Source organism: Narcine bancroftii, chromosome 13 (genome assembly GCF_036971445.1).
Source record: "Narcine bancroftii isolate sNarBan1 chromosome 13, sNarBan1.hap1, whole genome shotgun sequence".
In the NCBI taxonomy this organism is placed as follows: domain Eukaryota; kingdom Metazoa; phylum Chordata; class Chondrichthyes; order Torpediniformes; family Narcinidae; genus Narcine; species Narcine bancroftii.
In genome coordinates this window covers 7,410,949-7,534,809 of record NC_091481.1, presented here as the reverse complement: position 1 = coordinate 7,534,809, position 123,861 = coordinate 7,410,949, and the positions used below count along the sequence as shown (strand labels likewise).

At 41.1% G+C, this 123,861-nt stretch overlaps 1 protein-coding gene across 4 annotated transcripts; it reads right to left on the bottom strand.

Moving 5' to 3' along the window:
• Positions 1 to 34,778: 34,778 nt before the first annotated feature.
• On the bottom strand, positions 34,779 to 114,158 carry net1 (neuroepithelial cell transforming 1). 4 transcript variants are annotated; one of them, XM_069909198.1, is made up of 13 exons: positions 113,990 to 114,158; positions 94,523 to 94,586; positions 78,607 to 78,669; positions 47,093 to 47,200; positions 45,915 to 46,085; positions 45,272 to 45,334; positions 44,837 to 44,933; positions 44,417 to 44,493; positions 43,525 to 43,782; positions 42,516 to 42,686; positions 42,140 to 42,326; positions 36,935 to 37,071; positions 34,779 to 34,997 (listed from the first exon to the last, which is right to left on the bottom strand). In XM_069909198.1, exons 1-12 carry the CDS (start codon positions 114,094 to 114,096, stop codon positions 36,935 to 36,937), a joined length of 1,503 nt encoding a protein of 500 aa, XP_069765299.1. In that variant the 5' UTR covers positions 114,097 to 114,158; the 3' UTR covers positions 34,779 to 34,997. The 4 variants fall into 4 exon arrangements, with proteins under 4 accessions (XP_069765299.1, XP_069765295.1, XP_069765296.1 ...); XM_069909194.1 differs by lacking the exons at positions 34,779 to 34,997; positions 36,935 to 37,071 and adding an exon at positions 40,336 to 41,788 and having other exon boundaries at positions 113,990 to 114,155; XM_069909195.1 differs by lacking the exons at positions 34,779 to 34,997; positions 36,935 to 37,071 and adding an exon at positions 40,336 to 41,788 and having other exon boundaries at positions 78,607 to 78,666; positions 113,990 to 114,155.
• Positions 114,159 to 123,861: the final 9,703 nt, after the last annotated feature.

Below are 123,861 nucleotides of genomic sequence, written 5' to 3'. Positions count from 1 at the left end.
TTGGTCGCCCACCAGAGTTCCCAATGACCTAACCACAGATCCTCACCCTGGCCGCCTGCCCATCTAAGCTCCTGATGCCCCAAAAGTGTATTTACCACCTGGTCCCAGCCACTCAAGCTCAATGCACATACTTACTGCAGTCAAAAGTACTATTCATGTAAAAGTTGTCTGCCCCCCAAATTTGACCTGAAAAATTGGTTCCCAAAACTCAACTATATAACACACACTCACACACACACAAACACACACACACACACACACACACACACACACACACACACACACACACACACACACACACACACACACACACACACACACACACACACACACACACACACACACACACACACACACTTTGGTATGAGCTTTATGGTACAAAATGATGGGACCAAATTGTGAGACAGAAATTATCATTGGACTTCAGGATAGGTTGATCTAATGATAAGAGTGATTTTCTTTTTTGCCTTCAAAGTTCAAAGTTGAGATTTATTGTCAGAGTACATCCATGATATCACAAAACTCAAAACGGTCAACCAGTTTACCTATCTCGGCTGCACCATTTCAACAGATGCAAAGATCGACAACGAGATAGACAACAGACTTGCCAAGGCAAATAGCGCCTTTGGAAGACTACACAAAAGAGTCTGGAAAAACAACCAACTGAAAAACCTCACAAAGATAAGCATATACAGAGCCGTTGTCATACCCACACTCCTGTTCGGCTCTGAATCATGGGTCCTCTACCGGCATCACCTATGGCTCCTAGAACGCTTCCACCAGCGTTGTCTCCGCTCCATCCTCAACATTTATTGGAGCGCTTTCATCCCTAACGTCGAAGTACTCGAGATGGCAGAGGTCGACAGTATCGAGTCCACGCTGCTGAAGATCCAGCTGCGGTGGGTGGGTCACATCTCCAGAATGGAGGACCATCGGCTTCCCAAGATCGTGTTATATGGCGAGCTCTCCACTGGCCACCGTGACAGAGGTGCTCCAAAGAAAAGGTACAAGGACTGCCTAAAGAAATCTCTTGGTGCCTGCCACATTGACCACCGCCAGTGGACTGATATCGCCTCAAACCGTGCATCTTTGCGCCTCACAGTTTGGCGGGCAGCAACCTCCTTTGAAGAAGACCGCAGAGCCCACCTCACTGACAAAAGGCAAAGGAGGAAAAACCCAACACCCAACCCCAACCAACCAATTTTCCCCTGCAACCGCTGCAACCGTGTCTGCCTGTCCCGCATCGGACTTGTCAGCCACAAACGAGCCTGCAGCTGACGTGGACATTTACCCCCTCCATAAATCTTCGTCCGCAAAGCCAAGCCAAAGAAAGAAACATCCATGATATCACATACAACTCTGAGATTTTTTCCTCCAGGCGAGGCAGAATTTCTACTCATCAATTGTGCAAAAAATGCACTCATGAAAAGATATGTATACAAGGAGAGAAATGTAAATAAATGAAAAAAATTCACAACTCTCCATCAGAACTGGGAGAGAGAAGGACAAGTCAGTTATCAAGGGAGGTGGAGTGTTCAAACCGGAGAACATCTCTGACAAGGTGTAACAAAGAGAAAGATTTGACAGGTTCAAAGAGAATTAAGGCTGGACATGTGTCAGTCCTCGACTATGCACATGGGAATGAACAAGAGGACACACATACACAACAATAATACACAAATAACTACATATCAGATACAAATAAATCACTGCTAAACAATCTTAAATTCCAATTGTGTACACAGTGCTAAACCAACAATACCCACCACCCCTCTCTCTCTCGAGCGGGCACAGCACACTCGTAAACACCAGCCTAATTACAACTAATGAACCTGGTCTCCAGTGTCGGGATCCAGGACGGGCCCATCACAGCCAGCCCTCTGGTTCTGCCTGTGGTGATGGTCTCGAGGGAGCAGCAGAGCCCTAGATTATCCATATGGTGAGCTTTTTTAATGCAGGGGTAGCCCATGTGGCCTGCGAAGACCAATGGCGCGTCAGCATCACCTGTGGGTAAATCTAACCCTTGATTGGCAGGTGTCTCTTGCCTGCTGGAGAGGTCAGGTAACCCGCCACATAGCACAGGGTGAAACCAAATGGGGAATTAGAGATAGAGTGGATGAGAGAAGCAAATATTGCTTCTTGGTGTAAATGGGTCCAAACACTGTCAAGAAGGAACGGCCAGTTCTGAGAGAAAGAAGGAGTTAGCTACCTAAAACTGGAGCCTTTGATATTGAGCTTGAAAGACTGCAACGTAACCAGGCGGAAGATGAGGTGCTTGTTCTGAACCTTGACTTGGAAGGCTCAGACAGGAAAGACAGAGTGGGACCATGAATTAAAATGAGGCAACAGGAAGGTCAAAGTTACTCCTGCAGACAGAATGCAAGTGCTCCTCGATCACCCTCTGTGTGTCGAGAGGGTTAGCAGCAGAAAGACCTGGCTTTGATCATGCCTTCTTAATTTTATCAGCAGAAATACATGTACCATCTGTCCTCACAGTCCCGTTTTATATCTTGAAAAATCAAATCACTCCTTAATGGCTTAGGTTCCATGGAATTCCCTTGAACTAGGCACTAGTTTTTCATTGCTCTTGGGCTTCTTTACACAGCGGGTGGGAATGGGGGCTGGTGTGCAGGTATTAGCAGATGTGCCATCAATCAGCTGCAGTTAAAGGCTGCCCTCCTTGCTTTTCCATTGTTAGGGGGCAGCTGCTTCCAGCAGCCTCTTCTGCCAGAACAAAGGATGGCTTTCACAACAGGTGGTTCTTGAACCCAGCACAAGAATCCACACTTACTCTTGCATTGAAGACTGGAATGTGGGAAGAAACCTGGCAACTTTGCAAGTTTAGAATTGTTCCAATTAGTTAAATTAATAGCCATCAGCTCAAGCAAAGTACCTAAGACAGATTTTTATCATGAACAGTGAATGTTTTGCTTCAGTGCCAGTTACACTTGCTCAAATATATTTCAAAATATCCAGACACCTATCTGCACCACCGCTGAGCCAGAGGAGATATCAGGAAAGAGGTAAAGGTGCCACAGATCTCCAGACTCCCATCTGCACTGCCACCTTTCTATAGGATATCTCAAAAAAAGAGGTACAGTTGTCCAAGACTCACAGGACCAGGTTCAGGAACATCTGCTCCCCCTCCACCATCAGACTCCTCAATGACAAACTCAGTCAGGGGCTCTTACTTTGCATATTAGTTATTATTGATTTTTTTCTGTATCAGTTTGTTTACATTTCTATCTTTTGTCAACATATCTTTTTGCACAGTAGATAAGTAGAAATTCTGCCTGTCCCGCAGGAAAGAGAATCTCAGGGTTGTATGTGATGTCATGTATGTCTCTTCTTCTTTGGCTTGGCTTCGTGGACGAAGATTAATGGAGGGGTAATGTCCACATCAGCTGCAGGCTCGTTTGTGGCTGACAAGTCCGATGCGGGACAGACAGACACGGTTGCAGCGGTTGCAACGGAAAATTGGTGGGTTGGGGTTGGGTGTTGGGTTTTTCCTCTTTTGTCTTTTGTCAGTGAGATGGGCTCTGCGGTCTTCTTCAAAGGAGGTTGCTGCCTGCCGAACTGTGAGGCGCCAAGATGCACGGTTGGAGGCGAGATCAGCCCACTGGCGGTGGTCAATGTGGCAGGCACCAAGTGTATGTAGTCTGACAATAAATATAAACTTTGAACTTTTAACAGGCAGTAAGCACACCGCTTATCTCAACTCATTTACAACAAGAAAACAGGCCAATTTGCCTAGCATATCCATGCTGAACAACATGGAGTGAATTATGAAAGTCTAGAGGATCAAATTCCTGGGTGTCAACATCTCCGAAGGTCTGTCTCGGAGCCTCCACGTTGATGCAATCATGAAGAAGGCTCGCCACCGGCTATACTTTGTGAGGTGTTGAGGAGATTTACCTTCTACAGGTGCACCATGGAGAGCATTCTGGCTGATTGCATTACTGTCTGGTATGGAGGTGCCAAATCTCAGGACAATGGTTGTTAACTCAGCCTGTAACATCACAGGCACCAGACTTCACTCCATCGAGGACATCTACATGAGGTGGTGTCTTAAAAAGTAGCTTCTATTCTCAAAGACCTCCCACCACACAGGCCATGCCCTCTTCACTCTGCTACCATCGGGAAAAGGTACAAGAGTCTAAAGACGAGCACTTAGCGGCACAGGGACGGCTTCTTCCCCGCTGCAATCAGCTTCTTGAATGATCAATGAACCAAAGACACGGCCTCACTTTTCGTGCTCTATTATTTTAATTTTTTTATACTTATTGTTGTATGATGGATATGATTTGAATGTTTGCCCTGTGATGCTGCCACAAAACACCAAATTTACACAATAAATTCTGATTCTGGGGACGCCGTGGTTACCATCAAAACACAGAAAAGCTGAATGAACTCTGCCAGTCTCACAGCATCCATAGGAGATAAAGATGTATTAATGACATTTCGGCCCTGAGTCTGAACAGTAGCTCATCTTCCACCTTGGCACCCTCCAACCAGATGGCATTAAAATCGACCTCTGGTGTCCGTTAGAACCCTCCCCCCCTTTTTCTCCCCCCTTTTGCCATTTCTCCAGCTTTCTCTCTCTCTCTCTCTCTCTCTCGCTCTTCCCCTTTCCCTTTGTCTCCTTTCCCAGAGCCAAAGTCAATTCTTACCTTTCCTCTTATCATATCCATTAACACCTTTGGCCTTCCTCCTTTCTTTCCCCAGCCTTTAATTCACTTGCCTGCCTTTTTTCTCACTCATACCTTGAAGAAGGGATCAGCAATATATCTTTACGTCCTATTGACACTGAGAAATCTGCTGAGTTCCTCCAGTATTTCCATGTTTTGACATGCTGAACAGCATGCCCTCCTATTTTTGGCCCACCCTTGCCTGCATTTGACCATATCCCTCCAAGCCTCACCCATCCATATACTGTATATGCCAGTGTTTAAATCAATGCGTGTATAAGACGCCCCCTGTATTTCCACCTAAAATGCAGGTTTTGAGCTATACTCATTGAATAAGACTTCCCACTCAGTCTTACTGCCCCAATAGTCCTTTGTTGCGGTCGCGTACTTGCCTTCGTCGGGAGCAGTGCTGGCCACCGCTGATGATGTCAGCAATCCACTGGAGTAATAGCGTGCATGCGTGGGTATGTTAAACGTCTGTGTGTGGTGATGGATCTCAGATGCAGGAGGAGGGGAGTGAGAGTGTCGGTATCACCCACGTGGCAGTGAGCCAATGAGTTCAGCCAGGTGGTGTTTGGGAAGTTGAAGAATGCAACGTTATGTCAAGTGAATAATAACTACAAGACACTACAGTCATGGTCTACTGAAAGAAGCGAGTGAGTGTATTCTTTATTTGTTGATAAGCTGTCATGAATCAGTGCATTTACACCTTTATCAACCATCCCACTGACCAGAGGAGTGATACTGTCACAATATTTTAAAAGCAAATTACCCAGCAAAGGTTTACATTTTATTAATATATTTTCAAATAAACCACCGTCAGCTCCTTTAAAGCTTGTACAGTGCTGACGGCAGTCAGATAGACCCTGCTGGGGACCCAGGGGTATAAGAAACTTGTTTAAAGTCACTTCACACCTTTAGTGTCATGTCCATTCATTCCCTTCATTGTACATTGTTACATTCTATTTAACACTGTGGCACCTTGTTGATATCCCCTCTATTGTTTGAGGGGCTTCCCCTTAATACCCGATAATGGAAGGACTCTAGATCAGCCATTCTCAATGGGGACCATACGCACTCTTTGGGGGCCACAGCACAATACCCAGGGGTATAAGACGACCCCTGGTTTTGGGGTGAAATTTTTAACATTCAAGTACCATCTTATGCACTGGCATGTATGGTCGTTTTCTAGATGTTTCTGAAAGGACTTGATGTACCAGCCTCTAACACTTTGCTTAGCAGCTTGTACTCAGTACTCAGGACCTCCTATTCTCTAATCACATAAAAACAACTTTCACATAAAGATGCCAAGTTTCCATTATGTTACCTCCAAATGTAAATGTTAACTGTGGAAATGTTTTATTGAGCTTTTAAAGAAAACAAAACTGAGCTAAAAAGGTTAGACGGGCTTTTAATTCCTTACAAAAATTCAAAGTGGGATTCTTTTCTCATTGAATTTGGGTCAGTGAAATAATCTCAGATTTTAGAGAAGTTTCAGGATGCCATGGCTCAACTCATATTTGGGAGTTCTTGTCTAAAAGTGGGGTTTTCTGAACTCATCTTTATGCAACATTACTCATTAGAGGAAGTCTGTGTCAAATGCAGGAAGGTTGGGCAATGGCCATTTTCCACATAAGAATGCCCCTCCATTTGACTTTCATTGGCATTCTCATCAACCATCTGGAGATGACAATTGATTGGAAGTTTAAGGACAAAGCTGGAGAAACCCAGCTGGTCAAACAGTGCACCTTATGTAGCAAATAACCAACATTTCAGGCTTGAGCCATTCATCTTTGCTGTATAAAGTCCACTGTTTGACCAGCTGAGTTACTCCAGCATTGTGTTTTTACTTCAACCACAGTTCTGCGGACTTTTGTGTTTTACTTCTGATGTAAATATAAAGTGGCCACAAGACAGTAGAAACTGGGTGCTCTGCAATGACTGGCTCATCTATTGCCTCCTTCAAAGTAACTGCAAGACACTACAGTCTAGACTAGAGGAACCATTCTCAACCTTTTTTTTTGGTTCTGACCTCCTTTGGACTCTGCTCAAAGTTTATGTTCCCCCTCTCCTATGAAGCAGTCAAGTTTAGTTGGTTTCTTCTGTATTTCTCTCCTACCAACAACATAAAAGAAAATTATGATTTCAGTCCATAACTCCCGTCTTAATTGTGCTGTGGCCCCCAGGAGGGTGCGTATGGTCCCCATTGAGAATGACTGATCTAGAGTCCTTCCATTACCGGGTATTAAGGGGAAGCCCCTTAAACAATAGAGGGGATATCAACAAGGTGCCACAGTATTAAATAGAATGTAACAATGTACAATGAAGGGAATGAATGGACATGATACTAAAGGTGTGAAGTGACATTAAACAAGTTTCTTTTATGTCAGTCAATTATGGTAAATAAAGTATTTTTGGCTTTTTAAAACACTGTGTGTCTTGCTGGATGTTCTGTTCTCAATGGCCTTGGGCACAGAGACTCTTGCAAACTTCTACAGATGTACCATGGAGAGCATTCTGACTGGTTGCATCATTCTCTGGTACGGAGGTGCCAATGCTCAGGGCAGGAAGTAAATTATTATAAATACAGGATGTTAATCAACCAGGAAAATAAAACTATATTAAAAAACAGACCAAGAATATTGGAAATTAATGGAAAGTCTAAACAAAATTCTCCTGGCAGAGAACTCGGCCAGCGCCATCATGGGCACCAGTCTTCACTGCATCGAGGACATCAACAGGGACTCCCATCTCCCAGGCCATGCCCCTTTCACTCCGCTACCATCGGGGCCCAATGGTACAAAGACAGCTTCTTCTCCTCTGCCATCAAATTTCTGAACAGACCATGAACCACAGACACCACCTCACATTCTCTTCTTTTGCACCTGTATTTTTTAAAAGTAATTTATAGCAATATTTGCCCCTGGAATTCTACTGCAAATCAACGAATTTTGTGACATGTTCATGACAATAAATTTTGATTCTGATTCTGAAAATTTCCATGGGCCACCAACTCCACGCCAAGCATCAACGTACACTCATGCTACCTTCATCTTATATTTTACCCCGCCAGTCTGAAAAACTTTCCCTATTTTCTACCAGGATTCCTTCTCCTCGATCTTCTTATGTTTTATGTATAGTGTGAACCTTTTGTATGCCACTGACAGATCCTCACCAAATGGCAATAATGATGGCAACCCTTTCAAAACAGTGAATGGAAATCATGTGGTTAGCACTGACTGTCAACTGTTGAACAATATCAGGTGTTTGGGGAGTTGGATAGTATCAGATCCAGATTTTCTTCATTCTTTTGACTTGCATTTTAAAATTCTGAAGCTGCTAAAACCTAGATTATAGTTTGAGAATTCAAGAAATGAAGGGTTTGAAACAGAATTTGAGGTTCTAACATTTCCATTATGTTTGTGGTGAAGTCGGTGGCCAAAGCTTCAAGTAAGGTGATCTTTCATTGTGTGTTTACTTCAGTGTAATGCAATTAAGTCATACTCCAGAGACTTGTGAAGTAACTGTGGCAAAATCCAAAAGTACTTTACGAACATTTGGGAACAAAATCTGACAGCAGGTCACGTGTGTTTAACTGCTTCCATCCAGCCGATTGCTTTGATCTCCAGATTCCAGTACCTGCGGTTACTTCTGCTTGTCTGGCCCTATCCTACTCCATTCCTACCCCATCTAGCCCTCCAACATTGTTCCAAAGAAACCTCACGCGTGCTTGAGGAACAGTATCTCATCTTCTGTCTGGGCACGTTGTAGCCCCCAGGAGTCTATCAGATAATTATTTATTTTTAGTTTGGGTGGCAATTGGTCATTTCAAAGGCACGCCATGTCCATCATCATAACAGGGAATTATAATGGCGGCACGGTTAAAGTAACCATTACCACAACGCTCTTACAGTGCCAGTGACCCAGCCACTGTCTGTAAGAAGTTCGCATGTTCTTCCCCTGTCTGCGTGGGTTTCCTCTGGGTGCTCCGGTTTCCACCCCCCCCCAAAAAAAAGGTACGGGGTTGGTAGATTAATTGGGCAGCACAGGCTACATGGGCCGAAAGGGCTTTCTACCGCGCTGTATCGTTAAAATAAAATTTAAAAATAAATCAGCTGAGCACTTCCGGAATATTCTTTTGGTTTCAGGTTTCAGCAATTCAAACTGCATTTTACAGCATTAACCAATCCCTTTATTTACTTTTCTCTCTCCCTAACTGCCATTATGAATCTATTAAAGTAAACATTGTGGTCACCTTGGCAACCAAGGCTTCACCCTATCAGAGATATTCCCTGAGGAAATCCTAATCTTCTTCCACCAACCTCTCAGTGACTTAACACTGACATTTTATCACTTGCCTAATTTTAATGACAAACTGTCCACCAGAGGCATTTACTCTTTTGTTTTCTCTTTTCAGAAGTGTCTCACAGAAGGTTCCAACAAGCAGCATGAAAATTGCTTCAAGGAAACCCACGGATTCCCACAGAATGAGTCTAGCACTGTTGTAACCTGTGTTTGGTCGAGAGGGACATGGTGGCCAGGACATTGGGAAATCTAGAGCAACATAAATCTGCACTGGGAATATTGTGTCCCGTTCTGGTCAATTATGACAGGAAGGATGTGGAGGCTATGGAGAGGGTGCAGAGGAGATTTACCAAGATGTTGCCTGGATTGGAAAATATTTCTTATGAGGCAAGGTTAGCAGAGCTGGGGCCTTCCCTTTGGAGTGAATCTTTGAAGGATGAAGGTGACAAAATGGAGGTCTTCAAGATTGTGAGAGGCTTAGATTCGGTGGCCAGCTAGCACTTTTTTCCCAGGGCGGGAACAGCAAACGCCAGATCACTGGACTCTCCCTCTTCCCCAACGACGTGATCTATCGGGATCATTGTCTGAAGAGGGTGCACAAAATCACTGAGGACCCCCTTCCACTCTGCGCACAGCATCTTTCAGCTGCTCCCGTTGGGGAAGAGATACAGGAGGATCAGAGCCAGCACCACCAGGCTGAGGAACAGCTTCTTCCCACCGGTGAGGATGCTGATCGACCGAAAGAACTACTCACACTAACCATTCGAGATTCTCATATGTACAAAGCAACACTTATTTATTTATTTGCATAGATGAAATACTTGTCCTGCACATGTATTGTTTGTCTGTACGTGTTAAGTCTTGTCGTGTTTTTGCACTGAGGACCGGAGAAAGCTGTGTCCTGGGGTTGGACTTGTACAATCAGATGACAATAAACTTGACAGAAAATATCTGTACAAAGTGAAGTGAGGAAAGTTTAGAGGAGACACCAGGGGCAAGTTTTATTTTACACAGAGATTTGTGGGTGCCTGGAAGGCCAGTAGTGGTGATGGAGGCTGGAAAAATAGCAGAATTTAAGAGACTCTTGGACAAGCATATGGATGAAAGCAAAATTGAGTTGTGAGGTGGAGAGGGTATAGGTTTTTCTTAGGTATACGTAGGTCAGCACTACCTCGTGGTGCTGCAATGTTCTATGATCTATGTAGGGACGAACAACAAGTTGCTTGGGTCAGGTGACATCATGGGTCAACATTTTTTCTTTACCTTTTTTTCTATACTTCTTTATTAATATTTTTATTACGAATAAAGTTTATTCTGAAATTAAAACCAATCTTCCGCATTCCCTCCGGTGAGCACAGCCACGCCCTGTGTCTCTGTCTGTCAGGTAATACTCCTCAAGTGATGACGAATGCCCACAATGTGCAATCTATGGGCATGGGGACATCTGACTAAACCTTCAGGACTCTACATAGACATGTAAAAGTCATACATGACTCACCTTGTTGATCCGAAGGTGCTGCCTTAGTTACAAAATGTTTATCGGAAAACCTGGTCCCATGTTATGGAGTTCCCTCCTATTCCCTGATTGTGACCCATTTGCCAAGTTATAACGAGGTAAATGGGATCTGAGTGGCTTTCAAGTCTCCAAAATGTCAATGTGCTTGACAGGCTTATTCCTCAGCAGGTCAGTCAGCGTCCATGGAGGGGAATGGACAGTCGACATTTGGGATTGAAAGCCTGCTTCAGGACTGAGCTGACCCTCTGAGTTTGCAAGAGTCATCTACTGCACCCAGAGCTCCCGTTGTGGCCTTCTCTGCATCAGAGAGACTAGACGCAGACTGGGAGATCGCTTTACTGAGCACCTTTGCTCGGTCCACATCAATGGCAGTTAGCCAGTGGCTAACCATTTCAATTCTGCCCCTCCCCCACTCCCACGATGACGTATCTGTCCATGGCCTCATGCAGTGCCAAACCAGGGCCACCCATAAATTGAAGGAACAACACTTAATATTCCATCTGGGCACTCTCTAACCAGATGGCATTGACAATTCGCCAAGCAGTATGGCTCTGTTTTCACTAAAATATCACTGCTTTGCTTGTGGATGACATCATCAAAAGGCTTGTTTCCCCTCTGTCAGAACAGATAGTTCCAGTACTGAATGACAATGCAATGAGGTGTTCAGGGAGGTTATCAGATACACAGAGGAGATGATTCATGGATAGCCTTAAATCTTTTTTGGAGTAAGTCTAACATCTCCGCTGACTTGTGGGAATCCTCATGTTCAAGTTCAAGTTTATTGTCACGTGTACCAAGGTGAAGTGAGAAAATCTGATTGGCGAGCATTCCTGCTGGATATCCCATGCATAATACAGCAAGTAAAACACGGTATGGAAGCATGCAACAAGCACTGGCCCTCAGACGAAGCAATAAACAGTGAATGAAAAGGTTGTCACAGTACCATCTTCCACTAATCTCACTGTAGGTTGCTCTAGGACATCGTGCAGGCATGAAAGATGTAAGGAGTTTCACTGGAGCCCGCATGGGTCACGATATAAAATTCCATTGTTCTTGTTATTGGTCCTTTCCTATCAGCTCAAGGCTCTTTCAAGTCAATGAACACAACTGAGCATTCGATTGTCAGCCAAGGCTGCTCACAGAGTTGCTGTGAGATGCCAGACAGAGCAGAAACTGAAAGCTCAAACTGCGAAGGGTCAGGCAGCATCAATGGAGAGAAACGGGCAGTCAGTGATTCGGGTTGGGATCCATTCTTATGTCTGGAGAAAGGGTCCTGACCCATAACATTGATCATCCATTTCTTTCCATGGATGCTGCCTGACTTGGTGAGTCCTTCCAGCTTCTAGTGGCTGAGCTGCAGTGAGAGATCAGGTTTGAAAGGAACTAGTTAATCTGTGCATTGGGGCCTTTCCATAGATTGGGAGGAGCTCCCTGTCATTCCTTTCATGTTCAGTTTCTGCTGCTCCTCCAAATAGGATGTTTTCTAAGTGTCGTTCGTCTGGTTTTTCTACACCATCTCATTCACTCCCACCTGTGCCCACACCCTCTGATATGTGACTTCTGTGATCAACCGGCTACTGGGAGTTCAGGCACCATGACGGTCCACAGACAAAACCTGACAGTGTTGTAAAGAGACACTCTGTTTACTCTAAACATTAGTGGATCATCTCATTCACCCACAACCCATCCTTCACCCTATCCCTACATTTCAATGTATTTAAGACACGGGTAGGAGGAAAGATTAAAACAAGAGGACATGAGTTAAGAATTAAGGGGCAGAGGTTTAGAGGTAACATGAGGGGGAACTTCTTTACTCAGAGAGTGGTAGCCGTGTGGAATGAGCTTCCAGGAGAAATAGTGGCGGCGGAGTCAATTGTATTATTTAAGAAAAGGTTGGTCCTTTCCTATCAGCTCAAGGCTTGATGAGAAGAAGATGGAGGGTTATGGGCATTGTGCAGGGAGGTGGGACTAGAGAGGGGTGTTTGGTTCGGTGCGGACTAGAAGGGCCTAATGGCCTGTTTCCGTGCTGTAATTGTTATGTTATGTTATGATATTTTTTTTAGTGGTAGAGGAGGTTAAGTTATGGAGACCAGCCAGGTGAGTGTTCAGCCAGATCAGTCATGATGCTTTTGAATAGTGAAGCAGCCTCAACAAGCCTGACAATCTCTTGCTCCTTCCTCTTGGGTAGTTCAACTTTCATTTAGACCCCATGTTAAGATGCTCCACTAAAAATCCCAATGGATTAAATCATTCTGAACGTCTGCAGCAAAAATTCACCATAGCCAAATAGGCACGACTAGTGCAGCGGTTAACACAACGCTGTTACAGGGACTCAAGTTCAAATCCAGCGCTGTCTGTGAGGAGTTTGTACGTTCTCCCTGTGTCTGGATGAGTTTCCTCCGGGTGCTCCTGTTTCCTGCCACCTTTCAAAAACATACACGGGTTGTAGGTCGAGGGCTGGGTGGGCCTGTTACCGTTCTGCATGTTTACATTGTAAAATACATTTTTAAAAAGTTGAAGCTTTTGCTGTTAAGCAAGAAAATCTGCAGATGCTGGGGTCAAGTGCAATACATAAAAATGCTGGAGAAACTCAGTAGGTCACGCAGCATCCAGAGGAAGTAAAACAGTAACCAGCAGTATCGGGACTGGGCCCTTCGTCAGCAATAAGCTTGTGGTCTGATTCCTAGTTTCAAGTGATGCAATGATTGATTATTGTATCAATGGCAACCAAAGGTGGGTGTGTGGTCACCTGGCAATCTTCACCAATCCTATCAGTGTGCAAAGATCCTGGATGATGTGTGGCCATGTTAACTAACATGGTATCGAGACAGAGTGAGAGGAAGGTAAACAGGTTTGGTGGGAAAGTGTTTGGCTTCAGAAGAACTGCACAGTACAGGCCATACAGCCCTTGATGTTGTGCCGATCTTTATAAACCTACTCAACAAACTAAACCTTCCCTCAGAGCCACAACCTTCTATGTTTCCTGCATCCATGTGCTTGTTATGACACATGTTCATGACAATAAATTATATTCTGGCTCAGTCTAAGAGTCTTTTAAATACCCCTATTGCACCAGCCTCCACTACCAGCCCTTGCAATGCATTCTAGACACCCACCACTCTCTGAGAAAAAGTCTTACCCCTCAACGTCTCCCCTCACCTTGCACAGATGTTCCTCTGGTGTTTGAAATTCTCACCCCAGGAAAAGACTTCTGGCTCTCCACCCTATCTATGCCTCTCATAATTTAAATGTTTTAAAAATTTAGACATACCGCACGATAACTGTCCATTTCGGCCCACAAGTCCATGCCGCCCAATCTACACCCAATTAACCAACAAACCCCAGTGGGTTTGGAATAGTGGACGGAAACCAGAGCCCCCAGGGAAACCCATGCAGATATGGGAAGAATATACAAACTTCTTACAGACAGCACGCGATTCAAACCCCGGTCCCAATCACCGGCGCTGTAAAGGCGTTGTTCAAACCAATATGCCAAATATGTTGCCCTTGTGGAAGTGTTGAGAAGCATAAACTCTTTTGTTCTTAGTGTCATCTCTCATCTTTCTTCGCTCCAAAGTGAAAAGCCCTGGCTTAGTCAGGATTTATTTGGCTCCTTCTCTAAGATAATCTTTCCATGAAACAAGAAACAAAATGACACCATTAAAGTTTGCAGTGATTCACAGTTCCATCAGAAGTGGGGCAGAACAGGAGGGGTGACCCTGAGATTTCAAGAAAGCTTTAACTAGCAAGACAGAGGATCAGAAAGAGGAAATTAAGGGATCTATCGACAGTTGTAGGGACCATTTTTTTCACCAGTGGGGAGAGTCTCAAATGAGGATACATGGTTATGTTTTGAATGCAGACTGGTCTGGCCTGATCAATAATGACTCAAAAGTAGCAGGTAATAAAAAGGATGATGGGTCTGTTGTTTCTTCAAAATATTAAGTCAGATAATATGATTTGGTTAGTGTAGCAGTTAGCACAATGCTATTACAGTGCCAGCAGTGCGGGTCATATCCGGCGCTGTCTGTAAGGGCTTTGTATGTTCGCCCCAATTTCCTCCCACCCTTCAATAATGTGTGGGGTGGTGGGTCAATTGGGTGGCACAGGTCTCAATGGCTGGAATTGGCTTCTACCGGGTGGTAAATAACAATGCTAACAATTAAATAATAACTATAAGGACCGAGAGTTTCAAATGTGTCACTGGACTGTAACGTTTCTGAGCTCTTTGTTTTCAGTTGTCTCTGCAGGGGAGCAGGATGAGATCAGGAGCTAATCAGTGTTCTGCTCGTTGGACAGGAAAGACTCAGCATCACAAGGGTTTGCTGTTACTCAAGGCCAATGTATTTTCATCGGTAGCGGCATCAGTCCTGTGGCAGTCAATCCTCTGTTGCATTGAAAGATATTTCAGGAAGGACGAGATCATTATCTGGAAGTTCCAAAGGCTCCTCCTGCAGAGGATGTGGGAGAAGCTCAAACAGCTTCACACGGTTTCTATTCTGTGAGATATTATCTCCAAAAGTTGGGAAGCACAGATCTTTTTTTAGATGCGAGAAACTTTCCTGTTGGAACTGATCTAAGCTCAATTGCAGACTTTATCAGCAGATTAGGAACACATTCTAGGCAAGGTGTGCGGAGCTGACATTGCTGAATGGCTGACACTAAGAACAAAAGAGTTTATGCTCCCTCCTCCCTACCACCCCTCCTCCCCAAACACTGACTGTCGCTTATCCTGCATCAATACAGCTGAAGCAGATCATTGGGTTATTTACCATGATTAGTAAAAACACACAAAAATGCTGGAGGAACTCAGCCTATCTTGTAACATCCATAGGAGGTCAAGCTATTTTTACCCACATTTCGGGCCTGAGCAAATATGAAGAAGGGCTCAGGCTTGAGACATTGGTAATATAGCTTGACCTCCTATGGACGCTGCAAGATCGGCTAAGTTCCTTCAGTATTTCTGTGCGTTTTTACACTTGACTACGAGAAGCATAGTTTGCGGTTTTTCTTTTCACTAATCGTAACCCCCTCCAGGTTGCAGTTGGCTGAACTAGAAGCAGCCTTTTATACAGGAGCAAGCGTTAGTCATTTAGCACTTCGAACCCCACATGGTCATTCCACAAGACCATGGCTGATCTTTTACCCCATGGCCATGTTCCTGCTTTATAGTCCAGGTGCACCTCAAGGATGTGTGCTTAGCCCACTGCTCTGGACATTCAACACCCATGACAGTGTGTCCAGGCACAATTCAAAGGCTATGTGCAAATTTGCCAATGACACAGATGGCAATGAGGAAGCGTACAGGAGGGAGATAGATCAGCTCAATGTTAGCAAAATCAAGGGGCTGATTGTGGACTTCAGAAAGAAATCAGGAGAGCATGAACCAGTCCTCACCGGTCAGTAGTGGAGAGGGTCAAGAACTTCAATTTCCTGGTGTCAACATCTCTGAGGATCTGCCCTCGAGCCTCCATGTTGATGCAGTCATGAAGGAGGCTCACCAATGGCTATACTTTGGGAGGTGTTTGAGGAGATTTGGTATGTCATCAAAAACTCTCAAAAGGTGTACCATGGAGAGCATTCTGTCTGGTTGTTTCCCTGTCTGGAATGGAGGCACCAACTCTCAGGGCGAGAATAAACTCCAGAGGGCTGCAACATCACAGGCACCAGACTTCACTCCATTGTGGACATGTACAAGAGGTGATGTCTTAAAAAAGCAGCCTCTATACTCAAAGACCCCCCCCCCCCCCACCACCCATGCCACTCTGCTACCATTGGGAAGACAGTGCAGGAGCCTAAAAACGAGCGCTCAACAGCACAAGGTCAGCTTCTTCCCCGCTGCCATCAGTTTCCTGAATGATCAATGAACCAAAGACACTGCCTTATTGTCTTTTTCTTTTCCTTGCACTATTTGATTTATTTTGAAATGTGTTTTATAGCAATGTTTGCCCTGTGATGCTGCTTTAATACAATGAATTTCATAATGTCTTCTTGACAACATAATTCTGATTCTGATTCTATTGATTCCTTTGATATCCAGAAATCTATTGATCTCGGATTCTGAGCTCAAGGACTGAGACTCTACAACACCCGGGCAGAGAATTACAGAGATTAACCTCCCCTGATAAAGAAGTGCCTCCTTGCCTCAAACCGAAATGGAATACAGTTTATTCTGAGGTTGTGACTCACGCTCTTCATCCAGGGGGAAATTCCCCCTTCCCTCTGTCCTGTTGAGCCCTGTAAGGATTTTGTATTCCCTTTCATTCTTCTAAACATAAAGGGATACAATCTCTAAAAAAAAGACTAGAGGGTTTTGGTGCACTGTTTACATGTCAGACTTTTAATATAAGGAGACCAAAACCAGACACTCTAATACTCCAGATGCTTGAGTAATCAAATCCTTCTGTACTAAAGGCCAACTTAACATTTGCCTCCCTAATTTGCTTGCGGCACAATTGCTGTTGGCTTTCAGTACAAGGGCCACAAGTTTCCTTTGAACAGCAATGTTATCCAGCATCTTGCCATTTGAAAAGTACTGTAAAACCCCTGGTAGATGAAACTGATTGTGACTGGTAGATGCCAAATAAGTGTATTTTGTAGTTGCTTGAGATTGCATGTTGCGTGATTGGCGAACAGACAGCAAGGCGTGCCAATTTTAAACAGATGTATTTTTTCATTTATGTTGGCCCATCGAGTCGGCTCTGCCATTCTAATCATGAGCTGATCTATCCTCTCACTCAGCCTCACTCCCCGGCCTTCTCCCCATAACCCTTGATGCACTGACTAATCAAATAACTGTCAATCTCTGCGTTAAATACACCCAACGACCTCGATTCTACAGCTGCCTGTGGCAACATGTTCTACAGACTCATGGCCCTCTGACTACAGACATTTTTCCTTGTCTCCGTTTTAAATTGCGCCCTTTTATCATGAAGTTGTGTTCTCTTGTCCTAGACTCCCCTACCATGGGGAACATCCTTTGCCACATCTACTCTTACCTATTTATTTTCTGCAGTTTTTTTTTGCTGGTTACTTGAATTCTGGATATCAGGGGTTTTAGGTACCTGATTTATGTTTTGTGCATTAAAGTGGGTAACGACATATTTTCCCACATCACATTTTATATGCCACTTTCTTGCCCATTCACTGAGCCAGTCCACATCCCCTCAAAGCTCCTTTACATTCTCCTTCCTGCTCACAATCCCACTTTGTTTGGAAATTCAACATTTATTCCTCTCAGCCAGGTTTTTGATGAGCTTGGGACCAAAGCTCTTTGCGTGTTATTACATTTTGAGTTATGATAATAAAAGAATCTTGAAAACCATCCCCCGGAGTCTCCACTAGTTGAGACCTGCCCATGGCGCTCTGCTTCAATACTTCCTGTTTATTTTAGATTTCTTTCGCTTGAATATTACAATTATAAAAGTTCACCTGATTGTACCTCATCAATTCTGAAAAACTGCTGCATATTTTCTAGCCTTTTAGACAGAATAAAACAGCCCCAAAGTTGTACAATCACTTATCCGTGTGTGATTCAGTCATTAGTAGCTTCCCGCCTCTCGTGTAGACGGAGCCACTGCTTGACAAAGCCTGGTAACTGTCTCCCATTCTGACATTCTAAGGTGTGGATTTCCTCAGGGCATAAGCTGGACGTGACATGTCCCAAGATGCTGAAAAGTTCATGTGGTGACGCATTTTATGTGGGCACACGCACCAGTGATAAAATGAATGAGGGCCTCAAGGCAGTAACGCTTATTTTTAAAATATTTTTCCTATGTACGTTTTCCTATCTTCGAAAGAGGCAGCTCCCAAATCTATATATTTTTTTAGACAAATGGCACGGTGACAGGCCCTTTCGGCCCACGGGCCCATACCGCCAAATTACACCCAATTGACCTACAATCCCTGGTAGGGTCTTAAAGGGTGGGAAGGAACCGGATCTCGCGGGGAAAACCCACACAGACACATGGAGAACGTACAAACTCCTTAAAGACAGCGCGAGATTCGAACTCAGGTCCCGATCACTGGCTCTGAAACAGCGTTGCTCTAACCGGAGCACTTTGTGCACGTGAATGTTGGCTGTCTGTTCACAACTGAAGTTTGCCTTTTTTTTAAACAAAAGTTTATTCAAAACAACAACAACAAAATGCAAGGCACAACATATACATCTTGAACCTCTATTTACATGGTTGGAGATTCACGAGAAGTGGTAAATCACCACTGCCTCCCTACCACACTATTTACATTTTCAAATTAAATTCCTGATAATTTTGTCTAAGATGTTAATTCAATGATCCATAAAGGCTCTCGATATCTTGATCTATCCATTCACCGAATTCTTCACTGCATTTGACATCCACTCTATGCATTAAAAATTTCTGTGGGTCCCGTGATGTAGTTTGAGTGATTGATTGAAGGGCTTTCACTTACAACAGAGATTTGGAGGAATTTCTTTCACCTGAGAATGTTGAATTTGAGGAATTTGTTGCCACATGCAGTTGTATTGAATGAAGATCTACCGGGACCAATGAAGATCTACTGGGACCAATGCCTGAAGAGGGCGCACAAAATCAGTGAACTGGTGCGGACTCGAAAGGCTAACCTGGCCTGTTTCCGCACCATAAATGGTTATATGCACTCGATCCTCTGGGGGAGGGGGCTCCCGTTCGTGCAACTCAGACATCATCTCTTTTGATACTGCAAACTCCCATTCCAACACCGCATAGGCCCAGACAAAACCCCAAAAGAAGGGCAGGCAATCAGCTCGCCCTGAACCCTCCATTGCTCATCGCTTAGACCTGTGAATAGCCAGCTTGACCAGGACCAGCAGCGTCCCTGTGAGGAGATCCTCCAAATGCCCGACCTCCCTTCTGCACCAGGTGACCATAGGTCAGGTGTGTGGGGCTGAAGTGCCGCCAGAGCTACAGGAACAGACCCTTCCAAGAAACAAAAAGGGGCTGCAAGCTCTTGCACTCTATGTACCCATGGCACACCATCCCCTCCCGGCCACAGAAGTTACAGGCGGATGGGGTGATGGTTTACCTTGAAGCAGTGGCCCTTACACAGATATAGAATCAGATCATGAACCTACCAGAGGCAAGAAGCTACCTTCAACAAGAAGCAAACAGAAACTGTTGGATGATGCCATGTCCTCAGACATTATTGATATAGTATCAGATTAGTAATCTTTTGCCCTCACCTGGTCTGGCCCATAGATGATTCCCATTCAACCCCAGACCATTCTCTTCCCTTTGGTGTTGCCTGGAAAGGCATTCCCATCACTTTATGTATAAAGGAAAGAGAAATTGTGGAGAAGGGTGTGGAGAAAGCCGGAGATGGTGTATTGCATGGAAAGGGATGACATTGGCACAATGTTCAACATCCCCATGGTCCTGTAAATTCAATATCCCTGCAATGGTTGCACTTGAGAGGTAACTCAGAATATTCAGATCATGCTAAGGGAGACCTGAGTTTCATTTTCAGATGGAGGCCGGCTCTGAATGCCCACGTTTTTTTTTTGTTTGCGATTACAGTCTGAGACATGAGGACTGGAATCTGAATGCACACTAATAAGATAGGTTTGATGCAACATGTAGGACAGGTTTGATGCACACATGTAAGACATGTTTGACACATACGTGCAGGACATATTTGATGGACACATGCCAAGTGAGTTCGGATATCTCGTAGTCTAACATTCCCAGAAATATTCAGAAATGACCAGCGACCCTGGGTTAATTTCTTAAGAGTTCCTGGAAACTGTGATCAGTGTTGGCTGAGACATTATATAGTCCTGCTGCTTATTTAAAAAAAAACTGTTGATATAGAATTAGATTCCATCTTGGCTAATTAACTTTGATTGGTGGCCAGATGGAAAGTTTTAAATCTTTCCGTTAATAGGGAAGTACAAGAGGTTGTTAAATCTTTTATCACCTCTCGTCTGGAAACATTGGCTTCAAGCGATGAACTGGGTGTAATTAAATGTGCCAAATGCCAGTCCTGCTACCTTGCTTCATGAAGCCATTTCCTCTCTTTTTTGCTGACAAATTAATATTGTTCAAGTTAATGGGAATGCCCTTTCTACCTGTACAAACACAGGAACTGAAATGAGATTGGTCTCATTTCCTTCCAAATGTTCAACCCAAAAGTATTTTTTTCAAAATCAACACAAAACACTCTCTTGGTTCTTAGCTGTTGGCTCTCGGCAGAACATTTTAAATGATAAAACTCACCATCTCAGTATTCTTCCAACTGGAACATTTCCTGAGTACAAGCTGTAACATTCATAGAGAAACATAGAAAACAGGAGCAGGGGAAGACCATTGGGACCTTCATACCTGCTCTATTATTCAGCATGCTATCTATTTACAATGAAGTGAAACACAAAGGTTTGCAGAGACTATGATTAAAGTAACATGTCCTCACCTACCACCCCACCATTCTCCGCATCCAGCACTGTTCTCCTCCATTTCTGCATCCTACTACCTGATCCCACCACCCTCTCCGCCTTCCACAGGGACCACTCCCTCCATGACTCCCTCCTCCTCTGCTCCCTCCCCACCGATCACCTTCCCCCTTTGGCACCTACCCCTGTGACTGCAGGAGGTGCCGCACTTGCGCCCTCACCTCCTCCCTCAGGGGCCCCGAACAGTCCTTCTAAGTGAAGCAATACTTCACTTCTGAAGGTGCGAGGGTCATCTACTGCATCTGGTGCTCCCGTTGCGTCTACATTGGAGAGACTGGACGCAGACTGGGAGATTGCCTCGTGGCGCACCTTGTCTCTGTCTGCCGCAATAATGTGGACCTCCCAGTGGCCACCCAGTTCAATTCCCTGCTCCATTCCCTTGCCGAAAGAGGTAGAGGGGCCACAAGACTCAGATCACCAGGTCCAGGAACAGCTGTTCCGCCTCCACCATCAACTTCAAACTCAATCACAGACTCATTTAAGGACCTCTGACTTTGCAGATTATTTATTGTTTTCTGCATTTGCACAGTCAGTTTGTTTACATTTCTTTCTTAGTTTACACTTGTCCCTCATAGATTCATATTTTTTCTTGAGTACAGTTTTCTACACTAGAAATTCAGCCTGGCCCGCAAGAAAAAGAACCTCAGGGTTATATGTGATGTCATGCATGTTCTCTGACAATAAATCTGAACGTTGAAGCTTGAACTTTAATATTAATTTCCTTGCTATTTTCAGAACTGGTGGATGAAATTCAGTATTTGTGACGCTGTTGTCTTGTGGCTGAGTATAAACATCTGGTGGAACAACAGAGTGGTTTTGACACTTGACCAGTAATCCAGAGGCATTGAATTTAATTATTCACAGACATGAGTTCAAATCCCAATATGTCTGCTTGGGAATTTAAATTAATTAAATCTGAAGAATCCGACTATTGATGCCATTAAAAAATAAAAACATCTATTTCTCTAATGGCCTCAGAAAGAGGTCTGCAGTCTTTATCTGGTCTAGTCCTACATGTGACTTCAGATCCAAAACAATGGCATTCACTGTAAATTGGTCTCTGAGAAGGCCCTATCAAGCCATTTAGTCTAAGGGAAGTTAGAAAGGACAATAAATGCTGATTTTTTTAACCTGGAAAACCCACCCTACCAATTAATTTTTTAAAATAAGCATTTGCACAGCTTTACTGAGGAGTTACTTTTAATTTTAGACATGTAGCACTGTAACAGGCCCTTCTGGCTCATGACCCCGTGCTGCCCCAAAGTGGCTCCAGGTAGGAAGGGAGGCATTGGGATACACCAAGGTTTCTGTTTAAAGTTAACATTCTGGCCAGTAGTGATTCTAGACTTGGGAATGTTCTGGATTAACCAAGAATCTCCAGTGTGTGTAGGCATCCCAGAGTTGGCTTGTATGTGTGCAATGGAATGTGGGTTTGCATAGGCACCAAACGGAACTTGTCCAGTATAACGCCCATGTTACAGAGGTTGGGTTCCAAGTGAACAATCTGTGCGGTAAGCCTCAGTGACGCAAACATTTGACGAAAATAGCCAGAATAGTTTTTAATTTTTCTCATTTTGTGCTAATTTAGTTATTTTTCTTCCCACAAATCTCTGGAAGGCCTTTTTTTTCCCCCCCAAGTTCAAGTTAAAATTATTTGCCTTCTGAATGTACATGTTCTTTGGCTTGGTTTCGTGGACGAAGATTTATGGAGGGGTAAATGTCCATGTCAGCTGCAGGCTCGTTTGTGGCTGACAAGTCCGATGCGGAACAGGCAGACAAGGTTACAGTGGTTGCAAGGGAAAATTGGTTGGTTGGGGTTGGGTGTTGGGTTTTTCCACCTTTGTTTTTTGTCAGTGAGGTGGGCTCTGCGATCTTCTTCAAAGGAGGTTGCTGCCCGCCGAACTGTGAGGCGCCAAGATGCACGGTTTGAGGCGAGATCAGCCCACTGGCAGTGGTCAATGTGGCAGGCACCAAGAGATTTCTTTAGGCAGTCCTTGTACCTCTTCTTTGGTGCACCTCTGTCACGGTGGCCAGTGCCTTCTTGGTTAACCCGATGAAACAGCATCTCTTCAGAGCCATGGTGCACACATACAGGCACACAGTACACCCTACATGTACATGTACACCCTACATAGCGATGCAAAATAAATGTGTACGGGTTTCTAGGATTGTTCAACAGTCTCATTGCCTACGGGAAGAAGCTGTTTCCCAGCCTGGCAGTCCTGGTCTTTATGCTCCTGAACCTCTTCCTTGAAGGTCGTGTCTAAAACATACTGTGGGCTGGATGGCAAAGGTCATCCATGATCCTCGGAGCCTCTTAAAGCACCATTCCTTGTAGATATCAATGTTAGCAGGAAGGGAGATCCCAGTTAATTTCTCAGCAGTTTTAGTCACCCTTCATACTGATCTCCGATTTGGTGCCTTTCAGCTACCATACCGCACTACAATGCAGCCAGCCAGGACACTCTCAATTATGCTCCTGTAGAACGTTGTTAGGATGGTGGCCGGTAGCTTTGCCCTCCTCAACCTCTTTAGAAAGTGTAGGTACTGCTCCACCTACCTGACTGAGGAAGAAGTGTGGGTCCAGGTTAGATCGTCCTTTAAATGGACGGCAAGGAACTTTGTGCGCCCCACTCTCTATATGACGGAGCCATTGATATGTAGTGGAGAGTGGTCCTGTGTCCTCCTGAAGTGTACAATCATCTCCGTTGTCTTGCCCACATTGAGACCCAGGTCGTTACTCTTTCACCACTGTACAAGCATGTCAACTTCCTCCCTGTATGCTGGCTCATCATTGTTGCTGATGAGGTGAACTACAGTTGTGACATCTGCAAACTTGTTGGAGCTGAACCTGGCAGTGTGAACCTGAGCACGTAGTCCTGAGGTGTACCAATACTCAGCGTCCTGGGGCTAGAGGCTTTGCTGGCAACCCGTGTTTCAAAGTTCTTGTTAGTGATATGCGAATTTTGTAAGAGTGGGTTTGTGTAACGGAAACAACTGTATTGTGAACACTGAAGACTTTCCAGAAAAGATGCCAAATGTGACCATTCTCAGGGTATTGAATTCTAGAACCATGGAAAGTTTACAGCAAATGGGCCATTGTGGCAATGTCAGGAAACAAGAAATCTGCAGATGCTAGGGCACTACCTACAGTTCACAAACATGTTGGAGGAGCTCAACAGGTCACGTAGCATCCATTGTAAAGCAATTAGCAGTCGATCTTTTGAGCCTGAACTCTTCTTCAGCCACCATTCTCACATGAAGAAGCATTCCCACTCCCAATTTTGATGAAACAACGACCATTCTTCATCTCCCACTGATGCTCCTTGGCCCACTGAATTCCTGCAGCAGGTTGTGTTTTCCCTTAGGCCCCTCTATCAGTTTGATGTGTCCAGAGAAAAAGGTTTGAATGTGCACATCTTTGTTTCCAATAAGTTTGCAAAATACCTGTATCAGAGATTAGAATTTTAAAACTTACCTCTCACACAGTTCGATAGACTTATAGAACTGATTTTTTTTCGACAAAAGGTTCCGACCCGAAACATTAGCCAGTGATCCCAGGAATCGAATGCCAATCAGCCTTTAAAGTAGCAAGTGTAAAAGCAAAATCTGCTCAACGCCAGCATCGGGTGATGTCATCTCACACTGGGGATTGCCGGCCTCAACTCCTAGTACGATCCCTGGCATCTGCAGACGCCGGCGTGAAATAGGCAATTGTATTGTGGGCACTTCCTATTAAAGGTAGAACAGACTAAACCAGGGATAAACCCTTGCAAGTGTGCAAGCGTTCAGTGTCCCAGTTAGGAGTGGTCTAGTGTGAAAGGCCATCCCCCATTCCTATCCCGGGACACTGAATAGCCGATGTACTGGGATGCAAGTGTGAAAGGGGAAATTGATTAACCGTGGATGCTGCTTGATCTGTTAGGTCCTTCCAGATTTTCTTTGTTCATTCCAGAGATAGGAGCCTGGTGGAGAATAATTCACACCCTACAAATCAGTTGAACCAAGGCATAAACACAGACATCAACAATGACCCCAGTAACTTGCACAAATAATTGTTTCAGGTAGAAACACATCCTCTTTGCTGTTCTTTTCAAGAATTTGAGGAGATTCGGTAGGCGACCAAAGACTCTTGCAAATTTCCACAGGTGTACCGTGGAGAACATTCTGACTGGTTGCATCACTTGTATGAAGGTGCCAAAGCTCAGGACAGAAACAGGCTGCAGGGGTTGTGAACTCGGCCAGTGGCATCATGGGCATTAATCTTTTCACTCCATTAAGCAACTTCCTTTGAAGAAGACCGCAGAGCCCACCTCACTGACAAAAGGCAAAGGAGGAAAAACCCAACACCCAACCCCAACCCACCAATTTTCCCTTGCAACCGCTGCAACCGTGTCTGCCTGTCCCGCATCAGACTTGTCAGCCACAAACGAGCCTGCAGCTGACGTGGACATTACCCCTCCATTAATCTTCGTCTACGAAGCCAAGCCAAAGAAAAGATTAAAGACTTCTTTAAGAGCCGGTGCCTCAAGAAAGCAGCCACTATTACCAAGGACCCAGGCAATGCCCTCTTCACGTTGTTACCATCAGGAAGGAGGTACAGGAGCCTGAAGACGAGCACACTCTTATTTCTTCCCCCATCTTCTGAATGGACAATGAACCATAGACACTCCCTCACTTTTCTCCTCATTTGCACTCATTTATTTATTTTTAAAAATGTAATTTATAGCAATTGTTGTCAGTGCTGCCTCAAAACAACACATGTTCATGACTATACATTCTGGTTCTAATAACTACTTTCGGACAATGGAAATATGAAGATTCCCTCACTTCTCTTTATTGTGCTATTAAATCTTGTATTTACAAATTGCAATTTACAGTAAGTTTGCACTTTGTTCTGCACCATACTACTGCCGCAGAACAACACATTTCATGATTTTTGTTTTTAGCAATTAATCTGATTTTGATTCTGATTCATATTTTGATGTAGATTCTTTTCCCAGAGGAGGTTGGAGAAAGATTTTTCTGCTTCTAAAAATAAGAATGCGAAGAGCTGCATTTTATCTGATGCTTTCAATACAAAAACTTTCCACTGACTGCTCTGTGGGAGGCCACGGAAGAGAATGCTGGGGCTCTGGCTGAGATGTTTTCAATCTTTGCAGGCCACAGATGATTAGAGGAAGGTGAACGTGGTCCCAATTTTCAAGAAGGGGCACTGGAAAAACTCAAGTAAATACAGATCTGTGAGCTCTAACACCCTAAGTAGACTCACAGATGAGGACATGGGATTAGAGGAATGGCGGTTAGTGCAATGCCTTTACCAACGCCAGTGATCAGGATCGGGGTTCGAATCCCGTGCTGTCTGTAAGGAGTTTGAACGTTCTTCTCCCTGTGTCTGCGTGGGTTTTCCCCGGGGGCTCTAGTTTCCTCCCACTGTTCGAAACGTACTTGGGGTGTAGGTTAATTGGCCTGAAATGGCCTGTTACCGTGCTGTACGTCTAAATTTAAATTTAAATTTAAAGGGATTCAAAGATAAAAACACAATGCTGGAGAAACTCAGCTGGTTAAACAAAATACTTCAAATAGCAAAGATAAACATATATAACCAATATTTCGGGCTTGAGATTTAGAGGTGATCTGGGGAGGGGGTCCTTTTTCATTCAGAAAATGGTGAGTGCCTGAAATACGCTGCCAGAGCGAGGTGGAAGCAGAATCACTGACATAATTTAAGTGGCGTCAAGATGAACTCTTGAGTTGTTGTGACATAGACGGCCACAGTAGAGTGGAAAGATGGGCTCATCAGAGATGGGTGCCCACTGGGCAGCAAGGTTATCATAGCCTGTTATCATGACCTTATGACTATTTTGTGTGCATTCAACAGTTTACAATGGCAGCCTTTTTCCAAAATGTCTGAAATGAATTCATTGACCAAGCTGTGTCACCCATTTTCTAATAGATTCCATCCTTTATTCTTCCTCTTCTTAAATGTATTTCATTAAATGTAGACATACCACATGGTAACAGGCCCTTTCTGCCCTCGAGCCCGTGCCGTCCAGTTACACCCAATGAACCTACAACCCCAGTTCATTTTGAAAGATGGGAGGAAACCAGAGCTCCCGGGGAAAACACGGGGGGAAGCATTCAAACGGATGTAAGCCCGTTCCCAATCGCCAGCGCTTGTAACAGCGTTGCGCTAACCACTACACTAACTGCAACATAAAACGTGCCTGATTTCCGACTAAACTTCGTCAGTTCTGACAAAAGGCCATTGACCTAAAACTTGTTTTCTTTCTCTCACTCTCTCTACAAAGGCACAAAGGTTCCTTTACTTGTCCTGTAATAAAAAAAATAAATTGTCATAAATATATAATCTAACTTTTCTCTGCCATATAATTACGTGATGAGAAAGGAATGTTGAACCTTGAACCTTTTATTTTTGAGCCACTAACTTCAGGTATGTTAAACAAAGTTTCAAGTCATTTGACAATAATAATACAGGAAAAAAATGTCCCAGTCACTTGGTGGAACCATTCCTATCTCTCACATCCCAGGCAACTCACTACAGATGAGTGAAGAGCTTTAAACTGTTGTTATCCTTGACCTGGAAGTGTGCATATCCTAGCAGCTGAAATAATATGGGCTTATTCTAACATCGTCAGAGCTAAGTACTTGTATCTCTCTCAAAAGCAAAAGGGCCACAGATGAGAAAAAATAAATGGTTGCCTTTTACTTAAATGGTGATGGAAGGAATAGGATATACCCTAAGATTCCAATTGTGCTCTAAGATTCTCATTGTTATGGATACTCCTTGTGTTGAAGATTTAATGATGTGTTGACGTCCATTGAATAGGTGATAAAATGGCCTTTGTCAGCTGAATGGATGTAGACTTTACAACTCAGAAACAGCCCATTTCGCCCAAATGATCCATGCCATATCTTGTTCTACACACTTTTTATTTCCACAAGGATATTTGAAATTTCTCACCTATCAGTATAGGTTCATTCCTCTCCATAAAGGGTGGAACACCAAAGTCTGCAGACGCTGTGATTGAGATCCATTGCAATTCACTGCCAACATGACTGTCCATGGTCTCATGCACTGCCAGACTGAGACCACCTGCAAATTGGAGGAACAACACCTCATCTTCCGTCTGGGCACCCTCCAACTTCTCTGGTTTCCTTTAGCCACCACCCTTCACCCCCATGTCTCCCCTTCCCCTATCTCTTTGTCTCCTTTCCTCCATCTCTACATTCCACAGCCATATGCTCCCCCGATCAATTCTCATATTTACTCTCCTGCCTTTTACCTGTTGGCCTGTTCCCCTCTCCTTGCTCTTTCTTCCCTCCTCCCCCCTGCTTTTTTTACTCAGCCACCTGTCTGCCTGATTTTTGTCATACCTTGAAGGAAGAAAGAGGGTACTGCTGACCTCAGTAATCGCAAAGGGACTGGTATCGCAAGGAAGATATCCGCTACTGATGACAAAAGAATTCTCATCATAATGAAGAAAAATCCCCAAACGCACGTCCGCCAGATCAGAAACACTCTTCAGGAGGCAGGTGTGGATACGTCAATGACTAGTGTCCACATAAGACTTCAAGAACAGAAATACAGAGTCTACACTGCAAGATACAAACAGGATGGCCAGATTACAGTTTGCCAAGAAGTATTTAAAAGAGCCTGCAGAATTTCTGAAAAAGATCTTGAGGGCAGATGAGACCAAGAATAACCTTATCAGAATGATGGCAAGTCCAAAGTGTGGAGGAACTGCCCACGATCCAAAGCCTACCACCTTATGGTGGTGCAGGTGCTATGATCTGGGCATGTTTGGTTGCCACAGGTACTATACACTGGAATATTCTTGATTGGCCAAGTCAGTCACCCAATCTAAATCCAAACGAGCATGCTTTCCATATGCTGAAGAGAAAACTTCAGGAACAAGCCCTCTAAACAAGCAAGAGCTGATGTTGGCTGCAGTGGAGGCCTGGCAGTGCATCACCAAAGATACTCAGCACCTGGTGATGTCGATGAATCACAGACTTCAAACAGTCATTGGATGCAAGGGACATGCAGCAAAGTACTAAAGATCACTATGTCCCAAGGTGTCCTGAAATGAGGGGACTATGTATAAAAATGTGCTATAATTTCTACATGGTCAAACTAAGATGTATACAAATAACCTTGAATAAAATCTGGAATGTGCACTTTAATCGTGTGCAAGTTGTTTGATTACAAATTTAAAACTGTGGAGTACAGGGGCAAATAAAGGGAAAAACTATCTTTGTCCAAAACATTGTGGTGGGTACTGTACATTCTAGTCCTTCTCTTTAATCTGTTAATTTGCATCGTTTATGATTTGATTGTAAGGAGAAAGCCTTTTTCATATTGTACCAATGATATAATTTCTGAGGATATCCATTGGCCTCATCCGCCAGCTGTTGTACATTGAATTTAGCTCGAAATTTAATACCAATATAGCTCAGAGGCTAGTGAAGAAACTGTACTTGCTGGGACTCAACACCCCTCTCTGCAACTGGATTTTGAATTTCTTGATGGAAAGACCCCCACAGCCTCTCTGAGTTAGAAGCAAGCTCTCATGCTGAGCTCTGGTGCACCTCAGGGCTGTGGGCTCAGCCTGCTACCGTCCACGTTGCTGCCAGATTCAGCCCCAAACAGTGTCATCAAGTTTGCGGCTGACACGGGCCTCAATGATGAGTTGTATTATAGAAAGGAGGATGAAAGGTTCATGCAATGAACAACAACCTGAGTCTCAACATGAACAAGACAAAGCAGATGACTGTGGACTTCAGGAGGATGAAGGTTGACCACTCTCCACTGCACATCAACGGTTGCATTGTGGAAAGAGAGGGGAGCATAAAATTCCTATCGTGGACCCACAACACCTCCTTATTAGTCAGAAGGGTGAAGCAGTGCCTATATTTCCGAAGGAATCTGAGGGGGTGAAGGCTACTGACCCCAACCTTTCACAGGAGCCCAATATGAGAGGATCCTGCCTGGCTGTATTGTTGTGTGGTAGCTGCAAAGCATCAGAACAGAGGATCATTAAACCACCAAGAGGATCACTGGGCTCTCCATCTCCTCTATTGATGCTATTTACTGGGGGCATTGTCTAAATAGGGCTCAAGGAATTTTAGAAGACACTTTCCATCCAGCATACAGCATCTTCAACCCGCCACCTTCAAAAGGAAGGTACAGGAGCATCAAAATCAGGACCGGCTGGCTGGGGAACAGCTTCTTCTCATAGGCTGTGAGACTGATGAACAGTGCCCTGTATCTGTGAATCATCCCAAATATTTCTATATATTTGTTGTGTGATCTCAATGTACTGTACATTTGCTCACAGCCAACTCCGAAGGTATAATGATGCCCAAACCATTTATTTTATTGACAAGGGATATATATTGTATAAACACTGGGAATACGTCCCCAGCTTTTTGAAATAATGCCGTGATTTTATTTTTGCACAACAGTCGAAGCAAATGGGAATAATGAGTCATGTGAAAGATGTCAGCTCTGACAGATAGCACACCAGCAGGGTCCATCAGTGGAGAGTCAACCTCAATTTTTGCATTCAAGTCTCTCTAGTGAAATTCAAACACCCAAGCATCCTACTTACTGCACATCCTGCGAATGACAACTGCATTAAATGTCTTTTGAAAACTAAATTCTGCGAATGTTATGGAGAGAAGGAGCTGCCAGACAATCACACAGTTTTTGGAAGGAGGACCTTTCCAATTAAAATCTCATGCCTTTTCACTAAATACACAACCTCCTTCCCCCCCCCACCTTTCATACTCTGGAGGATTGGTCTCTATCACTAGAGAAAATTGTGCTGATATGCAGACAATTTAGTTTATTTTTATTCTGTGGGAGTGACTGTTATTTTTTAAAAATGCCCAGGAAAAGGGAGGAACTTGGGTTTATGGGCCTTTTAACATTCGTTGAATTCATGCTGCCAAATTGCAGGCAGACTGCCCAATTAATCATCCTTAGCCAGTTTTTTTGATCGCGGGCCAATCTAAAAAGATAATTGTATTTTAACACTAGTCTGATACAGAATTTGTGTCCCTGCTCCCATTAAACTGGGGGAAAACTGGATTAATCACTGCAGGTGGGTTTCATGGCTAACACTCCCAATTGCAGTCAGGAGGCTTTGCCTCTTCATTCGTGCATAGTGTGTCAGCCCACCCCTCCTTGCAACTCTGCAGCTCTCTCCCTCCCAGGGAATGGGGAGGTGGAAGGAGCAGAGGAAGGGTGTTTCCACCCGATTTCCCCTCGGGCCAAGCCTTCATCAGCGGCTCAGGCCTGGGTCAGAAGGCAGTAGTCAGCTGCAAACTGGGCTTTCTTGATTACAGTCTGCTCATTGGGGTCACAGAGAGATCAGAAATCTTTTTTAAGTGGACCAAGATTAGAATTCTAACCTTAATTCTTCAGAAGACAATAGATCTCCATCAAGATCTGCAGCCCGATCTGCTGAGAGTTTTCAACATTTTGATTTTCAGAATCAGAATTTATTGTTATGGACGTGCCACGAAATTCATTGTTTTGCGGCAGCGTCACCGTGCAAATATCGCTATAAACTTACATTTAAGAATAAATAAATTACTGCAAAATTAAGAAAGTATTGCAATATCTGTGGTTCATTGTCTGTTCAGAACTCAGATCTGATGGTGGAGGGGAAGAAAATGTCCTGGTGCCACTGAGTGTTCTTTCTCAGGCTCCTGTACGTCCTTCCTGATGGTAGCAGTGTGAAGGGGACATAGCCTGGGTGGTGAGGGTCCTTGAAGATTAAGACACCAGTAGCACTCACATCTATCATGAATAAATGCCTTGAGGTTGATTAAGACAAGAATAAAGGACTGGACCCACTACACTGCACCTTCTGGCACAATCGCTCCACAGCAGGTGCAATATCGCTGGCTCTCCACTCAGCTTTGGATCACCGAGAAAGCAACAACTCATACCTACGGCTGCTCTTCATAGACAACAGCTCAGCCTTCAGCACCATTATTCTCAATGCTGGTCAACAAGCTACAAACCCTGGGCCTCTGCAATTGGATCCTTGACTTCCTCATCAGAAGACCAGCCAGTGGAAACAATGTCTCCTCCTCACTGACCATCAACAGAGGTTCACCTCAAGGATGAGTAGTTAGCTCACTGCTTTACTCACTCTGTTCCCATGACTGTGTGGCCAGGCACAATTCCAATGCTAGCTGCATATTTTCCGCTGACACCATGATTGTCAGCGGAATCACAAACGCCAATGAGGAAGCGTACAGGAGGGAGATGCTTCAGCTTGTTGAATGGTGTAACAACAACCTTACACTCAACATTAGGAAAACCAAGGAGATGACTGTGGACTTCAGAACATGAACCAGTACTCATTGAGGGGTCAGCAATGGAGAGAGTCAAGAACTTCAAACTCCTGAGTGTCAACATCTCTGAGGGACTGTCCCAGAGCCTCCATGTTGATGCAATCATGAAGAAGGCTCGCCAATGGCTATATTTTGTAATGAGTTTTAGATTTGGTACATCACTGAAGATGCTCAGAAACTTCTACAGGTGTACCAAGGTGAGCATCACTCTCTGGTACGGAGGGGCCAATGCTCAGGACAAGAAAAACTCCAGAGGGTTGTTAACTCAGCCTGCGGCATCACGGGCACCAGACTCCACTCCATCAAGGACATCTACAAGAGGTGGTGTCTTAATAAAGCAGCCTCTATTCTCACCCAGGCCATGCCCCCTTCACTCTGCTACCATCGGGGAAAAGGTACAGGACCTGAAGCTGAGCACTCAGCGGGCAAAGGACAGCTTCTTCCCCACTGCCGTCAGATTCCTGAAAGAATAATGAACCACAGGCATGACCTTACATTGTCTTTTTCCTGCAGTATTTTTATTTATTTTGTAAGGAGATTTAATTTTTTTAAAATTGTGATACTGTTGCAAAACAACAGCTTTCAAAACATGTTCACAACAATAGATTCTGATTCTCTTGTAGATGTCCACGATGGAATGAAGACTGGCACCCCTGATGTCGCTGGCTGCAGTCACAACGCTCTGTGTAGTTTTTTCTTGTCCTGTGCATTGGCATTTCTATACCAGACAGTGATGCAACCAGTCAGAATGATCTCTACAGTTAACCTGTGGAAATTTGCAAGTCTTTGGTGACATACCAAATCTCCTCCAACACCTCAAAGTACAGTTGCTGGCGAGCCTTCTTCGTGATTGCCTTGACATGGAGGTCCCGGGGACAGATCCTCAGAGATGTTGACACTCAGGAATTTAGATGTGCAGTGTGACCAGTTTTTTTTTGCAGAAGGCACTGCCTGTTAGCAGAAGTATCGCCCTCCAATGCACATCGAGAGCGTTGAACGACAATAACTTTTCAAGAGGACAACTACTTTTCACTGATTGGTGTTCCTATCTTTTGATCCTTACCTCCAGTACTGATCTGATGAGATTAGGAGCTAAAAGGTATTACATGTACAAGTACAGATGGAAACTGAACAACAATCTAAAACACAATCTGTTTTATTTTCATGCTTTTTAAAAATTGTTTGCTGTGCCTGTTTAGCAAAACAGTAGCATCAGAGTCAAGTTTATAGATTCATTCCACTCTAGACTCAAGTACACAACTCTGGGCCACGGGTCCCATGAGAATGGAGAAAATGCCGTTCTATGTCAACATCTCCTATTTCAGAATTTATTGTCATGAACATGTCATGAAATTCTGGTTTGCAGCTTCTCAGTGTAAACATTTATATAAACGAGTGGTTCTTAGACTTTTTCTTTCCACTCACATTCTTCTTTCTTCTTCTTCTTTGGCTTGGCTTCGCGGACGAAGATTTATGGAGGGGTAAATGTCCACGTCAGCTGCAGGCTCATTTGTGGCTGACAAGTCTGATGCGGGACAGGCAGACACGGTTGCAGCGGTTGCAGGGGAAAATTGGTTGGTTGGGGTTGGGTGTTGGGTTCTTCCACCTTTGTTTTTTGTCAGTGAGGTGGGCTCTGCGATCTTCTTCAAAGGAGGTTGCTGCCCGCCGAACTGTGAGGCCCCAAGATGCACGGTATGAGGCGATATCAGCCCACTGGCGGTGGTCAATGTGGCAGGCACCAAGAGATTTCTTTCGGCAGTCCTTGTACCTCTTCTTTGGTGCACCTCTGACACGATGGCCAGTGGAGAGCTCGCCATATAGCACAATCTTGGGGAGGTGATGGTCCTCCATTCTGGAGACGTGACCTACCCAGCGCAGTTGGATCTTCAACAGCGTGGATTCGATGATGTCAGCCTCTACCATCTCGAGTACTTCGATGTTAGGGATGAAGTCACTCCAATGAATGTTGAGGATGGAGCGGAGACAACGCTGGTGGAAGCGTTCTAGGAGCCGTAGGTGACTTTTTCTTTCCACTCACATATCACCTTAAGTAATCCTTTTGCCATAAGTGCTCTGTGATTAGTAAAGGACTGCTTAAGGTGGGATGTGAGTGGGAAGGGAAAGTTGAGAATCACTGCTCTCGACCCAATTGTAACTGAAATATTTTGCTTGAGAAAAATTGTCATTGGCCCATTTCCTTTGGAGCTATGAAACCGTGCACATAACGAGTCAATTAGGTACGATTAAAAGAGTGGCTTTCAACCTTTTTCTTTCCACTCACATCCCATCTTAAGCAATCCCTTACTAATCACAGAGCACGTATGGCATAGGGATTACTTTAAAGTGGTATGTGAGTGGAAATAAAACCACTCTTATAAACCACCACACAAAATAAATAAAATCTGCTCAATGTGATTAAAAACTTAATTTTATTTCACTTTACTAGAGGCATCCTGGCTGATATTTATTTCTCAATCAACATTACTAAAAAATGTCTTCCCTGTGTCTGCATGGGTTTTCCCCAGGTGCTCCAGCTTCCTCTCACTCTTCAAAACGTACAAGACTGTGGGCTAAGTTGGGTGTGATTGGGCAGCGAAGGTTTAAACGGATGGAATCAGCTTGTACTGTGCTGTAAACAAAATTACATTTAAAATTTTAAAAATGTAAATTTAAAAAACCTTTGAATATTTTGAAGACCATATGTTATTTACATGGGACTGACGTGAGGCAACATAAAACTGATCCATCTTACACAAAAAAAATGAACATGAAACCCTGTTAAACGGGAAAGTCTGCAGACACAGTAATTCTGGAATACACAAAAGTGCAGGGGAAACTCAGCAGGTTGCACAGCATCTGTAGAACAAAGAGACCTGCTGAGTTTCTCTCACACTTTTGTGTATTGCACTAACATATCCCTCAATCAACAATCTAAATAGTAGGAGTTTTGCTAACATACCTTGATGAACGGCTCAAGCCAGAAACATTGGTTATGTATCTTCTTTTGTAATATTTTGTCATTTTAAATATATTTAACAATCATACCAAATACAAAACACCAAGAGAACCACCCCCCCCCCACCCTCTCCCCTCTATACATCCTATTAAACAGAGAAAGAAACAATAAAAAAAAAGCACCCCATTGTCAGTGTGTACAGCACATGGAGCACGATAATACCAGTTTTACAATCTTTACAGAAGTCTACTGGTTAGCCAGCAATTGTAACCTTATATTGGCGCTAGTGAGATACCTATATGCTCTATAGAAGGCTGCCAGATTTTTAGGAAGGTGTTATATCCCTTCCTGAGATTGTATGCGACCTTTTCAAGTGGGATGCAGCTATTCATCTCCAGACCCCCTATCCATGAGTAGATGGGAGTCAGACTTCCATGGTATTGGTTCTGTCCTTTGCTACATCAAGACCACTGTTTGACTTGCTCAGTTTCTCCAGCATTGTATTTTTACAACATCACAAAAAGCTTTCTTCTGGGTATTTTAACATTAGTTGAATGTATTTGCTGCGTACAAGTTGGCTGCAAACTTCTTACATTACCCCAGATGTCACATTTTAAAAGTAATTCTGGAGATCCTAAAAGAGGAAATAATGCAAGTTTATTTTTGTCAGCTCTAGTCTGGAATCTTGATTGTACAGAGGGGATTTACAGAAGGCAGCTTTTGCCAAATCCAGACTGTCACATTTGTGTAACATTTCAAATACAATGTGAGTTGTATACAAATGATAACATCTGGCTTCGATCAGATGTTGTGACAGACTTTCAACAAACTTTTAATACAACACTGACAGGTATTATTTAATAAATTATTGAATGCATAATTCCAACAATCTTTCCAGATACAATCACATTTATTATTTTGGATAATGTAGATATCCAGAGGAATAAAACATGCAGTAATTAATGTTGATATACAGTTTTCGATTCTGCAATATCTCAATTTCAAGAGACTTTGCTCTTGGGTTCAGGCTTCTATATCCACCATACTATTAGATTGAGCTCCGTGTACTGACAAAAGCAAAGTGCTGAAAATACTCAGGTCAGGCAGTATCTACAAAGATAAACATTATGGGAGTGGACCATACAGGGCAGAGTACCAGAGGCGGGAACCAGTATGGGAGTCAGTGATTGAAGGACTCATGCCAGGCTGCAGACTGCTGGTGAGTGGCTTGTGAGAACCGGAGACAAGATTGGTGAGGGTGTCAATGGTGAGCAGGGCTCCAAAAAGGCCACAGATGCTGACAGCTCACTCATTGTCCTCAAACCCAAGGAGCTGATTGGTTCTTTTTTCGACAGGAAGGAGCACCAGTCAATTTCTACAGATAGCAAATCTTTTGGCAGACTAAAGTCAATTTTTTGTAATATTACACCTGTTTTATTACATGACTATAAAGGAATCTTGAATAAAAGTATACATTAGTGATCATAAGGGGATCGGAGGTGGAGATGGTGAGCAAATTTAAATTCCTGGGAGTTACCATCTTGAAAGACCTTTCCTGGACCCAACATACAATGTCAATGTGAAGAAAATATGAAAGTATTTCTACTTACTCAGGAGTTTGTGAAGATTTGGTACGACATCAAAAGCCTCAGCAAACTTCTACAGATGTGTAGTGAGTGGAAGATGTTTTGACCGGCAGCATCATTCAGCCTGGTGTCGGGGCACCAATACATTTGAGTGGAAAGCCCTGCAAAAGGAAGTAGACACAGCCCATCACAGGTGTAACTCTCTCCTCTATGTGGAATGCTGCTGTCGGAAAGCAGCAGCCATCATCAAGGGTCCACATCACCCAGCACACGCTCTGTTCTTGCTGCTACCATCAGGAAAGAGGTATTGGTACCACAAGACTTGCACCACCAGGTTCAGGAACAGTTGCTATCCCTCCACCATCAGACTCCTCAACAACAAACTCAATCAGGGACTCATTATCCAAGGAGGGGAGGTTCATTTGGGGTTTAAGGGTTATTGCTTATGGGGATTGTGGGGTATTTCATGTCTCAAGTGTGTTGTCATATTGAGATTAAAAAGGAAAACTTAAAAAACAGTAATGGAAAAAAGGCATGGAGGTGGCGAAGAGGCGGAAAAGAAGTGAAAATAAAGATAAGATGGCCACGCTGGACTATATGACTATAAACATTAATGGAATATATAACTAAGTTTAAGTGTATCCCATTGGTTAAAAAAAACATAATTTAAAAGACCAAGTCACAATGTTTGAAAAACCCAAAACCTGAGAACCATATATGGAACATAACAGAAAGGGCAGGCCTCGGACCATCACCACCTAAAATGTTAAGATAAGCACAATCAAATTTAATGTGAATAAGTAGATGATACGTCTTTTTTGTTTGTATTGCTTTTGTATAGATATTGTTTTATTGTATTTTATATGTTCAATATTTACTGTTTTTGGAGGGGGTGGGAAGAGGGAAGGGAGGAATGAGGGAAAAAAGAGAAAATGTCACTGTGAATATTTAAAGAGATGCATCTGTGTGTGTATATATATATATATAAATATTTATATATATATATAAATATATATATAAATATATATATATATATATAAATATATATTATAAATATATATATATATATATATACACACATGTTGATATGGTTCATAGTGTGATAAAGAATTACAAAAAATAAAAATCAGGGGCCCATTTAAGGACTCTGTACATTATTTATTACTGAACATTATTTACAGTTTATGTTTCTTCCCTTGTTTACATTTCTCTTATATCTGCATCTTTTTCATGAATACAGTTCACACTACCATCAAGTTGAAATGCTGGCTGGCCCAGAGGCTTTAAAAAATTCAAGAATCTCAAGCTTGTATGAGACCTTGATATGTCATTCTGACAATAAATTTGAACTTTGAGCTTCTTAATTGCATTTGGCTTTTGGAACCAATAACTGAGGACAATGGACGTAACTGATATTACATGGGAACTCTGCTGGATCAAAATGTAGTGAAAAGTAATTAACGACAAATGATTATATTTTAAAATAGCTGCGGGAAATGAGTGACCACAGGGAATGTACAAGACTAAATTATTGGTCAAGACATTTACAAGATTGCCAAGGAGGGAGACTTGGATGCCTTGAGCTTGGGTTACTCCTGATACAGACAGGAGGTCGTGTGGCTGGCGTTACGGCATTGGAGGAGGTGCCGGGATTCATGGACAGTCTTGGAAGGGACTCTTGATATTGTACTGGATTAGTGCCTCTCTTTGTGCACCTTTACAGAGAAAAGGAAAACAAAATTTGTCTACAAGTATACCCTACTTTACAAATACTGAAATTATGAAAATTCACTTTTACGAGGAAAGCCTTGTTCGCTTTTACAAAAGGATTTGAATGGATTTTTGCTTTTACAAAAAAAGGTAAAGGTTCCATACCGTCACATAATGCTACATTTTCAGAATGTAACATACATGAAATTCTTTAACACGTCTTCTGAAAAGCAGTTGCAAATTTGTCCAGCACCCTTCACAGAAACCTACACACCTGGCGTTCCTAGGCAGTGATCTCCCCTCCAAGAACTGACCAGGCCTAAGCCTGCTTAGCTTCCGAGATCAGACACTCTCAGGCGCATTCAGGCTGTTTGCCTCAAATAATAGTGAACGAGTCTTTGCTTTACACCATTTTGGCTTAGTTTCGTAAAGCGAGGTACCCCCATACATGGCAAAGGAATCTTGGCCTAGCTTTGGGGGTCACGACTCTTTGTCAGAACAGAGTGCAGAGGGGATTTTATGAATTTGCAAAGCCTTGCCAATGAATTGAAGTGCCTCCTGCAAGTAACTCACACCTCAACAGCATATAGGAGGGTTGAGATTCCTGCTGCTTGAGAGAATCCTGAAACCTGATCCAAAGAGCATGGTCTATCTTCAAAATTTTCCCCACCAGATGCCGTCAAATCCAAAGGGTTGTGCATTTTGACTGACGTCTGCCTTTGTTGAGACACGGTTAATGATCCAAGTTCCCCCGCCTCTTCCTTCCCCCACCCCCTAGGTCTATCTTTGTCAAAGGGCAGCTTGCTGGGGGATATTTTCCGAGTGTGAAGGTACCGTTTTCCGCATGCACTTTTGTGAAGCAGTCCAATGACGAAGTTTGAGCACCAAAGATATGCAAGTGTTGTCTACACACTGGAGTCTGCTGTTCTGGTGACCTTGGTTTTGAACTAGAGGCAATGTAGGCTCAACAGCACCCTATTTATGCTTCAGTCTAGCCAAAAATGCACTGGGAAGCAAAGAGCAGCACCGGAGGAGAAAGATGGAGAAAAGCAAAGATGCAGTCTACAAGAATGGGTCTGTTGTGAATGCCCTGGATATATCAGGTTGTATGCCATCTTGAAGACTCCAGACTGCATCATATTTCTGCGGGTGACCAATTTGGAGCAGGGTGTTCCACAATCCATTGTAGCTTTTATTGAGGGTAATGGAGATCTACTGAGGAGGAACTGCTTTTTCCAGAGGGTGGTGAATCTATGAAATTTCCTGCCCACTGAAGCAGTGGAGGTGACCTAAATGAATATATTCCAATTAAGGTTGGATAGATTTTTACTAAGTAAGGCAGGTAGGTGGAGATGAGCCTATCAACAGATCAACCATGAATACCAGAGCAGGCTAAACAAGTTGAATGGTCGACTCCTGCTCCCATTTCTTATGTTCTGATAAAAAGGGGAAATTTGGTAGGAATAAGAGAGATCGGAATTGGAAGGTTCTTTTAAATACCTGGCACGAGAATGATATGCAAAAGAGGTTCTTCCTGCAAGGTGCAATTTAGAATAAAATTGGAAAATCTTAGTCCAAGATAGCTATTTTGACATATAAAGATTCAATCTACCATAGCTTACGATAAACTAATTTAAATATGAATACATATGAAATATTCAACTTGTGGTAAAAGTAAATACTGAGGAATTATTGTTAAAACAAGCACAGTCTAATTAGATTTTAATTTTCCAGTTTTATTGTACATTTGAATCCAATAATCTGTACATCAGAGAAATGCCCATCAGTCTCTAACCTCCTTACCAGGTGTATTTTATACACAATCGCATTCCATTCTCCTTTTCAGCACTCAGTCACTCATACAATAATTACTTAATTGATGCTGCTATTCCTACCTCACCCTACCGTACTGTTACTGATTGTTTAAACATGACTGCTACACAAGAACTAGTGCAAACAGACATACTAGGCCAAATCACTACTTATCAAGCAGCTTACTTCAAGTCCATTAAATACACATCCTTCTCACCTTCTACAACTTTCTGGCACCTTTCAAAATTTCTTGGCAATTCTCTCACAGTAGTCCAAAGCACAAAATAATTAAAAAAAAATGCCTGCACGGACAAAACAATGATACAGCAGATGAATGATCTTCAACACAATTACAGGAACGACTCACTGGCTGACTTGCGTAACACCAAAAATAACAATACTTGCAATCTTAAAAAAAAATTATATATAAACAAATCAAAATTTCTTTAGCTCTTAAGCAAGTTTTTTTCTTTAAGTGATATTAATCGGGAACTCTGCTTAACGAAAATGTAACAAAGTAAAAAGAAATATAAAAATTCTTAAATTTTAAAATGTCTGCAGGATATGGATGACCACAGGGAATGTACAATATAAAAATATTGGTTAAGACAGTGGATGCCATTTATAAGATTACAACAAGGTTTTTAAACTGAAATCTATTACATCAAATAACCCAATAATTAAAAAAACTCTTGGGTTAGGAGATTTAGTCACTTTGGAGAGAAAAAAAACCCAGAAGTTCAAAGATGACTGGATTTAATAGCTGCCAAAAACTTTTATATATATATATATATATTATGTACAAGGAGAGAGAGAAAAAGAATAACAAAACAAGATTGGCAAGTTAATTCTGGTGCTACATTACAGAACACTGTACAGAAATATAAATAGAGTTTGTTTCCCAGGACAGGAATGTTCACACTAATGTTTCGGTTCTCTTAGTCATTTGGTCCGGCTGCTCGAGCATTTCTGAGCTGGATTTTGACAAGGAATCATAAGGTTCTACCGAATTTTCACTCTCCATACTGCTTCGCAGGCTGCTTGATTCAGAATCACTTGTGTCCATGTTGGAGCCAGTTTCTGATCCACTATCTGCCATGTCTACTCCTTCAGGGGGGCTGGGCACCTGCCCTTCCTGTGGAAGGTCTGCTACCTGCTGGGAGACTTGCTCAGGCTCTTCGTTCAGTTCCAAGAGCTCTTTGTGGTCTGATGGACAAGGTGCCACCTGGTAGAGTGACATGGCATTTCGGATGCAATTCATCCACTGTTGCTTGTTGTAAATGTCATTGGCTTGTAGCGTGTGTGATGACTGTCCTTGTGTGGCATGTTGGAAACGAACTTTGAAGATGTTTTTGGCTGTGAATAAATGAACCCAAATTTAAATTGAGACCTACAGCACAGTAACAGGCCCACAAGCCTGTGCCTCTTAGGAGGAAAAATTAAAAATATAAACCATTTTAGTGAACATGGCCATTTCCATCTCGAGTCTACACATTTAATGGCAAAAATGTTACCAATTTTAAAGTATTTCCATGAGCATTTTCTGTGACCTGATCAAACTCTAAGAAAACTTGCATCTCACTTAAATTGTGATTAACAAATGCGAAACTAACGCAATTCTCCATATTTTAAACATCAAGTAAGACACAGGCATTACAAATCAGAAGTTTACTTCGCCATACTGTTCTAGGGCAAGCTTGACCTCACCTTTGTCAGAATTGCTGAAGGCTCCTCTGAAGGAGCCACCCATTTTGGTATCACCATCCTGAAGATCCTCAAGTAGAAGGTCTTTAACAGGCATTGGTTGACGGTATACTTGGTAACACTGACGGTCATTACGGGATACCGGGCGAGTCAGTACTAATATTTCTTGGAATAGAAAGACATATAGTTTCTGGAGTAGGGAAAAAAAAACAAAATATTTTTCATTAAAAAAAAAACACATTGGTTATTTACTAAATCACCCACCTCCATCTAATGTAATATTCTGTATCTTATAATGTTACTAGTATTTTGTGTTTGTAGCAGGGATTAAATATACCAAAGTAAATGATCTAAGGACAAGAAACAACTAACAACTTACTGTTCCTCGGTTGTTTCGCAACTCTCCATGGCAGAGAAGGGATTTGCTTCCTTCAATTCGTGGATCTCTCTGTCTTTCATCCAGGTAGTCCAGCTTGTCAATGTAGTACTGACAATCAGACTCTCCTTTTTTCACATTGATGTCTGATAGGACAGATTGAATGATGGCAATCTAGAAAGCAACATCTGACCATCAGCCACTTGCAAGAACTGATACCAATTATTTAGTTAAATCTTCTATTATGGCTACCAGATTTTAAAAAAATTTTTCCACGTCATTTGTTTTGAACCAGGAGGTCAGCATGTTCTTTCTACATGGAGTAAATGTGTATGTGTTCCATAACATTCTCTGGAGTGAAGGATGAGAGGTGGCTTAAGAAGTCTACAAGATTATGAGATGCATTGATAAGGTAGATAGCCAGCACTTTTTTCCCAGGGCGGGAACAGCAAACGTCAATGGGCAGCTGTACAAAGTAAAGGGAGAAAAGCTATCAGGCAAGACATCAGTTGTGTGTGCCGGGAATATATCGCCGGGGTGGTGAAACATTAGGGGCACTTAAGAGATTCTTACAATTCAAAAAAAAAATAGGGGGTTTATGAGGTAGGGAGTGTTTAGTTTTTTTGGTAGGTCGGCACAACATCATGGGCTGAAGAGCCTATGCCTGTAATATTCAATGTGAATCTGCTGCCAACATGTCAAGCTGTGCACCTTTTTTGGAGGACGGGAGAAAACTGAGCACCTGGAGGAAACCCACGCAGATACAGGGAGAAAGTACCAACTCCTTACAGACAGTGCCTGATCAGAACCCAGGTCGCTGATGCTGTAACAGAGTTGTGCTAACCACTTTGACACAAGATTGATCCAGATGAGTGAAGGCTAATGCAGAAGCAATAGGCAAGATAATTTCCTCATTTTATAATTCAGTCTACAAAATATGATACATGTGTTGGCTTGAATCAAAATGAACCCTCACACAAACAATGCTACTATATCAGGTACAAACACTTACTGCATCCTCCAGACTCTTCTGATCCAAGTGGCCACTGGGTGTGTGCCGCAAAATTTCCTTCAACAGCAATGGGTATTTAACCAAACGGCTGCGAGGAATATCCAGGAAACTCCAAAGGTCCAATTTTCTGCTGAAGGGAGACTCCAGGCAGCGCTGAAGAAAATCCTGCACTCTCTTGTCTTGCTTTTTTTGATCCAAGAGTGCTTTTGCTGCCAGTTGGTTACTGCAATATCCTTTGTATTCATCAAGCCTTGGCAACTGGACACAAAGGAACACATGCTTGAGCACAAGGAAGGGGTCTACGATGATCTTCAAAATGATTTATATCATATTTGAGCAAGAGAAAAGGGCCTCTCTCATTTACTCTTTAGTGACCCCCCTGTTAGGTCTGCTTTGTTCATGAATGAGTGAGACAAACACCAGACTGAGTCGAAATCAGGGTTCTTTGTTCTTTATTACCGGATTGTAACACTTGCAACTAACCATGTTAGTCGGAGAATGCATTCTGCCGTTATCAGCAAAATGGTGATTTTTTATACCCTTGGATACGTGCTTAGAACATCATCATATCATTACTTGTCCAATGACTAAAACTGTTGCTATCCTTTCCCTGCTAGCTTCCTGCCTCTCAATCCATCAATGTCTCTCTTATCTTGTAAGTACAAGGATGCATTCACATCTTGTTACAGCCCTGTACAGGGTAACTCCTTACACATTCCCATCTCATGATGTTTTACCTTACACCCCAAGTCTCCATTTTGTATCAATTATTATGTTGCATCATACTAATAATGAGGTACTTTGGTGAGGGGAGCTTTTAAATCAAGCAAATAGTTATTTATCCTAAAAACTAAGGCATTATTTATCATGGAATAATTTTAAAACAGCTTACCCAATTCACAAGAATGTGACCAATTTCTTCCACTGTCCCATCTTGCTTCGTAACTTTAGCAAGCTTAATCAGCAACTCTGGATTGGGGAAAAAAAAAGCAAGTTTAGTTGGTCAGCAGGATACACGTCGTAACCAACCACTCAAAAATTAATTCTAATTTCAAAGATAATTTTGGAAAAGCTCAAGTGTTACGGAAGTTCCAATTTGCAATTGGAAACTAAATCATAAAACCCTTCTACCAACTGATTAATTTAGACAGTATTCAACTACTGCCTGGAAGTACAGTAGTAATTGCTCTCACTGTGGTTGATTCCCTGGTGCCTCTCAATCGGATTTGAATATCCTTGTTCAAAGCAAAGATAAAATAACAGAATTAAGATAATCAACATCTCCAGCTTGATCGATCATCAAAACATTCACCTTCGTGCAAAGGAATATAAGAATCAAGAGCTCCAAATATCTGGGTTAATTCTTCTTCTGTCATGATGGACAACTTCAACATCGGGTCATGATAAGCCTATGCAAAACATACAAGAGTAGACAATTCTCTCATTTTAAATAGCAAAACGACAAATCCAATAAAAAAATATAATTAATGTTTTTAATACTTGAAATTTTAAAAATTAGCAGTGCTGCAACTGACCAAATTTTATTACAATTTGAACTATAGTTCATACATTAATTTCACTTTATCCAGCCTCAAAATCAGCAAGTGAAATGATTAGGATCTTCACTTTTATAAAAGGAAAGTTGACCAAAGAGTAAACTAATATTTATCTAGCTGAAGGCTTTTCCTAAACTACTTAAAACAATTTGTAACCAAATTTGTATTTATGCTTTCATTTTCTCACTGACCTTCCTTGCTAATTTTAGGTCTTCAATTAAATCCTGTTCCCCTCGAAAAAGCTCGAATATAGCCTGAGAAACAAAAATAAAAGACAAATGAAATACACTTGGCATGAAACAACTGTGCAAAGAATAGCATGTACTTATGGCAAACAAATTCTGCCCGAGTATTAAATTAGTCTAAAGTTAAACCCATTACGGTTGAACTGCAAAAAGACACCATGTTCTCCATGCAATAGAAACAGCTAGTCACAATTAACAGGCTCACTTTGCACACAAGCACAACATTAACTTGCTGAAACATTTCAATTTGGTGTTGTGTCCAAACAGATATACTGTTGAGCGTCCTTAGAAAAATCAAACTTTATCTGGACATTGGATCAAATGATAGCAATGCAAAGTCAAATTGAACAAGGGACTGATCCAAAACTGATTAAATATAGTCTGAATATTTTTTTTGAATAATTTATCTTTATGGAAATATCCTTAGATTTTAATGCAGAAAAGTTGCACTGTTATTTAAAAGAGACCCTAAATTATCAATTTGTTTCCTATGATTAAGCTTTATAGCTATTTTGTGTCCACTTTTTATTTTCTTACAACAGAAAGATTCAAACAACATGGAAGTGACTTAATGACTTATACTTCGTACCTCTTGTCGTTTAATTTCCTTTGAAGAGAAGTTCTGTTTTGTGCTCACATCAAGAGTCTCTGACCATAATTTGCTATTCCGCCTTTTAGGTGGTGTTGGTGCTGAAGCTTTACTGCATATCTTCTGAGGGCAACCTGGAGATTTGTTGTCACTACGAAAAGTGATGGATCTCTGCAGATGGAGAAATTGAACCCATTAGCATTCTGAAAGCGCAGACCAGAAAAGGCAACAAAGTTTGTCATGTCTGAAGACTGCTTGAATACTTCAATTCCACTCTTCTCAAAATAGGAAACTGCCATTGAAGAACGATTAATTTAGAAATCCTCTCTCTGCTCTTTCTGAAAGCCCTGCAAGCTGGGAGAAGTTTATTATTTTGTTTGTGTCGTAACTATGCAGAATATTACCCCCCAAATCCCTTGAACTCAAGATCTTCCCTAAATTAACCATGAAATAAAAGATTTACAAGCTGCCTATACGTCTCGATTATAATGCAACAAATAATGATAACATCTCATACAAAGCTGCATTGGATTTGAGATTAACCTAGAGTAGCAACATGTTAAGAGATTTCAACTATATTCACATTAACAAAACAACCCCCACAAGATTTGGGATCCACTGATCATTCAAGAACTTTGGCATAAAGTACAACCGCATTTGTGATGTACAGGTCTGAACAAAAGGCACAAAATTCTTGCTTTCCTAATGGAGTAAACTAAAAGCAACACCACCAATGCACATCAAATACAAGGATTCAAACAGAACAATTATTCATCGCTAAATTACTATGCTAAATTCTCACTGTGGAGACTTTCCTCAACAGTTCATCTCACATTTCTTCCACTCATTTCAAATGAGAAGCAGAGAGGAAATATTGGAGTTGATGTGTAGAAAATATGCAAGTTGAAGAGTATTTAGAAGAGGGTCTGCTCTGATTTTTTAAAAAATAAATTGTTCAGCAGGTTGCAGATAATTCCTCCAAAAGACTCACACAAGAGCTGCCTGGGCAACCTAATAGGCAGGAGGCATCACCCATGGTCATCTGCAGTAGATAAGAGGACTAATGCATTTACTGGGTCATTGTCACAAATCAAATAGTTTACCCTCCAGCATAAAGAATTCTGAAATACAAGGACTGTTATACAGAAGTATTAAATTCGTCTGTCAAGAAATAGTACCTGTAATGTTTGTCCAAAGCGCCTGACTGCTCCATTTTTTGAGGGAGATATTAAATTTGCTAGAGACGTCACTCGTGATAAAGGCCGGACTCGTTTGTTGCTTGGTTCCTGTAATAAGAAGTAGTATTCATGAACAAGGGATATTTTCGGCAAGACCCAAGGAAATTTGGCTGCCAAAAATCTCAGCCAAACAAAACATGTTCACAACCACATATACCAATGCATTCAATGTTCTAAAACCAGACTAAAGAATGAGCCCAATTTTAGTTTGATTGCTCTGGTCTAGGACAATAGCTGTTTAAGCGAGGGGGAAAGAAAAGGAGAGAACATTTTTCTGGTGAGAATTTACTTCCAATTCAACTAAAATGTCATAATGCTCCAGGTCACATTTAGCATAGACTTGATATAACGTGTTTATTCTGTGCCAGTATGAAACTTAATTTTTCTTAATGGGTATTCTGTAGCTGACCTTGAATGGGTTGATTAAATATTATGCAGTACTACATAATCCCAAACAAAATTCAGGTGAAATTAATTTCCTGCAAATGATTTCAACTTTAATATGTAAAGTTTAATGAAAGGACATTAATAATTGAAAGGTTGATCTAAAACTCAATAATTTGGAGGAAGAGACAGCCACATTTGAGATGGCTGTATTCTTCTATAATAATGTTGTAACTGGCAAGTTAACTTGTAAACTAACTAAAAAGCTGTTTATAATATATTTGTTTAAATCTGCCAACTATCATGGACAAGAAAATGCTAAGAATCAATGATCTTAAAATGCAAGTCTGGACAAGGTCAAAAGAACAGCTGTTTGGACACAAGCTGTGTTCAACCTGGATTTTTGCTGAATTGGCCAATAAACTCTTGCATGACCACCAAGAATAATTCTCCACTTTGATGCAGATTATTCAGACTTTGAAAAAGGAAATTATTTTTGTTTTGGTATCCTTTTTAACTCCATCAGCAACCAAGAAATCAACTTTGTCCTGTTCATCGAACTAAATATCAATCAGGCAAGTGATGCAAGCATTTATATTTGGTTCTGCTTGGAATTCATTTTTTAGTTCAGGTATCAAGCAGTCAGAAACAATATCAGAATACATTTTCAAAGCCAATAACAATGGCAACTTCAAATAAAATCTGAGTCTCCTACAAATAATAAAAATATGATTATATAAATGGCAGGGCACTCGATGGGCTGAATAGCCAATTTCTGCTCCTACAATGCAAAAGAAAAGCAAATACAAATGGAATGCACTGAGCAGTGATTGGATTACAAATTTTGAAATGAAAGCGGCAGCAAGTATCTATTTATGAGATTTGCCTAGATATTTTGCAGTTATCTTTCTGTCATCTTTTTGAAAAACAAGAGAATTTAGCAAGCTCCTGCAGTAAGTCAACAGTGACAGGATTAGAGGGTCATTTCATCAGGATTTGTTAATCACCTTAAAGCTAGAGAAAACTGTTCAAACAGCATTATGTACCAGGAGTTAGTCTGTATGTACGACCAGGAACAAGCATCCTATGGCTAACAGATTCTGCTAATTTGTATGCCACATAATACCAATTATATGCCAGACCACAATTGTGTTCAAGCTAAATGTTCAAACATCTACAGCCAGTTTAATCAAATGTTCAGTTGCTAACCATGTTCTAACATCCAATATAGCAAAATGGCATCACCAGATTTAAACCTGTGATGGTAATGAAAATAAATCTAGCCATGACCAACATTTGACTTCCCAAAATAGGAAATCTCATTTTGTCATCAACTATGATTTTTAGACTTCAGCCATGTGACTGCACAATCAAGGAATTTTGCCATTACACAGGCAGTCTAAAAAGGATTTATCCTGCAGGACCCCAACAACTTTTTGGAGGAAGCTTGCAGTGTAAATTGTACCAGAAAAATTTCTTGACGGTCATCCACTCGACTGCACATCCAACCACTGGGACTGTTGCACTCATGTACTTGCAATCTAAAAAGGTGCCCAGTGTGAACAACCCCACAGGCAATAAATATGTTTTTTTTTCCCTGCGATTTTCCCAACATTGCAGCCTAAAAACCATAAACTATGCATTATAGTTAAAACTAAGGTTACAAGATAAGTGACTTGAAACCCCAGTTTGCAACTTCTGTACTCTTGCTTTTAAGAGGACAAAATCCACAACAGGCTTAGCTTAGAAATTAAAGATAGGACAAGAAAATAGACTCCAAGTTGATCAGCACCTCTGCCTTTTTATATTAAAAAAAGGCCTATATGATGTGTGCAAATTATTAACTACATTTCTTCAATAGCCACAAACTGTAGTGTAGATAGAGAGAGATATATATAAATAAATTTAAAGAAAAATTGGTGTGTGTGTGTGTATATATATACTGATGGCATCAGAATATCCAACAATGAACAGCTGACTGGTGTCAAATTAGACTGTAACATCAATCACTTCCTTTCACTTTGGCACATAGACATTTGAGAAGAAAGCTCAATAGCAGTGTTCTTCTGAACTACCAGCTGCTTGACTGTGTTACCCTAAAAATAAAACAAAAGCCACACAAGATACATGTAACACTTCAAACATTCCGTATTCAGTTCAACAGCAAAAAAGAACTGTTGCAGCAGTAACGCTGATGAAGGAAGGCAAATTCTGGAAATGCACAGCTCAACAAACAAAGAATCTTTGTGAGTGTGTGCGTGCACGTTCTTTTACAATTTCAGAAATTTTTAGTCTAGGTCAGCTGAAAATTGAAGAGGTGGGATCTGATACACAAATGTTACGGATGTGTAAATTATAAAGATCTACATTGTGGAATCGTGCACAGGCATTTTTAGAGGGCTACCTTGAAGGACATGCCATTGTGACAGAGAGGAATATTTTTATAGAGATCAACATGATTTTATTTCTCTTTTTGCTATTGACTCACTAAAATATGCTACATTTTGTCTGGTTCTTGTCTATTTTTCCACATTCTTCAGTATCTAATCTTGCAGCCAGTGACCAGGATTTCAGTATCAATTTACAGACTGCTCGCTGCTGCTAAGAGTTCAGAGGTATAAATGCCATCTTGTTAAGAGCGCAGAATTGTGCGTGATACCTTAATTAAAGCACGTTAAACCTTGTTAAACCAGAAGGGACTGTTACCATTCTGTATCTTGAAGTTAAAATTCAATTAAAATTAAGTCAGAACTAACTATATTGACGTTACAAATTATTGCACAAATTGATTATGATTTATTTGACCCCCAAAGACAATGATTAGCCCTCTCAGTGGTAAATAAAAATACCGTCCTCTTAATAAAACACTTTACAGCACCAGGTCGTTTGATTTGATGTTGGGAAGATCTTTTCCATTGAGGGATGGAGACAGATTAAAAAAACCAACTATTTACTCTGGAAACTAGAAAAGACTTTGGCAGGGACTCTTGCAAATTGTTTAAACCTAACAGCAGGAAGGGGGGAGGGAAGAGATGTTAAATGGATATGGACAAATAGTGAAATCATGATGTAAACTAATTTGAAATGCTATCTTTTCATGCTTGGCACACAATCTCTCTTTGTAAATGTTAATTCCAACTTTCAACACCACCTACTGAAATTCAAATTAACAGCAATTTCCAATTCAAACTATGGACTGAAGACAAGTAACAAGAATAATTCCCACAATAGGAGGATAGATCATTTCAAGTGCTCCCCCACCACCCAAGAGGGCTCTGCACCAAGACAAATCTACTCCTTTGTAACTCTGGATTTCTGAATTCTTTGCAGTCATCGACATATGGCATAGCACACATCTAAGGCATTCTGCGACTTTCAATTAAGTGATCATACATCCATTTGACTGCAGTGTTCTATGGAGAACTTGATGAGATCAAAAAAATTGCTATCTAAAGAATGTAATTAAAAATTTCCCCCTGGAGAGAGATCAGGGGACATGTCAAAGTTAAATACCTTTTAACAGCCTCGGAAAGTTTTAAGCGCCCAAAGAAGTGCAAAAAATTGTTCAAATGTGGACATTTAGAACAAATATTTTGTCGCATTATAGTTACTAAAGACAATTCTTTTATAATTACAGCACCATATCTTACTCGGTTCACTTTTGATGTGTGTACTGGTACCATTTCCCAGAAACTTCATCAGAAGTAAATATCATATCCAAATGAAGCTGATTTGACTGGACAGGAAGTTTTTTTAAAGCAGAACTGTAAACTATGCAAAGGATGTTATAGGAACTTCTAACATGTGTATCCTGCAGCAAGAATTCCCCCCCCCACCCCCACAACTAAATAGCATCTTCAGTTTTAAGTAAAGCAATGGACTCCTTTAAAATGAAACAGGATCAGTGGGAACAGTGGAAAATTTTCCCTACAAATTTAATCCATCTGGGAAAACGAAACCATTTTATTGTTTATCCCGTATAATCACAAAACAGAACCAATGATCTTCCAATTCCACAAGATAGAGGAGCAGAGGTAGGCTACTCAACCCATTGAGTCTGCTCTGCTATTCTATCCATTCTGAGTCCCACTCCCCTCCCTTCTCTCTATAACCTTTGATACCCTGACTATTCAGATATGTATCAATTTCTGTCTGAAACATGCCCAATGACTTGGCCATCACAGCCGCCTAAGGAAGCAAATTCTGGATCTTAGTTTTAAATGACACTCTTCAATCCTGAATTCCTACCCTGGGAAATGATATTCCCAGCCTCCATTTCCAAGGATAAATGCCTAACTTTACCTGTTCGACACCATCAGTTCTATTTACAAAGATTGTCTCTCATTTCTTTGGCCGTCCTAAATCCTTCTCAAGTAATCCAATGACCAGAAAAATATACTCAAATGTTTTACACATATGAGAGTCTTGGATGGTTAGTGTGAGTAGTTTATTTGGTTGATCAGCGATCTCACTGCCCATGGGAAGCCTGTTTTCGCTCCGTAAATGGTTATATGGTTAAATGCTCATCAGATGATACTGTCATGGGGTGGCTTCTACAGGTACTTTAATGGTTTGATAGCAAAATTTGAGTAGATTTAGGAGTCAATTATTTTTCTTTACAACACAAATTATTCAGCCCAGTTCATAGAGAATTCCGTCTCCCACCCTCTAATTTCCTCTTTTACCCGTCTGCTCCATCACCCACAGGCAATTTCCTGCGGCCCATTACCAACCTGCAAGTCTTTATCATGTAAAAGGAATATGGTCACATGCAACCTTCACACAGAAAGCAGTTAGTTAAGAAGGAAACATGACTCTGGAGCCACACCACATTTGTTCATAACCAACATTACTCAAGGGTCAGACTAGATAGAGACAACTTTCTACTAAATAATGAAAAAACTGAGACATGTAACATCTGACCAGGTTTTATTCAAATTTAATTTAACACTTAAAAGTTAATTCAAATTCTCAAACTGCTGTGGGGTGCAGTTCTCATACTTATCTACTTTTCTGGATTACCAGTTCATAACCATGTTGCCAGACCCCTTTGCATGTGAGAGTGGTAGTGGATGGAAAGTATTTTGCCTGAAGGTCAGTGACCAGTGGAATGCTGGAAGGATCTGTCTGGGACCCCTGCTCTTTGTGAGTTGTGCATGGGAGCTGAAAGTTTCAATAGGACATCGACAGGATTCAGAGTTGGGCAGAAAAATGGCAGATGGAATTCCATCCGGACATGTGTAAGGGGATGCATTTTAGAAAGACAAACCAGAAGGCTGAGTACAGGGTTAATGGTTGGTTACTTAATAGTGTGGATGAACAGAGAGGGACCTTGGGATTCAAATCCATACATCCCTCAAGGTCAACACACAGGTTGATAGGATAGTTAAGAAAGCCTATGGGATGCTGGGCTTCATAAATAGGGGGATTGAGTTCAGATGTAGAAAGGTCATGTTCTCACTCTACAAATCTCAGGAAAGACCACACAGAGTATTGTGCTCAGTTCTGGTTACCTCTTTCTATGAAGGAGGTGGAAGCTATGGAGAGGGTAAAGAGGAGATTTACCAGGATTGGAAAACAAGTCTTATGAGGTAACCGTGTCTGCCTGTCCCGCATCGGACTTGTCGGCCACAAACGAGCCTGCAGCTGACGTGGACATTTACCCCCTCCATAAATCTTCGTCCGCGAAGCCAAGCCAAAGTAGAACTGGGATTTTTCTCTTTGGCTATGATAGAGGCATCGATACAGTGGACAGCCAGCACATGTTTTCTAGGGCAGGAATAGCAGAGGACATGTGTACAAAGTGAAGTGAGGGAAGTTTAGGGGAGATATCAGGGGCAAGTTTAAAAAAAATATAAACAAGAGTTGTGGGTGCCTGGAATGCCTTGCCAGGGATGGTGGAGGAGGCTGAAACATTAGGGGCATTTAAAAGACTCTTAGACAGGATGAAAGGAAAATAGAGGGTTACAGGGTAGGATGGGTTTAGTACTTTTTTTTAAAAGAATGTATGGGTCAGCACAACATGGAGGGCTGAAGGGCCTGTACTGTGCAGTAGTGTTCTATGTCAGTCCAAGATTAAAAGGAATGTTATTCGTCATCCTTTTAAAGCAGAACCATTTTGAGAGCAGATCTCATCTATTCATTCACACACACAAAAAGGGACCGCTGATGCTGGAATCCAGAGCAAAAAAGTTTCTTTGCTCATTTACACATTTCTTTCTTTCACCTGCACTTTATTCATATTAAATTTCTTCTGCTATTGCACCTCTTTTTGTACTTGTAAGTCTGCTGTCTCCAAATTTAACCATTTGTCAAAGTGCAATTAGAAGTTTCCAAAAGTCAATCCCTGGATTTTCTGATGCCACAAATTGCTCTAATCCTTTAGCTCATTTGTTATTCATGAATCCTCAACAATTACAGATAAATAGGAGTGCCTTGTGAGTGTTAAAGGGAGTTCAAATGAATGTGGGTTGTCTTTGATCCACGAGGAAGAGGAGCAGTTTGAAATGCTTTGGAAACTACATTTCTCAAACAATTGAGTTGCAATTTTCATCTGAAGGTAATTTGCAGACTACTCCCATTTCTTTAAATGGTTCCACTGATTACATCTTAGCACCTAATTATAAACCACAGTCTCATTACACAAGTAATATTTCCCAATCCTCGTGCAAGATGAAATGCCTAAAAAGATCTTGTAAACATTTCCCTGAACATTGGATTTCAGTTCAATTTCTTAAGATATGAAAAGAGTTTCATTTTCACAAAGTGGCATGTTTCACAGTATGCAACAAATTGAGCCATTTTAGAAAGAACTAGTGGAGCTGTTCTAGTGAACCGGTCGGTGCAGACTCGAAAGTCCGACACGGCCTGGTTCTGCTCCGTTGAATGGTTATATGGTTATCACATTACTGAGATCATTGAATGGGAATTGGGTTTGTGGAATAGCAAAAGCATCAGCAGGATTTTAATTGCTCGTGTCGGAACCTATGATTTACCCTGCTTCTTCTTGTGTACTGTGGCCAGGGAATTCTATTTTCATTTTATAGATCAGACTTTTTCACCCAGGTATTTTAGCAATGAGGATCACTAAGAGATATTATTTTAAGACATCGGATTTACTTCACCACTATTTTCTTAGTCCAATACCTTCTAGATTTTACACTGAAAGTTCCTTTTCAATGGAAGTTCATCTTTCGTTTTCCCCAAGTCTTCTCCCAATCAATTTAGGATACAATCACAAAGTATCAAATAACAGGACCAGATTGGAGGAGAGATGAGGATTCTTCCACCCCCCCCCCCCCCCCCCAATCCATAGGAGCCTGTAATCGTACCTGAGGCTGCCAGAGGCCAAAACTTTAAAAAAAAGGGCAGGCTGTGTACTTGTCAGGCTACACAGTAAAAGTTGGAAGGTGAGAGCACAAGTGAGAAGTTCTTCTATGGCTTGGAAACAATAGATTTACCAGCACGGTAGCAATGATTGAAAAAAGAAAAAGGAAAGTATTTTTATAACCATTTACGGAGCGGAAACAGGCCATGTTGGCCTTTCGAGTCTGTTCACTGTTCTTATATTATCCTCAGTCTGTTGAGATCTGACATTTAGGCTATTATCCAACATTCATTGAAGAGGAGAAGAGGATTTTCATAAAATCCTGGACTGATTAAATTTTTTTTTTTTTTTTTTTTTTTTTACAGCAAGGTCCTTATACAGCACAAATTAAAACCAGAACCAGCGATGCCTTCAGTAAAAGCTTGACCAAAAAAAAACCTTGTTTTTGTGTTACTGTAATCAGAATACCACCAAACTGGAAAATGAAATGAGGGGCTCTAAATACTGCTTAAAAAGGGCACTGTTAACATTGGAAGGAAATAAAGACTCCCTAATATGATCAGTCTGACAAAGAACCATTAGGTCACTTCCAACCGATTCCCAACAAATTAAAGTGATCAAATAGACACTGTTAAAGGTTAAACCCAAGTGTACTGCTTCCCGACATCATTATCAAATGCCTTACACGCATAATGAACTAATTGCATCTTCTTAATGATTGTAAAAGGCATAACACTTTGAATCACCAGTCATGATTACAATTGTAATTTTAAAAGGTCAGTTAGTTACACAAGATATCTCCAACTAAATTAACTCACTTATCCAAATGGCTAAAGGAGTTCTTGAACACTGCTTTCTCTTAACAGAATGAAAAATAAATTGGCCAGGCACGATGGAATAATAAAAAGGCACAAATAATGCTTTGGTACTTTTTTAAAAACCGAAATGGCTTCAAACATGCTGAATTTTCTGCGAGGCAGCAAGCACCTTTCTTAATTGGCGGAACTCAAATCAGGTCGGTTAATTTAGGAGATTAGAATCGCAGGTATTGAGTAATTAGACTGGCAACCCCAAAAAAACGTGCACAGCCCAAGAGCAAATGCAATACAGTGATGGGCTGCTCTTTCATCGCTTTGTCCTTGCACAATCAGATGAGAAGAAAGTCGACTTGGAACACCTGATCACGAGTGGCGTTACAACGTTGGAAAATGCTCAGGAGTTTGACCCACAGCAGTTGCACTTTTATTTCGAGACGACGACCAGCCAAAGTACATCTGATCTGCCGACCCCAACATCTCCTTCGGCAACAGTATCTAATTACAGGGTGTATCAACTGGCACTCGGTGACGACCAAGTTGGAGACGTGGAAACCTTTCTGCCCATTCCAGGAGGTCATCCATGGCATGAACAAGTCAAAAAAGCAGGGGTTAACACCTTTCCATAAATTCTCACCTCCAATTCTTTAGCCTGGAAGGTCTGTGACTGAACATCGACTACGGTGATGGCCCTTTTCGTGGGCAAAATGTTCTGGAGCTCATCGAAAGCCACCATACTTGACGCCCTGTGCAAGAGCCTGAGGTTCAATGGGCCTCAATGCACTGCAACACCCGTGCCGATCTCTCGAGTCCCACTGAGCTCCGGGCAATTGGGAGGAGCAGCTGCTCCGCCACTAAAAGCATGTTCACTCGGGAAGGGGTGGAGGCACCTCCTTCTCCGCTCCACCTACTTATGCGGGCACTTGGAAAGTTGGCTCATCTTTCACGATTCTCTCCAGACACTGAACTCCCAAGTCATTTGGCTCATCTTTTGGATTCCAGCACCTGCAGAGGCGACGAGTGTTCACTGCGAGGCAATCGAAATTTATGCTAGGGTTAAAACGTCAGAATAAAGTCTAACCAGGCTGAGAGATCTGTGACTGGGACGACCGCCTCTCTCTCCCCAAAAGCTGCTCCACTCTCCCGGCTGAGCTCAGCAGCGCGCTCCTCTGGCAGACTTCAACTGCAGCCTGAAGGGGCACATTGCGGCCCCAACAGCCAAAGAAGCCACCTCTTCCCCCTGGACCTCCGATCCCGTGACCACAAATGCCTCCTCGAACCTTTCTGGGGACACTTGCAACGAATGAGATCCTTATTTGCATCTTTAATATGGTCACGATCAACATCGCTCTCCTCAAAGCTGATTCAGTATTGTCTCCCTCTCATCCAATTTCTCAAGGTCGAGTGAGGTGACAGTGATTTAGCTTCATTCTCAGTCCTTCAGTAACCTTATAATCACACTCACTACCTTCCTTTTCTACTTTTTAAAAAGTCAACCTTGAAATGAGACCCTACAGGACTTCAGTATTGGAGAAAACTTTGGAGAGGGGGTGGGGTGGGGGAGGAATCTGTTCTGCTCAATGATCTCCTTAAATAGCATTCACTGACACCACCACTGTTTCAGGCTGGGTATCAAATAATGATGAGTCAGAACATTGGAAGGAAAATGAAAGACTCGTGGCATGGTGCCAAGACAACAAACCCTCTCTCAATGTCAATAAGATGAAAGAGATCATTATTGGGCTCAGGGGAGCGGAGAGTGTCCAACCCCTGTCCAGATCAATGGCGCTGAAGTGGAAAGAGTAGGTTCTTCAAAACAGACATCTCGGATGACCTGACCTGGACCAAGCACATTGGTGCATCAAACGTCATAACTTTCTTAAAAGGCTAATAAGCATGTCCCCCTTGTTCCTCAACAACTTTTACAGGTGCACTTGCTTGATATATCACTCACGACAATGGGAGCTGCTCTGCTCAAGATTTGAAGGTGTAGAAAGTTGTGGACACAGCTCAGTACTGAGCAGGTGTACTATAGCAAAGACCAGAAAGAGGATAGGGTTGATATTTGGATGTTGTCAGCCTGGATGATCTCAAATGTTGCAACTGACCTTCACATCCCTATTAATGCAAGGATAAAATGATCCCAGATACCACAGCAGATTACTGATAACTAACATCAGAAGAGATGTGTGTGGACGTTGGGGAAAGTCTGATTTGGTTCAACTGTAAAGTTGTACGGGACCACAAAGCACAGTCGATCTTCAGCAAATATAATGCACAATCAAAACAGTTTATTGAAGTGATCTTTTATTCTGACAAAGCTTGAGATAAACATGCTTTAAGATACCATCTGGAGAAGATAAAGTCCGATAATGGTAATGTAGCAATAGTCAAGGAGATAACATATTCCTACAGCTGTTGCAAAAGAAAGAATAAATTGTTAGGGGTTTTAAAGAAACAAACAGTTCTTGTATTTGGCTGGCAGAAACATTAACATCACAAATTATCACGTTTTGTCCATCAAATGACGATATTTGATTGATGATAATTTGCTTTAGTCGAAGTTTCAATATGGTGCCTTATTACTCATTTCACAATCTCTTGCTTATAGCAGTGTTTCTGTCAGCAGAATGGACATGAGAAAAAAAACCCTGCAAGATATTAGCCATTAAATAGAAAAGGAACCATTGCTCAATGTGCAGAATTCCCTAAAAGTTAACTTTGCAGATTGAGTTGGTGGTAAGGAAGGCAAATGCATTGGTATCATATATACCAGTCCTCTTGAAATAAAAGAACAATGATGTAATGTTGAGGTTTTACATTGGTCAGATCACACACCGTGAAGTTTTGGGCCCCATTTCTCAGGAAGGATGTGGTCTTGAGGAAGTTTATGAAAATGATCCCAGAGATGGGAGAGTTAATATATTAGGAGTGTTTGATGGCTCTGGGTCTGGACTCACTGGGGTTTAAAAGGTTTGGGTGGGGGGGGGGGGGGGGGTTCTCATTGAAACCTCTTTCTTTTTCTTTGGCTTGGCTTCGCAGACGAAGATTTATGGAGGGGGTAAAAGTCCACGTCAGCTGCAGGCTTGTTTGTGGCTGACAAGTCCGATGCGGGACAGGCAGACACGGTTGCAGGGGAAAATTGGTGGGTTGGGGTTGGGTGTTGGGTTTTTCCTCCTTTGCCTTTTGTCAGTGAGGTGGGCTCTGCGGTCTTCTTCAAAGGAGGTTGCTGCCCGCCAAACTGTGAGGCGCCAAGATGCACGGTTTGAGGCGTTATCAGCCCACTGGCGGTGGTCAATGTGGCAGGCACCAAGAGATTTGAAACCTACCAAATATTGAAATGGCTAGATAGAGTGGATGTGGAGATGTGTCCAGTAGTGAGAGTTCACGACCAGAGGGCACAGCCTTGGAATAAAAGGACATCCCTTTCGAACAGAGACGAGAAGAAACGTTGTCAGTCAGAGGATGGTGGATAAAACATAATGGAGTTTCAGACTGGCATAAACTTTTGTAATCTCGGTAAATATGGAAAAATATAATTTTTTTTAAAGAAAATATATACACACAAGTAGTTTATCTCCAATTTCCTTTGAAATTATAGTGTTAAATTCCTTTGAACAGAAAAGAGAGGCATTTGCATGAAAATAGTTCTTCAGGAAATACATGGATTTCTAAAGATAGCTACAAGAGAGGAGCACTGCATTTGACCAAAATGGTGCTATTGAGTTGTAGGACTGAAGGCAAAAGCACTAAAAATGGCTTTAAACCTCATAGGTGTAGAAACTGAACTCTTTGGCTTGGCTTCGCGGACGAAGATTTATGGAGGGGGTAAAAAGTCCACGTCAGCTGCAGGCTCGTTTGTGGCTGACAAGTCAGACACGGTTGCAGCGGCTGCAGGGGAAAATTGGTTGGTTGGGGTTGGGTGCTGGGTTTTTCATCCTTTGCCTTTTGTCAGTGAGGTGGGCTCTGATAATGGAATTAGCATCATATTCTGCTGCACAATAAACAAGACTAAAACCAATAGGATGCTTCATACTCCACAAAGTAGAGGGGTACAATCAAAAAGAGGTAAAACTAATATGTTATAGTCATTATTTATAATGTGGCATAATTCAAATTATATGAAATACAATGAAAAGGGAACAGTATAATTAGGTAAAAATCAAGTAATCGTAGAAAGACCACAATCTACAAACACCCTTTCCAACAGGAATTGGTGATATTTTTTGCCTTCTTCAGAGACAGCTGCTGTAGCCAAATGTGCCTTGCAAGTTATCAGCTATCTCTTGCATTTGTGATGTTGGCAATATAAGCAAGAGTGCATTTTGTTTCCAATTCGTTATGGTGGAAAGCCATTTCCTTGAACTTGTGCTTTCAGTGTTACAACGGTGTTTCAGTAGGAACTTCCGAATTTCTCACCCATGATATTTAAATAATTCATTATAATGTTCAACATGAAGTGTACGACGATGTTGCATAGTTTTTCTCGATGACAAGTATTACAGATATGGAATTACGATCCAAGTAATCCTTCAGGCTACTGTGCAGAGGCTGAGGCAACATGAAGCAAACGGCAACCTGGAACATGTCTCTTCAGATTTCTTCACCCGTCTATATTATCTACGGCTACAAAACTAATAAAATTAGGAAAAGCAAAATCAGAAATGGCTTGGTAAATCAGAATTCACTTATTGAATAGGTTGTGCAATTCAGACATCTCAACACTTCAACTTCACAGCAAAGTCCATGATAAAGTTTTGAAGTGAAATCAAACATTTATAGAGCATCAGAAGGGGTTTAATTGAATTCTCAAATAGACAAATTTCTGGGCTACAACGCTCACTTCGGAAACTGGAGCTGGCATTCCTGCTCAGCTTTACAAGTTGCTAATGTCAGCAGTGATACCTTTTGTTTGAAACTGAATCTCCAACTTCTTTCTCAGGTGAATACTAAAGGCCTGGGCACAATTTTAAGGAAGACTTGATCGAATGCTAGGTGGTGGGAGATCATAGAAGAACAGAATCTATCCTTAATTTCTGGTTTTAAAAAAAGATCTTCGGGTTGCTATAACATTGCTGAATAAAGGGAACTTGCTGAAAGCAACGCGACTGCTGTGTTTTTGCAAGTAAAGCAACAATTATTCTTTAAAATTACTTTGAAAGGTCATAAAATGCATGATACAAATGGCACAAATTTTTAACTGGCTTGAGAAGACTTGATCAATAAATTTCAATCCACAAATTAAAATGAGCAATCCAAACTCAAATAAAGGATGACAAAAATAATTTTAAAAGAATTACAAACTAAAATGATTCTGAAAAAGACTGATATCGGGACTTCCTGAGAAAATACATGAGAACCGGATGGTGATTATGAATAGCTTCACCCTCACTTTTCCACCTCCATCTTCACCCTTCATAGACTGACAAAGTGGTGAGAATAATTGTCTGAGACACTTGTTAAGCAATTCACCTAGACAGTGCCAGACAATTTCTTAAGAGTGTGACATTTGTTAAATGCATTGTGAACCCAGATTCAGAGAAACAGAATCCTTTCAGAAAGTGAAAGGCAATATAATTGGTAATAATAATGCTAAATTATGAAGTGTCATTAAGATTAAGTTAAGAATGAAAAGCAATAGGTGCCTATAAATCACATTACTCAGCAAAAATCACGAGCCACTAATCAACATTCTTAAAGCCACAGTGCAAGGCTGAAAGATTAATCAACTTTCTACAGTTAATTCAATAGAGTTTTCATAAAGGAAAATTTAAGAATACATCCATATAAAAGTGAATTAAATTGCACTTTTATTCCATTTTCATTTGGCTAAAGAGTCATTGAATAATTCAATGATTAAAAAGGAAAACAGTGCTTGGATTTATTGTGTATTACATGGCCCTTTCAGGTCATCTTGGAGATTATGACATGTCATAAGTTGGAAAATATGGCAATTTACACAAAACAAACAAAGTGACAATGTTTTCAATTATGTTAAGTGAGGAATGAATATTGATCAAGATATCAGAGGATTTACATGTTCTTCTTTGAAATAGTATGATGGCATCTTTTACATTCACAAGAGCAGGTGGAGCTTCGGTTTAATATACCACATGAAAGGCAACATCTTATGCAGTATTTCTTTAATTCTGCCTTGTTACGTCTTCCTAAGTTTTTATGCTCAGGATGTGGAGTAGGACTTGAATGCATTCTTCTGACGCACGCAAGATTGTTACTGGAATAGACATCTAAAGTCACCTGCTTTAGACATACAGAAACAGTTTGGGGAAATATCGGGCTACATTCATGCATCATTTTCTGATATTTTAATAGGACTTTTGTTAGCATTTTTATTTATTTTGAATACAATGAAGACCAATAATAAAGATAAGATTCCAAGCATGGCTTTAGGTCATTACGTAAAAGTGGAAAATCCCATTTTATGTAAACTTTTTTTGTAACTGGAAACATCAAATCATATGTCAATGCTTAAGGTGTGCTCTCAAATTTAGAAATGATAGGGAGATTTTGTCAAACTGGCTGACACTGTATAAACAATATTACAAAAGTTAAGATTGTATTGGATTTCAGGTCACAAGAATGAAGGTAGGGCCACTAAAGGATAAAGGAGGCAACATGTACCTGGAGGCAGAGGAGGTTTGAGAAGCCTTCAGAAAAGGACCTGGATCAGGGTGAGGTTGGAATAGAACAGGCTTGTCTGTTGGACAATGTTGAGGTTAAGGAAGAGGAAGCGTTGGATCATCTTAAAAACATTAAGATTGATAAGTTCCCAGGACCAGACATGATACACTCCAGGTTGTAGTGGGAAGTGAGGGAAGAGACAGCTGGGCAGTGGCTATGATCTTTGAGTCCCCTTTGGCCACAGGAGAGGAGCCAAAAGATTGGAGTATTCACTTATTGAATATGTTGTGCAATTCAGACCGCAAATGCAGTCTCCTTGTTTAAAAAAGGTAATGGGGAGAATCCTAGGAATTATGGACCGGTAAGTTTTCTATCAGTGGTGCGCAAATGATTGGAGAGGATTCTTAAAGATAGTATCTATGAGCATTTGGGGAAAGATAGTCAAAGATAGTCAGCATGGCTTTGTGAAGGGAAGGTCGTGCTTCACAAGCCTAATTGAGATTTTTTCAGAAGGTAAAAAAAAAGGAAATTGATAAGGGTAGAATGGTAGATGTGAATTTTAATAAGGCATTAAGGTCCCCCATGAGAGACTTGCTCAGAAAGTCTTGAGGCATAAGATCCATGGAATCTTGGCTATGTAGATAAAAAATTGGTTTGCATGTAGAAACCAGAGAGTAGTTGTGGAAGGAAAGCATTCTGTCTGGAGGTCAGTGACAAGTGGAGTTCCACAAGGATCTGTTCTGGGACCTCTGTTCTTGTGATCTTTATAAATGACCTAGACGAAGAGGCAGAAGATGGGTCAGTAAGTTTGCGGAATGTATGAAGGTTGGAGGAGTTGTGGATGGTGGTGAAGGTTGTTGCAGGTTATGAAAGGATATAGACAAGATGCAGAGTTGGGCAGAAAATTGGCATATGGAGTTCAATCCAGATAAATGTGAAATGAAGCATTTTGGAAGGAAAAACTAGAAGGCTGAGTACAGGGTTAATGGTCAGTTATTTAGGAGTGTGGATGAACAGGGGAACATAGGGGTCCAAATCCAGAGATCAAGGTCACCACGCAGGTTTTTAAATTTTTTAAATAATTTTTTTTATTTTTCACACTGTGAATCATATCAACCAAAATATGTACAAACGTATCTCATTAAATTTACAGTGGTCTTTTCTCCACTTTACCCCCCCCCCCACCTTTCTCTCCATCCCCTCTACCCAACCCCCTCCAAAACCCATAAATATTCAACATATACAATACAATAAAACCACAAAACAATATTTTCACACAAAGAAAAATAAACAAGAAATACGCATCATCTATTTATTACACCTTGAATCTAGTCGTTTTGTCGTCTTATCATTTTCATTCTCATGTTAGGGGATGGAGGTCGTAGGCAAGCTCTCTCTGATATGTTCCATGTACGGTTCCCAAATATGTTCAAACATTGTGACTTTATTTTTTTAAATTATATGTTATTTTTTCCAATGGAATACATTTATTCATTTCCATGTATCATTGCTGTATTCTCATGCTCTCTTCCATTTTCCAAGTTGACATTATACATTTTTTTAGTATCGCTAAGGCTATCATAATGAATTTTCTTTGCACTTGAACCAATTTGAGGCCTAATTCTCTACTTCTTATGTTACTTAAAAGAAATATCACTGGTTTTTTTTGGTATGTTATTTTTTGTAATTTTATTTAGTATCTGATTTAATTCTTCCCAAAACATATTTACTTTCGTACATGCCCAAGTTGCATGTAATGTTGTTCCCATTTCCTTCTTTCAGCGAAAACAATGACACTGTATCATGCGTAACCTTGTGTTTATTGTATTCTTCATCGTTCCAGAACATAACTTTTCCCATACTTCATTTTTTATTTTTATGTTTAGATCCTTTTCCCACTTCTGCTTAGGTTTATAGTTTATTTCATTTTCCTTATCTTGCAGCTTAATGTACATGTTCGAAATAAATCTTTTAATTATCATTGTGTCTGTAATCACATATTCAAAGCTGATTCCTTCAGGTAATCTCAAGCTGTTTCCCAATTTATCCTTTAAATAAGCTTTCAATTGATGATATGCAAACATTGTACCATGAGTTATTCCATATTTGTATTTCAACTGTTCAAATGTTAATAAGTTATTTCCCAAAAAACAGTTTTCTATTCTTTTGATTCCTTTTCTCTCCCATTCTCGAAAGGAAAGGTTGCCTATTGTAAAAGGGATTAGCAGATTTTGCGTCAATAGTAATTATGCTATTAGATGATTCGTTTTTTTTACTTTCTAAGTGGATCTTCTTCCATGTATTTATTAAGTAAATGATGCAGTACTGGTGAGTTTTTATATTGCACCAGCTTTTCATCCTACTTATAAAGTTCTATCTTAGTCTGGTTTTTCCCTTGTCTGGTAAAAATCTGATAAATACCTTAATTGTGCGGCTCTATAATAATTTCTAAAATTTGGTAACTGTAAACCACCTTGATTATACCTCTCTGCCTTTCCACAAGAATTTCCTTATTATTCTCTTTAGTTCTTTAAAGAATTTTTCTGTTAAAGGAATTGGTAATGTTTGAAATAAGTATTGTATCCTTGGGAACACGTTCATTTTAATGCCATTTACCCTCCCTATCAATGTTAGCGGTAATTCTTTCCAATGTTCTAAGTCTTCCTGCAATTTCTTTATTAGTGGCTGATAATTTAGTTTGTACAAGTGGCTTAAGTTATTATCTAACCTGATACCTAGGTATTGGATTGCTTGCCATTTAAATGGTGATTCTTTTTTAAATTCTGTATAGTCTGCGTTACTCATTGGCATCTCTTCACTTTTATTTGCGTTGCTCTTGTACCCCAATATTTCTCCATATTCCTTCAATTTCTTATGTAATTCTTTTACTGATACCTCTGGTTCTGTTAGGTATACTATGATGCCATCTGCAAATAAGCTGATTTTATAGTCCTTCTCTTTTATTTTTATCCCTTTTATTTTATATTCTCATCAGTTCTGCCAAAGGTTCTATTGGTAAGGCGAACAATGAGGGGGATAGTGGTCAATAGAGCTGGAACTTTTCTCTTTGGAGCGTAGAAGGATGAGAGGAGAGTTAATAGACATTTACAAGATTTTGAGAGGCATGGATAGGGTGGACAGACAGCACCTTTTTCCCAGGGAAGGAATAGCAAACACTAGAGCACATCTATACAAAGTGAAGGAGGGAAGACATCTGGGTTAAGTTTTATTTTTACAGAGAGTTCTGGGTGCCTGGAATGCTGTACCAGGGATGGTGGTGGAGGCTGAAACATTTGGGGCATTGAAGAGACTCTTCGACAGGCATATGGATGAAAGAAAATAGAGGGTTGAGGGGTAGGGAGGGTTTTTTAAAAAGGTTGGCCTATTCTGTTCTATGTTACTTGGTATGGTATCATGTGTCTGAAGCCATGATATGGTAAAAACTGACAGATTGAAATAGAAAGATCTTGAGCTAGGATGAGCAATGAAAGGAAGTGTTTGTTTTAGGCCAATATCTTCTGAAAAGATTAAAATAATCCAAGGATGACAAGCAAGATCAGATCATTTCTGCACTTTTGATGGTTCTGTTCTCGTTGAGTGGCAAAACAAATCTTTTACTCAGCTCCATCAATTCTACAGAAGAGGCTTCATTGCTTGCGTCCATAATAATAAACTCTAGAAGCCAACAGTTTACTAGAGCTTTGTCATAGGAAGAGCATGCCAACGTAGCATGCTTATTTAACTTGTGGGAATTCCATTCAGAATGGAGCATCATCATCAGGGAAGTCATCAAGTCTCTTCTATGAGAGTATGGGAAGGCCATTCAGCAAGTGCAGAAGGGCACACAGCATCCTGAACAAACCACCCACACCATCTCAGTAGAGTCTGATCCCACGTAACATTTTTCAAACCATCTCAGAACTGGAGTGGAAACAACTCATCCTTTGATTCAAGGGTGCAGTTGCTGAGAAGATGAAAGACGCCCATATACATTTCAACAGTGGATGACAGTATTGAGAATTCAATAATTTTCAATCATGTGCATCAAGATATTTTCAAACATATTGAATAATATAATGAATCAGAATTGGTCATAAAATCAGTGTTTTACAACAGCATCTCAGTGCATACATACATATTATAACCATCTTAAGACATTACTATAAAAATTAAATAATAATAATGTGTGAAAAGTAAGGCAGTGTCTTTGGTTCATTGATCATTCAGGAATCTGATGGCAGCGGGGAAGAAGCTGTCCTTGTGCCACTGAGTGCTCGTCTTTAGGCTTCTGTACCTTTTCCCCCGACGGTAACAGAGAGAAGCGGGCATGGCCTGGGTGGTGGGGGTCTTTGAAGATAGAGACTGCTTTTTTAGGATACCACCTCATGTCCTCGATGGAGTGAAGTCTGGTGCCTGTGATATCGTAGGTCGAGTTAACGACCCTCTGGAGTTTATTCTTTTCCTGAGTAAATCACAAAATTCTGTAGACACCGTGGTTGAAGTAAAAACACAAAATGCTGGAGAAGCTCAGCAAGTCAAACAGTGACCTTGATGGAGCAACGGCAAAGATACAGAACTGACGTTTTGGGCTTGTGCCCTTCATCAAAAAATGAGAAAATGCCAGCAAGCATTGGAACAACCTTGCGCTCAAGTAGGGGCTAGGTGGGGAAGGGAGATGAGAGGTGGAGAAAGGAGGAAGGGGAAAACAGCAATGGGGGGGGGGGGATGGTAGGGCTGTGTGGGTCTAAGAACTGGGGGAAGGGGGAAGAAAAGGCAAGCATGTTTAATGGAAAGCAGTAAAGTCAATGTTTATGCCATGTGGCTGGAGGGTGCCCAGCTGGAAAATAAGGTGTTGTTTCTCCAATCAATGGGTGGTCAGGGTGGGACAGTATACATGCCATGGATAGACATGTGAATGTGACCCAGAATTGAAATGGTTGGCCACTGGGAGGTTGCTGTGGTTGCAAACAGAGCAGAGGTGCTGAGCGAAGTGATCTCCCAGTCTGCGACCAGTCTCTATGATGTAGAGAATGCCACAAAGGGTAGACTGGTTGCAGTAGATAAATCCTCTGGATGTTCAGGTGAAATGTTGCTTCACATGAAAGGTCTTTTTGGAGCCCCGGACCGTGGTGAGGGAGGAGGTATGGCTGCAAGTGTGGCGCCTCTTACGGCCATAGGGGAAGGAGCTAGGGTGCAATAGGTGGCGAGGGATGAGTGCACAAGGGAATCACGGGAGGGAGCAGTCCCTGGGGAAGGACGAGAGGGAAAAATGAGTCTGGTGGTGCGATCCTGAAATAAGTGCCGGAAATTCCGGTAGATGATGTGTTGGATGCAGAGGCTGGCAGGGTGGTAGGTGAGGATGAAGGGGATTCTACCTTTGTTGAGTCTGGGACAGAAGGGGCCAGGGCAAATGAGCTGAAAATGGAGAAGATGCAGGTGAGGGCTAAGTTGATAGTGGTGGAAGAGAAGTCAGGTTTGTGGAAGAAGGCAGATATTTCAGAAGCTCTGGACTGGAAGACCCTTGGGAACAGATGCAGCAGAGACATTGAGTGAAGGTGATGGAATCCTTGCAGGAGGCAGGGTGAGAGGAAGTGCAGTCCAGGTAATTGTGGGAGTTGGAGGGTTTGTTGAATAAATCAATGGAAAGCTTGTCTCCCGAGATGGAGACAGAGGGATCCAGGAAGGGGAGAGTGTTATCAGAGGGGGGACAAGGTGAGTTTGATGTCAGGGTGGAAGTTGGATGCGAAGTGGATGAAGCTGACAAGCTCATCAAGGGTGCATGAGGCAACCCTGATGTAGTCGTCTATATATTGGAAGAAGAGTTGGGGGGAGGGGGGGGGGGCGGGGTGTCTTGCCTGAGTTGGCTTGTAGCATGGATTGCTCCACAAAGCCTACAAACAGGCGTAGCTGGAACCCATGCAGGTACTGTTAGGTTTGCTTTGTTCATGAATGAGTGAGCCAGACACCAGACTGAGTCGAAATCAAGGTTCTTTGTTCTTTATTACTGGATTGTAACACTTGCAACTAACAGTGTTAGTTGGAGAAGGCGCATTCTGCCATTATCAGCAAGTGGTGTTTTTTATATACCTTAGGATACGTACTTAGTAAATTATCATACCATGACATTGTCCAATGAATAAACTGTTGCTGCCCTTCTCTGTTAGCCTGCTGCACATCATTCTTGTTAGTGCAAAGCTTATCTTGAGTGTACAAGGTCACATCTGCATTTTGTTACTCCTTAGTACTGGGTGACTCCTTCTCCGGTCCCATCTCATGATGTTTTTACCTTACAGTACCCATAGCTACTTCTTTGATTTGGAAGAAGTGGAATGCGTTGAAGGAGAAGTTATTCAGAGTGTGGACAAGTCTTGCCAGGCAGAGGAGGGTGATGGTCAGGAAGAAGCGAAGTGCTTCAGTCATCGAGGAGATGGAGGGCATGTGAGGTGTCGCGGATGTATGTGGGGATGGATTTGACCAGGGGAGAAAGGATAGAGTCAAGGTAGGATGAAACTAGTTCAGTAGGTCAGGAGCAACCAGGAACAATGGGTCTGCCTGGATGGTTGGGTTTGTCTATCTTGGTATTCTTGTCTTGAGAGTCGGCACTTTCATACCAGGCAGTGATGCAACCAGTCAGAATGCTCTCCACTGTACACCTGTAGAAGTTTACAAGAATCTTCAATGACATATGCAGACACTTCAAAGTATAGCTGCTGGTGAGCCTTCTTTTCAATTGCATCAACATGGAGGCTCCAGGACAGATCTTCAGAGATGTTCACACTCAGGAATTTGAAGTTCTCGACCCTCTCCACTACCGTTCCCCAACTTCCTCCTGAAGTTCACAATCATCTCCTTGGTTTTGCTGATGTTGAGCGCAAGGTTGTTGTCATTACACCATTCAATGAGCTGATCTCTCTCCCTGCTGTATTTTTTTAATTATGTGAATATTTATAATGCTTGCTTTCCACTTTCAGTTAGAACAAGATGGCAGAATAAACTTGAGCAATGCAACAACTAACCAGCAGATGTGCATGAAAAATGCAAGGTACTGTGGGGACACGACTGATAGGTGTTGAGACAAACATTTTCCCGTGAAGACGAGGGGGCATAATTTCAGACTGCACTATCAGCCTGTAAAGACAGATAAAGTAATTATTAATCTTTCAGCGGGCCGCGAATCTTGCTAAATAATAGAGCAGACTCAAAGGGCCACATGGCATACTTCCCCTCCTATTTATTTTTGTCATAACAGAACAAATGAAACTGGATGAGTAATAGACTAACCAAAATGTTCCAACCATACGAGTCCCACTTTTAGTCCAGATGTCTCTAAACGTATTCTATCCATTTACCCATCTAAATGTTTCTTAAATGTCACAAGAGTACCTTCTCTGATAGCTTGTTCCATACACCCACCACCCTCTGTTTTTTTAAAAAAAATTACCCCTTAGGTTTCAATTAAATCTCTCCCCCCCCTCATCTTAAACCTATTTCTTCTGGTTACCAATTCCCCGACTCTGGGCAAAAGTCTCTGTGCGTTCCCCTGATCTATTCCTTACATGGTTTTGAACTTTATGAGATCCTTCTACACTCCAAGGAATCAGACTCTAGTCTGCGCATCCTCTAGCTCAGGCCTGCAAGTCCTGTAACAACCATATCAATCTTCTTTCATCCTCTGCAGCTTGACAACATCTTTTCTGGAGCCCCATGAATCTGCTTTGCTATTCAATAAAAATATGGCTGATCCAATTTTTGCCTTCACAACATTTTTTCTGGCAGCCTAGTTCAAATATCTGAACATATTAATTGCTCCATCCACAGGTCACTGTTAGACAGTACTAAAAGATCAAAACCATCAGGGAGGCCATTCTTACTTATCTCCTTCAGAAAAGTAAGTATTCTTTTAGATCCAAATCCCACTCAATTTCAGAAGCATCTAGTTGGCAACCATCCTCAGATCATCTCATTGAAACACATGATTCTACTCTCATTTTTCTAAATTTTTATGACTTTTAGTCTCAACTACTCAACCTCTCTTCATTCATGAATCACATCATTCCAGGAATCAACAGTGAAAATGATCTGCACTGCTTCCATTGTAAATATATACAGTGTCATCATTAAAGTAGGGAAGCAAAATCGACTTCACATACAGCAAAAAGGAGTGGTCTCACCAATGCCTTTGAACTTGCATTAAAATCTCCATGCAATGAAGTCCAAAAATCCATTAGCTTTTCTTATTATTTGTTAACATTTTGTGTTTCTTGCACTGCACCCCAAGATCCCTTTGCATCACCATTTGAATAACAATTTGCTTTTGCAACCAATACAAAAACAAGAACATAAGTAGGAGTTAGGCCATCAAGTCTGCCCCACCATTCAATGAGATCATGACCAATCTGATGAGGCTCATCTTCACCTACCTGCCTTTTCCCCATATCCCTCAATTCCCCAAACTAGTTTAAAATATATCCAACCTTGTCTTAAATATATTTACTGAGGTCACCTCCACTGCTTCAATGGGCATTGAATTCCAGATTTATCACTTTCTGGGAAAAGGAGTTCCTTCTCATCTCCATCCTAAATCTACTAGCCTAAATCTTGAGGCTATATCCCCTAGTACTGGTCACCCGCCTTTCATATTACATGTTTCTATAATATCGCCTCTCATTCTTCTAAATTCCAACAAATACAGTCACAGACAACTCAATCTCTCCTCATAGGCGAAACCCCTCGTCTCTGGAATCAACCCGGTGAACCTCCTCTGCACAGCCTCAAGTAAGGAGACCAGAACTGCGCACAGTACTCCAGATGTGGCCTCACCAGTACCCTGTACAGTTGCAACATAACCTACTGGCTCTTAAACTCAATTCCTCTCGCAATGAAGGCCAACATTCCATTTGCCTTCTTGATAGCCTGCTGTGCCAGCAAACCAACCTTTTCTGATTCATCCACAAGCACTCTCAAGTCCCTCTGAGGATTGGTTTTAATTCATTAAAGCGTTCCTAGTATGATTAATAAAATAAAATATTTTTTTGGTGCTGCTTTGTGTTACGCAATGAAAAAGAAAGTATTTGTGATGCCACCAAATTGTGGCAATGTAACAGCAAAAATGTCAGCCAATGGGTCCTGAGCCCATCCCCATGTCCAATGAGCAATCTAATCAATCCCATCCACTGAGGGAATCCTTTACAAACATTAAATTTCAAAAGCAGAAGACATGTTTGATCAAGACATTTATTATTACGCAAATTGTTTTTTTTGAATAGTAGGAATCAGACGAATCTTCCCATCATTGATTAGTCAAGGAGATTAAGTCTTAATTAATGATGACAAAATTATGGCAATGGCTCCATTCAACCTGTGACAAATTAGTATTTGATACATTACAGACTTCAATTATAGAACAGTGTTCTTCAGATATATTATCTGGGAACAATAGACGAGAATACGGAGCTTGATAATTGTTGGGTGAGGCACTATGATAAAAGTCACTCTACAATTGGTTGAGGTCACCTGTACATTGGAGGAACAACACCTCGTACTCCATTTCAGCAGTCCCAGACAATATCAACAGACCTCAAATTTCTATTAACTGCCCCTCCCCCCGGTCTTTCCCTGACCTTCACCCCCCTGTCTCCTTTCCTCCAGCTGCCCATCTTCCCTTCCTTCTCCCATCAGAGACCCATCTTTCTTAGCCCTTATGCCATCTCCCTCAATCAATTCTCAGCCTCTTCCTCCACCAACCTGTATCCACCTCTCAGCATCTGCTCCTCACCTCCCCCTCAAACACCTTTTTATTTGGGCGTCTATCTGATCTTTAGCACTCCTTTTGCTTTTTTAAAAAGTGTTGTGCTTTTCCAACACTTTTTATTGGTCAGGATTTGTCATTTGCAGCAGAAGGCAATTTTTTTTAGTCAACAAAAATCTCGAAAGGATGAGTGCATGTCAAAGAATGACAACATGGATTGGATTGGTTTTACAGTCACATTGGGAAAAAAGGCTAAGGAGAGGCAGATTCAAGGAAATATCAAAAGATTTGCCCAAACATGGTCAACTAATTTTATGTTAGAATTTCAATTAGAACCATTTGCTCTACTTTCCTTCTTCCATTCTCCTTTTCAACCTAGTCAAATATGCAATATAATTATGTTGCTTTGTTTTGTTGTTCCCATTTCATTTAAAAAAAATACTGTAACCCCTTCCCTGTTCTCCAATTCATTGATTAAAATCTATTGTGGCAATTGCACACCTTTCTACTTGACCATACCTTGTTAGAGGTGCACCCTATTTGAAGGCCTAAACTCACTGGTAAATTTTCTTTTGCTGCTTGTGGTAAATAAATCAATTATCCTTTGCACAAAAGAAAATTCCTCTAATCGTAATACAAATGCACCAAAATGTAGACAGACTTGTATAATTTCTCTTCCCAGTACCCCAACTCTAGTTAATTTAGCTACCTGTAAAAAAACTCACATTTTACAACTGTTTCTTTTCATAAGCCAATAGGACAGAGAAGTTTGTGAAAAAAATGCTTTCTTGAATCACCATACAGTGAGGTATTGAGCTACTTCAGAAACATGACTAAATGGCCTAAGACCACGTTAGTTGTATAGGTACGAATAACAAGTTATTACTTTAGTGTAATTAATAGGTTGGGATCTTAAAAAAATCTAACATTTTTGATGTTATTTTTCTGATGACATTCTCCCACATGTCAGAGTTACTGAATTTCAACTTCAACTTGATGACTTTCAATTCAATCACCTTGTTGCAAAATGGAAAATTAATGTATTTCAATGTTTCCTGTGTATAAAAGGTAAAGGACAGGATTCTGTTGACACTGTGGTTAAGTGGAAAAAAAACACAAATGCTGGAAAACCTCAGCAGGTCAAACAGTGCCTTTATGAGGCAATGTTTTGGGCTTGAGCCCTTAATCAAGGCGTGGGGGAACATGATGTCTGAACAAAAGGGGGAAGGGTGTGGGGTGGTGAGGGTGGGAGATGATAGGTGGGGAGCGGGGGGAGGAGTCTAAGCTAGGGGAAGAGAGAAAGGAAGTAGAAACTGCAATAACTAGTAAAGGGAGGGTGAGGGGGGTGAGGGGAAAAAAAAGCAAACTTATTAGTGGAATGCCCTGGGGTTGGAGGGTACCCAGATGAAAAATGAAGTGTTCTTCCTCCAATCTGCGGGTAGTCAGGTCAGGGTGGAGTAGTGTGAAGGGCCATGGATAGACATGAGAGTGTGACTCGGAATTGAAATGGTTCGCTACAGGGAGGTCGCTTTTGTTGCAGACGGAGAGGAGGTGCTGGGCAAAGCGATGTCCTAATCTGCGACTGGTCTTTCCGACATAGAGAAGGCCACGGAGGGTGAACTGGATGAAGTAAATGAGTGTTTGGAGGTACAGGTGAAGTGTTCTTTCACCTGAAAGGTCTGTTTGGGACCTCGAACCGTGGTGAGGGAGGAGGTGTGGGTGCAGGTATTACACCTCCTATGATACTTTATGTTTTACAATGGGGGGGGGGGAAGAGAAAGAGTGCACAAGGGAGTCACTGAGGGAGCGGTTCCTATGGAAGGCTGAGAGGGGAGGAGAAGGAAAAATGTGTCTGGTGGTGGGGTCCTGTAATAAGTGCCAGAAATTCAGGTGGATAATGCGGAGACTGATGGGGTGGTAGGTGAGGACAAGGGTGAATTCTGCGCTTATTGTTTCTGGGAGTGGGGGGGCCTAGGGCAGATGAGCGGGGTATGGAGGAGAAGTGGGTTAGTGCCAAGTTAATAGTGGTGGAGGGGAAGCCACGTTTGTGGAAGAAGGCAGACATTTCAGAGGCTCTGGACTAGAAGACCTCATCTTGGGAGCAGATGTAGCAGAGACAGTGAGATTGAGAGAAGGGCATGGAGTCCTTGCAGGGGACAGTGTGTTAGGACAAGTAGTCCAGGTAGTTGTAGGAGTTAGAGAGTTTGTTATAAATGCTAGTGGAGAGTCTGTTTACTGTGTATAAAGTGCACAGATACATACTAAAGAAGTAGGAATGCTTCAAAACAAATTATTTCCTTCTTGGTGTATTTGCTAACTTCTAAACATAATCCAAAGAAATCCAGTTTTCAATTCAGCAGGACATCAACTTTTTACTACAACTACGCTCAATGTTTAAACATGAAAATAAAGTAAGTTGCGTTACAACAATGTGTCAAAATAACCTGTTGAACAGGGGTTTTCTAGGTTATGTACATGACTTTTGAAAATCCAACTTCACAGAAATTCTCCCATATATTTTTAAATCAGTTTTCAAGCTAGCAGTAATGAAATGTTTCATGGTAATCATTATACAGTATATAGTCTACTAATTTAGTTATGAATTGTGTTTAGGTAACTATTCAATGAAATGGAAGAATTATTGCAAATGTATGGAGAGTGAAATGATATTGGAAGCTGGAGAAAACAGGTGTTTTTGACATAGACAAATCAGTTTACAGTTAATTCTCAGGTTCAGAACTTTCATGCAACCCAAAGATCATCTTCATTTTCCCAAACATGAAGGCAATTGGTTCGCTTAGACATACTGATTTATTTCATATGAGAAAGATCTGTAACTAAAAAGCAGACTCTTCTTTGAAGTTCTGAGTACTTCCCATTATTTGGGACAAATTTGTATCTATTTCCTTCAATTTTTCCATTCACTATGAAAATAATGAAGGAAGGATTTAAATTTTACTTTTGGTACTGTGTTGACATTCCATAAAAGGTTTTTTTTAAAAAAAAAACATTTTCCTTCTTACTATGATAAAAATAAACTTTAGATCTTTCTACTAGCTTAGCAACCTGAGCCCTATAGACCAGGGAAATTACTCATGTGATCCAAAACCGGTTTATGCTGAAAATGGCCTGTCAGAATCTTAGCTTCTTCCCCCTCCAATTCCTCATCACTATTTGGAGGTCATTATGGAAATAATGTCAAGCAAAGTCATCATTTAAAAAAAAAAATGATAGCCTGATAATTATTCTACTTCTCTCATTTATACCTCCTTCAAAACAACCTATCATCATTTCCTTCTTTTATACAACTCCATCACTCCTTTTGACAATTAATCTTTCTCACCTTCTAGTTGATTGCAGACTCTCTCCCTCGAGTCCTCTCCTCAATCTAAATTCTCAATTTTAAAACTAGATCCAGTGAGTTAACCCTGTTTTATTCCTGCCATGGGTGCTATCTGATCTGAGCACTTCTGATACTTTATGTTTTACTTTAAAAATAACAAGAGAGAGGAATTTAATTCAACAATTGGCCTCTCTAGGCAGTCCATAGGATTTGAGAATTGTTTTCACTCCAGTTTTGAGGAGACTGATGGGAACTGCAGACTCTTTTACATATGGAGCAGGAGGTGGGTGGATAGTTTGTTAGGCGATGTGCTAACTTCTGCTATTGATGATGGGCTTCTACGACTTTCCATTGCAGGGATTTGAGGTTCTCCAAATGCTCCTTCTCAACTATGAATAGTCATGGGCCAGAATTTATAAGATTTGCTGGAAATATTGCAATTTTCTTTCCAAGAGGCCTCAAATGGATCCTTGAATATGTTCCTCTGGCATATTGAAGGGATGGTCTACTTTCTCTGAAAGTTGGCTTCTAAAATAGGAAAAGCGCTTCATTGAGTTAAGGTGCTTACCATAAACTTTAATTATTAGAGGATGGTGTTATCTACTGTGTTGGGTGGACGGGGAAAAGGGAAAGTAGAAACATGTTGGCAGAGGACCTTGGTCTTGTTGACGTTGAGTGCAAGGGCCATTCTCTCATATGTGCCAGTGAATGCGTTGATGACAGCTTGAAGCTTGGCTTCAGCCATTGCAAATGAAAGCAGGCTTGGGATGATTTTGGATCTGAAGTGCATTCATTAAATTGAACAGTTTCCCATCATTTTTGAAGATTAGCACCATTCTTATTGGAAGTTTGTTCTGAAATGCAGCAGTGTAATGAGAATGATCAAACAAAAATCTTGTGGCAACAACACAGCCTAGTTTGGTTGCAATCTTCACTGAGAGGCTCCGTTGTAACATTTTTCTGTGGGCAGCTCTGTGTGTGGAGATATTTTCTCACATGACAGGAGTCAAATGCCTTTGAAAATTTGAAAAGGGGCACGTATAGTGATTGGTGCTGCTCTCCAAATTTCCTTTGGAGCTGTCATACAATACAGATCACGTCCATGTTGCCTACAGGTGGACATAATCCATACTGTGGTTCAGGGAGCACACTTCCACTGGGAGTATGGCCAAATCTAGAGGGTGGGAGCATGGGCAGGCAGGAGGTCAGGGTCAGAAACACGAGGCAGTAGCCAGGACAAGATAACGGACTGTTGAATTATTGGATCAGAAAAAGGAAAAAGTGATCATTTTAATGGGAGCCATGATGAACAGCTCTTGTAATGTTGCTCACAATTGGGATAGCTTGGTATTTCTAACTATTAGACCCCTTTTAAACCACACCTCAGTTTGGCTACATGTGCTCTCATGACAAGTAAAATAAACCAATTGCACATGCAATTGAATAATTGATATGCTTGTATTTAAAAAAAAATCTGCACGACTTAAGATTCCTGGCAAAACAATAGAAAAAGAAAAAAACCCCAGCTCTGCAACGATGAGACTGGAATACCAGTTGCTCATACAAGCTCTGGTTGTTAGTAAACAAGTAATAATGTAAATTAATATAGTGAACCAAGGCAATAAGCCAAACTTTCTCAAGTTCATGGAAGATTTGTGGGCAGAGCAGATTGGTATGCAACATTAAACTGCAGCAAGTAAAGAATGAGTTAGGTGACAGAAAGAAGTATTTCCACAAGTAGAACATGGAGTTAATGCTGTCGGAAAGGAAGGCTTAATAACTCAGACTACTATTTCTTTCCAAGTGATGGAAAATATTCAAAATCCCCATTGTATGCTTATATATTTTAGTCTGCAAAAAGCGCCAAAAAAAAATGTTACAGCAATTAGTAATGGTGCTGGCAAAGTGCTGAGCTTCTAAAAATTAGTGATTATTTATTGCAGGTGCTGTCATCCTTATTTATGGAGTGATTCTTTGTAATAAAGGTTCATCTGGAATACAAGAATTCACAGCAATAGAGGAATTGACATTTCTGCCTATTTAATAAAGATCAATTAACCTGTTGCATTGCTAACTAGAAGATACCCTGGTTTCTTTTTATACAATTCAAAAAATATCAATGCCAAAGAGATGTGCAATAATTTCCGAGAGAGATAAATGCATTTACATACAGGTACTCTCCAACTCATGACCGTAATTGGGACTGAAGGATCAGCGATTCTCGAAATGGATGCAAATCGGAATTTTGCCTGCGTGTGGAGTACTGAAGTCTTAAAGGAAACTTTTTAAATCAAATCTTTTTTTCTATTATAGATTTGATGATAATAACTTAAACCTTCTTGAATTTGTTGATCAAGCTTCGCAAATCTTTCTACATTCTGGTCCCTGCTTACCTTGTTATTCAGTGTCCCGGGATCTGTAGACTGGGTGCAGCTATCTTGATTCCTGTGCACATGCGCGAGTCTTTGTTGGTGGTTGGTGCATGTGCGGTGAGTTCGTGTATTGGAGTTCAGTTTATGCATGCGCGAGAGTTAAGGGCGCAAATTCAGTATCGTTAGGGCGCTTAACTCTCGTGTATCTGCCAACCAAACTCCAATACACAAACCCACCGTGCATGTGCGAACCGAAAATTCAAGCATGCGCACAGGAATCAAGATGGCCTCGCCCAGCCTATGGACCACTGGACGGCAACTAACAAGGCAAGTACACACATTTTAGCTATTACATCCCCCGAATCCCTGTGGTAGTTTGTCAAATACAACAATCTTTGTAAATTTTGTATTTTTCTTTTATATTAAAAAAAGATTCGGTCGTATGTGCAGATGGATGCAAGTCACATAGGTTGCAAGTCAGGGAGTACCTGTAAACCTGTTGAGAGGCTATACATTTTAAAAAAATCAACACATTAAGGGAAAAATGGACATTTCTTGCAGTAGTATAAAATTTTTTTCTTTGAAAAGGCTTCATTTTGAAATATCAATATAATGCAACAAAACTGATTCACAATAAACAGCTCTGCAGAAACTTGATTTTTTTTTCAAGGATATCTTTGCATAAGTATTGAGCCACATAAATAAGTCCTCTGCTTGGTAATTAAGTATACCTTTAGATACCAAAGCTATCTTTAAAAATGTTACAGTAATCAAATATGTCAGGTAACTTTCATTTGTCAGGTGAAGAAACATGCCAATATACCTTGATATCTAGGCTGCAAAGACTTATCGCATCATCATCTTTCACTCTTCGTTTCCTTTTCTTCTAGGTAAAAAGAAATAATAGACTTAGCAAGTTTTCCAATAAACAAATTTGCAACCAAACAGAATACTTTAATCTTCAAAAATTCTTCAATAAATCACAAGGGTATGTAGCACAATTACATAACTTTAATCAGATAATCATAGTCTCTTCACTCTGATATTCACAGCCATGGATCCCTATTGGCCTTTTCACATTAGCAATCAGCAAAATTGGGAGTGAATGACCCATTTGAAATACCAGTAGGGCCACTCACAATGGACTATGAAAAACTGGTTCCATGCACCCTTTCACATTTTCAACCCCATATCACGGAGCTAAATAGAGCCCAACCTCTAGTGGTGACATCCTGAGTGATGTACTACGTTCTCGCAGGCAGTAAATGCTATGTTCTGTGAGATTACCCAGACTTCACTTTAGCCCCTCACTCTCCAAGTTGTTCACGGGGGTGTGTGTGTGTGTGTGTGTGTGTGGTAGCAGGAATAAAGCATGAGCGTGGGAAAAATCACACTGGCAACACAAGCACAAATATGGTATCTTCCCACCCAACCATCAGACCTGCTAGAAGTAAAATAGGATTTTTTTTTACTCCACCACAAAAGTTCAATTTGGTGAACAGCATATGGACTGTTTGTAGTCATTCTGACAAGTTCCTGTTGATGTTCTCATTCTGCATTCATTCCATATATTAGTTAGCCACATTCTCTGCTGGGATATCACCTTTTTGCTTTCCATTCTGTGCCTCTTTAAGAACTTCCTACCCACGCAAAAACATCATCAGCAGGACACCAGTAGGACCTGGCCTACCAGGTCGCCCGTTCACACTGGAGCTGGGTCGAAACTATCCTGGCTCTGATACTACCTTCTTAGCTGTGTCAGTCCCAGGTTAATTTGGACCCACCATATCGGGTTGAGTATGTTCACATTGGCCGGTGACCTAGGAAATTGCTAGTTCATTCCCACTTTCAAATGCCAGTGTGAAAGGGGCTTATAAGCAATGGTCAGAATTAGAATTTGTTGTCATGAACATTTGGATTACAATGAGAGGAGATTTCACAAAATTTGATGTTTTGCTGCAGCATTAGAGGGCAAATGTTGCTATAAATTACATTTAGAAATAAATAAATTAGTGCAACATACAAGTATTTGGAGAGCCAAGGACTGATTAGGGATAAGTCAACATGGCTTTGTGCTTGGTAAGTTGTGTTTAACAAAACTGATAGAGTTTTCTAGGGAGATACTAGGAAAGTTGATGAAAGAAAGGCTGTGTTGTCTACATCCATTTTATTAAGGCCTTAGACAAAGCTCCACATGGGAGGTTAGTCAGGAAGGTTCAGGCACTTAGCATTCATAGTGAGGTAGTAAACTGGATTCAACATGGGCGATGCGGGAGAAGTCAAAGATTGGTAGTGGATGATTGCTTCTTAGACTGGAGGCCGATGACTAGTATTGTGCCTTGGTGATTGGTGCTGGAATCATTGATGTTTTGCCATCTATATCAATTATCTGATTGATAACATGGTGAACTGGATCAGCAAGTTTGCTGGTGTTGTGGACAGCGAGGAAGGTTTTCAAAGCTTGCAGATGGATCTAGACCAGCTTGAAAAATGGCAGATGGAACTTAATGTAGACAAGAGTGAGGTGTTGCATTTTGAAAGGACAAACCAAGAAAGAACATACACGGTACATGGTAGGGTAGGGTGTGCGGTAGAACAGAGGGATTTGGGAATACAGATGCATAGTTCCCTGAAAGTGGTGTGTGACAGTATTTTGAGGTGGTTTCGGAGGAATTGCAAGAGCACCTTGCACACACACACATTTCAAAACAGAATTTTTGCAGAGTGCTTTTTGCAGAAAGAGCCACAACGTTGCAGAATATAGCTGGCCTGGGAGAGCATGTGATCTTTGCAGGCAGAGAGAACAGCCTGGCACTCAGAGAGGGAGTGAAACGGAGAGGAGAGACACAGAAATCAGTTCCAGAAGGACAAAGCCGGCAAACATTTGAAAGGCTGTCTGGTCAAAGGAGAAGACTAGCTGTCTGAGGTGACCCGAAAGAAAAAGGATCATCTGGAGAATCCTGAGGGGGGCAAGTTTAGTCAGCAAGACTGATTGGAAAGGAGTCAGGTGCGGATGTCCTGGAACAAAAGGACTCTCTCTCTCTCTCTCTCTCTCTCTCTCTCTCTCTCTCTCTCTCTCTCTGAAAACCAGCAAGAACCCTCCTGAGTGGTAACCTGTTAAGCACCATAGACTGATGAATTTTATTAATGCTAACTTCTGTGCACAGAACAAGAATTGCCTGCAACCAGTGAGATTGGACTGTGATTCAAAGAACTTTTCTAATCTTAAATATACATTATGCACACCTGCGCTTAGTATTAGTGGGGGGATTAGTAGGTTAGGTAGGTTAAGTAATAAGTTAAAGTTTAATTTTGTTTTCTTGTTCAATTATAATTAAAAACTACTTTTGTTTAGGCAACCCTGTGTTGTGGTGCATATCTATTGATGCTGGATTTTGGGGTCCTTTGGGCTCATAATAGGTGTCACAGAGTTGTAAAGGAAGCTTTTGGCATATTGGCCTTCATAAATCAAAGTATTGAGTAGAGGAGTTGGGATGTTATGGTAAAGTTGGTGAGACCAAATTTGGAGTATTGTGTGCAGCTTTGGTCACCTAACTACAGGAAAGAGTGCAGATAAGATGTTGCCTGGACTTCAGGATCCTTTTCTGGCTAGTTGCCGTTGACTGGTGGCATCTGCTGGGGTCAGTTTTGGGTTCATATGCGAATGATTTAGATGGCAGAACTGATGGGTGTGTGGCCAAGTTTGCAGAAAATAGGAAAATAGGAGAGGCAGGGAAATATTAAACAGGTTAGGACATTTTTACCTAGAGTGCAGAAGAATGAGGGGAGATTTGATAGAGGCATTTAAAATTATGAGGGGTATAGACAGATGTAGACCTATTTATAAATGTAGATAGGCTTTTTCCACTGAGGAAGGATGAGATACAAACCAGAGGACATGGGTTAACCAGAAATGTTTAGAGAGAACATATGGAGGAACTTCTTCACACAGAGAGTGGTGGGAGCATGGAACAAGCTGCCAGCTGAAGTGGTGAATGCAGGTTCAATTTTAAGAAGAACTTGGATGGGAAAGGTATGGAGGGCTAAGGACTGGGAGCAGGTCAGTGGGACTTGGCAGAAAAATAGTTCAGCACAGATTAGAAGGGAGGGCCAAAGGCCTGTTTTTGTGCTGTAATGTTCTATGGCTTTATAAGAAAAGAAAGTGAGATAGTGTCTATAGTTCATTGTCCATTCAGATATCTAATGGCAGAGGGAAAGAAGCTGTGCTTGTGCCGCTGGGCGTTCGTCTTCAGGCTTCTGCACCTCCTTCCAGATGTGAAGAGGGCACTGTCTGGATGATGAGGATCCTTGAGGATAGAGGCTGCTTTCTTAAGACACTACATCTTGTAACTGTTCTTGATGGATTGACGGCCATGATGGGGCTGGCCAAGTTCACAACTCTGCAATCTTTTTCCTGTCTTGTGCATTCACACCTCTGTACCAAAAAGTGATGCAGCCAGTCAGAATGCTCTCCATGGTACACCTTTGGAAATTTGTAAGAGTAAGAGACAGAACAAATCTCCTCAAACTCCTGACAAAATATAGCCTTTGGCAAGCCTTCTTCATGATTGCATCAACATGGAAGCCCCATGACAGATGTTAAAAGATGTTGACATCCAGAAATTTGAAGTTCTTAACCCTATCTGTGTATCTGAAATACTTAACAAAATACTTCACACTGAGAACGAACAGTAACCAAATGCTTTACTTGTACAGCACAATATTTTTGAGTTAATCATCAAGCAATGCTCTAGTACAAATGGAGTTCTCTGGTTTGTGGAGGAGAGAGTTTCCCTCATTTATATAACTCAATGTGTTATCGTTATGTTGTTCAGTGATGATGAGTTTAGAACCCAACAGTATTGCAGGAGAACCTTCACCAGAAAGACATTAGTAGGAGAATGGGACAGGAGAATGTTCTGAGAATAGGCATGGGCTCATTGGGTCAAATGGCACCCATTTATAACATGAGAAAATTGAAATCAGCAATTCAAGGCTGTAGTTTACTAATTCCTTCAAGGTCAATAAAGGATGGACAATAAATGCTAACCTTATCAATGTTGGACAAAACCTGTGAAGCAAATTAAAAAGAATGTCATTGTTGAAATGAAGGGATTGATTTGAACTTTAATCAGAAATAAGCAGGTGGAGATGCTATTGTCTTCCGGTTACAAACCTGATAAGTGATCAATTGCAAGTGTCCTAGCTAGTTTTAATAAAAAACTGCCCAAAAATGTAAGAAAAACTTAGGTCCACGTTATTAATTTCATTTTTAGCCCACTCAACAGAGTAAATTTTTTGAATTGCCTCCTATATTTGCCATCATCTACCAAAGCTGCCCAAAATATCTGATTGACTCAAGAATTTGACAAATATCCAAAACCATCCAGAGTTTTAATCTGAAATAATCACTTAATGAATGCACTTCTACAATGTTCTTGTACATTTAAACAACAAAACCACATCATCACCGAAATACAACCTATATCCTCACTCAACAGCAGGCTTGCCAGATCACTTTGGTATCCTGCATCCTAAAAACCTTTCAACTGTATCCTCACACCACAAAATAACTGTGATCTTTCCCAGCCTGAAGTCCATTCACACATTCTCTCCATTTGCTGCATCAGTCTACCTTCTATCCTTTGTACCTCCGGTGGTTTGTCCTTCAGTGACTGAACTCTTTTCTTCAATAGCTATCTTCCAAGGAAATGAGAAAGGGGCAGCGTTGGATCTGCTATTAGGAAATGATATAGGCCAGGTGACAGAGGTGTGCATGTGTGAATGTATGGAGAAAGATAGGTCTGGACCCAGGATTGAGATTTTTGATTGGAGAAAGGCTAATTTTGAGGAGATGAGAATGGATTTGGAAGGTGTGGACTGGGATAAATTGTTTTATGGGAAGGATGTAAAAGGAAAATGGAGGGCATTCAAAGGTGAAATTTTAAGGATACAGAGATGTTATGTTCCTGTTAGGAAGAAAGGAAAGGTTTTAAGTTTTCAAGAACCTTGGTTTTCAAGGGTTATTGGAAATATGGTTCAGAAAAAGAGAGGCATACAAAAAAATATAGACAGCATGAAGCAAATGAGGTGTAAGAGGAATATAATGTAAAAAGAAGGAAATTAGAAAGGCTAAGAGAAGATATGAGGTTGCCTTGTCAAGCAAGGTGAAAATAAATCCAAAGGATTTCTATAGAGATAATAGGAGCAAAAGGATAATGAGGGATAAAATTGGTCCCCTAGAGGATGAGATTGAACAACTATGCATGGAGCACCTTTGGGAAGAATGAAAAGCAAAAGTGAAATATCAATGTGTTTTTTTTTGGTCCAGTGCTGATAGAGCAGAGGCTTTCTTCTCCAGTTTTGAAGAATAAAATCTCATGATCCATTTTCACTTTCTGTCTCCTACACAGAGCATCATTGGGCAGTAAACCTAAACAAAACTTGATGGTGGTATCGAAGTGACATAGTTCTGTCCAATCACATAGAACAAAATATTTCATAGCATTAGTTTGCACTAAACCTGTGTCCATCTGGAAAGAAGGCCACAATAAAACTGTTCATTTTCTGAATTCCATACATCTCTGAATTTATAATTCAGCGCATAGGAAATATGTAGTTCACATGGATTCACTTTTTAAAGCCGTGAGTGAAAACAGCATCCTTGATCACTTGTTTCATTATATTCTGAACTTAGTGGTTGACTTCTGTTTTTGGGTTAACTTTTAATTTGCTTGAAAATGTCTAATTTTATTTGACCTTTGGGAATGAATAAGAAATGTGTCTAATAAAATGATTTGACCAAAACAAAACAAAATCAATTATGCAATCAACTTTGTAATACAATATTTTTGTAATACAATAGGAAATAAGTCTTATTCACAAAGGGTTTTAAAAATAGAAGTACTTGGCAAAGCTCATCCCTTTAAAAGGCAAAAACAGCTGGCAAGAGCAACTGGTCAGCAACCTGAAATAATAAAAAGTGCCAGATAAAAGATAATTTCAGAAAGGGAACATCAGTACTATGGGATATTTTTCTGGAACAAAGGAAATTAAAGGACATTTAATTGGATGCTCAAATAAACCTAAAAATTAGATATGAAAAACCCATTTCCCTGAAAAGAGGTAAATAAACAAGGTGCATTGATTTAAAGTGCTCAGTAAAAAGATGAGGACACATTTTCCATCCTCACAAAGAGAGCAAAAACCTGCAACTCACTGCTTGAAAGCATGACTTTCAAAGAATTACTATTTCCTCAGTACAAAAAAAATCCCCATTGCCTGAAATTCAAGCAACTGGGGAAAAAAAAGGAAAAAAAAACGGAAAATAAGTTAAAATATGCAAGTTTAAAATTCGCGCCCCTTGCGGTAAGTTCACCAATCACGCAATCTTAGGCAACCAGAAAATTCACATCTACCAATCCTCATAGGCGCCAGATACTGGGGGTTTTACTGTAAATACCATGCAAAGGTACAAACCAAGAGATGAAAATGAGATTAGCCTAGACAATTCTTCAGCTGTAATTGAGCTAATGCTCCAAATCACCTCCTCTTGTACCAATGATTTCTACGATATTTCATAATTGTGAAGGGTCTTTCCTATTTTTAAAATATGATTCATTCCCAAATACACTATGAACCTCAAGATATTAATAGTCACACACTCAAGAGTGAGTAGTTAAAAATCCAGAGGTATCCCTTTTCTACATTTAGATCTTTTTTTTAGATCTAATTTTCAAAAATGTGGATTTTCAGAAGGCCTTTGCAAAGTTGCCAGACAGGCTTCTAAACATAGAAGCCCATGGTATTATGGGAAGGGTACTAAGATGGATAAAAGATTGGCTGACTCGTAGAAGGGAAAGTGCAGAAACAAAGGGATCTTTTCTGGCTAGTTGCTGTTGACTAGAGGTGCCAAGCAGATGTCAGTTTTGGGTTCATATGCAAATGATTTAGATGACAGAACTGATGGGTTTGTGACCAAGTTTGCAGAGGATACGAAGATAGGAGAGGCAGATAGTGTTGAGGAAGCAGGGAGTCAAGTGAGGGACTTGGATCGGAGAGAATAGGAAAAGATGTGGCAGATGGAATAGAATGTTGGAGATCGTATGGTCATACACTATGGAAAAAGGATTAAAGGTATAACTAATGTCTAAATGGGGAGAAAATTCAGAAAGCAGTGGTCCAATGGGACTCAAGAGCCCTAGTTCAAGATTCCTTAAAGGTTAACTTGCAAGTTGAGTCAGTAGTCAGGAACACAAATGTAATATTAGCATTTATTTTGAGAGGACTAGAATATAACGGCAAGGATGTAATACTGAGGCTTTGTCAAGCATTAGCCAGACCATATTTAGAGTATCGTGAACAGTTTTGGGACGTGTCTATGGATCGATGAGCTGGCATTGGAGAGATTTAGGAGAATAATCCTGGGGTTGAGAAGGTCAATGTCTCAGGAACATTTGGGCCTGTACTCTAATATTAGAGTTTAGAAGGATAAGGGGATCTCATTGAAATATACTTGGTTTTGAAATGGATAGGCCAGTGGTTCTCAACCTTTTTCTTTTCACTCTCATATCACTTTAAGTATTCTTTATGCCATAGGTGCTCTGTGCTTAGTAAGGGATTGCTCAAGGTGGTATGTAGGTGGAAATAAAAAGTTAAAAAACCAGTTTTAATTGTAGCTAATTGATTAGTTATGTGAATGGTTTCATAATTCCTGAGGAAATGGGCCAAAGACAATTTTTCTCAAGCAAAGTATTTCAGGAACAATTGGGTCTAGAGCAGTGATTCTCAACCTTCCCTTCCCACCCACACCCCACTTTAAGCAATTCCTTACTAATCACAGAGCACATGGCATAGGATTACTTAGAGTGGCATGTGAAAAAGGATGAGAACCACTGGGATGGACAGAATAGATGTAGAGATGTTTCCATTAAAGGGAGAGACTTAGACCAGAGGGCAGTCTCAGAATAAAATGATATCCTTTAATAACAGAGGAGAAATTTCCTCAGCCAGAGGATGGTAAATCTCCAGCCAGAGGGTGCCACAAACAGCTGTGGTGGGTGTTATTTGGTGCATTTAAAGCAGAGGTGATAGGCTTTTGATTAGTAAGGGTATCAAGGGGGAGAAGGCAAGAGAATGGAATTGAAAGGAAAATACTTCAGCTATGATTTGAATGACAGAGACTTGATGAACTGATTAGCCTAATTCTGCTCCTAAATCTTGTGGTCTTTTTTCACTACTTGCAAGTGATCATTTTTGGTAGAGATTGGCTCATTTGAAAAGATAAGAGCATTAATTACCCATATTTCAAATGCGTATAAAACATTCTTTGGCTTGGCTTCGCAGACGAAGATTTACGGAGGGGGTAAATGTCCACGTCAGCTGCAGGCTCGTTCGTGGCTGACAAGTCCGATGTGGGACAGGCAGCACAAAATGTGGTAACACACCAAATTACAGACAAATTGCACCACAGGAAAGTGTCAAGGTCTTTATTTTCTCAACTGCATTAGGAGCAAAATGCATTTTCATCTTGGAACTTTGTGCATTGGCTTCCAGAATGTTTTACCAGCACAAGGTAATTTCTCCATTTTAAACAACGGGAAACACCTGGAATAGACTCATTTCATTGAAAGAGAAAGGAAGCTAAATTTAACATTCGCCTCATGTCACACTTTACATCAAAAGCTCATTGGATCCAGTCAAATCAATATACCAGGGGAATCTGAAAGTGATATTAGAAGAGTCAATGGACTTCTGTTACTTCCCCTGATATAAATGAAGGAATAATTAAATCGCTCACACCTATTTGTTGCTATAAAATCACTACTTTAGCTTGATCTGTCCAATGTTTATGTATTAGCATACTGCATTTAAAATATGTTGAAGTATTAATGTTTTTTCCTCAACAAAAAAGTTTCTCCAACATTGCCAGCATAAAATGCTAGCAGACAAAATTTCAGACAACCTTTGCTTTACAGTCATTCAGGTCATTGAAATTTGGCATTACAGAATTCACAAATCACTGCACAAAAAAAAGTCTTCCCAAGAAAAAGTAAATTCTTGACTCTCGCGGTTTTTTTTATATAAAGACTACAGGCATGTAATAGCAAATTCAACGAAATTTGCTGTTACATGGGCAGTCCAAAAAGGAAAGTGTAGGAATTTTTATTTAATTCCTGCACTGCAATTTATCCTGCAGGACCCCTACTACTTTTTTTTTGGGGGGGGGGGTGGGGTGTAGTCTAAATCACATCGCAAATCTCACCTCAAATACGACATCCAGCTGATGTCTCAGGCCACATTGCTCCACGTAAAAGCACTGGGACAAAAGCGCACAGGAACTTAAGGTGTGCAAACAACCACAAGGTGAGTAATTATCTTAATTGGTGTTAACATTTTCAGATTTTTCCAACATCGCTGTTGTTAGGTCTGCTTTGTTCATGAATGAGTGAGACAAACACCAGGCTGAGTCGAAATCAGGGTTCTTTGTTCTTTATTACCGGATTGTAACACTTGCGACTAACAAAGTTAGTCGGAGAATGCATTCTGCCGTTATCAGCAAAATGGTGATTTTTTATACCCTTGGATATGTGCTTAGAACATCATCATATCATTACTTGTCCAATGACTAAAACTGTTGCTATCCTTTCCCTGCTAGCTTCCTGCCTCTCAATCCATCAATGTCTCTCTTATCTTGTAAGTACAAGGATGCATTCTGTTACTCCTTAGTACTGGGTGACTCCTTCTCCGGTCCCATCTCATGATGTTTTACCTAACAGGAGTACAAGGACACCTCCCCTTCTTGTTACTGCCCTGTACAGGGTAACTCCCTACACATTCCCATCTCATGATGTTTTACCTTACACTGTCTAAAAAAAACTCACTATCATCTCCCCTCTATGCTCTCGGACCTGATGCAGGACTTGATCCCTTCTCGTCCATAGATGCTGCTGGAACTAATGAGTTCTTTCAGCAGTTTGTTTCATGCATTGAGGCTGGAAGGTAAGTATGACAGAAAGAGTAAAGAAATAAAGGCAAGGCCTCTGAAATAAAAGAAAATATAAAAACTAAGAAAAAAATTCAGGGCAGCATGGTTAATACAACATTATTACATGCTAGCAACCTGGGTTCCAATCCAGTGGTGTCCGCTCGGAGTTTGTACAAATTCCCTGTGTCAGCATGGGTTTCCTCCCGGAACTATCATTTCCTCCCATATTCCAAAAGGCGAATGGAGTTAAAAGGTTAATTGATCACATGGGTGCATTTGGGTGACATATGCATGTGGGCTGGAAGGACTTGTTGTCATGCAGTGTCTCTAAATTAAAATGACCATGTGCACATGATAAGGCCTCATGTTATGGATTATCACGTCACTGACTGCTTTCTAGGAATCTTTCTCCTTACTGATAATTGAGGGTTGGCTGTACCTGCAGAGGTTATTGTGACCTGGTTTTATACATCTTCTTCTGCATAGGTTTTTCAAAAAAGCCATCCTTTGGTTTAAGTTTCCCAATCCTCTGGGCCTTCTATGAATCTTTGCAATTTCGTATGCTTTTTCTTTCAATTGGATACCATCCTCAATTAGCTACAAAAGCTACATCTTCCTCAAAGAGCCGTTTAGCACACCAATAAGGGATCTGAGAGGAAGTTTCTTTCGGAGGTGGACCCAGAGCAAAATAAAGGCTCATTTGTATGAATGGAGAACAAAATAATAAAATGTAGGTCATCATAGGTGAATGGCAGAAGAGGCAAAGATAAAAGCTGCATTATTATATAAAGGTTCATGCTTTTGTTGGTGGCAGGAGGCTAGGAAAATCTTTAGATAGAGTTTACTGTAGAGGATATAATCCCAAAGGTATGAAAAGAGGTTCAATGGCACATGAATTGAAAAGAGCAAAAAACTTCAAGCCTATATAGTGACATAAAATATGTGCACACACATGATGAAAACCCTCACAAAAAAAATAAAGACAGCTTTTCTCTGCTCACCCGTCAATGTTGAAATTAGAAGATGATACTCAAAAATAGTAAAATTTGAGAATAAAATTCAAAAGAAACACAGGTAGTGACAAAAATAAATTTGAAATAAAGTTTCAGGTGAAGAACTGCAGTAGTTTCTGATGAGATGTTATCATTTGTCAACAACTGGGCCTTAACAGGAGAAACAATCCAGCTAAATAGACATAACAGTCATTGATAATTTCCTGACCACATTACATCTATAATCTGGATTCCAAAGAGAGGCTTGCAATTATTTTCCTTTTTTGGGTCAGAAGGAAGAGTTTCTCTTATGAGACAACAAAAACACCCAAACTTTGTGAATGATACCAGATTAAGTCATGTATGTGGGCAAGATCTTTATCAACAGATCACCTGTCTAGATGTTTTTGTGGTCAAGATTCCAATGACTTATAAATGATATTATCTCATTTGAACTGAAACCTCCTCAATCTACTTGATTTTCAAAAACAAAATTGGTATGTTTACTGAAACTCAAAACTTTAGGGGAACTTTGACTTTCAACATAAAATATTATATCCAAGGAAATGAAAATGAGAGTAGCCAAAACGTCCTGACAAACAAACCAGTGTTTAATTAAAGTTATGATTATATGCACTGTATCAAAGTTTACTCAGGTTACATATGGAATATTGTGCACCATTCCGATCACTACATTTCAGAATGGACGTAGAGGCTTTGGAGAAGATGCAGAAGAGGATTGCCAGGTGATTGCCTGGATGAGAGGAACAAGTTGGGCAAGCTGGGATTACCTTCTCTGGAGTGCCACAGACTGAGAGGAGACCTAATAGAAGTTTATAAAATTATGACATGCATAGAAATATTTCATGGTGAAAATGACAGTACAAGCAGGCATAGCTTTAAGATGAGAAGAGGAACATTTAAAGGAGATAAACAAGGCAAGTCTTTTTTAAACAAAGCGGTAAGTAGTTGTAATTTGCTGCCAGGGAGTGGGCGGAGATGGATATAATAGTGATGTTTAAGAGGCATTTAGACAGGCACATGACATGTAAGAAATGGAGGGATATGAAGGCAGATAAGATTAGTTCAATTTGGCATCATGGTTCTCTAAGATATTAGAAGCCAAAAGGCCCGTTCGACTATGTGAAATGATTATGGAATGCCCCATGAATTATGATCAGTTTAAACTCATCAAATCGCAATAAAATATCGTATTTTAATGGAGTTTTTTATTCATTTAAAACAAAATGACTAATAATTGTCTTCAATTTCTTGATGCCTAAAGTGAACTTATCTCCACATTCCCAATCAGTTGTATCTACAGTATTTGATAGATTAAAATCAGGGGCTCTTGTTTGCTAAACTGCCTAATTCAAATAAAATCTTGTACAATTCTGGAATGTTGAACTTCAAAACATTTTCTAAAATGGTACTGAGTTAATCACTGAAGCCTTCCTTATTCTTTCATAAAACTACATAGCTCATTCAAAAAGTTAATTCAAATATTGACAACATTTTGAGCTTTGAAGTCATTTGTACTATTTCATACATTCTGATTTCAAATTGGGATCAAACATTTATGGGGGTGGGGAAAGATAACAGGAAACCACTTTGCTTTAAAACTAGTAGCAACCTGTACAATAAGTAGCAAAGAGCAAACTAATGCAAGTTTCTCAACACACTGTTGGAAAAGAGGCTTTTTTGAATTTACTATTTGTTTTCTCCTCTTATATTAGTAGCCTTAGTTTTATCTACTTTACCAGTGGATCCCAGGAACCCAGTGAAATAAATATTTATTTGGTACAATTCATACTTTGGTCTGCCCAACAGTCACTGACATTCCAGAGTAAGGCAGTCTGGGTAGAGCCACTGACAAGTTACTTCTAAGTACTTTAAAAGGTTTCAGTGCCCTGTAATCTTCTTCTCTTTGGCTTGGCTTCGCAGACGAAGATTTATGGAGGGGGTAAAAAGTCCATGTCAGCTGCAGGCTCGTTTGTGGCTGACAAGTCCGATGCGGGACAGGCAGACACGGTTGCAGCGGCTGCAGGGGAAAATTGGTTGGTTGGGGTTGGGTGTTGGGTTTTTCCTCCTTTGCCTTTTGTCAGTGAGGTGGGCTCTGCGGTCTTCTTCAAAGGTTGCTGCCCGCCAAACTGTGAGGTGCCAAGATGCACGGTTTGAGGCGATATCAGCCCACTGGCGGTGGTCAATGGGGCAGGCACCAAGAGATTTCTTTAGGCAGTCCTTGTACCTCTTCTTTGGTGCACCTCTGTCACGGTGGCCAGTGGAGAGCTCGCCATATAACACGATCTTGGGAAGGCGATGGTCCTCCATTCTGGAGACGTGACCCACCCAGCGCAGCTGGATCTTCAGCAGCGTGGACTCGATGCTGTCGACCTCTGCCATCTCGAGTACTTCGACGTTAGGGATGAAAGCGCTCCAATGGATGTTGAGGATGGAGCGGAGACAACGCTGGTGGAAGCGTTCTAGGAGCCGTAGGTGATGCCGGTAGAGGACCCATGATTCGGAGCCGAACAGGAGTGTGGGTATGACAACGGCTCTGTATACGCTTATCTTTGTGAGGTTTTTCAGTTGGTTGTTTTTCCAGACTCTTTTGTGTAGTCTTCCAAAGGCGCTATTTGCCTTGGCGAGTCTGTTGTCTATCTCATTGTCGATCCTTGCATCTGATGAAATGGTGCAGCCGAGATAGGTAAACTGGTTGACCGTTTTGAGTTCTGTGTGCCCGATGGAGATGTGGGGGGGCTGGTAGTCATGGTGGGGAGCTGGCTGATGGAGGACCTCAGTTTCCTTCAGGCTGACTTCCAGGCCAAACATTTTGGCAGTTTCCGCAAAGCAGGACGTCAAGCACTGAAGAGCTGGCTCTGAATGGGCAACTAAAGCGGCATCGTCTGCAAAGAGTAGTTCACGGACAAGTTTCTCTTGTGTCTTGGTGTGAGCTTGCAGGCGCCTCAGATTGAAGAGACTGCCATCTGTGCGATACCGGATGTAAAGAGCGTCTTCATTGTTTAATATCTTGAAAGATAACATCTTTAATAATAGCATACAAAGTTCATTTATTGACATGCAACCCTCATGTCCAGTAGCCTCATCCTTTATCTTGCTTCTTTTTTGAGTAATGGATTTATATTTGTTATATTTCTGAACCTCGTTGAACTTTCCACAAATCTAAAGAATTAGGGACATTTTAAGACTCAAGGACTAAGTCCTTCAGAAACACCATTATCAGGCTGCAACTCCAATTATAATATCCCCAATAACTGTAATTTTCCTTACCATTTCAGATCAACAGCCTTTACTGGGACATTACTGGTACCCTCTCTCTTAAAAACTGATGCAAAATGAAATGATTAATTTGTCTACCATCTTCTTGTTTTCAACTGTTACTCCATAGATTTGTTTTCTATAGGACCAACAGTCACTTTGTTAATGTTCCTTTTAAAACTTCTACTTTTTATTTTTACATTTCTGGCCACCCTTGTCTCATACTTGAAGATTTTTTTCCTTCTTAATCTTTTAGCCATTCATAATTTTTCTTTTTAAATATTTTTATTGATATTAATGAACTTCTATGAATAATACAATTTGATATAATGATATGCAGTTACACAAAATTAATAAAACATTCAATATATCAAAAGTATGCACAATTTGTAAATCATATTCATAATTCATATTCCAGGTACTATATATTTTTATAAAAAGAGCTATTAACAAAATGTATCTAGAAAAAAAGGAAAAAATAATAAAAAAGAAAAACTCAAAATTCTTGCCTGAGGGTTGCCAAATGTTATAACTAGTAAAAGAAAAAGGTAGAAAAAAAATTGAAAAACAACAGAAAAAAAATACGAAACAGACAATTTAATTACATTGAAGTGAAATTATAAAATAAGAAAGTGTCATAAATGACCCCCATAACATCTGAAATCTTGTATCTGAATTATTAACTGAATAATGAATTTTTTCCATATCCAAACAAGATATGATCATGAGTAGGCGGGGCAGCATCCTTCCATTAAAGTAACATTGCCCATCTCACCAAAAGATAGGTGAAAGAGATAGCATAACTCTGAACCAAAGACAAAGAAGTATCATTCCCCCCCATTGTACTGAAGAGGGCCACCAAAGGGTTTGGTATTAAATATATATTACATTTTTTTGATAAAGTACAGCAAGCTTCTCTCCAGTATTTTTCTAGACTAGGACAAGTTCAGAACAATCGATGATGCTTCTCCACTCTTAAACTGGTCACAACAGGAATAATTTAAAAAAAATTCTATCAATCATCAACCTGCCACCCATCTTTGTGTAATTACAGACATTATCTTTTTCCGTGGTGGGTTTGCCCTTTGTAATTTTCCTTTGGTGGGGCATGCTTGAAGGCTCCGTCCTACTCCTATTTTCTTGTGAAAGTTGTGAATTCTGCAGATGTTCAGGCAGCAGTGCTAATGTAGATTTGAGAGAGGGAACAGAATTGAAACAAAGATGTGCTGCATATTCCACAAAGGCTCTTATGAAAATTGTATGTACACAAAATTAATTTAAATGACACAATTCAGCAGGTTTATGGACACAAGGTTGCATTGAAAGTGACAGTAGTCTTTGAACGAAGCTAACTATGTAACTGTAGAGACAAATATGACCACCATGTTTGAAACTAGTGAACTTTTACATTAAATTTTAGCAGACAAAAATATTCATGAGAACAGTTAAGGTGCATCACAAATATCTGTTGAAATACTTACCAAAGTAAAATCCCATGGTCCTGGGGTCAGAAAGGTGAAGGAACTTCCACGTCGGAGAGGAGGCCTAAAAAACAGAGTCCATGGTTTATGGCTCAGCAAATTAGAAGTTGAAGATTCATGTGCTATCTCAATAGTGTAAATGCAACAGGAAAGTAATTCAGCTAAATGAGTCCAGACCACCTTAAATCCTTCACATTTACTAACCAAACCTAGAATTCACATAACCCACATTTGTACACCAAGGCACAATTTCATTAACGAAGAACCTTCTTCAGGCAAATGTTATGAGCAGATCTAACAAACAAGAAGCCCTTTGCCATTTATGAACTGATAAGGCCAATAAACACGTGTCGACCATCTACAGAATGGCAAAATTACATCCAACGTTAGTGACAGAAACTACAAAAATTGGACAAGGAGTAACAATATTAATTTATATGAAAATTTATTTCTGGATTTAAAATTGATATCCTGACCAAGTTGTGTTTATTGAGTACCAACAACATTCATCTGCTTGACATCAAAATTTTACTTGGATTTGAACTCTTCTAAAACTTGATTTCACATTTCACTTTTTCTTTCATTTGAAACTAACCATGATGATTTATATACAAGGCTCTTTTGTTAGTAAATATTCCTATACAAATGATATTTATACAACAATCCCATCAATTAATTCATTATTTGAAGTTAAAATCATACTCGTTTTAAAATATTTTCTTGTAGTTTTATATGAACACGACATGTTCCACACAATTTAAAAATAATTAAAATGAGAAGATTGCACAACACACAAATCACTTTGCACTGAACCTTTTTACAACAGTTCTGCACAAATGATGAATGTGTATCATTATTCACACAAGAGAAAATTCTACAGGTGAAAGTATCCACTGATGCTTGACCCTGAACTTACTAGAGCAATGCCATGTTTTCACTCCAATGGGGGTGAAATGTGAATTTAAAAGTTAGCTTGAAAAGGGGCTGCTAACAATTCACAACTAATTTACAAAAATAAATTCAATTCTTAATTTTAATAGAAATATAATCTTTTGTTTCAATGATCTTGGAATTCAACCAACAAAACAAACACTGACCGAGAGATCTGTAAGGTACAAACACCAGAAATCCTGTATGAAATACAAAATGTCCCAGGGTTTACTGAAGTCAAAGTTCATTCCTGGTCAGCATTCTGTTGTATCTCAATATGCTACTTGATGACTGATAAGATTTCAAGAAGGATATACCCAAACTAAAAAAATAACAAAGCCTTGGCGGCAGAGAGTATCCCCAATGCACAAGAGCATCAATTACAACCCACAGCCTTTTCACTCTCATCTGGACCTCAAGACCATCTTCAGGAAAGGAAACCAACTTTACTGCACTAAATTACAGAGAAGCTGTCCATCACCAGGGTTTCCCTCAACTATTTACTCCCAATGGCCAAGTCCTGTTTCCCAAATCACATTCATGCAGAGTGGATACAATATTCACTCTGCAACAATTCCAAGACAAAAGCAGGGGAACAGCACCAGCATTTCAATCCCTCATTCTAAAATTTTCACTCTCTGTGGAACTGCATTTGTTAAAAATATAGTGGCAAAGTATTTCTTCATTTGGTCCGATATATTGTAGTGGCATTGGATATATTGTAGCAAATCAGCCAGCAGGAGGTGGAGACAAGTAGTGGAAATGTAGAGTTGGCTGTCATCAATGTGTACATGTCAACAATATCAACTTCAATCACATTAGAATAATGCATTGTTAGGTATCTATTGTCAGGTACCGAGTAAAGAGACATCCACACAGCATGAGGGTGAACCAAGAATGACATTATTGGTTTGAATTTGCCACGTCTCCGCGCTGGCCCACCTACTCTGGTTACATACCCGCCGGCTTCGGGAAGTGACATCATCGCATCGTGGTGTCACACTCCAGCCGGCAGGCCAGTACGCAGAAGTGGAGGGCTCCTGAGCCTGCACGTGGTGCTAGGCGCGGGCTCCTCGGGAGGGATGGGGAGCCTGCGCCATCTTGGACCAGCTGCATGTTGCAGCGATTTGGCCCGTTTACGTGCACGGTTGCTCAGCCCGCTACACCCCCCCCCCAAGAATCCCCACTGCTCTCTAAGTGGTCTGACTTAGTCTTTGGGCGGTCTACCTCTGTGTTTAACCCAGGAGTCCGGGGCCGGCAGATTGGAGCCGGGTGCGCGACTTTGAGGCGGTTGACTGTGAATCTGTCCTGTCGGCCACCAACATCCAATGTGAACACCACGCCGTCTCTTTGCAGTACCTTGAAGGGGCCTTCAAACAGGCACGGGGGGGGGCCTGTCCTTTGCGTAAGAAAATGTAGTGGGTGGACTGCAGATCCGCTGGAACATGGCTGGCTGGGTAACTTTCCTGTTACATTTACACTATTGAGATAGCACATGGATCTTCAGTCTGCTCTCTCAGACTGTGCAGGATGCCTAATGCTCTGGTCTGTGGGTCGGTGGGGTTTGAAATGTAGGTCCCCTGGGTTGGAGAGCAGCGCACTGTCTACCATCTCTCCAGATAATGCTGACACATCCTCCTTCGGTGCCATGCGGATCCCGAGCAGTACCCATGGGAGCTTGTCCATCCAGTTTGGCCCAGTCATTCGGGCTTTCAACGCGGCCTTCAGGTGGCGGTGGAACCATTCGACCAGTCTGTTTGCTAGGGGAAGGAAGGCCGTCGTATGGTGGACCTGGCTGCGGCAGAATTTCACCAGATTGGTCCAGAGGGAGGAGGTGAACTGCGCTCCTCGGTCCAATATGATGTGGGTCAGGACGCCGAAATGACTCCGACATAGTGGATATCCAGGGTGAATTCCAAAACGTAGAAGAGGTACCGTTATTATCTTGCCAACCACGGGTCCGAACCTTGCTCAGCATGTTTGTGGTCTGTGTAGGTGGTGAACACTCTCCCCTCTAGCATATAGCAGAAGGGCCACATCACCAGGTACAAGGCCAGCAGTTCACGTCAAATGCGCTGTATTTGAGCTCTGGTGTTTGGAGGTGCTTACTGAAGAAGGCGAGGGGTCGCCTTTGTTTGTCGACCCATTGCTCTAGCACCACACCCATTGCTCTGTCTGAAACGTCTGTTGTGAGGGCCAGGGGGGAGGTGGGATCTGGATGTGCCAGTTCCATGGGCTTCGCCAGTGCTGACTTGGTGGTGTGTGGAAAGCTCCCGTGGCCTCCGGCATCCGTTGCAGCATCTTGCCGCTGAGTTTGACAAGGCTGCACAGGGGCTGCATGAGGATGGCAGTTTCTGGGAGAAAGGATGGTAGAAGTTGACCATCCGCAGGAACTCCTGTAGTCCTTTGGTCGTGCCTGGCTTCAGGAAGTTCTGAATGGCCTCCATCTTGTCAGGTAGTGGCGTGGCTCCCTCTGGGGTGATGCGATGTCCCAGGAAGTCTATTGTTTGAATGCCGAACTAGCACTTTGCCATTTACCATAAACTTCAAGATCAGTGACATTTTGGGTGAACAACTCACTTTCAACATTCTTTGTTACTGCACCTTCATTGGCGAAGGCTAATTTTCAAAATAAATGTTGGCATATAATCACAGAATTAAGCTTTTTTTTTATAAAAGAAAACAATTCTTCAGGATGGGCTTGGATTGGTGAAGAGCTAGAATGAGGTGTTCTACCCAGCAAGCAAATTTCATCATCTTGCATGCTAAGAAAATGACATCTTGTCTAAAAGTTTCACATAAGTAAGCAATAGTTTTGCCTACGTTCCTCAAATGACCAGGTCCCTCTTGTTTGTTTTGGCAACTGAGCAATTGGAATGAGGAAAAAGCTCAGATAACAAAACAAGAGTCGGGAGGGTCAGAAGAACCAAATGTGTCGACAATAGCTCTTTATTACTGCAGGACCCAGAGATTTAGCAGATATAACAGAAAGCAAAATTACTCTCATGACGGATATTTCAAATGGAATTAAAACAAAAATCTTTCTCTACCATTCATTAAGATCCTCTCTCCTGCTCACTTTCTAATCTGATCCTCAAATTCTTTATTCTAGAAACCTGGATAGATAGATGATTTCAGGAGGCATTTCCTTTACATAAAGGTGAGAGAAGCCCCCAGGGCTACAACCAGCTCACCTTGTAAGAAGTTGCCAGGGAAGTTTCTAAGGACATGACCTATCTATTATGGTTGCACAGAGCGGACTCAGCAATGTAGGACCCAATCTGCCTCGTGCATACTAAGGGACTAGTCAATGAAAATTAAGTCTCCACTCCCAGAGATTGGACCACCTCACTAAACCAGTTGAGAGGATTAAACTGTGAAATGAGATCAGAAGCAGCAGCTTGGAATGATCCTGAGATTTGGAAGGATCTACATCTCTGAACAAGGTTATGTTTGAGCTCACAGACATCAGCTATATTAAATAATGCAGTTACTTTTGGCCCTTTAATTGTCAGTTTCAGTGGAACCCAGTTTCGAAAGGTTGACTATTTGGACAGCAAATTGAAAAGGTCATCTCCCAGATGGACAAAGCCAACACCCTCAGTGCAGACATCGCATTGCACCACCAGTAACATCATTTACAAGGTTTTTTGCTAATAAAGTGCTATGAATATCTAGAATAGTGCTGTTATGCAAGGAAACAAAGTTTTCAAAGGATACCAAAAAATGTGTGCAGAATTGTCTTACTCGGAATTAATTGATTTTCAACAGGACAACATCATTTATTTCTTCCTTAGATAGAGAACACATTTCTAGTTCCTTAAACTGTCAAAAAGAAAATATCAATGTCATATTCAATGATAAAACACCCACAGCCTCCTGGTACTGAGAATTCCAGATTTTAGAAATACTCAAATAAAAGACAACTTCCTTACCTCAGCACTGAGGTACCTAATCGTATTAGAATTCCTAATCTAAAGAAACAACCTCTCTGTACAATCCATAAATTCCTCTCAGAATCTTGCCTACATCAACATGACTTTTCCATTCCTCTACTGCCAGCAAATACAGGCCAATAGGAAACATGGCAAAAGGTTAAAGGATAGATGAGAACAATAAATTTTGCTTAGAATTTTTGTTAGCATAATTTCAAATAGGAAGTCACTTGATAAACATGAACAGTGTTTCCCCCTCAAACTTCTCAAGTATGCTTATCAACATCTGACTGTATGTACATGGCTGTGACACGGTTAGTACAATGCTGATGCGGCGCCAGTGAGGGCCAGCACTGTCTGTACAGAGCTTGAACATTCTCCCCATCTTTGCGTGGGTTTCCTCTGGGTGCTCTGGTTTCCCCCCACCCTTCAAAAAAAAAAAAGAGATTGTAGGTTAATTGATTTACTTGGGTCGTGCGCCAGTAGGACCGGATACCCTGCTGCGTGTCTAAAAAAATACAAGCAGACAATAGTGTTTCTTCTGACCACAGTGCACACACAAACTACAGTACAGAATAATCACATCTATACATAAATATATAATTTAAAATATAAATATTTTGGAATATTTATAAACATTCTAAAGGCAACACACCAAATCTAAATCAAGTTCCAAACACCATCTACCCTCTAGCACTTCACCATTCAAGACAATCACCATTCCAGTCCTACTATAGCATAGAATGTGGTTGGAGTTTCAAATTAATATCCTGATTTATTGTAATTTTTTACTGATCTGAAGGCCATGCACGTGTCCACAGCCCCCTCCAACAATGGCAACCCCATGGTGTAAAATACATGAAAAGGAATAATGGGAAAAAGATTATATATATGTACTGCAAGATTCCATGGGATACTTTGAGCTATACAGCACAGAAACAGGCTTTGCAATCCAACTCATCCATGTCATCCAAGTTGCTTATCTGAGCTGGCCCCATATTCCATTAACCTTTCCTCTCTTATTTTAATCATTGTAATTGTACCATCTCTTCCTCTGGCAACTTGTTTCCAATACCCACCACCATCATCTATCTGAAAAAGTTGTCCTTCAACAATGACCCCTTTAAACCTTTCCCCTCTTATCCTAAATCTGTGCCCTTCAGTTTTAAACTCTTACCATGGAAAAATGACTGTGACAATTCACCTCATGATTTTATATACCTTGACAAAGATCACCCTTAGCCTCCAATGCTCTAAGGATAAAAAGCCCCAGCCTACCCAGTCTCTCTGAATTGCTCCAACCCTCCAATCCCAATTCATTTTTTCAACCACTTTCTGCACCCTCTCCAGTTTAATGACCTGTAGGTAAGCAACTTGAATTCGATGTGGTCTCACCAACGTCAGGTGCAGTTGTAACATGATGTTCTATCTCTTTAAATATCCTGACTGATGAAGGCAGGCATGCCAAATCTTAGTTCACCATCTCGTTGACGTGTCGTGACTGGATTCATAAAACAAATGTGTCTAAAACCTAGAATCTACCACAAAATGTTTACAGATTTTACTTGGAGCCCATATCCCAAAGTAATCCAGCAGAAAGTTCTCAGTTCAATGGAAATGTGGAGAGAATTGACTCAATAACCTTTTCAAAAACCCAAGTGCAATATTAAGGGAATGTTATTTTGTTCAAGGTCCTATTTTAGGAGTGATTGGTAAATGTGCTCTTTTAGTGGATGAGAAAATTCCACAATGTTACCTTGAAGAAAATGAGTGTTTTCTGAAGTGATCTGGCTTACTTTAATAACACCCCTTCAACAAACCCCCCCCCCCCAAATCAAACACACATATCTGATCATAATCATTTTTTTTTTGGTATGTGGAAAATTGTCAGTTGTGTTTCTTTCTCTACAAGCGTAGTATTTCAAATGCACTTTCACGACTTCCAAAAAATGAGTTTCTTTATAAATCATCTTTCCATCAAGACCAGCTTTATGAAAGCAATGTGTACAGCCAGTATTATCTACATTAGTAACTGAGAATGCAGTTATAAAAATAAATTTGCATCCCACCTCGGACCAAAAACAAGCATGATTGACTTTAAACAAAACACAGGCTTTGAGAAATAATAGAAAGCCATTTTGCTAACAAAACCAAAACAATGTTCATTGAGATCTGATAATTGTGAACGGAGAGCACATTCAAATTAGCTCCTCTTTTTTTAATTTTTAAAAAAATTTTCACACTGTGAACCATATCATTCAAAATACATAAACATTTCCATCTTAAATATAGACAGTGGCATTTTCTCCCCCTCCCTCCAAACCCATTAAACGTTCAACATATACAATACAATAAAACCATTAAACACAATGTCATCACACAATGAAAATAAACAAGAAAATTGTGTCACCTACTTTTACACACTGGGTCAGTTCATTTCGTCTTCTTATCATTCTATCATTTTAGGGGGTGGAGGTCCGCGGTAGGCTCTCTCTGTTGTATTCCATGTACAGTTCCCAAATTTGATCAAATAATGTGACTTTATTTTTTAAATTATGTTATTTTTTCCAATGGAATACATTTATTCATTTCCATGTACCATTGCTGTATTCTCAGGGCTCCCTCCCATCTTCCAAGTTGACATTATACATTTTTTTTTGCTACTGCTAAGGCTATCATAACAAATCTTTGTGCTTTATCCAATTGGAGGCCTAATTCCTTACTTCTTATATTACTTAGAAGAAAGATCTCTGGATTTTTTGGGATGTTGCTTTTTGTGATTTTATTCAATACCTGATTTAGATCTTCCCAAAATTTTTCCACTTTCTCACAGGCCCAAATTGCAAGTACTGTTGTTCCCGTTTCCTTCTTACAGCGAAAACATCTGTCTGATACTGTTGGATCCCATTTATTTAATTTTTGGGGCGTGATATATAACCTGTGTAACCAATTATACTGTATCATGAGTAACCTTGTGTTTATTATATTCTTCATAGTTCCAAAATTAGCTCCTTCTCAAGCTGGAACATCTTTGATTTCCATTCTACATCAATTAAATGCTCCTTCAAAGCTCAAATCCTTGAATAATCAGTGTCTTCCTCAACATAATATTTTTTACAATTGCTCAAATAATGGTTTATTAATTTTCAGAGGGTATCCATGGCAAATCCACAATATTAAGATGTATACGCTGTCACAAACAATATTTTCAGAACCACCTTATTTAATGATACTCTTGATGAGTAAATGTTTGCAATTGCTCAGGAGCAGGCAGGACAGCGTAAATTATTGAGAAATAGTGTTGCACAATTGCCAGGTCTCAGGAAGGTGTGGCGGCCCACAACCGCAGAGATTGTGCCAGCAAAACACGTGGTAATAAACAGCGGCATAACTCACTAATGCGACCCCTAGCATAGCAAACTGATGCGCTTGGAAGCTGGAGCAGTACAAGACCAGCAGTCCTAAAGTGGCGTTGGCCAGGCTGCCCAGCTAACAGAGCAACACCAGGCTGGGGAAGAAGGGCATTCAGATGCAAGAATGTTCCCGTGGGCAGGAATCCCATTTTTGTTATTCAGGCAAGTGATCTCAGCCATCAACCAAACGGCGGAAACTCAACTGTATAAAAGGTGCATTTCCAGCCTCAATAAAGTCAGATCTTAACCTTCCACACTGCGAGCGTGTGTCTTTCTTCGTGTAGCAGAAGGCTACAAGGGAACCTTTTTTCCACATTTCCACTACTTGGAGCATCTGGTCTTCCTATACATCTTGATTTCAAAACTTTGTAACTAACTTAAAACATTGTACTTGTAATCACCAATTTATTACACTGGAAAATGAAGTGCATCTGAGCCAAGAGAGGCTTTTCATAAAAGAGAATTAGACCAACTGTCAAGAAAACCAGTTGTCACTGTTTTTAAAAGAACAGCAAGGTTTTCTCATACTTCAGTCGATAGTAATTCCCAAAGAAGTCTGATTGCCAACTGATTATCACGCCACTGTTCAAATCAACTATCCTTGAATTATTATTGCATCTACTTTAAGTTAATAGGCTGAAAAGTCTTTTGGGACATTCTGCAGTTATTGAAGTTGCTCTATCAAGTGCAGCAAACAGGTGAAAATTGAATTATGTTTGCCAATCACTCCATGAGTTAAAAAACATAATTCAGTTACGCAAGTTCCTCAGTCCCTGGTTACTCTTACATTGGAGTACCAAAAGTAAAAAAAAAATAACATCAATAAGAATCAAATATGACAGGAAAATTGGAGTGGAGGTCAAGATGTGATTTTTTGTCAAGATGAGGGCTGGCTACAAGGGCCAGATCACCTATCCTTGCTCCTATTCTCCATGATCCTATACGACTTTCTGAAACCATGCTCCTCATCCCAAATTCCTTTACGAGGTGAAATATCCTCTCAAAATTCACAAAGACCAGCTGAAAATTACCATATGGAATCTCAATTTAATCAAAACTTGCAGCTTCTACTTAGTTGAATGCCAGAGGGGAGGAATGAAACTGAGCAGGTACACCCTAGAAAGTCATTTTTACCCTCAGGAGTCTGTACTTGCGCTGAAAGTGTGGATTTCTGCAATCTCCACCACCTAACCATCAGCAAATCATTTTTGTTTTCAGTTAGCCAAAGGTTGATCACTATTTCCAGTCTTAGATGGAAGGGTAGAATAATTAGTTGATGCTTAATAATAGTGAAAATACATTTCTCATATTTAACCTCCGATACCAAATGACTTGGTTTGTAAGCATGCATACCATGCATGTTATTTGACAGTTCAGATTTGTAAAGACCAGATTATCAAAGTTCAAATTTATTGTCAGAAGACATCATATACAACCCCGAGATTTTGTTTTTCCACCTACTGGTAGTGCAAAATCTGTGCTCAAGAAGATATATACACATGTAAACAAATAAAGAAATGTCAGCAGACTGACTGTGCAATAGAGAGGATAAATAATTAATAAAATGCAAAAGGAAGAGTCCTTAAATGAGTTGCTGATCGAGTTTATTGTTGAAGAGTCTGTTGGCGAAGGGGTAGCAGCTGTTCCTGACCTGATGGTGCAAGTCTTGTGGCACCGCGGTATACTTCCTTCACGATAATAGAAGTGAGAACAGTGTGTTCTGGGTGGTGTGGATCCTTGATGATTGCTGCTGCTCTCTGATGGCAGCGTTCTCTGTATAGATTTTTGATGGTGAGGAGGGTTTTACCTGTGATGTCCTTATCACATCATTTCAACACTATGTATTCGTCTTGCAACTTTAACGAAAACTGACGCCGTTTAGTTAAATGAAAACTAGGTACATTTATTGCCCATGGGAAAATATAAACTGTTATATTAACCTTTATTATCAGTTTATATATGTAAAAGCATCATAATGCTGTCGTAACGAAGGACGATTTGCACAGTCATCAAAGTTGACTACAACAGTTGATTGATTTCCTGCTCTTCGATTCAGCAAATTCAAAAGGCAAATCTCTTCTTCTCTTTTGTCTGGATTTGCAAAGATTTCCATCACTCTGATGCAAATCTCTTGCTGCAAATGTCAATGAGGCCTGCAGGCAAGTTATTGGTTAACTCCAGCTCCAACAATTATTCACTAATTCCATCTGGATCCAATCTCACTAAAGTTAACAATACAATCGTGTCCGCACTTGTCTGACTAAAATGTGGTGGCTCTGCTACTACACATCTCAGAGTCTTTGCTGCACTCTACTGGATACTCAGGTTATGAAGGGTTACTTGAAGGAAAACCTATTATAAATGTGAAAATTAGTAAATCAAAATGTCATTATCCATTAGTTTCAATGTAAAACCTCTGATTGGATTCTGGAATTCAAGAATCTCAGTCAAAAAAAAACAAGCATTTTAAATACATCAACACAATATTAAAAAAGTGTTTTAACAACAATCATGTATCAAGATAATAAAATTATTATTTAAAAACTGCCCATTGAAGCAGTGATTGCTTCCTCAGTAAATATATTTAAGACAAGGTTGGATAGATTTTTACAAAGTCGAGGAATTAAGAGATATGGGGGAAAGGTAGGTGGGCATGAGCCTATCAACCATGATCAAATTGAATGGTGGAGCAAGCTGGATGGGACAGATGGCCTACTCTTGCTTCTATTGCTTATGTCTTAAAACATAATGCACCCTACTCACTAAACATAACAGAAAATTGAGAAGTATCTTGACACAGTGAACACATCTTGTGGGAGAATCTAGAACTCGAGCTCAGTAAGACATGTAAAATTACACTTTCTCTTGGAGATTCAGGAGTCCACACAACCTTTTTCCTCAAAAAGGAGAGTGAAAGAATCTTGTGTGAGCCAGATTTGTGACTAACTGTGAATGGAAGGGAATTCATAGTGTGGTCTGCCATCATTTCAATGCTGAGCAGACATGAAAGGGGCAATTCTGACTTTGTATGATCCCTGGGATGAAGGGGTTGACTTATGATGAAAGATTAAATCGTCTAGGATTGTATTCACTCGAGTTCAGATGAATGAGAGATCTTATAGAAACATAGGATTCTGAAGGGTACGGATAGGATAGATGTAGGAAGGTTTTTTGAGCTGGCCGGGGAAACTAAAACGAGAGGAGACAGTCTCAAGATTCGGGGGAGTAGATTTAGGACAGAGCTGAGGAAAAATAGTTTTTCCCAGAGAGTAGTGAATGTTTGGAATTCTCTATCCAGGGAAGTGGTTGAGGCTGCTTCATTAAACCTATTTAAAATTTGGTTAGATAAACTTTTACATGATAGAGGAATTAGGGGATATGGGGAGAAGGCAGGGAGGTGGAGTGAGGTCATAAATTAGATCTTATTAAATGGCGGAGCAGGCTGGATGGGCCATTTTTGGCCTACTCCTGTTCCTATGTTCCTAGGTCCAGTGGCAGAGGTAAAAGACAGTTATCTCCAGTGTTCAGATGGTGGTGGGTGCTGATTCTGAACTTGGGGAATATACCTTTGAATGCCAGGGTTCTTCTTTGGTGGATGTTGAAAGGCTTAAGAAAGGCATTAATGGATATCGAGACAGCACATTTTCTTCAACTGATTAATTTCAGCAATGCTCATGAACTCCATGTTGGGACTAACATCTTTGAAACCAGCTGTCATTTTCTTGGTAACGCAAAATCTCTTTGTGGCAAGCTCCAATGGTGGTGGTTTGTTGGTGGCTTCTTGCTTCTCCAGTGAACTTGTTCAAGTTCTAATGTATCTTCAGATTTGAGCTCTTCTATGATTCCATGGACTACCACAAAGCCAATTTCTGTTGACAGTTTGACAATGAGAATTTTCAGGGTTGAAAACCCTGGCCATAATTTTCTCCATACATCATCTATTATTGCATGTTTATGTCATTCTAAGAGACATGGATGCATTCTAGGGCTGTCTTGATATTGTATCTCTTAGATTTCTAAAAGGTGGCTTTGTCTTTGCTACTCATAACAGCACCACATTCGGAGAGTAAAAACCTCATTACATTCTGAGAGTGATTGATAGATTCCTGATAAGAGTACTTTCCGAATGCTTGAGACTTACTCTTACAATGCCTACCTAATGGACCTGAATTGGGAATAAGCAATTTAAAAGAGAGAAATACTATATTGCACTTACACTGAACAAACTTCACTTGTATGAATCTATAAACTTAAAGCATTTTACTTTATTTTCAGTCACATTCTTTGAAAACATTTAACCGTTGTTGCATCTGCAGGTTCCTCCCCTTCCAGGGAGCCGCCCGAAAGACAAATAGTATTATAAATAATTCCCCCCCCCCCCCACCCAAGTTTACAGATAAAGTATCTGATATGGGCGACTCTTACTAAGCAGGGATAAGGAGACACTTTAAGAGAGTCACCCCAACGGCGAGCGGCATCAACCAGCTCCTCATCCTGGGCGACGCCATCACTGTTTCACACAACCTTCTTCAAACAGCTGCTACGAGCAAAGCCCGACCAAGGCCCTCCCTCCACTGGCTGGATATTTGCTCTCATCAGTAAGTGTCATTTCAGAGAACATTTACTTTTACAATTTTAAACTGATTTTAAAAATCTATTATTTTATTCTTATTTATTAATATTTATTTTCCTCTTTTTTTTGCTGGTTGCTTGAATTCCAGATAACATGGGTTTTACTTTTTCAAATCTAGAATGAAACATTCACAACCTGGTCCATGGATTGCACGAATGTGGTGATGTTAAAGGATTTTACCATCTGATGTTGTCAGCCATGTCCACAAATCCTGATCTTGTGCACCCTTCAATATCACTGGTAAAATGGACAAATTAGAATACTGTACAACTTTTTAAAAAAGGCAAATTAAAAGCATGTAGCACTATTATTAAGAATAACATTGAACAGTGCAGAAAATCTGCCAGTCCAACAGTTTAAAAACCTCAAGCTTCCCAGTTTAATACAGCCCTGTGCTCTTTCTGACTCCGGTATAAATTCAACTGGCTCATTACTTCCCTTTATGAAAGGTCAGTGCATCCCCACCCAGTTCATTGTACATGCTTTCAGAAGTTTAGCAAGCTCACAGGCAAGTTAACAATATTATGAATGCATCACACACTGGGGGAAAAAAAAAGAAACTCTGAAATGTGCAGTTATGATTCAAAACACAGCATTACTGAAAGTTTCAAAGGTAACCAGTTACGTGTTACGAGCCCAGAGGACTTCAAAACCCAGCAGCAAGACAATGGTTACTTAAACAAAAGTTCCTTTTAATTTTCTTTAAACATAAAAACAGGATCAATCTTTAACTTATTACTATTAACTTAACCCCCCTTCTAATTCTTAGTACGTGTACGTTATGTGTATATGTTCAGGAACCTTCTCTGTTTCAATATCCAATCATTCACTTTTCACTTCTCCAAGTTCACCGGTATCAGGCAATTCTCATACTGTGCACAGAATTCAACATTTATAATTTCCACCAGGTTCTGATGCTTAAAGTTAAATGGTTACCGCTCAAGAAGGTTCTTCTTGGTTTCAGAGAGATATTTCTTTTCCTCCAATCAGTCACTTCAGTGTCTTGCTGAAGAAACTTGCCCCATCACGGGTTTTCCAAATGATAACCTCTTTTTCCAGGTCACCAGAGTTCCTCATATTTCCTTTATTTCAGGAGAAACGCTCTAGCCAGCCATTTCCTCTTGTAAGGACTACAAGGGTTTTGAATAGGCTGAACTCAGAACTCATAACCAGTCTTCAAAATGGGGGTTTTCAACAAGCCTGCCATTTTGCATTTGTTTTTTCCTTTCTCTGCTTATAAAAAAAAACAAAAAAAACTCTACCAAAGTTCCAAACACAATTTTCGAAAGATCTTATCCACATCTGAGCCGGAACATGATCAACATTATGTTCTATTTGCACCTCCTTTTGAAGTTCTTTCCAAAGCAGTTACATTATCTCTGCAAAGTCACCAGTGGCAATATGTCTCACTTTAGCAAAGCTCTTGCATTTTAAATGAGATGTAGCAGTAGCTACAAAGAGTGAAATTGGAAAGAACCACACACTGAGGCGAGTTTCAGTTCCAACTGTTTATTTGAAAGTTCGTGCACTGCTTTTTAAGGGCGAGCTCGCGCCATGTCACCTCATCAGCTGTGATGTCATGATGATCAAGGCCACAAGGAATCCCCGAGCCTGATGGCACCATATTAACGTGGCTGCTCCGCTACCGCGGCCGTCACATACGGAACCAGTTCGCCTGCGTTGCGATGTGCGCTGCCACACAACCCCCACCCAGAACCGGCTTTAACGTCCTGTTGCTTTTGGCTGTTTCTTTAGCTGCACGGTCACAACTGGTTGGCTGGGGTCCAGGTGGACAGTTTTAGTCTGTCCGCTGCGAACAACTCCTCTTTGCCCCCAATGTCTAGAGTGAAAGTCTTGCCAGAATGGCACAGGACCTTGTATGGGCCTTCGTAGGACCGTTGGCGGGGGGCTGGGTGTGGGCTGCACCGAACGAACACAAAGTCAGTCGTGGCTAAGTCTTTGGGGATGTACGCTGGCTGATTGCTGTGGTGGGGAGGGAGGCAAACGTGGCCAATTTGTCCCACAAGTCCTGTAACAGTGCTCTCTTTCCGATGCTCGCGTCTGGAGTTGGGGAGAAGAACTCACCGGCTAGGGATAGGGGTGCACCGTAGACCGGATCTACAGAGGATGCCTGCAAGTCCTCCTTGGCTGCTGTTCTGATGTCCAGCACGACCCAGGGGAGCTTGTCCGTTGGCCAGAGCCTTTAGGGCTGCTGTCTGGAAGTTAAATTCTTAGTTTTCTATCCACTCTTGTAGCCAGCCTCAAGGTGGAGGCCTGACATGAAATGGCCTTCTGTTTGTGAAGTGTAACCTAAACTAAATCCCCACAATCTCTTTTAAAGACATATTTTATCCATGACTATTCTAACATATCCTGTAAGAGAAACCCTTTTTAAAAAAAAAACTGAGCTAAGGCTGGCTGCTTCAGCAGGAAAAAAATGTCTTGGATGACCATTGAAAACTCAGCTATGAAACAAATGTGAACAGAAGCATGATGAATTGCCCCAAGAATACTGAAAATAGCTGTAAAATTTCAACTGCTAGTGTTTAACTAATTCAGCAACAGGTTTTAGAAATGTTCATATATATGCATAACATTTCTAATTTGGTGCATGTAACAATAACATCATACATATGATGAGCTAAAAACAGACAGTTTGCTTGGAGGGAGTGGGCAGAACCAGCGTTAACAACTCCTGTCTTTTGACAGTTAGACACAACAGCCTCCTATCAACTGGAAACTAGCCACGACAGCCACGAGGCATAGTGACTCAGCAGCACCTGTAGGTCTAGTGAGATGCCCCAGCCTACTCAACATTGCTAAGTTATGAGGTCGTTAGCACTTCCGATGTCATGACGCTGGGTCACATGTCTTGTGCCTATTTTGAGCCTGATTACACTGTAATACATGTTTCTCTCTTCACTGGTTGACAACTTCAGGTGTGGTCTTGTTGAACACAAACTTCATCTGCCACAATACCTGATTTTTACAAATCCTAATCATTATTTAAGCTGTCATGCAGTAGAATGAGATGTGGGTGACAATAAATAAAAGGGAAACAAAACTATGGCCATTCCCACACTATCAAGCACTGTTCACATTTGAGCATCAAAGTTAATCTCGCACATTTCAACACTCCAAATAGAAGCTTGCAGATGGAGATCCTTTTTGTGGATTTTTTAGATTTGACTGACCACCTGCAAATTGGATACTGTTCTACGATTCAGATTTGTTTGAAATTTTTTTTTAAACTAGATTTTGCTGTTCTGTCAATGAACACAACGAAGTTCTTCAATCTCACACAGCAGACCATTTGGGAATAATGAACAATTTTTCTCAATATATGCACAAAATGACCAGATGAGTTTTTGAGTGTGAAGGACCTGACTACTGGGATAGACAGTACAGTGGAACTGATTAATCAAACTTCTTCAATGATTTGAACCCATTTCTGATTCAGGCAGAATTGAAAGGAGAATTCAAGCCAAAGTGATCTTCACTGTTTAAAGTATATAGATAAGCTAGAGTCCCCAGAAGGAACTAAGTTAGGGGTCTCCAAAGTGCCCAACATTGACCCATGGGGGATGATAAGGTACCAAGGATTCCATGAAGGTCCAAAAAAATTTGGGGACCCCATGGACTAAATGTGTGGTTTTAATGGTGGCACAGTTATAGTGAGGCAGTTAGCACAATATTATTACAATGCCAGCGACCGGGGTTCAAATCCAGCTGTAAGGAGTTTATACATTTTCCCTGTGTATGCTTGGGGTTCCTCCAGGTGCTCCGGTTTCCTTCCACCTTTCATAACTTATCAGGGTTGTAAATTGAATGGGATATTTGGGCAGCACAGGATTATGGGCTGCGTTGTATGTCTACAATTATTTTTTTAATTACTGTAATTTGTAAAGCAGTTAATATTTCAAAAATCAGCATCAAGATGCTGGTATGCATTTTAAGTAAGGCAATTATGGCTTTGGATTTTGCTAGCAAAGTGAAAAGAAACCATTCTATTAAATTCTAATGTTGGTGTCTTTGTGGACAGGATTATGAAATATTCAGGCTATATTTGGGAAGAATGGGATTATACCAGGGTATCTCAGATGCCATAAATGTCGCATTGTCAAAGAAAGAAACAAGTAACTATGAGTCGGGGAAGTGGTATTTCCCTGCTGCCTGCCAAAGGGAAAGTTATCACCAAGGTCCTTCTTGTTTGGCTCCTTGCAACAGTCAAAGAGCTGCTCCACAAATCACAGTATGGTTTCTGTTGATTGAGAAACAGTGGACACGGTCTTTGCTGCGTAACAACTCACAGGTAGGGTGTGTAAACTTGACTCAGATAACTCAGGAGGTGAGGTGTCAGAATTGAACTGGGTCACTAGAACTGCAAGACAGTGATTCTATTACTTGTGCCAATGTGTGATCTTTCTTGTTGCACTGTTTCACCCTATTTTCTGACAAACTTCCTACAGGAGTAAAGCTACTCTTCAGACTACACTCCAGAGCTAAGGTCATTGGTTGAGCTGAAAAAATCAAGACAATCCTTATGTTTACACAAACTCAGATGCTGAACTACAAGGTATCATTGCTTCGTTTCCTGCAGCTTACAAGAGGTGAAGGTCAACAAGACAACCGTTGTGGCCTTCTCTGCATTGGGGAGACTGGATGGAGACCAGATCACTTTGGTGGGCACCTTCGGTCTGTTTGCATCATTGACATGGATCTCCTAGGGGCCACCCATTTCAATACTGTGCCCCACTCTCAAACAAAGGCCATCTGTAAATTGGAGGAGCAATTTTCTGCCTGGGGACTCTCTAACTGGATGGCATTAACATCGACTGCTCAGGTTTTTGCAAGCCTACTCCCTCTTCTCCCTCCCTACCCCTTTCCCTCTCCATTCAGAGCCACACCCCCATCCCTTGTTTGTTCGTGTGCCTCTTGCCTGTGGGACTGTGCATTTCCCACTGCCCTCCCCCCGTCTTTTGCTCGTACTTTGAAAGGCTCAAGCCCGAAATATTCATTATATATCCTTATCTTTGCTTTATAAAGTACACTGTTTGACCAGCTGAGTTTTTCTTTACTGTAATAATCTTAATTGTTTGTCATCTGAGGAAATGGGAACTGAAGAATTATCGTTTGACCATAATAGTGTCCTGTCAGTCTTCACTGTAGAAATGTACCTTCTTGAATCTACCCTTGAGGACATCTACCCTGTTGGTATCTCAAGAAAGCAGCTTTTATCATCAAGGACTTTCACCACCCAGTCCATGACCCCTCCTCACCGCTACCATCGAGTAGGTGGTGCTGTACAGGAGCCCAAAGACAAAAATGCAATGGTGCAAAAAAATAGCTTCTTACCCTCAACCATCAGATTTCTGAATGGACCATGAATAAGGCACTACATTATTTTTCTCTTCTTTTGCACTAATTTATTTTTAAAATATAATTTATAGGCATTTTGCATCTATAATGCCGCAGCAAAACAACACATTTCAATAACATGTCACGACAATAAATTATGATTCTCTGGACGAAGTTTGTTTTCAGCAGAGAATTGCAGCTACGGGGGGTGTGGGGGGGGAGGAGAGGTGGGGTAACCGAGGAGGAGGGGACAGGGAGGGACAACCGGGGAGGAGTAACCGAGGGGGAGGTGAAGGGGAGGAGTAACCGAGGGGGAGGTGAAGGGGAGGAGTAACCGAGGGGGAGGTGAAGGGGAGGAGTAACCGAGGGGGAGGTGAAGGGGAGGAGTAACCGAGGGGGAGGTGAAGGGGAGGAGTAACCGAGGGGGAGGTGAAGGGGAGGAGTAACCGAGGGGGAGGTGAAGGGGAGGAGTAACCGAGGGGGAGGTGAAGGGGAGGAGTAACCGAGGGGGAGGGGGTGAAGGGGAGGAGTAACCGAGGGGGAGGGGGTGAAGGGGAGGAGTAACCGAGGGGGAGGGGGTGAAGGGGAGGAGTAACCGAGGGGGAGGGGGTGAAGGGGAGGAGTAACCAAGGAGGAAGGGGACAGGCAGGGGCAATCGGGGAGGGTAACCGAGGGGGGGGTGAAGGGGAGGAGGAACCGAGGGGGAACGGGACGGGGAGGGTAACCGAGGAGGGGTGAAGGGGAGGGGTAACCGGGGGGGGGGTGAAGGGGAGGAGTAACTGAGGGGGGGGTGAAGGAGAGGAGTAACCGAGGGGGGGTGAAGGGGAGGAGTAACTGAGGGGGGGTGAAGGGGAGGAGTAACTGAGGGGGGGGGTGAAGGGGAGGAGTAATCGAGGGGGGGGTGAAGGGGAGGAGTAATCGAGGGGGGGTGAAGGGGAGGAGTAACCGAGGGGGGGGTGAAGGGGAGGGGTAACGGGGGGGGGGGGGGTGGAGGGGTAACCAGGGGGGTTGAAGGGGAGGGGTAACCGGGGGGGGGGGGTGAAGGGGTAACTGGGGGGGGTGAAGGGGAGGGGTAACGGGGGGGTGAAGGGGAGGGGTAATTGGGGTGGGGTACGTTTTGATGGTGGGCGGGGGAGCTTGGCGCCGACGTGGATGGGCGGTGCAGCCGCCGGGCTTTATCTCTCCCCCCCCCACTCACCGGTGGAGGCTGCCGTCCGGCGGCTCTGGCGTGCTGGAAGGGGCCGAGGAGTTTCGCTTCAGCCGTGGCCTCCTCTTGCCCGGCGCCGCTGACTCGTCCTGGCTCATGGCGCCACGGAGGGGAGGTGGGAGGCGGGGGGGAAGAACGAGCGGCCGGGACCGGAAGCCGACGCGGCGCCTCCAACCGCCTGTCAGTTTGAAACTGGCGCCGGCCGCGGCCGCCAATCAACGCGCGACCGGTTGCTAGGATACGCCCGGGGCTTCCGGCTTCCCGTGGGAGTATGAAGCATGCAGCAGAGCTTTCGGCTCACATCCGGACTTGCGGAGACTGATCCCAGTGGCAGCACCTTGAGAGAGTCCTCAAGCCCGGTTATATAATCGAGCCTTCCGTCCTCTGGACCCCTGCCAGACCGGCCGGTCCACAATCAGCGCCTGCAGGCTTTGGGACTGCGCTTCCTTCCATATCCCAGAGGTTTCCTGATGCATCTTCTGACAAACTGAATCAGGCGAGCTGAGGGTGGCCTGGTGCTCCTAACAGGAGAAAGAGAGTCCTTTTGCAGAGTCACCGAGGGCCTCTTATTAGGAGCCCAGATTAGACAAATGGTTACTGAAACAAAAGTTGCTTTTAATGATCTTTAACTTGTCTCTATTGACCTACTTACCCCCCCCCCCCCTTCTAATTTTAAGCGCACGTGTGTGTAAGTTCAGTCATTCACTGTCCAATCTCACTTCTCATTCCTCCAAGTTCACTGGTTGCAGGCAAATTCTTAGACTGTGCACAGAATTTAACAAGTATAAAGTTCACCAGGGTTTGGTGCTCGAAAGGGAAATGGTTACCGCTTGTCGGTCTTCAGAGATTCGTTGTTCCAGGACAGCCACCACTGATGTACTTCCATCAACTACTCCAGTGTCTTGCTGACAAAACCTTCCCCTTCAGTGTTCTCCAGGTGATGACCTCTTTCTTTCAGGTCACCCCAGAGTTCCTTTCTGTTTCGCTCATTCCAAGTGAAACATTTGACAGCCAGTCCTCTCCTCTTGCATGAACCACAAGGACTTTGATCAGACTGTCTTCCGAATGGGCTTGACATCTTGTCCTGTCCCAGTCCCAGCTACTTCTGCTGGCTGTAACACTGTCAAGTGATCTGTGTGTGTCTATCTTGCTCTCTCAGATAGAAAGCCTGTTTGACTCTCCTCTGCTCGCAAAACCACATGACCCTCTTTCCAGTCAGCAGAGGCTCCAGCATTCTCTTTCATCTATTGCCTTTTTGTAAACAACAATCCATTAGTGAAGTCTTTTGAGCATTCTTCAAAGCTCTTGCAAAAAGGTGTGAGGAGCCACTATGTCTAGCATTAGCAGGGCTCCAGTATTTCAAATAAGTTCTGTTTTAAAGTGTTTGTGACCTACTTTAACAAACCCCCAATTTTTCTCCTAAAAATATATCTAGATATTCTATATACTCTGTCACACCATGGATTCGCCTCCCGCGCATGCTCCTGTTCGATCCATTGGTAACCCGAGGTCCACATCCAAACCTCCGCCACGATGAGTAAACCTTTGGCATCAGGAGTCCTTCTTGCCTGGTTCCAATACCTGGTTGAAACTTCAAAGTCTGCAGTCACTGTTATTGTAGTAAAAACACACCTTAATGCTGGAGGAACTCAGTGTCCATAGGAGACAAAGATATATTGCCGACATTTCGAGCCTGAACCCTTCAAGGAATAAGATAGAAGCAGGAAAACTCAGAATTCAAACAATGGGGGAGGAATCCAGACCAATAAAAAGTGTTAATTGGATATAAGGGACAAGGTAAGAATTTCCCCTCTGCCTTCTGCTCCACCCATGACTCCCTTGTCTACTCCTCCCTCTCCCCTTGGGAACTACCCCGTGATCACAGGAGATGCACCACTTGGGCCCACACTTCCTCCCTCACCACCATTTGGGACCCAAAACAATCCTTCCAAATGAAGTAACGTTTCACTTGTCAACTTGCAGGGGTCATTGACTGCATCGGGAGCTCCTGCTGTAGTCTCCTCTACATCGGAGAAACTGGACGCCGACTCGGAGATTGCTTTGTTGAGCACCTTGGCTATGTCTGTTCCACAGTGGCCACCCATTTCAATTCTCCTTGTCATGTTCTCGTGTACTGCCCAGATTGGAGGAACTACACCTCAGCTTCCAACTGGGCACCCTCCAACCAGATGGCGTTAATATTGACTTCTCTGGCTTTCACTAAACCCCCCACTTACCCCATTGCCTTTCCTTATCTCCATTTTGTCTCCTTTCACACAAATATATAATCTTATATCATCCCTTATTTTATCCAATTAAGATCTTTTGATGGTCTAGATCCCTCCCCCATTGTTTGAATTCTGAACCTTTCTGGCTTATTCTGCTTATTCCTTGAAGAAGGCTCAGGCCCAAAATGTCGGCAATATATCTTTGTCTCCTCTAGATGCTGAAAAGACCAGTGGGGTTCCTCCAGCATTTTGGTGTGTTTTTTCCAATATCTGGTTCCCAAGAGTCAGTTACTCACAGCCTCACAAGTCTCCCCGCAGCATGTGTGAGTTGGTAGGTATGTGCGAGATAGAATAAATTGCAGGGGTACAGGGAAATAAGGGAACTTTCTCAAGGAAGTGCAGCACTGTTCGAAATATTTATTTAGATGATTTCTTCGGAGGATGCTTAAATTAACCTCACTAAGTTAAACAAGAATGTCTGTAGATGCTGGGGTTGAATATCATACACAAATGTGCTGGAGTAGAATAATGGTAAAACAACTAAATATCCAGAGGTTGTATGATTTATCTGGAGACATGAATATAAAGCCTAACATGATACCTTCATATCTTTCAGGATTGTGACTTTTGGTCTACTATATGGATCTCTTGAAATTCATTGCAAATTTGGATCTTTCATGATTCTAACTTTGTTATTGAACAAAATAAGCTTCTTATTTTTTTAAAAATCAGCCCAACTCAGCAGCTGTCTTGTTACTTCCTTATTTCACGTTGCTCACAAAATTAGTAAATATTCTCATAGTTATGTATGATCCTCATTGTTACTGCTCATCTCAAGCAATAAAAATTCATAATGTCCTCTGATATTGTTAATCCTAAATTGATACAGTATATGCTTATCTTGATTTTATCGAAGGTATGAGTAAGCCTTTATTCATGCGGTTAATCTTCCTTGATTGTAGATCATGTATTTAAACAAGAGTTCATTCCTTTATTCCATCTCAAGGCCCTCAGGCAAGTAATGCCCTGAGAGTTCCTACTCTGTAGGTTTTTGCTTGTTCTTTACAACACCAGGTACAGAAAAGCTTCAAAATCTTTCATTGAATATCCATCTTTATTGCATTCATGTCATTTATTTCCACGCTAATATTTCCAGTATAATTTATTGATTTATTTTTAATGTTGTTTATTTGGTAAATTAATTTATTTTATCCACTTCCCTCTTTAACACCACAATACTGTATAATATGCCTCCATTGTATAGGTGTTCCAGATTCCAACCACACATCATGTAACAAAATGTTTTTTTTCTCTCACATACTCTAATTCTCTTCCTTTTTATTTTGTGCCTGTGACTTCTAATCCTCGACCCCATCCCCAAAGGAAATTCTGTAAAATCTCTCTTCATTCTTTTCTTTTTTAAATTTTTTATTTTTATTTTTCACACTATGAACCATACTAACCAAAATACACACAAACATTTCCCTCTTTTTCTCCTCTTTTCCCCCCCCGCCCACCCACTCAACATTCAACCTATATGATACATTAAACCCATTAAACAATGTCATCACACAATGAAAATAAACAAGAAATTTGTGTCATCTACTTTTACATACTGGGTCAGTTCATTTCATCTTCTTCTCCTTCTGTCATTTTAGGCGGTGGAGGTCCGTGGTAGGACTTCTCTATTGTGTTCCATGTACGGTTCCCAAATTTGTTCGAATACTGTGATGTTATTTCTTAAATTCTATGTTATTTTTTCCAATGGAATACATTTATTCATTTCTATGTACCATTGTTGTATTCTCAGGCTATCTTCTAATTTCCAGGTTGACATAATACATTTTTTTGCTTCAGCTAAGGCTATCATAATAAATCTATTTTGTGCTCCATCCAAATCGAGTCCAAGTTCTTTACTTCGTATATTACTTAGAAGAAAGATCTCTGAATTTTTTGGTATGTTGCTTTTTGTGATTTTATTTAATACCTGGTTTAGATCTTCCCAAAACTTTTCCACTTTCTCACATGCCCAAATTGCATGCACTGTTGTTCCCATTTCCTTCTTACAACGAAAACATCTGTCTGATACTGTTGGGTCCCATTTATTTAACTTTTGGGGCGTGGTGTATAGCCTGTGTAACCAATTATATTGTATCATGCGTAACCTCGTGTTTATTGTATTTCTCATAGTTCCAGAGCATAGCTTTTCCCATGTTTCATTCTTTATCTTTATGTTTAGATCTTGGTCCCATTTTTGTTTGGGTTTACAGCTTGTTTCCTCATTCTCTTTCTCTTGCAGTTTGATGTATATGTTTGTTATAAATCTTTTAATTATTATCTAGTTTATACCTAAGTATCGAATTGCTTGTGTTTGCCATCTAAATGGTGATTCTTTCTTAAACTTTGTGAAATCCGCATTATTAATTGGCATTGCTTCACTTTTATTTGAGTTGATCTTGTACCCCGATATCTCTCCATATTCCTTCAATTTCTTATGTAATTCTTTTATTGATATTTCTGGTTCTGTTAAGTATACTATGACATCATCTGCAAATAGACTGATTTTATATTCCTTCTTTTTTATTTTTATCCCTCTTATTTTATTTTCTGTTCTTATCAGTTCTGCCAGTGGTTCTATAGCTAACACGAACAGTGAAGGAGATAGTGGACATCCCTGCCTAGTTGAACTGCTTAATTTAAATTGGTTTGATATATATCCATTTACTGTCACCTTCGCCAATGGTCCCTTATATAATGCTTTAATCCAATTAATATATTTCTCTGGTAGGTTGGGTTGAACCTCTGTTGTACTTTGAATAAATAATTCCATTCTATTCTGTCAAAGGCTTTCTCTGCGTCTAAAGCAACCGCCACTGTTGGCATCTTGTTTCCTTGTACTGCATGGATTAAGTTAATGAACTTACAGATATTGTCCGTTGTTCGTCTTTTCTTAATAAATCCAGTTTGATCTAGTTTTACTATTTTTGGTACACAGTTGGCCAATCTGTTTGCTAATAGTTTAGCTATTATCTTATAATCTGTGTTAAGTAGAGATATTGGTCTATACGATGCTGGTGTTAATGGATCTTTCCGTGTCTTTGGTATTACTGTAATTATTGCTGTTTTGCGTGAATCTGGCATGTTTTGTGTTTCTTCAATCTGGTTCATTACTTCCAGGAGAGGAGTCTTTAAATGTTTTATAGAATTCTATTGGGAATCCATCCTCTCCCGCCGTTTTATTGTTCGGTAGTTTTTTAAATATATCCTGTATTACCTCTATTTCAAATGATGTTATTAATTTATTTTGCTCCTCTTCTTGCAATTTCAGTAGTTCAATTTTAGCTAGAAACTCATCTATTTTGTCTTCTTTCCCTTCGTTCTCAGTTCGATATAGTTGCTCGTAGAATTCCTTGAAGTTTTCATTGATCTCCGTTGGGTTATATGTAATTTGTTTGTCCTTTTTCCTTGATGCCAATATCGTTCTTTTAGTTTGTTCTGTCTTAAGCTGCCAAGCTAGTATTTTGTGCATTTTTTCTCCTAGCTCATAATACTTCTGTTTTGTCTTCATTATGTTCTTCTCCACCTTGTATGTTTGTAGTGTTTCATATTTTATTTTTTTGTCTGCCAATTCTCTTCTTTTTGTTGTATCTTCCCTTATTGCTAATTCTTTTTCTGTACTTGCTATTTCCCTTTCCAGCTGTTCAATTTCCCGATTGTAGTCCTTCTTCATCTTAGTTACATAACTTATTATTTGCCCTCTGATGAACGCTTTCATTGCATCCCATAGTATAAACTTATCTTTCACTTATTCCGTATTTATTTCAAAGTACATTTTAATTTGTTGCTCAATGAATTCTCTAAAATCCTGTCTTTTAACTAGCATGGAGTTTAATCTCCATCTATATGTTCTCGGTGGGATCTCCTCCAGTTCTATTGCTAATAACAGGGGTGAGTGATCCGATAACAATCTAGCTTTATATTCCATTTTCCTAACTCTCCCTTGGATGTGGGCTGACAACAGGAACAGGTCTATCCTTGAGTATGTTTAATGTCTACTCGAATAATATGAGTATTCCTTCTCCTTTGGGTGTTGTCTCCTCCATATATCCAAAAGTTGCATTTCCTGTCTTCGTTCTTTTCTTCAAAGAAAACAGACCCAGTTTCTCTAATCGATCCTTGTAAATTATAGACCTTAATCCCAGTAATGATTTTTGTAAAGAAAGAAGAAAAACACGAAAGTCTGCAGACTCTGTGGTTGAAGTTAAAAATACAAAGCAGGAAAAACCCAGCAGGCCAAACAGTGCATCATTTATAGAGCAAAGACAAAAATACATCACCAACGTTTCAGTCTTGAGCACTTCATCAGGTATGGAAAAATGTTGGTAGGCGTCGGAATAAAAAGGTAAGGGGGAGGTGAGGGGAAGGAGTATCATAGCAAAGGCAGGAGGTAATAGGTGGAGAAGGGAGGGAGGGCATAGTAATAAGCAAGGGACAGAGGGATGGCTTGGTGAATAGAGAGGGAAGGTTGTGGAGAGCTGAGGGAAATAAGACAGGGTGAAGGGAAGGGGGGGCGGGGTTGGGAAAGGGAGAGCAGATTAGCAGAAACCGAAAAAGTCAATGTTAATGCCATCTGACTGAAGAGTGCCCATTTGGAAAAATCAGGTGTGGCTCCTTCAATTTATGGTGGTCTTGGTGGGATAGTACAAAGCCATGGATAGACATGTGAGAACAGGAGTAGGCGCAGAAATGAAATGGTTGGCGACTGGGAGTTCCCAGTCACTGATGAAGGTGCTCAGCGAAGCCATCTCCCAGTCTGCATCCAGTCTCATAGATGTAGAGAAGGCCACAAAGGGTGCATCAAATGCAGTAAATCAATCCTTGCTTCATTTGAAAGGCCTGTTTGGGGCCCTGGACTGTGGTGAGGTGCCACCTTTACTCTGTCAGCACTAATGTCAGGGTCAACCATTTCAATTCTGCGTCCCACCCCCATACTCATGTCTGTCCGTGGCTTCATGTATCATCCCACCAAAACCACCCGTAAATTGGAGGAGCAATGTCTGATTTTTCCGTCTGGACATTCTCCAGCCAGATGGCATGAACATAAACTTTTACAGTTTCTGCTAATCTGCTTTCCCTTTTCCCTTTCTGTCTTCTTTCCCACAGTTCTTCACCCTTTTCTCTCTCTATTCATCTAGCCATCCCTCCTCCCTTCGCTTACTGCTGTGCCCTCCCTCCCTTTGCTACCATTGTCTTCTTGCCCGTACCTTTTTATTCTGACACCTGCTGACATTTTTCCATTCCTTGATGAAGGGTTCAAGCCCAAACCATTAGTTATGTATTTTTATCTTTGCTATATAAAGAACACTCTTTCACCTGATAATTTTCATAAATCATTTTTGGACATTTTCTAATACATTCACATCCTTTTTAAAACATGGTGATCAGAATTGATGCAAAACTCCAGCTGAAGTTGTACATGCTTCTCACTCACTGCCAAATTAATTTATCACTCAATAGCACTTGGAAACTCCCCAAAGAGTTTTTTTGGTTTGATTTCTGTTGAAGTGCAATCTAACTAGCCATGAAAGTCCGATCTTTCCTAGAAATTATCCCAATTCCACAGGAATCTAAACCATCCTGAACCATCCTTTCAGCCACACATTAATCTGATCCATCTTTCTGTTTTTATACTAACATGGCACTGATACTAATCAGAGATTAATACCTTCGAGAGGCTGTGTTTTTAATCTCTTTAATCTAGCTCCCTATACTGCTTACACTATTCATATTGCAATGTCATTGGTAGTGATGTGGACTGCCACCTTGAACCTTTCACCTTTCAAGATGTTCTGCAGCTGTTATAAACTTTAGCATGAAAGAACACAAGAAAATGTGAGTGGTAAAGACCATCAGGCTCTTCAAATGTGTCCCACCATTTAATATGATTATGGCTGAACTATGTTTCATCTCATCCTGTATCATTTCTACACTTCCCTTAATTCCTCAATCTATCAAACAGGATCCATCTCCATGTCAAATACATAATTATCCAATTTTAACCCATTGGGGCAGAGAACTCCTGCAATTCACCACCTTTTGCAAGAAATTTCTCGGTACCTGTTATTAGTGATGTAATTGTAATTAATTGTGTCAAGCCTCCTCAGGATCTTTTATGTTTCTAAACTCAAGGGAATACAGGTCCATATTATTCTCTCACTCTTGGCAGGATAAAACCATCATGTCACAGAATTACTGTTGAATCTTCTTTTCTACTGATTTCAATGTTAACTATTATCTGATTGTACAAGTACAACCTGACGAAAAAGTGTTCTCCAGTCCTCGTGCAAAACATACAGACACACAACCAGACAAAACACGCATACAGATAATACATATGCAGGACAAGTATTTCATCTATACAAATATATATATTTGTTTTGTAGATATGAGAGTCTTGGATGGTTAGTGTAAGTAGTTCCTTTGGTCATTCTGCATCTCATTGCCCATGGGAAATAGCTGTTCCTCAGCTTGTTGGTGCTGGCTCTGATACCCCTCTTATCTCTTTCCTGGTGGAAGTAGCTGAAAGATCCTGTTTGAGGGGAGGAAGGGGTCCTCAATGTTTTTGCACACCCTCTTCAGACAACAACCCCAGTAGATCACATTGATGGAGGGAGAGTGGGAGAGATATTCTCTGCTGCTCTTAGGGTCCTGTGAATTGATCTCCGATCCATTTCTCTGCAGCAACAGTACCACACCGTGATGCAACTGGCCAGGACACTCTCGATAGAGCTCCCATAGAAGGTTGACATAATGGTAACCGTGTCCGGTTCAGTCTTCTTAGGAAGCAGTCACTGTTGCTTCCTAAGTGAGGAGAGGTTGAGTGTCCACGATAGGACACTAGTTAAGTGAACTCCAAGGAACTTGGTGCTCTCCATTCTGGAGGATGGTTGTTCCTGGTCCTCCTGAAGACAACGATCATCTCTTTTGTCTTGTCCATGTTGAGACTCAGGTGACTCTTGCACCATTTCATGAGATTTTCCACCTCTTTGTAATGCGTTGTTGCTGACGGCAACTTCTTGAGGACCAACATTGTACACAGTGTTCCAGGTGAGCCTCCGTGATACTCTGTGTGATTGCACAGGCAGTTCTTAACTACTTGTTGGACCTACCTGCTGTTTTTTGTGAATAATGAACAAGAACACCTCGATCCCTTTGTATTTCTCAGACTTTTAGTCTTTCTCCACAATTCAAATCTGTCTTCTGATTTCTCTCATTCAAGTGCATCAGCTCACATTTCCCCATCTCAAACTAGCAGTCTTTTCCCACAAACTCAACCTATTGATATCCTGTGGCAGAATCCCAGAATCTTTATCACAATGCCCTTTTGGCATATTCAGAAACCTCACATACTGTTCCTTCCTCCGAGTCATTGATGTAAGTAGTGAGCAATTGCAGGCCAAACAGATCCTTGTTTACCAGTGGAACTGATTACCTCCTTTCAGTCTGAAAAAGATATTCATTCAAAACTTCAATTTGCTATGAGATAGCCAGTTTTCACTTCCTCTGATATCATGGACGTAATTTATGCATCAGCCTCAAATGTCTTTTGAAAATCGAAATACTTAATAATCTATG

Excerpts from the sequence above, each read along its gene's own strand:
- net1 (XM_069909194.1), bottom strand. The coding sequence starts at position 114,096 with ATGAGCCAGGACGAGTCAGCGGCGCCGGGCAAGAGGAGGCCACGGCTG. Across the intron at positions 42,327-42,515 it reads TGCGAAACAACCGAGGAACA|AAACTATATGTCTTTCTATT; the intron begins GTAAGTTGTTAG and ends TCCCTACTCCAG. Across the intron at positions 41,789-42,139 it reads CTTCAGCAATTCTGACAAAG|CCAAAAACATCTTCAAAGTT; the intron begins GTGAGGTCAAGC and ends ATTTATTCACAG.